The sequence below is a fragment of the Tiliqua scincoides genome, chromosome 5 (assembly GCF_035046505.1).
Source record: "Tiliqua scincoides isolate rTilSci1 chromosome 5, rTilSci1.hap2, whole genome shotgun sequence".
NCBI lineage: Eukaryota > Metazoa > Chordata > Lepidosauria > Squamata > Scincidae > Tiliqua > Tiliqua scincoides.
In genome coordinates this window covers 28,613,916-28,758,094 of record NC_089825.1, presented here as the reverse complement: position 1 = coordinate 28,758,094, position 144,179 = coordinate 28,613,916, and the positions used below count along the sequence as shown (strand labels likewise).

General features: G+C 44.5%; 1 protein-coding gene and 2 long non-coding RNA genes across 3 annotated transcripts; 1 reads left to right on the top strand and 2 right to left on the bottom strand.

Annotated features, from left to right (window-relative positions):
• Window positions 1-61,218: 61,218 nt before the first annotated feature.
• Window positions 61,219-64,601, bottom strand: LOC136654229 (uncharacterized). The gene is made up of 3 exons (XR_010794589.1): window positions 64,443-64,601; window positions 63,286-63,419; window positions 61,219-61,923 (listed from the first exon to the last, which is right to left on the bottom strand). It is a non-coding gene; the product is annotated as an uncharacterized lncRNA (long non-coding RNA).
• Window positions 64,602-80,208: 15,607 nt separating this feature from the next.
• SDHAF3 (succinate dehydrogenase complex assembly factor 3) lies at window positions 80,209-103,762 on the bottom strand. The gene is made up of 3 exons (XM_066628489.1): window positions 103,655-103,762; window positions 101,671-101,932; window positions 80,209-80,506 (listed from the first exon to the last, which is right to left on the bottom strand). The coding sequence occupies exons 2-3, from the start codon at window positions 101,851-101,853 to the stop codon at window positions 80,303-80,305; spliced, it is 387 nt and encodes a 128-aa protein (XP_066484586.1). The 5' UTR covers window positions 101,854-101,932; window positions 103,655-103,762; the 3' UTR covers window positions 80,209-80,302.
• A 13-nt stretch (window positions 103,763-103,775) lies between these two features.
• On the top strand, window positions 103,776-107,665 carry LOC136651804 (uncharacterized). Its single transcript, XR_010794545.1, has 2 exons — window positions 103,776-103,821; window positions 107,164-107,665. It is a non-coding gene; the product is annotated as an uncharacterized lncRNA (long non-coding RNA).
• The last annotated feature ends 36,514 nt before the right edge of the window (window positions 107,666-144,179 follow it).

Sequence of the window (144,179 nt, the reverse complement as noted above, 5' to 3'; positions counted from 1 at the left end):
CCTAGTGCGTCCCAATCCAGTTTGAGAAATGCTGCTCTATAGTACAGTAAAGGCTTTGCAAAACTCATGGCTCAAGGGTAAAATGGCATGATGGATGGAGCAGGCTTCCACTGATCGTACAGAAAAGTACAGGGAAGATGCCCCAGCCCCCTTTTCAACTCCACATAGCACTCTAGATCACTGACTGATATCTATCGCAAGCATTTCCTTCCATCACACACATACCATCTCCCTTTTCAATATTGAATGCGAGACATAAGTCTCCTGCACACAGATAAATGAGATGGTTTTAAAATAACTGTTTTCCCCAGGAAACATGAAAAATTGTTTCTGTGATTTCAGTGTTTTTTCCGGTTCCTTGCTCTTCAGACAAATGAGAGAAGGAAACACCATCTGTTCCTGTGCTGAGCAGACGTCTAGAAGGTCAGTTTCATACTTCTGCTCAAAGATCTTTGCTCACTGCAAATTAGTGATGTTGACACAGCTGGTAATTACCTGGTTTGGAATACAAATGGGTCAAGCTTGTAATGCTCAGCTGGGTTATGAATTGAGTGGCATTGTCCTCCAAAGGTTCTTCTCTTGCTCAGATTGCTAAATGAGATATTACGCACGCCTGGTCTGGGTTTCAGTGGACTGGATACCCAAAGCCAGTTGGACTGCAGGCATGTGAACGCATAGTCACGTGAACCTGGTGGAGTGCACACGAAACCTCCTCTCCAGAATATCTGTCCTACCAGTGACCCAAACATAGGGTGCTACCACATCCTTTTGTACCTTCCTGAATCGCCTGGTTTGGTGGAGGAATTGCTGTCCTTGTGCACCAAGGGACACCTTTTTGGCTGTGTTGCCCCATGTTTCCTTAGGACCCAAAGCCATGCGGTCTGGCCTCACTTTGTAGAAGGACATCATAACCCAGTCTACCCAGCAGATTAAGGATAAATAATCCTTTATTTCTCCTACCTCCAACTTCCCCAACAACTTTTTCTCACTCATGGAACTCCATTCCCCCCAGTGCATGCTTTAAACCTCCTGCTTGTCTTCTTCTTCCCCCTTTGGGTCATCTCTTTGGAGGAACTTCCACCCAGCTGGCAGCCTGAGGCCCCAATCCAGTTGCTGCTTAGCACTACTAGAACTAGCATTCTGGTGATGCTAGGTGCTTTCTAGCTGTTGCAAAGGTGACACACCAGAGTGGGCAGGCTGGTGACCACCTCAAACAGCAAGCAAGCTCCATGCGCCAGTGGCCTCCTGATGCCTGCCTGCACCTAGGAGATGGCAGGGAGGCAGGGGATGGATGGAATGGGGTGGTAATGGGTTTGGGAGGACGGATTGGGACGAGGAAGGAGATGGGTTTGGTGGCAGCAGCAGTCCTTGATCCTGGTCCATGTGGAGCTGCACCAGCTATAGAGCTGGTGCAGATCTGAGTAGACCCACTGGGCTAGCAGGGGCTTACCCCAGGGCAAGGAAACATTTGTTGTTTCCTTGCCTCCAGAGGCCAAAACTCACCTGCAAAGAGCACCACATTTGCATCACCATGTGGGAAGTTATGATGGATTGGGCTGTGACTCTGTTCCCTTCACTTAACCCATGCCTGTCCGAACAGAACTATTTTTCATTACCTCCCACCCACAACCACTAAAACTAAGCAACTAGGCTTATAAGTAAAATTGCCATTTTCCTTGTTTCCTTATATCTTTTAATAAAACCTATATTCTTTTGGAAAACTCTGGCTCTTGGTTACTGTTAGAGGCACTTTGAAGTTGTCCACTCTGCTACTCAGTCAATGGTCCCCCAACACCAATTCACTTCATCCTGGCCTCTCTGGTTACCGATTATAAATCCCCCAATTTGGTCTTGATTCTGGCTGGGGAAACCTGAATGCATGTTCGTATGTTTGCACTAGCAGTGGTAGACATGTTTATGGGAGCAGTGCTGGCAATCCCATGTTTCTCAATGCCCTTAATGCATGTCAGTGTCGCAGATGACACACTGCATGGTTCTGTCATGTATTCAGATGTCAGACTTTAAAGATCCTTTGAAAAAGTTACATTAGAGCAGCATTTCGGATCACAGGACTTCATTTATGCTGCAAGACTAACTCGCTCATCCATTTACTATGAATGCTGAGGCTTTCAATGAAAACAGCCAGGGAATATGTAAATACCTGTCAAAAAACTTCTGTAAAGGAGGGGAATTCATTGGACGTGTCTCATTATAATTCTCCAAAATGCAGCCACTTTAGATTCAAGCCTTTGCAGAGAATTGCAATCCTTTGTGCCCTGCAGTGGAGCAGCAATAGGGAGGATTTCATTAAGTTAAGGAGGGATATTGACTGTCAAGCAAAAGCCATTCCAAGTTCTTGCAGGAGAGAGGGGAGAATAATTTGAGGAGGAATGAATTTTTTCCCTGCTCTGAGTTGATTGTGACCCAGTTTCCGATATCTATAAACAGACGCAGTGCAGTTATGTAGCACCCCTGACCACCAGCCAGACCCTGACAGTGGTTGCTAAAACACACGTATCCGGTGATTTATATTCAGAGGTAGTTGTGATAGCAAGAGGAGGTGATCAAATCTGAAACTCATAAGACAAGGGAAGAATCATTGAATTTTATACTGCCCTCCCTCCAAGAAGCTCAGGATGCCGTACATAGTTCCTTCCCTCCTATCGTCTTACAACAACCTGTGATTAGGTTGAGAGATAGTGACTGGGCCAAGGTCACCAAGGAAGTTTCATGGCTGAGCAGGGATTTGAACCTGGATCTTCCAACTCTTGAACCGCTACACCATCAGCAAACAATATAATTAGGCACCAATGCACTCCTGCCCTCTCATCCTCCTGAAGGGAACTCAGGAACTAAGTGCTCAAGCTTCTTCTTCATTTCACCTCAAGACAGCTGCTCTGCTTAGGATTACTGCCTATGCCATTTCTGCCCACACATTTCTGTCCACACATGATGGTGGCAGACCTCTATCTTTAAATGTGAGTCTGTGCAGTCAGGGATAAAACAAGGGAGACCTATTTGAAGAACCCAAGAATGTACATGTCTTTCCTCCTCATAGTCTATTTCCTGAACAGTGATTTTCTCTCTGGTGGGCTCTTTTTTGATATTGGAACCTGGCTTAGGCGGCCTGGGGAGAAATAAAGCACTGCTTTGAACAGCATCTGTTTTCTCGTTAAAATTGGATTGAACACCTTCAAATATGACTGGGGGACACTCAAATGCCCTAACTCAGACATCAGTAGTCATTTTTACCCATAGCTTCAGTATCGGATACAGGGCTGCACATCCTCTTTGGCAAGGTCCAGATCTTGGGCTTTTTTCCCCTTGTCTTTCAGACAGAAAACATCCCCTCAACTCTTCCTCCCTCTGCTGGCCATATTGCTCTGATCAGTTTATGAGATTCCACATTGGTTGTCACTTAAAATTAGTTTCCATACACTGTATTATATCACTTCAACATTTCTACCAGCCAGTTGAACATTCTGGGCTCATTTCAAAGTGCTGCTTATGAACTTTAAAGCCCTAAAAGCTTAGGTGTAGGATAGCTCAATGACTGAATTGCCTTCTTCCACATGAGTGTGCTCAGATGTTATAGTCATCAAAAGCCTGACTGCAGTTGCAGCTTGATACTGAAGCTTGGTCCTCTGAGTGACCTGTTATAGGGCCTTTTGATCATCTGGTACCAACACTGCTATCTTTTCAGCACCAGGTGAAGGCCTTTTTATTAGTCTTTTAGTTGTACCTTGATTTATGGTTTTAATCTGTGTTCTGTTTAGGATTGCCTAGGATTGGCCTGCAGTCCCCAGGAATCAATCTTTGTGGCTGGTAGAACCAGTGTCAATCAGCATCTACCGGTGTCTGGTCGGGAGCCAGAGGACTGAAAGCAATCCTGGAGATTTTAATGGGTCTTTTAGGAATTTCTAACATTACAGGACGCTGGGAGGAAAAAATCTCCAGGCATAGCTTCTGGCACAGTTGGCAACCTCCATTCCCCTTCAATGTTCTATTTGATGAGTTTCATTGTTTAACATTATTTTAATTGTTTTCGGTAACCTATTTTGGGAGATATTTTTACCTGAAAAATGATCTGCAAATACCTAAAATGAAATATAAACTTACCTAACATGTTGCTGTTGTTGTTGTTGTTGGCAACCTTCACTCTCGAAAGGCTATGTATCGTGCTCTGAAAGGTGGTTCTGGAACAGCGTCTAGTGTGGCTGAAAAGGCTAATTCGGGAGTGACAATCCCTTCCACACTGGGAGCAAGTGCAGTCTGTCCCTGGTCTGTCTCCCTGGCTATGGGCCTTCCTTCTTTGCCTCTTAGCCTCAGACTGTTGGCCAAGTGTCTCTTCAAACTGGGAAAGGCCATGCTGCACAGCCTGCCTCCAAGCGGGCTGCTCAGAGAACAGGGTTTCCCACTTGTTGAGGTCCACTCCTAAGGCCTTCAGATCCCACCTGCAGATGTCCTTGTATCGCAGCTGTGGTCTACCTGTAGGGCGCTTTCCTTGCACGAATTCTCCATAGAGGAGATCCTTTGGGGAACTCACACAACCTAACATATGAATACCTTAAAAAAAACAAAACAGCTCACTGCCCAATATTATGAACAGGCTCCTCTGTCAAAACTAGTGTCCCAGTAGCTGAACACACTTTATGGTGTCAAAAATGCTATTCAGATGAAGTGTGTTGCCAAACACTTTTGGGCCACTACTAGAGACGGCAAATGGAACCTGTGCGTGGCAGTGGGCTGGAGAGGCTTCACTAGACCCAGTGCGTTGGGGGGGCAGTATTCCATAGGTGGGGAAAGGGCATTCCTGGGCAGTCTAGGGGAGGTCAGGAGACATGTCGGTTGCAAGAGGGGTTTTTTCCTGGTACAAGCAGCTTGCACTGGGGTGCTATCATGTCCACACACTTTCTCTCAGCGTACCACCTTGAACTTGCATGAGCTATTTAGCTAGCACAGGGACTAGGAGACCCATAGGTGATTGAGGGGCTTACAGAGGGGTGAATATTTTCCCTTGCTTTTGCCAAGCCTCCTGATCACCCCCCCCCCACCATAACACACAATTCTGCCTGTTTTGGCACACTTTCATGCTATAGCCAGGTGTGGAGGTGTGGATTGGCTCATAGTATCTTAACTGCTAAGGTTCAGTGGTTGAATGATCATCGTAGCCTTATCCACCTGCTAGAGGTGTCACACAGGTGTCCTTACTCTGTTCGTTATCCAGTTAGCCAGCAAACACTGGTGAGAAGATATGTAGTATCTGAGCTCTTCAGGTTTCCATAAATCCTAGCTTTTGGCTCAAAGGAATGAGAGTAATGGAATGGCCAATCCCAGTGGAGTGTGTGCAAATCTGCCACGAGCTCATTCTCTGGTGATGCCACTGGCCTGCAAATGAAGGTTGGTCTTTGATGTATGAGTGTTTGTGTACTGAAATACTTTCATGTTTTTCCAATCAGGCATCAGTTTGCTCATCACTAAATCATATATACATTTCTGTGTTGCTTTTGGATTGAAAATGCATGCTATGAGACCAATTAAAGTAAACGATGGCGCTCAGGCCTCGCTGTTGATAAAGAAATGTGATAGTTGCTTTGATAACTGTCTTCCTCCTTGCAAGTCAGTGTGATTTGAAGCCATATTGTTGGTTTAATTTCACACATCAAATTTATTAGGCCCTGTAGAGCATAGAGAAGGGTCTCCATTTGTTTAGGAACATGCAGTAAAAATATAACTTTCTTTATTCCGTAGTTTATTTCTTTGATGGAACTCTTAAAAAATCACAATGGCGTTGTTCTTCTAATACTTTTATGGCTAATAGGAATATATTTCAGAGGTAGAAATTTAGATATTTAATTTTCAAAGATGGTAAAAAAATCTGAAGAACAAAGATTATAATATAACTGTACTATAGTTATGCACTACTGCAAAGCAGCCTGATATATTTTGAGTGGTACTCTTCTTCATCAACATCAGAAGTCTCTTTATAGCAGTGGCTCCCAATGTCCTCAGTAGGGAACCACTTAAGTCTTTGTGGGTGCGGGACTATGGCAGCAATGCAATATCTAGGATTGTGCCACTGCTGGGACTGAAGGGGCTTTTTACTTCCCTGCAGTTGACACTGTCCTCTGAGGGGGTGCAGAGAGCCCCATGGATGCCTCTGCAGGGCTCCCTAAACCTCTGATTAACTAAAAATAGAGAATGGAAACCACTTCCGGTTTTTGATTGTAAACCTCTTTCAACAGAGGTTTCTGATTTTTTTTTAGTTAATTAGTGATTTGGGGAGCCTTATGGAGCCCTGCATCTCCTGGAAGTGCTGGCGCTAGCTGCAGGTAAGTAAAAAAAAACCTTCTGTCCCAGCAGTGGTGCAATCCTGGGGATCACATCACTGCCATCCCCTGCCAGGGCAGAGTGCTTCCCTGGCTGGTAGGTTGTAACCCACCAGTTTGGGAACCACTGTTTTATAGCATGTTGTTGCATGGAGACATGGCCAACCTAGAAGTTACACAGGAGATGTGCTTCTCCCAGCTCTCCACAGATGCGACAGTGTGATTTTCTGCAACTGTGCCAGCTTGTGGCATTTTGTTGCTTGAAGCAGAGAAACAAATGATGCCATCTTTCTTCCCATCTTTCTATTAAAATCACACATGCCAGTTCCTTCCTTCATTTCATATCTGTTCCACCTTCCATTTCTATTAGGAAGAGAAGCATAATTGTGCCATTTTGCCTGGCTTCCTCCAGAGGGGGCTGCTGTGCTCCCCTTGAGAATTGGTCCATCAATTGCTGTTGGTTCACAGAAAGGCCAGTCCTGCCTGACACTAAAGGATGGTCAAAATGTAACAGGGCTGACTCGTTTTCTTGATTTCTTGGCTGCAAATGATTTAGCAGAACTGAGAAGGTGCTTCAAGACAATAAAGGCCACAACCCTGGGCACACTTAAGCCCCAATGAAATATGGTTTATTGAATGTACACAGCTTTGGAATTCTGGGGAGTAGTGGTATTGAGGTATTTCATTAAACAAAGAAGCTCAATGGCACTTATTTCTTATTTAATTAGGATTGGACACTGTATGTTTATTAAGAATAACCAACAGTAATGGTTTTAAAAGAGAAGATGTTGATGCAGTGGTACCCATCCATTGTATGTTGTCAACAATAATGACAGAGGGTGCGTGGCAATGTTTGGTGCCTACAGAAAAGTGATTGCCCTCGTGATTAGTTGACATACAGTAATCAGTAATCTTCAAGTAATCAGGGGGTGATTCACTGTGATGCGACTGTGCAATTATGGCACCATTATATTCCATTAAGGTGGAAATGGTACCAATTTTTGAGTCAGCAATTAAAATAGCTAATGAATGTATATGATCCACATCGTTTCCCATCTCTTGCATTTCAGAAAAAAGGGGGAGCCAGAAATTGGAATACAGGAAGCATGCAGAAATCCTAAATGTGTATCAGTAGCGGACCTGCCCTCATTGCAACCCAGGGCAGGTCTGCAATATGCTGCCCACCCAGCACGCTGCCCCCTCCAGAAAGCTCACCAAGGCTCACAGAGCCTCGCACGATGTTCCACACTGGTTGAGAAGCCATCTGAAGCTTCACCCTCTCTCTGTTTTAAACAATACGAATACCAGTTTCCCAACAAAACCGAAAGTATTGCTTAAACAGCATAAGAAGCGTCAGAAGGCTTCTCTTCCGCTGCCAAGCACTGCATGGAGCCTCACCTGCCTGCGGAATAGCTCAGATGGGCAGGTGGGGTGGCAAGCACAGTGCTGGGGGCTTTTGCTGTCCTGCTCCCGCCCCATGTCTGCCGCTGCTGTGAATGTTGCATCCATGTCAAGCTTTTAAGGGGTGAGGAATGGAAGACTGTTTTTAAAGCTTTGGTTTATGACTGATGATGGGGCAGGCACTATCTTTCTGTTCAACCTATATCACAAGGTTGTTGTGAGGACAAGGGGCAGGACTGTGGAAGAATGCAGGAAGCTGCTTAATACAAACCATGCTCCATCGACCTCAGTATTGTTAACCCTGACTACTATAGGCTTCCTAGGATTTCAAGAGGAATTTTTTTTTTGTCTTACCTGAAGATGTCAGGTAAGTTGAACCTGGAGTTGAACCTGGGGCCTTTGGCATGCAAAAGAGATCAGTGAGCTATGGGTGCTCTTGCATGAAGGGTGGATTAAAAGCAACTTAGTAGTAACCAACATCAGCATCTTTGATGTTGAGAGTATCTGTTTCCTGGTTTTGTGGTACATTGTTGGTAGTTTTACTATGTAAGAGGTTTTGTTTAGGCTAATTGCATATGGTACTATGGATTTTGTGCATTCCTTAGTCTCAGAATTTAGGAGCTACCATTTTTAAAGCAATTATACTCACTAAGTGAGGGAATAATAAACAAACAAACAAACAAACAAATAAATAAGTCACAATGATCCTTCACTTCTGTGTATTTCTACACAGATAGTGTCTGCTGTCAACTTGGAATAACATGGAATAAGTTAAATGTTACTTAGTAATAACTCATAGTGCTTGCTTAGGGAAATAGACTTTTATTAAAGATTTGCACATTATTCAACAGTACAGGCCTGCAGCCTAGATCTTAACTGTTCCCAAGTTTCCTAAGACAAAAGGTCAAGAAGACAAGTCTTCCTCCTCATCCCCCCTCCCCACTCAGTAGCCAGTAGGGATGCTCTAAGAACAGAGGTCCTCCTTTTGCTCAGCTCATCCTTAGGCCTTTGGGGAGGAAAGAAGAGTAAGTACAGACTCTTTCCCAGATGCCAACCTGGGACGGCCCTGGAGGTGCAGCTGCTGAAAGTTAGGAAAATCCAAAGTGAACATGTGCCTGGTACATTACATGGACCACAGCTGTGATACAAGGACATCTGCAAGAGGGATCTGAAGGACCTCGACAGGTGGGAAACCCTGGCCTCTGAGCGGCTGGCTTGGAGGCAGGCTGTGCAGCATGGCTTTTCCCAGTTTGAAGAGACACTTGGCCAACAGTCTGAGGCTAAGAGGCAAAGAAGGAAGGCCCATAGCCAGGGAGACAGACCAGGGACAGGCTGCACTTGCTCCCAGTGTGGAAGGGATTGTCACTTCCAAATTGGCCTTTTCAGCCACACTAGACGCTGTTCCAGAACCACCATTCAGAGCGCGATACCATAGTCTTTTGAGACGGAAGGTTGCCAACATGAGTGCAAATAAATACCCTGCTTGCATAACAAAGCTTACTCCAAGTCCTACTGAAATTCAGTTTTACAATCCAAAGTGAAATATGCTGATTATTCTCATTTCTTCCAAAATGCTCAAAACGATCCAGATGGAATGGAATTTTACACCATTAGATTGTCCAAGGGCAGCAGACAGACGGTCAGAGCAATATTATCTGATCTGGGGAATACGTCTTCTGCAGAGATCTTGTATCATCTGTTCAGCATTGAATGAAAGCTAAACAGGGCTTTACCTTATTTCTTACTTACTTTCTTACTTGAATCATACAAATGGATAAAAAGGCTGATGGAATTGGCACCCTACCCAGATTCTTCTATATGACTAATGGAGATGTTCACTGGACAATATTGTTTTATTCATGAAGCAATCTGGGTACAACGTTTGTGTGATTCCAAGATGTCACTTATCCTTATTAACTCACTCAGTCTTTCCATTCAGGGAGTAACACTGCCATACATCAGCCAACACTTGAAGGGGACCAAGAATGTCCTTTGTGAAGCTGGGCTCTTTTATATTTGAACTATAGTATTCTCATGGTGGAGGGGAGCTCCCAGGTTACGTGTTATGGGCTGCAGGATGATCCAGGGCCCAGTTGTGCCAAATACTCTATTAAAAAGGTGAGTCTGAGGACGGCTTTAAGGGAATATGGGAGCTGGCGTTACTGAGGCATTATGGGAGATGGGTCTGCCTCAAGTCATAAGGCACTGCAAGGAAGAAAAGGTGGAGGTGTTTGAGAGAATGGAGATCTTCAGACAGCTGAAAGTGGAGGTGCTTGGCATATGGCAGTTACAGGCAGGTAGGATATGAGAGTGGAGAGATGGAAGGGATGGAGGTTTGTAGGATTTTGATAGGGTTTATGCAGAATTCAGGAATGGAGAGGAAGCTGCTGTAAAGATATGGGTAGGTTTATTTCTGACATTTACATGCCATTTTTTCCACAAAAAGTATTTAAGAAGGCTTAATGGAGAATAAAGCTGCATAAAAATACAAATGTCATAACATTGCAAAATATATACGACAGTCTGCTATAGTAGGTGGCATGTCAGTGGTGGTTATTAATAATAATAATAATAATAATAATAATAATAATAATAATAATAATAATAATAATAATAATAATAATAATACAGGTATTTCTATACCGCCTTTCTTGGTCCTCAGATTTTTCCTTAGACTTTATTCAAGGCAGTTTACATAGGCAGGCAATTTTTAAATCCCCATAGGGATTTTTACAATTTGAAAGAAGGTTTCTATCTTTCAAGAAACCACAACATTCAGGTGTTTCTTTCTTGATCTGGCCGCACATTCTGGCCTCCATCCTCCCACACTCAGATCAGATGGAATAGCTTGGCTCAGCTTGTCAGCTGCTTCAAGGTCGCACGGTGCCAGTGGCCTCGAACTGGCGACCTTCGGATGTTATCTTCAGGCAAATGGAGGCTCAACCCTCTAGACCAGAGCACCTGCCCATTAGCTTTGGCCATGAAGCTCGCTAGCAAACCTTGGGCCAATCACCTTGCTCCGTCTGACCAACATCGCTGGATTATTGTGAGATTAAGGGGATGACACATGTATGCTGCCTTGAACCTCTTCACAGAAGGGCAGACTGAAAGTGGGAATGGGGGGTAAGAAAGGTAAACTCAAACATGCTGAGCACAGAAACAAAACCATGAAAGCATCAGTTCAAAGATCAAAATGCAAACATCTCAACCACAAGAGATCCATCATCAGTGGATCTGCCATTTTAAAAAGTATCATGAGCCCCATGAAACAGATCAAATTTTGCCTGGAGAACACAGAAGTGCACCAAAGATTTCCCTTTTGAGGGAGTTCCACAGTGAGGGTGCAACCACTGAAAAGGACTTGCCTAATCTCTCCAGGTGGAGCCACTCAGAAAAGACCCTCAAAGGAGCATCTCAGCTGTTGAACTGGTTTATATAAGAGCAGGTGGGCCTTCATATACCCTTGTCCAAGACCATTTTGGGCTCTAGAAATAAAACACACCACCTAGAATTGCTCTATATAAGCCCTACACTGCTTATATAGTATATAAGCAGTATATATACTGCTCTGGGCCAGGGTATCTTAGAGACCGCCTACTTCTGCACAATCCGGCGCGTCCCCTTAGGTCATCAGAGAAGGCCTTTTTACAAGTGCCGCCGCCTAAGGAGGTATGTGGGGTGGCGGCAAGAAATAGGGCCTTCTCAGTAGTGGCACCAACGTTATGGAACTCCCTTCCCCTTGACTTGAGAATGGCTCCCTCTCTTGAGACTTTTCGGCAAGGCCTGAAGACCCTTCTGTTTAAACAAGCCTTCTGAGTTCATGGCCTTTTTAACATCTTTTAGTATTTTTTACAGGCCTGATTCCTCTATGATCTGCTGCTTTATGCTCTTTTTATCTGACTACTGTTTTTATGCTATCTGTTAATGTGTTTTTAATATGTTTTTTTATCTGTTGGTTAAATTATGTTTTTAATCTGTTTTTAACATGTTGTAAGCTGCCCTGGGTCCCTTTTAGGGAGAAGGGTGGGATATAAATAAAGTTTATTATTATTATTATTATTATTATTATTATTATTATTATTATTATTATTATTATTATTATTATTGGAATTGTACCTGGAAACAAACAGGGAGCCAGTGAAGGTCTAGTCTATTTTTGCTATTTTTGCTCAATGAGTAACCCATGAGTAGACTATGGATTTTGAGAAACCATGCCTTGTCCCGATGCCCGGTTCTACAGATATACATGCACCTAACAGTACCCCACTAGCTTGCACCACCTTAGGGTCATTTCTTTCATGCTTGTATGTAAATGAGGACTCTTGTAACTGAAATGTGTGAACCTGAACTGTTTCCACTGAAAAGCAAGGTGATGTGAGAAGATACATATGTTCTGTGGCTTATTTAACTGACAGCCTCTACTTGGTGTCTTGGGAATTTATGGAGATTACCAAGCTTGTGGACAAACCACTGCCTCTGCAATGAGGTTATAAACACAAGCACTTCCACTCTGCACTCTCATGGTAATCAAAAAAATAAAAAAGGCTGCTACAGACAAATGAGTTGCTGGTTTCTCAGAAAGGACTCTGCTGTGGGGTGGGGAAATAGCAAGGAAAACTCTGGCTGTATGCATAGCTTTACTCTGGAACTCTTGTAAGGTCAAGGTGGTGTGTTCTGTTGATCTAATTCCCAGTGCTTTGTACTTGGAAGTCTTCCTTTTAAAAAGAAATGGTGGGGGGCTATAAAGACAATCTAGCTACTAAACAGAAAACCTGAACTGAAGCGATGAAAACAGCACTAATCTGTCAGTTCTAACATTGTATTTTGGTGGGTGGGTTGTTTTGTGTCACGTACATTCATTTCAGTATTTGAAAAAGCAGAATTCCCAGTGTGAGGAGTTCCTCAGCCACGCTGAGGAATGCGATCTGTTCCACAATGTGGCCTGCGCAGGGAACCTTGCCTTTGTTGAAAGAGAAATGAAATGGGGAACTCTGCCCAGTGTGCAGTAAGAGAAAGAGAGCAAAAAAGGAATGCTGTCATTCTGTGTATGAAACGTCATTCATCCAGGTAGAAGCTAAGTATCCAAATCTACACATCTAGACTGTGTACTGAAGATGAAAGCACTAAACAAGTGAGAGTACAATGGGATTCGTTGTAACGCTTGCGTGTTTCACATTTTTCATTCAAGAAATTAGTTGTGCCATAGATTCTTAATGGGAAGTGTTGGCTATATTGATAGCTGTGTCATGGAACATATCCTCAGGCTTCTGTTCTGACAAAAATTATGTTCCAATATACAGCCTTCTAATTTAAATCAATTACATTGCCATGTTTGCCAACACATCTGGATCTGTGGATTAAGAGTTCATTTTGATACTATGAAAGCCTTCTAACAACTTTTGCACACAGTGGATTGGCTGCTTACAAAAAAACTTAAGAGCCCTGCTGGGTCAGGCCAAAGGCTCATCTAGGCCAGCATCCTGTTTCTCACAGTGGCACCTCAGCTGCCTCTAGAAAGCATGCAAGCAAGAGATGAAAGCGAGAGCCCTCTCCCATTATTACTGCCCTGTGACTGGTGTTCAGAGGGTTCCTACTGCTAAATCTGGAGGTTGTTGTTGGCATCCTTCAGTCTCGGAAGACTATGGTGTCGCACTCTGAATGGTGGTTCTGGAACAGAGTGTCCTCTCCAGTGCGTGAAGCCTGGGTAAAGTAGGTATGGAGGATAGGCTGTTACCCATGCAGCAAATCCCCCCTCTCCACATCGCTGGAATGGTCCAATGGAAAGGCAGAGGCCAATACGGTTGGTTCCAGCGGCGTCGCAGGAGTTGCCAGACGCGACTGTGTTCAGCCATGAACTGCCTCAGGGACTCCGGCTCCTGATTTTGCCTCGAGGTTGACTCCTGAAGCCTTTTCCGTAACTGGATGTAGCCACAAGGCAGTGGAGGTTTGGGATCAGAGTTTTCCTTCTCTCAGATGAGCTGCCTTCCCAGGCTGACGAGTCCCATCTACCCGGTGGCTGTTTAGTCGCCTCTTATGACAAGTACAGCCAAACTGAGGGCCTATTCTTATCCCCAGCCCCCAGGGGAAAATCTGGAGGTAGCACATAGGAATCATGACTAGTAGCAACTGATAGATTGTCCTCCAATGAACTGATGTGTCTAGTAAATCCATCAATGCAGGCTTATCAACTTTAAAGTAGCATATACAGGTTGAGACTAATTATTCCAGTGGGTTCCATTCCAAGCACTCAGGTGGATGGCAAAAAAAAACAACATTATAGCAAATCAATTTAAAAAACAAAAGTTTCTTTGCTCCAGCGATTTAAAAACAGCCTTGCTGACCTTTGTGATGTTAAGATAGAGTCATTAAGATGACAATCCAACAATCAGTCTCTCTCAAGGTGCCTAGAAATGCTTCACTCTGACCCCTCCCTTCACCAATGGAAACTATCTTTCTTTTAGGGGGAAGGGTGAGCTCCGCTGGAGAGATAAGGATTGATGGATTGTCAACCAGCCGCCCCCCCCCCTCTCATTAAGGAGGCTACTGTTAAAGGACTGTTCAGTTTTTTTAAACTGATTTTAAAGGGGTGCATTTTCCCCTTTCTCCAGGGATCAGCACATTCCTTCTCATTTGCAGGGGCCATTCCTATTGAGTCAAATCCGTGTATAAAAAAATCAGTGTATAAATAGGCTAGACCTGTACATCATGATTTCAGATCACAGGGAAGCACCCATGCATCTCTTCCATAAAGTCATTTTTTTAGCATTTTGTAAATGTCCTCTTAGCCTATCCACTATTCTTGTTTGCTCTTGATTTTTATTGAATGCGTGAAGATCTCAGAAGAAAAGAGTCATCTTGTTTTTTAAATGCAGCATTTTAGCCCTTGGCACAGTGAATCCACATGAACGATTCTGTGGCAAGGATGGAAGAACTCGTGGCTTCGCAGATAACAGAGAGGTTCCCAATAGGAAAAAATACTCTCCATCAATCAAGCATCATCATGCTGTTTACCACCTTTCTATAATAATGATGGAATTGTCCAACTAGAATTGTCCTTCTAGTACATTGTTGCCCCACACAGGCCCATATTGGAACTAGTGGGAATGTATTCTAATAGCTCTTTTACTGCCTGCAACCTTCAAATGGTCTCAGTTCAGCTAAACAAAACAAATGTAAACTATGAGCCTTATAATTTTTGTGTAGGAAAAAAATGAAGGCCTATTCATTTCAATATATTATGGAAATAAACTGGCAGCTGAAAAAGACTAACGTGTTTATGTTGGAGATTGTTGGCATCTGTTACATATTACGGATGAGTGACATGTAGCACAGAGAGGTTCTCCAAATTTCCTCCTGCACACAACTATACTTTTAATTATGATCTGACTGCATAGCTTACTCAGGGGTCAAATTAGTTGGCAACAGAGGTCCTGACTCCTGAAACAACCGAGATGCATCTCAAAAAATATAACCCATACCATTTATTGCTGCATTGTATCAGCACCCAGCACCCAGGGCTCAGAGTATGGGAAAAAAGAAATGATTAAGATGAATGCTACTTGTAAATGTGTGCCTGGGGGGGTACCCTAGCACACTTCCCACTCCAGCATCTCACTCCTTCACTCATCACCTGTCCTTATCCCAGTGAGTGACCAAGCTCTTTTGCCAATTCCAGTTTACCCTGAAATCCCAGGGTAAAAGAATGCTACTTATCAGAGATACAGCAATACCTTGCACTTTTATCTGGTTAGGGACCAAAGCATGGAAGAAAGTAAAACATGGATGAATGTCAAAGCATAGCCTTGTTTAGCTTGCAGATTTATTTTGGTCAGCAAAAAATGCAAATTATAACACATGAAAGTGCATGCAAAACCTAAATAAACAGAAATAAAAGTAAAATAGACATAAGAACATCAACAAGCATCATGGAAGGTTCAGTGAAATAGGATGAAAGAGGAAAGCATGTGGATGAAATTTGAAATGTGGTTATAACTGAAAATGGTTGAAAGAGCAAAGTGAGAAAACAAAGAGAAAACAAAAACTTTGTTTTCATGTAGGAACTCATTAGCTGAAAATAACAGAACAGAAAATATGCAAATTTTGATCATATTTTCAAGTTATGGGAAAGCTCAGTTACCAAGTGGGGCAGATAAAGAGTTTCCTTGGGCTGTATTCAGTCCATGGACCTTATGTTTGACACCACTGGCCTATGGCTTCACCTTGTTGGCATTCTTCAGTTTCGGAAGACTATGGTATCGTGCTCTGAATGGTGGTTCTGGAACAGTGTCCTCTCTAGTGCACGAAGCCTGGGTAAAATAGATCTGGAGGATAGACTGTTTCCCATGCAGCAAATCCCCCCTCTCCACGTCGCTGAAATGGTCCAATGGAAAGGCAGAGGCCAATACGGTTGGTTCCAGCGGCATCGCAGGAGTTGCCAGAACGTGACTGTGTTCAGCCATGAATTGCCTCAGGGACTCCGGCTCTGGATTTTGCCTCGAGGTTGACTCCTAAAGCCTTTTCCATAACTGGATGTAGCCACAAGGCAGTGGAGGTTTGGGATCAGAGTTTTCCTTCTCTCAGATGAGCTGCCTTCCCAGGCTGACGAGTTCCATCTACCCAGTGGCTGTTTAGTCGCCTCTTACGACAAGTACAGCCAAACTGAGCACCTATCAAGAAAAGGTCAACATTGGGGGGGAGGCTTGGTCCTTCACCCATCACACCCTTCTTATAGTTGATCAGTGTCGTAAACAAAGGGGGTTAGGAGCCTTAGGGTTCTTGGTTTTTTGAACCTTGAAACCCTCAAGGCCCCTTGCCCGGTAGTACTGCCACCACCCTGTATGTGCCAGTGCCTCAGTCCAGGGACACTGAGATCCTCTAGACTTAATACTATCCCTTGCAGGCACTGAGCTCTTTCTCAATAAAGCCTCAGCCATCAAGGTACTAGACCTCAACGAGTACTTGGTAGCTTGCTGAATGGCTAGGCAGGATTCTGAGCCTTTGTTCCCAACAGACAATGAAACAACTTAGTAAAAGATATTTTAGTTTATTAAGTACATAAGGTTACACACTCTACAATAAGGCAGCAAATGCTAGAGGCATAAACTTCTAGGAAACATATCAGCAATAAAATAATAAAGCTAGCTGGCTATCTCTATGAACACTTACCTCTCACCTGGGTCAGTTACCCTTTGTAGATCTCTTAGCTCCAGGGCTACCTATGGGGCCAGGTGCCCATGATGGACAAAGGAGCCTACATGTGTGCAGGATGTTGCACCCAACTCGCTGTCCAAGAGGGAACACACCCCCTGGGCACTCATCATTATACCTCTTATGCTAATAGTACTGAGGTGACATCATAATTATTAGACTGTCCAATCAGAACCCTTGATGAACAGAACCTTCTCGAAGTTGGCCTGGTTGCTAACCCCTCATAGTTCTTACCCCTCCCAACTGAAGATCCACAGCTGCACTCAATCACCCTTGCTAAGGAGACTGTCTGCTAAGGTGCCAAACACTCCAATTGCTCGTAATTCCTGTTATCTGTCCTTCCTGGCCATCAAAGGAGAGACAACACATTCCTTCCTCTTTGTTTATTTACCCACATTCCTGCAGCTGGGAACTGCTAGCAACTTCTCAGTTACACTTTCTTAGTTTGGTTCAGGTTTCTCATGCCAACTTAGGCCTAACATGGACTTATTCATGACAATCAGCAGTGCTACTATATAATGATGTCTATCCAGTGAAGATAGCTACAGTTTCCTACAAATGCAGCTTTTTGCTGTGAGAGCAAATAAGGATGAAGAAGTTGGCTATAAACTGAACCGAGTCTCTTCAACATAAAAATAACAAGCAGAGTAAGCATACAGTAAAGTACTACAGTTCGAGCCAATAAGTAGTGACTTGAGATGAGTGACTATGACTATGTGATGGATAGCAACTGCATACAAATGCTGTATTTAAAAAATGCATTAGATTGTAGGGAGCCATCTCACTTTTAAAAAGAAGTTAGCTTCTGATGTTTAGAATATGGCTCGGAAACTGCAACTAGTGCAGAACGCGGCTGCCCGTGTGGTTGCTGGGGCTTGCCAGTTCGACTCTGTTAGGCCATTGCTTCAGCGGCTACGCTGGCTTCCGGTTCGTTTCCGGGCTGAATTCAAAGTGCTAGTTTTGACTTTTAAAGACCATTATCGCTCCGGTCCAGGATATTTGAGGGACTGCCTCCTTCCATATAACCCTACCCATCCTCTCAGGTCATCAGAGGGGGCCCTTCTAACTGTGCTTCCACCAGTAGAGGTGAGGGTGGTGGTGGCAAGAAACAGGGCCTTCTTAGTGGTGGCACCCCGTCTGTAGAATTCCCTCCCTCTGGAATTGAGAACAGCTCCCTCGTGTGAGTCCTTTCCGCGGGATCTCAAGACCTTTTTATTTAGGGAAGCTTTTAAATGCTGACATGGGGGGGGGGGCTAGCACTTTTTACGCAACATCTTTTAATCTGTGATCCAATTGTGTTTTATTGTTTTTGTAGTTTTAATTGTTTTAATGTTTTTAGTACTGATTTTATTATATTGAAATATGGTTGTAAGCTGCCTTGAAGGCCCTTAAGTGGGATGGGAAGGCGGGGTATAAATCTCTTAAATAGACAAACAACCGAATGTTTATGAATAGCACTCCTCTGCTGCATGGATAAAAGCAAGTTGTCTTTGCCTCGTCCTGCTCTATGCATGAGGCTTGACTGTCAATCCAGGTACTGGGTTGGTTATGGGGCACTTGTGGGCAAGGCAGGTGCCTGCACTAAAGAAGGGGAAGAGAGATGAAAGATAGGACCTGCTGTGGAGTTTGCATCCTGCCTTGAATTGGCTTTTGATTCAACAAATGTGGTCCAACTAAAAACCCAGTCTGCACCTCTTGTGCTTATTGGGGAGATACTCAGGCAAAGATAGCTTGCTTGACATCCAGCTTTATCAGTACTGCAGAGAGCCAATGTAAAAAAAGAAAAAAGAAAACTTCCCAGGGCTTTGTACAGGGAAGTCTTCCTTTAAACTGACTTAAAGGAAGTCTGTTGAAGTCTGACAGACTTAAAAGGGGGGGGGCTATAAAGACAAGCTACTAAACAGAAAGCTTGAATTGAAGTGAGGAAAGCTACATACATCAATGGGTTTGTAAACTTGCAGTGCTTGAGGGGCTTACCATAAAAACAAGTCAATTTGCTATATTAGAACAGATACCGGAATTCAGAAATTTTGGAAATAAGGAATTGATGCTGTTTCAACCATTATTTTTCTCCTCCCCATGCACTTGCCTTGGTTGGTGGGCAGAAAATGCATCTGCGTTGGTCTTTTTGTGAATCATCCCTTCCCACAAATCTGTCTCCCTGATTGGCATTTGTGGTTGATGGAATCACTGTCAGGATATCTGAATGGCAATTACCCAGATTCCGTTTCCTCCCCACCATGCTGTCAAGTTGTCCTGTACATACAATCTTCAGCGCTGTTTTATCATATTGCTTTGTACTCAAGCTCCTGACTTCTTAAGCAAGAGCCCTTGTGATTAATTGGGAGCTCGCTTTAGGGATTTCGTGTTCAGTTACTCGTATTGTACTTTCTCCCCACATATTTCATCTCAAGATGGTTGCGATGGCATCCATAGCATATTCAGTGCTTACCCATCTAAAACTCTCCAGCAGCTTAACAAAAGTGAGAGCCTCTCTATGGCCACCTAGGCGAAAACAAAACAAAATCATTGTCATGAAATCTGTCATGAAATAAGTAAGTTCGAGAAAGTGAAAAAGAATCTTACTTTTATAAGCAGACAAAACCACAATATTGTCAGGGTGATGCGTGATGCTTGGATCCATTACTCACATCCACCGGCCCTTGGTTTTTCTCTAGCTTCCAGCACCCAACCCAACAGCAAGTAAGTTTCACAAAGGAAAAACTGAAATCATGTAATAGTAGATTATTTAGTTGACATGCATAGTATTTGGGTTTTTAAAAGGAAAATACTATACCATTCTAAAAAGTGAAATTGTTGTGTAGGCTTATATGGAAATGTAGGGCCTATTAAACATTCGTTACTTGTTTGTCAACTCCATATTTAATAATAATTGTAAGGGATATTTGGAATGGGGTGATGACAGGGTGGAAGGATGGGTGGATCAGGTCCAGGAAGGGGGCGGGTTCAGCAGCAGCAGTGACTACCAAATTCTAACCTCCTTCCAGGACCTGATTCAGCAGCATGAGCTCACTGGACCTGTGCCAGTGATTTTGCTAGCAAAATCATGAAAGTGTCGTGAATGATGCTTAGAATGCCAACAGGGTAGAAAGCAGGAGGAAGGACTCAGTGGAATCAGGGCCTGAGGGTAAAACCAACACTGAGAGGGGCAGGCAACAGAAGAAGCCCTTGCAAGAGCCTGTGCTCTCAGGCAGATAGTTGAGACTTACTGTTGCCAATGCTGACCTGGGAGACTTTAGATCCCTACCATGTCAGGGGGAACCACTTGGGGTAGATGGAAACACTCCAGATAGAAGGATCTGTAGTTGATGGGTAGATGAAGTTAATTGATCTGCTCTCCCAGTTGGTTGATCACGGAAGCAGATACTGATTTTACTATTCCTGGTTCTAGACACAATTGTGCCTGGCAGAAGGACTATGGGTTGAAGCAAGCACTGTTTAGGTTCCCAAAGGAACAGAGGCAAAGCTAGAGAAGATCCTGCTTAAATTCAGAACAGCTGGGTCATCAGCTCTGACACCCAGAGCACTCTTGCTCATGCTAGTTGGGGGACTATCAAGTCCTCGCAGGACTTGGGTTCCCAGCGGCAAGGGCTAACAGATATATCTGTGTTCACCTTTGCTCTGCTTTTTCATTAGGGACACAGTGGAAGCAAGATATGAGTATTGTCTCAATTTTTGCCTTTTCCCCAATGATAGAAGACCTGACATTTGCCTGGAAATGTTAATCAAGATAAGTGATTTCCCCAGCTGTACATACAAGAGTCTGAAAGATCATAAAACCTCCATCTCTGCGTTTGTATTTTTTGAATAGAGCTTTCCCCATTGCAGGAGATAAATAATCATTATTTCATTAAGAGCCAAAATGATATCCTCTTTGCTTCATTAGGCACTTAAAGTTGCATCCCTGATGTCTGTTCCCATCATTTAAATTAAAGACAGCCAACAGGACCAAAGGTTATGCTTTAGTTTTCGGTGCTTGCCTTCTTACATCACTTTGTTCCAGTGAACTTGAAATCTATCTGCAGTTGCACCAAAGGCAAATTCACATCCCTTTGTCTTTAGAATCAGGTTCTGCAAAAACAATATGATTTTAACTATTTCTATATTTCTACTGCTGTTCTTTCAAGAAAGGTGCTGTTCCAAATTCACTTGAGAAGTTGAGCGCTACTTCATCCTGGCGGGAGGCAGGGATAGGTAGCACCTGGCGTGAGTGACATGTGCCTAATGCTATCCCCCTCTGGTAGCAGCTGACATGCCCCTTTTGTCTCCTCAGACTTGTGCCAGCTAAAGAGCTGGTGCAGGTCCATGGAGACCCATTGGTGATCAAGGAGCATATGGAAGGGTAAGGGAAAATATTTTCCTTCCTCTCCCAAGCTACCCAATCAACCCCCGCCCCACCATAGCATGCAACACAGTATGTTTTGTCATGGCTATAGTGAGGAAAAGGATAGGATTGGGCTGTTCGGTATTTACAGCCCACTGACTGCCACAAAGAGCCCAAACCTCCCCTTGACCAACACACACCTGAGAAGCTAAGCTAAGCAGGGTCAGGCCTGGTTAGTACTTGGATGGGAGACCGCTTGGGAATGCCGGGTGCTGTAGGCTTATACCATAGTCTTACCAGACTGAAGGTTGCCAACCACCTGAGATGAGGAGTTACTGGTGCCCTCCAATGTTGGGTACACATCTTCTTTACCCTCCAAACAGTGGGAGCTTGTGCCACAACCCCTCCTCGTCCTGCAATGCTCCCAATGACATGGCCTGATGAATGGAAGAGGAAGGGAGGACAGTGGTGGTGAGCTCCTGGGAGATGCTCTAGGCTTCCACTACTCTACTCTCCCAGTTCTGATCCCCGAGCTCTGCCATGGCAAGTGTACCAGGAAGAGGAAGAGTAGCTGGTGCCAGGCCATGCCGAACCACCCAAGTAGACAGGGAGCCAGGCAGCATTAGAGGTGGCTGATGAGCAGTGGAGATGACAGAGTGCATGGTCAGGGCACTTGCCATTGCTTCCAGTCTGCCATTTGAAGTAGACACTCATCCAGCTCATCAAAGAGCCATCTGCATTCATCTACAAGATGAATTTCACCCTTGCTGACTCTAAAACAAATGAATTTATTGAGATGACAGGGAGAGAATGTCATAGACAAGCAGAAAACTAGTAAGCAGTAGATTGCAAGGGGGTCATTTCCTTAAGCAAAAGTTGTGCCCTGAGAATGTAATTCTTCTGCAGCGACGTGCAGTCAGAACTCATCAGACCAAACAAGTAAAAAAATAAGGAAATAAGCAAGTGCCTTGTCTTTCTGCACCACTTCTTACTTCTCCAGTTCAAAGAGTATGCTAACAGCCAATTTGCTGAAATAATGGCTGGCTTCAGGGAGGCTAGCTTCCAATGAAAAAAAGGCAGGGCATCAGAAATCACTGGGGAGGCAGCAGACAGAGTTGCCTCTGTTCTGTTCTAAGAAAGCCATGACAAGCAGGGAGCCTGTGCAAAGGGACTGGCTCTCTAAAGTACCAGAGGAGGCAGCTATCAGCTGCTTCAGGGGTCATGTCGCTGAGCTCTCCGTAGCTCTGAGTGGGGGAAGAAGAGGTGATGTTTTAAAAATTTATTTCAGAGGGAGGGAAGAGGGAGAGAGATTGTGTGTGTTTTTCAAGGAAGGTAAGATCTACAGAGAATGAGCTTAAGGGGGAAGGAGGCTACCCCTCCTTTACCCCTGCTAATTGGGTAAGAGGCACTTTTTTAAGTGGGTGCTCCTTTTTTTAGCAGGGGGAGAGTAACTGGCCCACCTCACCCCAGCACTGTCTGTTCTAGTGGCTGTCTGCTGGTATTCATTTGCATCTTTTTAGATTGTGAGCTCCTTTGGGACAGGGAGCCATTTAGTTATTTGATTTTTCTCTGTAAACCGCTTTGTGAACTTTTAGTTGAAAAGCGGTATATAAATACTGTTAATAATAATAATGTTAATAAGAGGGACAGTATTCATATGACTGAGCCTCCCCAGGCCTGGACCTCACTGCATGTCACTGTTCTTCTGCCTACATATAATTTCTTGGTTTGGTGAACTTGTCACACAATTAATGTTCTTAATGTCAACTCTAACATTTTCATGTTTTCTAATTAACGTCTATAATTTGATGGGAAAGCTATTTGCTAGTTTCTCAATTTTTAATCATTCTAAGAAACCCGAATCTAATGGATACCCCCACTAATGGAAGCAATTCACTTAATTGCTTCCACTTTTTTAGTGTGTTACATATTACTACACTTGGGTAGTGGAAATGGTTCACCTAATCAAAAGTAGTGTGTCAGAGAGTGGTTTTGGGTGTTGCGAATTGGTAATGATGGGGAAGTATGAGGAATTCATGAAGTATGAGGAATTCATGCTTTCTGTTTTTTTCACTTCCTGTTAGGAGACTCAGAGTTTCCTTCTCTTAGATGAGCTGCCTTCCTAGGCTGACGAGTCCCATCTACCCGGATGTTTGCCCCTCTGAAGTCTGCCACAGGCGAGGTCATCTAGGATCGGGCGCAGCAGATGGAACGCTGGGTGCAGCACTACTCTGAGCTATATTCCAGAGAAAATGTAGTCACCGAAGAAGCACTGAAGAAGCACTGAACAACATTGAGTGCCTGCCTGTGCTGGAAGAGCTTGACAGTGAACCAACCCTAGAAGAACTTCACGTGGCCCTGGACTCCCTTGCCTTTGGCAAGGCACCTGGAAAAGACAGCATCCCTGCTGAAGTCCTAAAATGCTGCAAAGAGATCATCGTCACTGAGCTGCATGAAATCCTCTGTCTCTGCTGGAGAGAAGGTGGAGTACCTCAAGACATGAGGGATGCAAACATCATCACGCTGTACAAGAACAAAGGTGACAGGGGTGACTGCAACAACTACCGCGGCATCTCTCTCCTTAGCTTTGTAGGAAAGCTGTTTGCCCGAGTTGTACTAAAGAGGCTCCAGGTACTTGCAGAGAGCGTCTATCCAGAATCGCAGTGTGGATTCCGAGCCAACAGGTTCACCACTGATATGGTATTCTCCCTTAGACAACTGCAGGAGAAATGCAGGGAACAACGACAGCCACTCTTTATAGCCTTCATAGATCTCACAAAGGCTTTCGACCTGGTCAGCAGAGACGGCCTCTTCAAGATTCTCCCCAAGATTGGATGTCCACCCAGGCTCCTCAGCATCATCAGATCTTTCCACAAGGACATGAAGGGCACTGTTATCTTCGATGGCTCCACATCAGACCCTTTTGACATCCGAAGCGGAGTGAAGCAGGGCTGTGTTCTTGCACCAACCTTGTTTGGGATTTTCTTCGCTGTCCTGCTGAAGCAGGCCTTTGGAACCGCAACAGAAGGCATCTATCTCCGGACCAGATCAGACGGAAAGCTCTTCAACCTCTCCAGACTGAGAGCAAAATCCAAAGTCCAGCTGAAATGTCTGCGTGACTTCCTCTTTGCCGACGATGCAGCTGTCACTACCCACTCTGCCAAAGATCTCCAGTAGCTCATGGATCGTTTTAGCAAGGCCTGCCAAGATTTTGGACTGACAATCAGCCTGAAGAAAACACAGGTCATGGTTCAGGATGTGGACTCACCTCCCTGCATTACAATCTCTGCGCATGAACTGGAGGTTGTCCATGACTTTGTGTACCTTGGCTCAACGATCTCCGACACTCTTTCTCTCGATACCGAGCTAAACAAGCGCATTGGTAAAGCAGCTACCACGTTTTCCAGACTCACAAAGAGAGTCTGGTCCAACAAGAAGCTGACGGAACATACCAAGATCCAGGTCTACAGAGCTTGCGTCCTGAGTACACTTCTGTACTGCAGCGAGTCATGGACTCTTCACTCACAACAGGAGAGGAAACTGAGCGCTTTCCACATGCGCTGCCTCCGACGCATCCTCGGCATCACCTGGCAGGACAAAGTTCCAAACAACACAGTCCTGGAACGTGCTGGAATCCCTAGCATGTATTCACTGCTGAAACAGAGACGCCTGCGTTGGCTTGGTCATGTCGTGAGAATGGATGATGGCCGGATCCCAAAGGATCTCCTCTATGGAGAACTCGTGCAAGGAAAGCGCCCTACAGGTAGACCACAGCTGCGATACAAGGACATCTGCAAGAGGGATCTGAAGGCCTTAGGGATGGACCTCAACAAGTGGGAAACCCTGGCCTCTGAGCGGCCCGCTTGGAGGCAGGCTGTGCAGCATGGCCTTTCCCAGTTTGAAGAGACACTTTGCCAACAGTCTGAGGCTAAGAGGCAAAGAAGGAAGGCTCATAGCCAGGGAGACAGACCAGGGACAGACTGCACTTGCTCCCGGTGTGGAAGGGATTGTCACTCCCGGATTGGCCTTTTCAGCCACACTAGACGCTGTGCCAGAACCACCTTTCAGAGCGCGATACCATAGTCTTTCGAGACTGAAGGTTGCCAATACTAGGAGACTCATGGATCTCCTGTACAGGAAAACATGTGAGCTCTAGACATAGGAAAAACTCATCTGTTTACCCTTACAGGCAGGGCTTTTTTTGTAATAGAATGCACCGGAACGGTGTTCCAGCACCTTTTTTTTCCCTTTCACTGAGGGAGGGATTCGAACCTCTGACCTTGTGCTCCGCCTTTTTTTTTTAAACTGGGGGCTAGGGAGGGATTCAAACCTCTGACCCATTGGGCTATAGGAAAGCCTGTAGTCAAAGTGCTCAGAACTAATATATAAGGTCTTGAACCTAGCTGGTGGCCATTAGCACCTCAAGTATTAGTTCCAAACTTTTTGAGTCTAAGAGTTCCTATGGCTCAATTGTTAAAGTGCTGGTCTGTGGAGCCAGAGGCTGGGGGTTCAAATCCCCAGGAGGAAGAAATTTATTTTTTTTTTAGGAGGGGAGGTGCTCCATGGCTGCAAAATATAAAGGTTGGTTGCCAGTTGCCGAAAGGGGGGCCAGTTGAGGCTGCAGAACTCCTCAAAGTTCAGTTTAAAAATAAATAAATAAATAAATAAATAAATAAATAAAAGATTAACAAGTTGTGAGTTCCTGCACCTTTTTTTTTTTTTTTTTTTTTTTTTTTTTACAAAAAAAGCACTGCTTACAGGAAAAGAATAATTCCTCACTACAGGTGTTTTGCAGGAAATGCAAAATCCAGAAGTATGATTCTATAGTGCTTCATGTTCCCTCCAGAATCCATAATTTCTGAATATGCTTTCTGAATGTCTCATTTATTCCCCATTCAAATATATGGAGCAAAAGCCCAGTCCTACGGCTTTCCCCACCATAGCATGTAGCCAAACCGAAAGAGGCTGTGCTGCATGCTATAGGAGGCTTGGGAGGGGAAAGGGAAAATCTCCTTGTACTCGCACCAGCTATTTAGCTGGTGGGCATCCAAGGAGACAAAAGGGTCATATAAACTAGCACTAGAGAGGACAGCATCCTGCACAAGTCACCCATGCCAGGTGCTGCCCCTCCCATCTCACAGTCCAACTGCCTCACTGTCTAGCTTTTCTGCTTCTGTTGCATTTGACATTTTATTGCTTGTCACGGATGCTTTTAACCATGTGTTTCTCATATTGTTTTATCGAATCCTTCTTGGGGATGAATCTGGAGCTATGGATCAGGGTGAGCATATTTTCAGTGTCTTTAATAACCATCTGCTTTTGTCCCAAAGCTGTTCTATTTTGCTGAGTTTTGTGTTTGAAAAACAAAAAAAGATCTTGTCAGAAGCCTTTTAGAGAAGCAAATAAGATGCCAAAATCTGGAAGAAATATTTTGCTCACTCTCAGTAGTTGTGACAATGACTTGCTCATGGAGGTTTGACAGAATTTAGCATACAGAATTTGGCATACATCTCTTGTTCCAGGTGCTTGAAGACTGTGAATGGTGCCATTCCAACCATTTAGTCTGAAGTTGGCATCCTTCAGTCAGTCTGTTGTATGAAGAATTGAGACAACATTGTTGCCAACCCATTGCGTTCCAGCATTTAAGGCGTTCTCTCTTTTTTCAGACTTGGGGCCCAATCCTATCCAACTTTTGAGCACCAAAGCAGCCACAAATGTTCCCTTACCTTGCGAAGGCCTCTGTGACTGCCCCACTACTGCAGGATGCAGTGTACATCCCATGGACACAGCAGCATCAGCGCTGGAAAGTTGGATAGGGTGGCTTTGTCATCAAATGCAGCCACAGTGCTCAAAAAGACTACTATTGTTTTAATTTGAAGCTTCCCCTTTGCAACTTCTGCTCCTGTAATAAATTCCGTCACTTATGGTCACATGGTATTCTTCATTAACCAGTGTCTGTTTCGTGCAGGGTAGGATTTAATGGTTGGTTTCCTCTTTGCAGCTAAAGTAATTGTGAATTATTTCATTTTAATAAGCACAATTACAAAAAGCAGACGTGTACTAATACTGTGTGAGCATCTTCTCTGTTTGAATCAATCAATTCTCTTGCTTATTTGTTGCAAATATTTTATATGAATGTTGTCCATATATGTGGGTTCAGTTCAGTTGCATTTTGAGACAGTTATGTGCCTGGCCATTGTTATGAAGCACTTGCAAGGCAGGTAAAACTAAAGTGACAACAACAGCAACAATCAGTATTTATATGCTACCTTTCTTGCTCATTGGATTACTCCTTTGACTTTAATACAGGGTGGTTCACATAGGCAGGCTTTCTCTAAACACCCAAGTGGGGTTTTACAATCATAAAGAGCTCTCATCTTTCAAGAACAACGCTCCAGATGGATCTTTCAAGAGTCTGGTAATCATTCTGGCCGCAGTTGCCTCCCACACTAACAAACAACTCCTTCCCTCTCACACAGAAGGGCAGCCGAGGGCAGCTTCTTTGTTCTAACCAAAGAACAGGTGGAAAAACTCAGCTCAGCTTGCCAGTCGCAAGGTCTTCTTCAAGGTCTCACCATGTTGAACTGGTGACCTTCAGATGCTATCTTCAGGCTTAACAGCACCTCTACCCTCTAGACCAGACCTCCTGCCTATTTGTAGGTACCAAAGTACCATTTGCAGGGGACAATGTGATAGTACAGATGCACCCAGCATCATCCACATGCATGTAACCACATTACAAGCCTGGAGAAAACTTTGAGTTTTCCTCAAGAACTTTCCATGAATGCTCATAAATACTGGGCCAATCATGAATCCAGCTCAGAGGAGTCTGTCCTTCACTATGAATAATTTGCTTTTCCAATCTAAAGATTGTTCTTGTGTTGTATAAATTATTAGAAGATTAATCAGTAGTGCCTACCACGCTTGTTTCAAGCAGCACATCTTTAATTTGCATGGCATATTGGTACAGGATGACCTTGCCCCCATGTTGCTTTATATTAAATCAATGTTGTAATGATCCAGAATTTACGATGCACAGAGTGCTTGTGTTCATTGGCAGTCTGATACAACCAATTGCTCTGCTCCTCCATTAACACATACAGGAATTAAGAAGCCTTAGCTGCAGAGCTGGGCTTCTTGTTCCTCATATTAAAAGACAGAAATAAAAACAAGACTGAACATGAGCACCAGGCATAACAAGCAAACATGTATCTTGGGTAATTAGAGCAATGGCATTAAGAAGATGAACCCATCGCCTCCCATATTGCTTAATGATCTGCTCCCCCCTCCTGAAGCTTTTCAGTCTGCTAGGATGGTAGAAAGCAAGGATGTGACAAACTGAAGAATGTAGGTTGAAGAGTTGAGATGAGTGCAATAAACAGGAGGGTTCCTTGTCTTTTCCTTAAGCATATAGCAGCAACTGTTACCCTACACATGCCTGATCTTGTCTGATCTTGGAAGCTAAGCAGGGTCAGTCCTGGTTAGTACTTGGATGGGAGACCGCCTGGGAATACCGGGTGCTGTAGGCTTATACCATAGTCTTTCGAGACTGAAGGTTGCCAACCAACCATAGTAAAAATCAGGGAAAGGATTATGGCTCTGTGATAAAGCACATACTTTGCCTATGGAAGGTCCCAGGCAGTGGCGTCGCTAGGTGGGTGTGGGGGGTGTGAATCACACCAAGTGACGTGCACATCAGTACTAGTCAAAAAATTTTAAATCTCGGTATTTTTGAATAATACCATCATGTTATATATTGTTTGATGCGTAATTTTATGAGGAATGTAATGAAACAAAACGTGTTGAAATATCTCTATTCTATTGAAAGTTATAGCTGAAAAGCCTATGGGGGCAGGGTGCAACTGGTCCCAGGTTCAATTCCTGGCAGATTTAAAGGAAGATCTGAGACCCTGGAGAGCAGATAATACTGAGCTTAGATGAATCGATGGTCTGACCCTGTATAAGGTAGCTTGATATGGTCATGGATTACTTCAGCTGCTATAATAATCTACACATATGTAATAAAACAGCCCCTTACATAGAGATTTGTGCCGTTCAATTTCATTTACGTTTGCTCAAAAGTAAATCCTGTTGTGTTTGATGGGGTCTCCTCCCAGGTAAATGTGAATAGGACTGCAGCCTTAGATGCAACTCTGTAGTGTTCCCTTTGAACCCCACCCCTCAGATGAAAGCATCCCACTCATGCTGCCTGTGTGCTTATTTTTATTCATTAGCTAATTGAAGCACTTTCAGCTCCCTCTGTCACAAGCATCATTTTGCACATGACTAATGAGTCCAGCCTCATAAATCATTTTGTGGAGAGAGGGGTTTCTTTTAGAGCAGGCGTTGTGGGCCTTAAAGTGGAGCTGCCCAGATTGGTTCTAGTGCTCATAATTTATCATACATTTCACTTCAGTCGCATTTCTATTAAGAGAAGCAAATGCAATGCTCTAATCAGACAAGTGAACACCCATTCTGAAATTGCTTCCTTGATAGCATCTCTACAGTTCTGCTCGGACAGGCCCCCTCCCCAGCATGGGTGGAATTGACTTTGCTGGCAACTCTGGGGAACAGAGGAGACAGGTGAGCATCACTTTGGCTTACAATTTGTGCTGGAATTAAACCTGGCATTCAGGGCCATTGGACTCAGAAGCAGTAACATACCTGGGGGGGGGAGGGACGGGACACAAAACAGTAAGTACTACAGGTGCCACAACGCGCTGTGTAAGTGCCCCTTCCCACTTGCTATCGGAGTCATCCCTGGTAGCAATGGCAACATGCAGGAGATGCCATTTGCTTTGTTGAGCACCTGTGTTGCTGTTGCTGCTCGGAATGGCGCTGATGGTGAGTGGGAGGGGCTACTTACACATACCCCCAAATTCATGGAGTATATTTGTTGCTGTTCGCTGTCCATCCTCTCCTCCTCTATAGCCATGCAGTAGGGAGATGACGAGGTCCTTCCCTGCACTAGAAATCTAATGGCTGAATATATATTCCATGTGAGCATTCTGTGACCTGTGCTTGTTTCTCTCTCAAATTTGGTATGGTCCCTTCTCACATCTATTACTTGATAAACGAGTATCTTGTGGCTCATTTGTTCATCATAATTGGCTTAGCTAGAACACTGTAAAGGGGAGTAACAAAGCAAGGTGAGAAAAGATGCCAGACAGGTAGTAAAATTATATGGCAAAAGAGGGTTCCTGTGTTGGACCCAATCTGTTTTTATATTGCCTGCCATCAGTTGTAATCTTGGTCTTTAAAGAGCTGTTAAATTTGATTTACAAGCCTATTTAGAGGGGATTTTATGAAATGAAAGCTTGAAAAATGAGTTGGTGAATTTCGAATTGGCATCTTTCTTCTGGCGGGCTCTGCCTTTACTGACTCCATGACAGAAATTCAGCCAAAGGAAGCTTTCCCCATCACTGCAACTGCATGCTAGGAAAAGCTAGGCCTGTTGAATGTCCACCTGTTAGAGACACAGCAAAAAAAGTGTTAATTGTGAAGTGGTCGTGAGCTGAGCACAGGTGATGCAGTCCACACAGAACAAAGCATTATGGCTACATAGAAAACTACATGCCAAATTATAGCTTTCCATTTAGATGCATACCCTGAGGTTTCTTGTTTTAACACTAAAGCATTAAATAATAAATCCAGGAAGCTCCTAAACGCAAAAATTTCAATGTAAAATGAGTGTGTGATTCAAATTATTGAAATACAGCCAAATAAAATAATTCAGTGATCCATCAGTTACAACACCAATATCAAAGATGGAGGGCGCAATCCTAGCCTGCACTGGAACAGGCAAGCCAAGAGGCTTGCGCTGTATCCAGCACAGGATAGAGGCCCAAAGTAGCTCAGCCAGAGGTACTTACCTCCCTTTACCTCCAGGTAAGGCACCCTGGCCTCTTTGGTCTCCTCAGACTTGTACCACCTCCTGAGATGGCGCAAGTCCAAGGAGAGCAGAGTGGCTTCAAGCCGCTCCAAACTCCCCGGGAATGGGAGTTGTGATCTGGCTTAACTACCGGGTCCTAGCCCCACAATCTGCTCCCCACCCACCTGCCCCTGGGGCCGCCCACTGCCTACCCTCCCCCCACCCCGGAATGCCTCCCTCCCACCTCCTCCCAGCCCATCCCAGAGTCTTGCGTTGGCCGAGCGCAGCCGAAGCAAGACTCAGTGCCTCTGTCTGCGTGGAGGCTTGTGTCAGCCTCCACAGACTGGTGGTCCTCCGTGCGCTGGCCTTGCTGACTCACAAGGAGGCACAAACATGCCTTACGGCACATTTGCAACCCTCCCGGGCCGGCATAAGGGACTTGTACCAGCCCAAGTACTTCTCTGGATGGCACCTGCAGTTGTATATAAATAAGGATATAAAAAGAAATCAAGTTTCTATATGTTAAAAAGAAAATTCAGTAGGAATGTAAGATACAAAATGGTCCTTATCAGATCCATGTAGAAATGTCAAACTTTTATTATGTATAGCCTGCTCTTCATTTGGGAACAACTTGTAGTGGGACTGCAATGATTCTTCTATCCAGAATCTATCTGTGTCCAAACCTGCTTAGGGGCAATGATTTTGCAACATTAGGTAATCCAAGTTCACTTATCCCATTGCATGATTACACAGAGCTCTTTTTCAGGTGTCTCCCCGCTGAATAAACCTGTAGAGGTCAAAAGTTTGCACAGGTACCAGAGATGGTGTCGTGGTTTGGGAGCTGGACTTAGACTGGAAGATCCAGGTTCAAATCCTTGCTCAATCACGAAGCTTCCTAGGTCACCTTGGGTCAGTCACTACCTCTCAGCCTCACTGCCCTCACAGGGTTGTTGTGAGGACAAAAGGAAGGAAGGAGGGAACTATGTTCATCACCCTGAGCTCCTTGAAGGAAGGGCAGTATAAAAATGTGGAAAAAAAAATAAGAGCAAGATAAAGGATCTGCCCAGTCCTCAGTGTTTTTTTCTTTTCTTCAAAATTGCCAAGCATGACTTATGCCTCTTGCTCTGACATAAAATTCAATCTGCATCTTTCAGGATGATGGGGGGGCGGGGGGCGGAGATAGCAATGGCAGTACAATGCAATCCAGTGCACTGTTTATTCCAACTGTTTACTTGCATGCAAGTCCCACTATGGTTAGTGCGATTCACTCCCAGTGAAGCTTTAATAACTGCTGAAAACAACAGTCATTGAAATAAAAAAAAAAACAAGGCATAAGACAGTTAGGTGGAATGATGGATGGCCCAGACCACTCTTTTCAAAGTAGAGGGCACACTATTGGCAAACTGAGGATTTGGGGTTTTTTGTTTTCAAAAAGACAATATTGTGTTTTCTCCAGTAATTTATATCTGACTCCGTCCCAGTGGTTTCCTCTTTTTGGCTTTGGTGCTTGATAGAGATGCATGCCAATACAAAAGGAACAGATTGTTGGGTCCTTTGCCAGTATCGGTAATTAACCCATAGCTGTGCCTGTTATTTTCATTCCTTATTCAACCCTGCAAAATTATCATTGTGCAGCAAGCCAAGGCAGTACACAGCCCAAAGCTCCTTGTTGCATATTTTATCAGCTCCTGACTGCACAGCATAGAATTGCTCATTCATAAGAGGATGACTAAGAACTGGAAAAAGTGCCTGGAGGGGGGGATGGTTTGTTTTCAGTTGGTGGAATTTATTTCTTGCATTTGAGTACTTCAGGGATAGCACTTTGGTTTCACAAATAGGCCCAAGTTCCTGCTTTTGTGAGTTGTTTTCACAGAGGAAAGCCAGCAGTTCTTGCATGCTAACTTCAGCTGCTATCCTCTCTGCTCTGCTTTGAATTGTGGTGTTGTAAGCTACCTTAGCTGCCTTGTAGCTGGGGTGGAAAGGAGGGGTCAGAATGCTTTTGGTAATAATAATTCCTGCACACATGATTCAGAGCAACACAAGACTTACTCAACACCCCTTGCGCACCATTTGTGTGCTGCTGTCAAAGGCACAGAGCTGTTCCATACATAGCACATACCAGAACAGGGAATATTTGTGACAGCTCCAAGTAAGTTGCTTGTTCTAATGAGAGCCAGGGGAGCAATGAGGTCAATTGTAGCACCTCTGTTGCTTGAAGCCACTACCAAGAGTGCGCTGATGCTCTTCTCCTTTAGTGGGGTCTTTAGGAAAGTGGGGGGGGGTAGAGAACTGGGTCTCTTTCCTTCATTTGCTATGATTGAGATTCTGCCGTATATAACTCTGTAGGCTTTTGCCATTTGGAAGTGTTTGTGCTGTAGCACAGGAAACTGATTGATAGGACCAGGATGTCCATCACCGTGGGCGTGACCCTTTATGATGAACGATACCTATTGACTTGAGTGGGAGTAAGAGCTCAGTCACTACCACCTGAGAATTCCTCTCTTGATAAATGGCTCTCTTTTTTTTTAAGCTAGGGCAGATTGAAAATGTCTAAGATAGATGTGTTACAGAGTCTGCACTGATAGCACAGGAATCTGCAAACTGAACTGATCCAAAAAGTGAAAAGAATTCAGGAAACTTAAGGAGAGAGGTCAAATATTCCCACAAAGTAAGTACAATAAACCAATAGCAGAGAAGGCTGCAGGTCTTTTTTCAGAGGTAAAGAAAGGAATTTTGTTGCATATCATGAATCACTATTCAGGAAACCTGGCTGAAAATAAAGATAATTAATTTCTATTTCAAACTACAGAGTTCGCAAAGATACAGATACTCCAACCAAGCCTATGTGAGTCTACTCAGAAGGAAGTCTCATTGTTTCATGGAAAAATCTCCTATGACAATGTGTACAGTGTGCCTGTCCTCTTTATCCATGGGTTTGGAACTCACAAATTTGACCCACCACAGTTCTGAACCCATGGCTGAAGGAACCACAGAGGACTTCTGGTCGCATCTGGGAGGTCTTCTGAGGGACAGGAAGGCCGTTCATGATCTTCCCACACATCAGAAAATAGGTTGAACTGCAGATTTTATTATCCACAGTTTTCAACATCTGTGGGGGTTCTGGGAACCAGATGATGAGGTCTGACCTGTGGCAAGGTCAGCAGTGCCTCTCATGTATCCAGCACCATGCACATGTGAATATAAATGCTTTGGGTAGCAACACATTCCCTCAGTGTTCTGAAGCTCAACAGCTGTTTGCTTAAAGACTCCACTTAATTAGCTTTCCCTCCTTCTTTCTCTTCTAAAAATATCTCCTCTGACTTCTCAGCAATGAAGATGAGTCTTTCTCCCAAAGGAGAGGTTCCTACTCAAAGTTCTGTACAAGTTAAACTATGACATTTTCTTTGTGTAAAGTGCGTAACCTGAATGATAAGCAACTGCTCTTGTGATGAAGAGCGATCAGGGGAACAAAATTAAAAGGCCCACACAAATGATAAAATAACTCATTAATTGTAGTATATATTCTCCCATAAATGCCCGCTATGGTCTTATTAACAGAACTTCAAAAACAGAATAGTCCTGCCTTCTACAAACTACAATATATTTACCATAATAAAAAATACATTATGACCTTACTGTGACTCTGAACTCTGCTAACAATGGAAAAGAACCAAGAAAAGAAACCACAAGAGTATTGTCAGTCCAGTCACTGCCATAACAAGTGTTTCAAGTGACATCCCTCCCATACAAGAAGCAATATCTCTTCAAAGATTATACATGCTGTGAGACACACATAGGTCATCTAAAAACAAAGGAAGAATGCTTTTTGCTTCAGACTTAATGATGTGCTCATATGATTTGCCCATGAATTTTATTCATATGCAAATGTTGCTTTTTCTCATATACAAACTGATGACCCAGTCCCATCAAAATTGTAATAAGGTCCTTTACGGCTGTCACAAATCGTGATACACCATTCAGCATGGTTCTCCGCTGCCACAGATGGTGAGTGGTGGTGACCTGGACCGGAGCCCCAGCTCTGGTTAGTTGGCACGGTGGGTGGGGAGTGGGCAGAACAGGGCAGGGATAGGCAAATTGAGGTGGGGACTGGGGTGTGGATGGGGGTTTGTTGAAGGTGAGAGGTAGCAGTTATTGGGGGTGGCAGCTCCGCTGATACCCTATCCTCCTTCCTGCCCTTGATCCACCCATATAGCTCCACTCGGGCTTGTGTCAGCAAAATCGGTTGCCCAGGTTTGAATGGACCCATAGGGTCAGTGGATGCTTACCCTGGGGCAAGGAAACAAATGGGGAGAGACCTCTGGGACTACTCCTCTGGAGGATGCCACACACATTCCAGTGGTACAGCTGCATCTTGGGGAATTTTGACAGAACCAGGCTGTCCCGTAACCAACCAGGAAGGGACTCAAAAGCAATTTAAGCAGTAGAGTGAAACTGCTATAAAACTTTCTGTTCTTCCTTCATGTTTCTCAGCAAAATGGATTGTGCTGGCCTCTGAAGAAAGAGGCCAGCACAATCTGAGTTGTGAATCTGCTGAATCTGAGTTTGTTCACCCTGTCAGATCAACAGTTGTTTGGCCTGAATGGGGGCCACTCTAGCCATCGCTCCATAGAAGATCTGCTTAACTGTATAAAGCCAGCAATGCTAGAATGTCAAAAATGGGTATTGTAAAGGATAGCCTATTACACTAGATAGATAATTACTTTTGGACATTTTTGAGAACTTTAATTTCTGCCACAGTTGAAAGAAGGTTGAAAGAGAACTTTCATTTTATAGGAGAATTCTGAATATGTTTTTTACCCACGTAATTTGTATTCCAAAATCTTCATAACTGAATGGCAGCAGACACAGACACACACAGAGAGCCAAAATTATCTAATTTTCTTTGCGCAGATCTCCAAGCACGACAGAAGACATTGTTAAAAGAAGCAATTTTGTGTATTAGAATATGGCATGGGCAAAGAATGGAAAAATACAACCCTAATAACAGAGATCCATGAAATTTAGTGAAAGGCACCCCTCTATGCCGATAATGATGGCATTTTATTGCAAAGCATAATAACTATTTTTTTATTAAATGGCAGATATAATAACTACACTGTATCTTAATACAGAAGATGGATCCTCCTGGTTATACATTCAAGCTTGATTTGTGATTGAGTCTTTCTGAACAAGACCATGAATCATCTGATGTCATTTTTAATGTTCTGTTTTGCAGTTGAAATGCACGACTGAAAATCTTACTTGCTATAAGGCAGCAGCAAGGGAATCCTGTGGATTGAGGAGCATTGGTAGTAAAAAGTGCCCAGAATAATATTTTTTTTTACTATGGGAAAAAAACCCAATGGTAAAAGAACAGGGCTGATATATTCTTCGATGGTCACAGTGCAGCAATGCCCCAACAAAGCATAAGATATGTCCCAGAGGGATATTGGCAAGATGCGGTGATGGTCACTAGTTGAAGTGGCTTTAAAAGGGGATTAGATGAGTGCTTCTAAAACTCCCTGGACTTGTGATGCCTTTCATGCTGCAGCGGCAGCACTTGACCCCAAAGGTAAGTGGAAATTACGCAAAATGCATTGCACAATGATGTCACTGGCCACTTACTTCTGTGTTGCGAAGCCCGATAGAGCCTTATAATAGCGGTAAGAGATCCTGGGCGAGTGGGAGAGCTTCCTCAAGCACACAGTTTTCACACACAGCCACTTTGCCCACTGTGCTGCCACTATTTTTAGGCTTATACCACGGTCTTGCTGCTGGGTGGCAGGCCTCTGGCGGCACCCCAGGGAATGCCTTGCAGTGCCCCAGGATTTTGCAACACACAGTTTGGGAAACACTGGATTAGACAAATCACGGAGTACTGTTCTCTATTAGTCATGTCGGCAATGTGGAACTCCGGCCCCAGTGGCGATAGACCTTTGCATACCGGTTGCACGGAGGCAGCAGCAGGGAAGGACTATTGCCTTCATGTTCACAGCTTCCTTTATGCTACAAGCAGGTAGTGTTCCGGGGGGGGGGGGTCAACACAAGTTTTGCAGGGCGTCTCTACGAGCTGTGGAAGCTGTCCGTCCCCCTTGCTATCAGAGGGCAGGAGGTCTGGTCTAGAGGGTTGAGCCTCCGTCTGCCTGAAGATAACATCCACAAGGTCGCCAGTTCGAGGCCACTGGCACCATGCGACCTTGAAGCAGCTGACAAGCTGAGCTATTCCATCTGCTCTGAACGTGGGAGGATGGAGGCCAGAATGTGAAACCAGATCAGAGAGAAACACCTGAATGTTGTGGTTCTTGAAAGAAAGAACCTTCTTTCATTTGTAAAAATCCCTACAGGGATTTAAATAAGCCTGCCTATGTAAACCGCCTTGAATAAAGTCTTGAATAAAAACCAAGAAAGGCGGTATATAAATACCTGTATTATTATTATTAGTATTATTATTATTATTATTATTATTATTATTATTATTATTATTATTATTATCCGAGCCAATCTGGGTGGCAAGAGCAACAGGGGAGGGGAGGGTCTCCTCTGTTTTGGAATGACTCCAATGGTGAGGGGGAGAAGCAGCTTAGATGGCATGTTGAGGCGCTCTATAAAATCTAGCGCTGTGCTTCCCCTCTGGGAATGCTACTGACTATAAGAATGCCTGGCATCAGCTTCTGCATTGAAGAATGAACATAAAGGTAAATCAGATTTCTATACAGTGCAATTTTACTATTCACTATGTTTAGACTCATCTCTAAAGCTGGACAACTTACAAGAAATCAGTCTGAAAACGTAGGTGTAGAAAAATCTAATTTTCTCATATTCTTTTAAATGAATTATTTAAATGAATCATTTAAAAGACCGTCATCTTTTAGAAGGCATTTAACAATCATTTAAAAGGAAGCAGACTGTGGCAACTGGCAGTTAACAATATGGAAATCAGTGCGATCAGTGTGAAATTCACATTGTCCTTGCCATAGATGACTGAGGACTAGGTGAGCATTAATTCTGCTTGCCCTACCCTTGCTATTTTTGACATAATTAGAAGGAGCTCCTAGTAGCACTACAGAGAAGAATGTGATATCACTCCATCTGAATTAATTTCATGCCTGAGTTTTTCTTGGAGACCCAGCATTGTAACAGGTCATTAGCATGCAGTAGTGAGCAAAGAAGAAATTTGGCTGTACTATGAAGCATACAAAGACTCAGTAATTGAAATTACAGGTTTGTGTCAAGAGGTACTTATTGAAATGGTTGGTTAGAGATGTTCGTTGGGGAAAAATGGAGAACACCAACCGGGCCATTTTCAACAGGTTTAAAAGTTAAAAGGGGGCTTAAATGGGGAGGGGCCTACACACCTAAGACAACATCCCTTCCTCATCATGGTTTTTAATGCCACCTACAAAAGATGACGTTCTTACATGCCACATCAGGGTTGTCCCAAACGATCCTTTCTCCAGCCCGTTGCTTTTTTCCTGAGTGGCAAAGACCCCACTGAGCCCCACCTGTGATTTTATTGCTTGCTCCTACCCTTTGCCCTTTAGCTCCATCCCAGTACCAGATTCCCCCTCCTTGTTTTTCAAGGGTTGTCAGTTTTGTGATATCACCAAGCCCCACCTCAGATGTATCACTTTTGAGGGTGCATCCCGCCTGTCAATACTCCTCCACTTGAATAAATCTGAAGTTAACAACTATGCTGTGTTCAGTGGTAGCTCTAGGGCTTTTTTTTTTTTTAAGGGGAGGGGGCTTCAGGAAGACACCCTCAAAGATGACCTCAGTGGACCTACCTCCTCTTCACCGTTATCACTGCCAGCCTATTCCTCTTCACCACTGTTGCTTCCTTGCTTGTCAAGGAGAGAGTGGTTAGGTCAGTGAGAGAGACCTAGTTTAAGCTTGTGCTGAGTTGAGAAGTCATGTAATATCTGGGTCACTGAGCTGCATTATCGGGTGATATTTCTTCCTTGTTCCATCTTAGGAATCCACCTTAATTCTCCCATGACTCATTCCTGGGATCCATCACCGTGTGAGGAGCTATTGGGCTGTTAGATAGCTTTAAAAGCATATATGGCAGAAAAGGAACCAAAAAAAATTGTAAGATTATTTCTCTTGGAGACTGTACCACAAGCAGCTCCTCTGGCATAAGAACATAAGAACATAAGAACTGCCCCACTGGATCAGGCCATAGGCCCATCTAGTCCAGCTTCCTGTATCTCACAGTGGCCCACCAAATGCCCCAGGGAGCACACCAGATAACAAGAGACCTCATCCCGGTGCCCTCCCCTACATCTGGCATTCTGACTTAACCCATTTCTAAAATCAGGAGGTTGCGCATACACATCATGGCTTGTACCCCATAATGGATTTTTCCTCCAGAAACTTGTCCAATCCCCTTTTAAAGGCGTCTAGGCTAGACGCCAGCACCACATCCTGTGGCAAGGAGTTCCACAGACCGACCACGCGCTGAGTAAAGAAATATTTTCTTTTGTCTGTCCTAACCCGCCCAACACTCAATTTTAGTGGATATCCCCTGGTTCTGGTATTATGTGAGAGTGTAAAGAGCATCTCCCTATCCACTCTGTCCATCCCCTGCATAATTTTGTATGTCTCAATCATGTCCCCCCTCAAGCGTCTCTTTTCTAGGCTGAAGAGGCCCAAACGCTGTAGCCTTTCCTCATAAGGAAGGTGCCCCAGCCCCGTAATCATCTTAGTCGCTCTCTTTTGCACCTTTTCCATTTCCACTATGTCTTTTTTGAGATGCGGCGACCAGAACTGGACACAATACTCCAGGTGTGGCCTTACCATTGATTTGTACAACGGCATTATAATACTAACCGTTTTGTTCTCAATACCCTTCCTAATGATCCCAAGCATAGAATTGGCCTTCTTCACTGCCGCCGCACATTGGGTCGACACTTTCATCGACCTGTCCACCATCACCCCAAGATCTCTCTCCTGATCTGTCACAGACAGCTCAGAACCAATCAGCCTATATCTAAAGTTTTGATTTTTTGCCCCAATGTGCATGACTTTACACTTACTGACATTGAAGCACATCTGCCATTTTGCTGCCCATTCTGCCAGTCTGGAGAGATCCTTCTGGAGCTCCTCACAATCACTTCTGGTCTTTACCACTCAGAAAAGTTTGGTGTCATCTGCAAACTTAGCCACTTCACTGCTCAACCCTGTCTCCAGGTCATTTATGAAGAGGTTGAAAAGCACCGGTCCCAGGACAGATCCTTGGGGCACACCGCTTTTCACCTCTCTCCATTGTGAAAATTGCCCATTGACACCCACTCTCTGCTTCCTGGCCTCCAACCAGTTCTCAATCCACGAGAGGACCTGTCCTCTAATTCCCTGACTGTGGAGTTTTTTCAGTAGCCTTTGGTGAGGGACCGTGTCAAACGCCTTCTGAAAGTCCAGATATATAATGTCCATGGGTTCTCCCGCATCCACATGCCTGTTGACCTTTTCGAAGAATTCTATAAGGTTCGTGAGGCAAGACTTACCCTTACAGAAGCCATGCTGACTCTCCCTCAGCAAGGCCTGTTCGTCTATGTGTTTTGAGATCCTAGCTTTGATGAGGCATTCCACCATCTTACCCGGTATGGATGTTAGGCTGACCGGCCTATAGTTTCCCGGGTCCCCCCTCTTTCCCTTTTTAAAAATAGGCGTGACTTTTGCTATCCTCCAATCTTCTGGCACCGTGGCCGTTTTGAGGGACAAGTTGCATACCTTAGTCAAGAGATCTGCAACTTCATGTGTTTTGCTCATGCTTCTTTTATTGATGTTTATTTCATGCCCGTCTCCTGTGTGATTACAACTGCCACTCAGAAGTTTAGTCTCTACACAGCCTAAGTAACTGCTAATCATCTATAAATAGCTGATCCAAGCAGATCTTCACAAATCTGGGAAAGGGTCATTCCTGGAAATTAGCCCTCATTCCTTTTTGCCAGTGGCTTATTGCCCAAACCGGGCAATCAAACAGTTTTGTCAGTCCTGGTCTCACACAGAGACCCACAAGGAACGGCGTGGCTATAGGACCTCAGGAACCTCCAGGGGTGCAACTTAATTTCTTTCAGAAATCAAACACATTTCAGACTGCAGCGCTATCAGAGGCATCGCTAGGGGGTGCCGGGGGATGCAGGCCACACCTGGTGACACGCACAGGGGGGTGACATGCGTAGTAACCAAAATAGCTAAAATCATGGTTTGTAGGAATAATACCATCAAGTTATATACCATTCAATGTGCAATTTACAGCAGAAAGCAATGAAAGAAACCACATTGAAATGTCTGTGTTCTGTCAAAAGGTAAGGCCAAAAAACCAGCGGGGCTGGTCAATGGTACAATACCACATCAACCACCCAGGTCACTCCTTGCCCAGTGCTTGGGAGGAGGTGCATCATGAGGGTGACACGTTGGCCTCTTGCACCAGGTGATACAAACCCTAGAGACGCCAGTGAACCCTATACTCACTTCTTGGGAGTATGGCCCATTAAAGTCAGTGGGGCTTACTTACTTAGATATGCATAGGATTTGCATAGCCAGAAATCTAACAGTTGTTTGTAAATCTTGTTCCCTCCACCAATGCATTTTTCCCTTCTTCACTCCCCCCAATATCTTTTTCTGGTGCTGACACTGCTCTTTTAAGAATTTCTCCTGATTCCTGCTCAGATATCCTCACGACTGTTTGCTGTCTTCTTCATCCCTTGGCAATCTTGGGATGTGATAGACAAGTATATGTTAAAAAAAGAGGACTGTGAACTTCAATTGATTAATCACTTAGCTTTTAACTGATTTTTTAAACTGTTGATTTCCCAAAAAGTTAACTGATCAATCAGGCATCAGATTATATATGTACATGCACATTAAGAGGACATAGAAGAGGTATCTTCCCATTCCACTCACACAGGACGGTATGCCTCTTCTAAGATGTTGCCTGCTACAACACCAATATACATGATCTAACCCCCCCCCCCAAGTATGTTGTCTTGCTTCAGAATGATTGCCGTTACTAATATCCACTTTTAATCAATTAATAAATTAATTAACGGCCCAATCGTACATAAATCTCCATGTGGTGATGCAGTGGCACAAGTGCGGCTACCGTTATATCCTGCAGGGAATTTTTGGCTGCTGGAGGTCTGCTCAGAGTAAGGGGACATTTATCTCCTTGCCCTGGAAAAATTCCCAGCAGCAGCTATGAGTCAACTTGGACCTGCGCTAGCTCAATTGCTGGCACAAGTCCATGTTGACCTGGGAAGGCAGATCAAGTCTGGTAGGGAGGTACGTGGGGCGGCGGCTAGAAACAGGGCCTTCTCAGTAGTGGCACCAACGCTATGGAATTCCCTTCCCCTTGACTTAAGAATGGCTCCCTCTCTTGAGACTTTTTGGCGAGGCCTGAAGACCCTTCTGTTTAAACAAGCCTTCTGAGTTCTCGGCCTTTTTAACATCTTTTCAACAACTTTTAATTTTTTACAGGCCTGATTCTTTTATCACTTGCTGCTCTATGCTCTTTTTACCTTTTAACTACTTTTTATCTGACTACTGTTTTTATGATATGTGTTAATATGCATTTATCTGTTTTTAAATTATGTTGTTAATCTGTTTTTTAATTATGTTATTTAATTTGTTTTTAACCTGTTGTAAGCCGCCTTGAGTCCCTTCGGGGAGAAAGGCGGGGTAAAAATAAAGTTATTATTATTATTATTATGGGGGTCGCAATTTGGCATGTGCTGCTGCTGCCAATCCTGTCCCCGTGCCAGGCCTGATCTGCCTTCCCAGGTCAACATGGATTTCTGCCAGCAGTTGAGCTAGTGCAACTGATCTGCCCTCCTCCCACCCCATCACAGCCCCATTCTTCCTACACCCCTCCCCATTTCTCCCACTTCTGCCCCATTCAACCCCCTCCCTGCCTCCCTCCAAAGACCTATGTGAGCTTATATGCTCCAGTGGGTTTTCTTGGGTCCACCTGCATGCAGAAAGCCACTCCACTCTTTCCACCAGCAGACCTGAACCATATATTGAGCCAGGGTGGTAAAGTGGTTTGGGAAGTGGACTTAGTCCTGGAAGATCAAGGTTCAAATCTCCCGTCAGCCACAGCTTCCTGGGTGACGTTGGGCCAGTCACTTTCTCTCAACCCTACCTCACAGGGTTGTTGTGAGGACAAAAGGAGGGGAACAGCTGTGTACACCGCCCTGAGCTCTTTGAAAGAAGGGTAGTATAAAAATGTGAAAAATAAATAAATAAGTATTGGTGGAGGCTGCTTTGCTACTTTGGTAAAGCAGCTCCACCAGTGCAACACTAGTTATGCCAGCAGGGAATTCACATGATAAATTAACTAAGGGCGCAATCCTAACCTGTGCTGGAGCAGGCAAGCCAGGAGGCTTGCGCTGCATCCAACACAGGATTGCAGCGAGCAGTGACTCACCCATGGACAAGGGGAAGCTCTTCCCTGTACCTGTGTGTAAGGGCTGCGTGCCCCTATGGCTCTCCTCGGACCTGCGACACCTCCGGAGGTGGCGCAAGTCCAAGGAAAGCGGAGTGGCTTAAAGCCACTCTGCTTGCCCCGGGGACGGGGGTTGGGATCCGGCATGGGGGTTGGGATCCCAGCCCCGTCCCTGGCTCCCCGTGTGCCCGCTCCTGGGCCCGTCCTCCCCCACCCAGTAATGCCCCCTCCCGCCCCTCCCCACCCCCCACACCTACCTTTACTGCTTATGTTGGTGCGCTTGCATGGACACAAGCAGCAGCGCGGGAGCCGCGGCGGAGGCTTCTTCCTCCGTCCATGCGTCGGCGCATCTGAATGCGCCGACACAGCTCCCGCCTAAGGAGGTGCAAACATGCTTTACGGCACGTTTGCGACCCTCCAGGGCGACCTATACCAGCATAACTGCCGGTTAGGATTGCGCCCTAGGATTTCTTTGAGTGACAGTGTTGGTAAGAAATACCATCTTATTGCTAGGTCATTTTCAGTATATCCTCACAAATTAGTTCAAATAGAAAATCATCACAGTCTTAAAACCTCTCTTCTTATTTGCCAGGCATTCAGGCCCACTTCTGTTGACAGTTGAACAAAACTTCAGGCTTTCTGTGTTATAATGCCGTTTCTCTAGTTCACAGTTGCCGACCCCTGTCTTAGCCAAAGAAGTCATTACAGGTCACAATGCACTATTTTTATCTGTATTATATTCTACATTGGCTTTTGCTCATCTGAAACTGCCCAAAGAACGCAGAGTTCTTTTCGCTGAAAAATCTCCCGTAAATTTAAAATGCAAGATGCTGCCTGGTCTCCCTTTGCTCTTATTATCATTGCTTTTTGGAAGACAAAAGACTCTGAAGACAGACTTTCAAATGCCCCTAAACAGCTCCCAAGTTCATAGAATTGTTTGAAGTGGGTGGGTATATAAAATTCAGCATGCCAACAAAGTATCTTCTGGCATGGAAATTGCTTTGCTCAGAGATGAGTTCCAGCTGCTTCATAAACGTTATAGTTGTGTGGGCTTAAAGAAAAATTATGCAGAACTTTGAAGTGCGTGCATCTTCTCCCCAAGAGAAGCTACTTCAAGAAAATGATTTTTAAAACATCTGTATCATGTGTTTCATTCTCAGAGAGCCAAAATGGAAAAATTATACCAAATACATAGTTAACCGAACACATGCTTTAAAATCTCAGAGATCTGGTGTGGCGACGTGTGAGCTGGGAAATTCCTGGTTCATGTTATGCTTGAAATAATACTTCATTAAGAGTTATTCCAAGTATAACATGATCCCTCACCAGCTGTCACTGGTCAAGGAGCCATTGATAGCATAGCCTGTTACACAGAAAGCTGCTTTCAGGGCCAGACTTGGGAGCTGCAGGGCCCAATTTTTTGCAGGGCGCCAGGTTCTCAGCCAAGGTCTGTAGAATCTTACAGCGCAATCCTAACTTGTGCTGGAGCAAGCAGGTCAGCAGGCCTGTGCTGTATCCAGTGCAAGTTTGGGGCTGGCTAAGGCTCAGCCCAAAGCAAGGGGAAAAAATTTCCCTTACCCCAGGAAGAGCTGCAGTGGCTCCAATGGGTCTACTTAGATCTGCGCCACCTGAAGAGATGGCGCAGGTCTGAGCAAAACGGAGCAGCCTGGAGCCGCTCCATGCTGCTCAGGGACAGGGCTTGGATCCAGCATAACTGCCAGGTCCTGGCCCCACCTGCCGCTTGTCATCAGCCCACCCACGGGCTTGCCCACCACCCACCTTCCCCTGCCCTGGAACACCCCCCTCCCACCCTCCTCATGCCCCCCCAGGCACCCGTGCTGACTGAGCTTGGCTGGCGTAATCTTACCATCCTTTGTTGCCACAGAGGCTAGATGCAGCCTCCACAGATCAGCACACCTCCGTGCACCGGCACAGCTTACTCCCATGGAGGTGCAAACATGCCTTACGGCACGATTGTGACCCTCCCTGGTTGGTGTGAGGGACTTGTGCCAGCAGAGCGCATGTTTAGGATTGCGTTCCTAGAGATATAAACAAAATGTATTATAGACTTTATATTTCTATGGTAGAATGGAAAGCAACCAAAATGTGTGCTTAAAAAGTACATGTGAGTTGATGGTTCTACACACATTTCAATATAAAATTGCATTCATGTAAGCCCACAAACAAACAAAATGTGTAGATTATTTATTTATTTATTTATTTATTTATTTATTTATTTATACAGGTATTTATATACCGCCTTTCTTTGGTCGTCAGATTTCTCCTCAGACTTAAATCCAAGGCAGTTTACATAGGTAGGCTGTTCTAAACCCCCATTTAGAACCCCCGTTCTAGTCTTTCATAGAACTCCTCGTTCCAGCTGGATTCCTTCCTGGTCTGGCCTCTCTCTGGCCCTTCGCCTCCCACGCTCCACTTGAGGGCAACTCCTCTCTGCCACCTAAGAACATAAGAACATAAGAACAGCCCCACTGGATCAGGCCATAGGCCCATCTAGTCCAGCTTCCTGTATCTCACAGCGGCCCACCAAATGCCCCAGGGAGCACACCGATACCTGCATCCTGGTGACCTCCCTTGCATCTGGCCTTCTGACAGAGCCCATTTCTAAAATCAGGCGGTTGCACGTGCACATCATGGCTTGTAACCCGTAATGGATTTTTCCTCCAGAAACTTGTCCAATCCCCCTTTAAAGGCGTCCTGGCCAGACACCATCACCACATCCTGTGGCAAGGAGTTCCACAGACCAACCACACGCTGAGTAAATAAATATTTACTTTTGTCTGTCCTAACTCTCCCAACACTCAATTTTAGTGGATGTCCCCTGTTTCTGGTGTTGTGTGAGAGTGTAAAGAGCATCTCTCTATCCACTCTGTCCATCCCCTGCATAATTTTGTATGTCTCAATCATGTCCCCCCTCAGGCGCCTCTTCTCTAGGCTGAAGAGGCCCAAACGCCGTAGCCTTTCCTCATAAGGAAGGTGCCCCAGACCACGGAGGGTCAGCTCATCAGTATATCAGCATGTCGTCTCCATGCATTCAGCTGTATGAGTCCAAGAGCCGCTTTCACAAATCTAGCTGAATGCACAGGCGTCAGGGGCATAGCCAGAATAATTAACACGATAATATATGTTAATTATTGAGTTGGCTTTGCCAGTATTCTTAAGTAGCACTTTATTCTTCAAAGCATGATCTAAGACGAAGTGCATTTTGTTGTACAGCACAAACCCCTGAGGAATCATCTAGCTCTGTAATAAACTCTCTAAGTAGTTACTGGTAGAGATATGAGAGATGTAACATTAAAATATGGGATAGCGCTCTCTCTCTCTCTCTCTCTCTCTCTCTCTCTCTCTCTCCCCCTCTCTCCCCACACACGCACACACACTCTCCCCTGCTCTACATCCCCCAGAGTTTTGGAAAATATGTTTCTTTTTCATATGTGTTAAACCAGTGTTTCTCAAACTGTGGGTCAAGACCCAGTTGATGGGTCACGAGCCAATTTCAGGTGGGTCCCCATTCATTTCAATGGGAATTTTATTTTTAAAATACAGATAGCATTGCAGACTTTGGGATGTTTGGGGAATTTTTTAAACAGATCAGCAACTGATTGGGAGGATTACGAGGGTTATCTTTATTTTAAATACATTTTTTAACTTATAATTGCAAACTTTTAATGTACTTAATTTACTTAATTGATTTGATTTAATTTGGCTGTATGAAAAATTTTCCTGCTTGATGATGTCACTTCTGACCATGACATCACTTCCAGATTAATGGCATCATTTCCAGCAGGTCCCAACAGATTGTCATTCTAAAAAGTGGGTCCCGGTACCAAACATTTTGAGAACCACTGCATTAAATCATGGGTAAGATATTTGCTGCACTTACAATCATATTTGAATCAAAGAGGTGTGATTAACAGCCCAATCCTACCTAACTCCCCCCATTTGACTATGCAATGTCACAGATGTGGCTTCCACTGCATCCTTTGAGGGAGATTTGGATGCTGGAGATCTCCTTGGGATAAGGGGACATTTGTCGCCTCGTCCAGTATTAAGCCCCAGAAGCTGCTCTGGTTCAACTTGGATCTGCACCAGTTTGATTGCTGACACAGGTCTGTGTTGATCCCTGAAGGCGGATCATGCCTGCCGTGCCACCACATCTGAGCCCACCCCCTACTAGGCTTTATCTGCCCTTCCATCTGCCCCATCACCGCCCTGTGGCTCATACAATAAAGAGTCTGTGAATATAAGATTCTGGTTACTGAACTGTGTTTTCTTGCTTGGGAGCACACAATAGAAACAGCTCATCCTACGAAAGGAGCCTATGGAGGGGCAAGGACTAAGGACCATTCTTCCAATGTAGAGAAGTCAGAAGTGAACTGGCATGAGGAAAAAATTTTCATGCGCATCAATTGGATCTAGTGGAGTAGAAAAGGTGGGCATTCCTGCCCTCTGAAGCATCTGACAGAATTGTTACTGTTGGGAAAATAACATACTATAGTAAAGGGGGGGGCAAAGGAGGCATTAGGATAATGTGCCCTCTCTCTCTTGTCACCTGAATAACCAGTGAGCCAGGCTGTCAGACTCCCCATAACAGTGCAGCAAACCTGTCAGATAGCAGGAAGCCAGGTGTGAAAGATGGTGAGAAAGACTTGAGTCGGAACTTCTTTATGTTCCCATGCCACTTAGCAGGAGCCGATGCTGTCCACAGCAGCAGCAGCAGGATATATACGCATGCAGAAAAATAATAAAGGTGATAGAGTGGACTGTCTCACTTAAAACTACAGACAGCGGATGCCGCCTTTGAATATTCTTGCTTTCCCTGAAAGTAGAAAACTAGCACTTCTACTTGATGTGCTGATTTTCTACCTGCAGGGAATATTCAGTCAGGAGCGTTACACAGAGGAGTTTGAAAAATGTGATTCTGTACTGCCTTTCTTGTTTGTAAAGACCATTCTGTCATCTCAGACCTCATCCACTTTATTCTACCACACGCGTTGCAATAACTTCTTAGGAAGGGGGTCCCACAAGTGCAGCGGCACGCACGCAGCTTCTGTCTTCAGTTCCCTGAATAGGGGTGCATGACTATAGAAGACAGAACTGCATCCTGATGAGCAAGAAATGCCCGACTGATTTCTATAAGTCAGATTAATGCACATAACTCCTTTAGGGATGTTCCATCCCAGCTTAAGCAAAGCCAGTTCAATGGCAAGGGAAAATTACCATGTGTTATTTCTTATTACACTCCTCCGGAAAGTAATTCTCGCTTGCAACACGATGGAAGGAGAAGTGATTTAGGGGTATACAATGCAATGATATTTTTCACCTCTTATTGCAACAAGCCATGAATACAAACAAAACTGAATTCATGAATACCAGAAAGGGATGACTCTAAGCGCAATAGTTTGCTGCCATGGTAACTCTCCGTCTTACAGGGAGTGCATATATTTTGCCTGGAGAGGCTTCAGGCAGCACCGTAACCAGTTGATCATACAAATGATATACAACTAGCATATGTATTTTGTGTAATTATATTTTGCCCTCTGCTACCACACTGCAATCTGCAGAAGAAAAGTTTAGGGAGGAACTGTAAAAGATCTTGACGGCACCCAGTTATTATGGTGGCAGAAATGAATAAAGCTATTGTATCACTTTCAGGGGAAAAGCTCTGTAATTAACAATAAACACCAATATTATGCAGAGTAAGACCATCTTGGGGGGGGCAGCAGCTACGGAGGTTGCCACTAGATCCTATCCGCTCTTCCGCACCTGAAAGCCCTACCAGGGTCTACTTGGTTCGGTGCCAGCTGTTGAGCTGATCCAGATCCGAGTAGACCCATTAAGGCTGCCAGGGCTCAACATGAACATGGCTGGCGTTAGGCACTGTGGGGCCCAACGTAAAACACTTTTGCACCTCCCACTCATCAGGATGAGCAGGTACCCAGCAGTGGCATCACTACCAACTGTTTTGGGGGGATTTTAAGCCAATTGGATCCAGGGGGCAGGAGGGAGGGCCATCCAGTGGCAAAGCTCCACTCACCGCATTCTCCTTGAGACGCCTTATCATGGAAGTTTCCATGCTGGAGTGTCACATACAGAGCTAGTGCTTGCAGTGACTGCTTACCGCCCAAGTGCAGGGCCCCTTCAGGCATGTGGCCAATTTGGCAGCTAAATTGGCTGCCTTTGGACATGAGGTAAGGGAACAACTGCTCCCTTACTTGAGGAGACCTCCCTGGCCCCATGGGACACCGTAGAGGCTGCTTCCCTGCTGCTATACCACCATAACACAGGCAACCTGGATAGGATTGGACTACAAGATGTGTTACCCAAGAGTCAAACAAGGGAAATCCCTGGCAACTTATTCTCTTGGCCACTGCGCCACACCACCTCTCAAGGCGGCTTACAGACACGATTGGATAACGTCATTTGCAGTCTCAGAGAGGTTGGTTTCCACATATAGGTGGAACACACATTTGAAAAGGAAGGCAGCCCCATTTCTTACTCCAGCAATAGACCCCAGACTTTTTAATTCAAATGATCTGGTGGATGTGTTCCCTGAAAAAAAAAGTCCTTATGAATCTTGAGGAAGACAGGGCTGGGAAAGTCATGCTTACCAAGTATTCGAAAAGATTGGCCACTGATCTGTACCTGGATGCATTTTTCTTTTTAAAACAAAGTTGCTGAAAAGACGTCCTGAGAATCCATGAGAGGCAATACATTCCACTCTGCTTGTATTTCCCACATGTGTAATATTAATAGAAACATTTGTTCCATTAAGAACTGTATGGCTGTGGAATGCAATAAAAGAGTGAGTACCGCAGCACAAGGTAGACATGACCCAGGGCAAAGCTGGAATCAAAAAGTTACCCAGCATAATTTCAGCAGGTCATCCAGGCCAACGTGTTATCACGACCAGCCAAGGATGTTTTATCTGGTTTAGTTTTTTTTTTTTCTGAACAGAAATGTGACTACTGTCTAATGAACAGTGCAACTTGGCTTCCGTTCAAATTGCCTGCTCTGTAATATTTGAATCACTCTGCCTGTAAACTTCGCAATTCAAAAGAGCACTATCGATTGCTTCCTTTTATGTAATGCTGTGAGCTAGAAATCTGTTTGCCCACAACTGGCAGGAGTAAATGAGGACAATCTTCCAAAGTATTTAGTACTGTCGTTCTTTCTCTTCTGTGATTTTTAATTTATTTAAAAAACACTTCTCTATTAAGAATACATACTGATACACAAAGAATAAAATCAACCAACAACAGAATCAGGTACAACAGAACACTCAATATACCTTTGTTGTCAACACTCACACACTCATTATCAAAGCAATGGATACTGCTATATCCATTTATCGTCAGTGGGTCACTCTGAAGTGGCCTATCCATAAGGCCAATTGAGGCTGCTGCCTCAGGTAGCAGGTTGGTAGGAGGTACCCTCTTTCATCTGCCTTCTTGTCTTCATTGCTCCTCCTCCTCCTCCCTTGATTGAAAAACGAAGAGGAAGATGAAATGGGAAGGGAAGATAGTTGTGGGTTAGAGCAGTACCCAACCTGGCGTACGTGTACCCCCAGGGGTACTTGCCAGGCCCTTTAGCGGTACTTGAAAAAGAATTGCTAGAATTGCACAACTGCTAGTTTCCGGTCATCAATTTGTGTATTATCAAATACGGATCAGTAGATGAAGACATATAAATTTGAAATTTCAGTAACTATATTAATTACAAACATTTTGCTAATATGAGGGGTACAGTTTATGGAAATGGGCTGCCAAGGGGTACGCAAGTGAAAAAAAACATTGGGAACCACTGGGTTAGAGTGTCAGAGAACCTCCTCTGCTGCTTCATTCCCATCTTCCACGTAAGGGAGGGGCACTCCATTTGGCATGCCCTGTCAGTGTTGGCAAAACTGAAGGAATTACATAAGTCCCACAACAGCAAAATTGACTTTAGTTAAGAAATGTACTTGAACAAAAAGAGAAAACTGCAGAATATTTGTGTACCGCTTTTCAAAAGAAAAAAGTTCTCTTTCTCTCTCTCTCATTCCTTTAGGATCAAATAACACAATAACTGTAAGTACTAGCTTTGAAGGGCATGCTTATTTATTTATTTATTTATTTATTTATTTATTTACCTTCCTACCTACCTACCTACCTACTTACTTATAGAAAAGTCACACTGCTGCAGAGTGGCTCTCCCCCATTCCACAAAACAGGACCCCAGGAGGAAGGCTTTAATCCTCCCAATATGGTCCATCCAGACTGGCCCTCCTCCCCCCTTCCAAACCCTGCAGCTGCTATTTGCCACAGTAAGGTCCCATTAGCCAAGCAGGCCAAATTTCCCTCCCACTCTCGATGTGGCTTGCACACCATCTCCTCCCCGGTGCTCTCTGTGCACAGGAGTTTTGTCCTCTACCATAGCATCTCTTCCTCTTCCTCCTTCCCCTTCTCCGATAGCCCAGGACTGCATTTGAAAAAGGCAGAGAGGAAGATGGTGCATGTAGAGGAGGTCGGAAGGGCTGCTAGCTTGTCCCTGAGGTGCCCACTTCCAGCACCTGATGAAGTGGACAGGAATCCACAAAAGTTCATGCAACGATCGACACTAGTCTTTGAGAACCCTCCAGCCTCTTTGTTGTGTTGCTGTGGCAGAGTCACACGGCAGGTCCTCTGGGAATGATCATTACTGCAGAAATTCAATCAGGAAAGCATTTTACTCTCTGTTTGTGACTCAAGACATGAGTCTCATGGAGTGCTGTAATTTATTCTCTTCGGCTTTATTAAATACGCCCCCAGTACTCACATACTGTCGGTTTTGTAATCCTGCTTGTGGTCAGGACGATAATGCAATTAAGTTGCAAACCAATGTGATCTGTGTACACATCTTTCAGGATGGCAAATTGTTGTCAGTGCCACACAGTCTTTGCACTCAAAAATAAAATATGCTGCAATCCTATACACCAGTGTTTTTCAAACTGTGGGTCGGGACCCATGAGGTGGGATGCAAGCCCATTTCAGGTGGGTCCCCATTCTTTTCAATATTTTATTTTTAATATGTTAGACTTGATGCTACCATGGTATGTGACTGCACTTGGGGAAATGTTACAGACTTGTACTTTTAACAAGCTACTATATATATTATTTTAACAATGATAGTAAATGGGACTTACTCCTGGGTAAGTGTGAGAAGGATTGCAGCCTAGGATTGTTAAAAATTTTCCTGCTTGATGATGTCACTTCCAGTCATGACATCACTTCCAGTGGGTCCTGACAGATTCTGACAGATAAAAAGTGGGTCCCAATGCTAAATGTGTAAGAACCACTGCTATACACACTTTCCTGGGAGGAGTAAGTCCCATTGAGTATAATGCATAAGGTTGCGCTGTTAGTCTCTCCGAACACAACTCCTCTTACACAATTGCTTAGAAAACAAACAGCACTGAGCTTGCCTTTTTATTGATTCCTGAGAGGTATATGACTGACTTCTCAATCACGTTCACACTGCCCCACTGAAGACAAGAAGAGAGCTAGAGAACTGCATGACTAATTCTGCATACTCAGGGGTAGAGACCCCCATGTGGAATATTCTTATGCATTCTTTAACACCAAATTACACATAACTGACCCTGTCACACTTCACATTTGTTCAATAGTAGCAGATGTGCTAAATAGCAATTGCGCGTGTAAGGTGGGAAGTCAATACAAACCAGAACCATTGGAGGGGGGAAAGGTCTCAAAAGTTAAATACAGACTGAAGGTTCTGTAAATTCTGGCTATTTGTCAGTGGCTTCCCTTAAGTGTGTGTGTATAGATGTTTGCGTCCCTGTAATATTTTTGTATCGATTTTTGCATCGTTGTAAACATGTCCTACAGAGATCCTCCTGCATGATCGTAACAATATATCACCACTCATCTATATGTGTCAGTCAGCATGCCTCTGCACATTACTCAGGAGGTTCCCTGGCTCTCTCTTGTTCAAAAAGTATTTTATATATGCTTTGTTGCAAAAGCCACAAAAGTCGTAAAAGAGATGAAGAGAACAAGGAAGAAGAAAAAATTCCATCTGTCAATCTGTGAGCTAAAACAAAATAGCCAACATAGCAGAATGTGGACTGATGCTGTTATGTTTGGCCAACTCATTTTTCAGTTGATACGAAAGAGAACGCTGCAATATAGGACTGGACGGGACCCAAAGCCCACCAAGGCCAAAATTTCAAGATCTATCAGGGGCAACAAAATAGTTTGACACTCTGCTTTTCAAATGGTGTTCTCTGTCATCACATGATCTCATACTATTAACATGTCTCAGATTTGCTGCTACCTCCTTCTTTCATAAGACCACATTTACATAGTAAAAATGGTATGTGTGGGGTTTTTAATTTTTATTTTGATATGGAAAGCAGAGAGCAAAAAGATAAACAATGATTTCATTCACTACTAAGAAAATGGTTCAATGCCTCGCATATTATCATAGTCATCATTTGTACAGAGCTGTCAATGTCCATTATTCATACAGTGACATCAGCTTGCCTGGGACCGGCTGACATTTGGTGTCTCCTTGCCAAGAGCTGCTTCCGTCAATGCCTATCCCACGTGCCTGCATCTTAAGAAGAGGTGAAACAGCAAGGCCCTCTCTATTGGGTTGATTGGAACCAACTGCTCTGTGGCTCCTCTCATCCCAGAACTATCCTGCCCATCAGCAGTCATTCCACATGGTTATTATATAATTCATGGTTCAATTCTATCCCCTGCCAATCCATAGCATGTAGCCAAGCCAACAAAGCATGCATTGCATCCTATGGGGAGGGGGGTCAGACAACTAGCAAGAGGTAAGTAAATATCTCCAAGGGCCACCTGATCGCCAATGGATCTCCTTGATTTCCCTGGATCTCCCCTGGTTTGGCCTACTCCCCACCCCAAATCACCCACAAACAGTTCTCCAAACAGGGCCTCCATTGTATCAGTGACACATAAAAGTGGAAGGCCTCCACATGCAAATCTTTACACTTGCTTAACTTCACTTTGTGAAATGGATTACTGATAATTTCATCTATCTTTTCCTAGATGGAATGAGGCTCAGAGCCTCATAAACTCGTACGTGTGGCCCGTCAGCACTTCTAATAGCTAATGATGAATAATGGAGTGTGATTGAAGCCTCCCCTCTCTTCTCTTGAACATGAAAACAACACTTTTTGAGGGATATCAAGAGGCTGTGTTTGCAGCAAAGCTTTATTAAGCTGGATTATCCAAGACAAATGTGAAACCTCTTTATTAAATCAGTCTTTATCATGAAAATTTCAGTAATATCATATACTTTGGAGAAAGAAAGAAGGGGGAACCCTCTTATGTATCTTCTTAATTGTTGTTCTCTGTTTAGTGAGGCCACCCTGGGATTTTCTGGCAACTGAGGTGGTTTGCCAAATCCTTCCCCTCCTTACCCATCTGTGTACCAGCAGGCACCACTCCTTCCCCTACTCCCACATCCTGGGGTCAAAAAGGAAGGGGGATTTAAGCAGAAGATGATGTGTGGAGAAGAGAGTGACAGGCTAGAGCCGTGGTCTCCAAACCCCAGCCCGGGGACCAGATGCAACCTGCAGAGAGCCTCTATCCAGCCTGTGGCCAGCCTCTGAGATCCCCTGAGAGCCTCTGGTCCAGTTGACCAAACACAACCAGAGTTGTGCTTGTGGGGTGGGTGAATGGGGGTCCATTTAAGTGTTTGCTTTATTTCTTGGCCTGTGTTCGTGCGTGGCGAAGTCCCGGACATTTCCGCCCATTCATTTGTTCATTCATCTAAGTTCCATCTCTAATGTATTTATTTAAATTTTGTATTTAATTTTTTTTCCAGCCCTCAACACTGTGCCAGATATTTGATGCGGCCCTTCGGCCAAAAAGTTTAGAGACCCCTGGGCTAGAGTGCTGAAGATGTTGTAGCCTGTCACTCCTTTCGTCTGTGCTTCTTCTTCCAGTCTGTTCCCCTATTCCTTTTTGAATCCAGGAAGCAGAAGGAGGTAAAATGGTGGAGGCAGGCAGAGGTGATTGCTCCCTACTAATCCACTGCTTAAGACAACTACCTCAGGTGACCAGTCCTTGGGCTCAGACATGTCAATGGCTTCTGGCTTGTAAACAGCATTGACTGAAATGTGTGCGCATATATACATATATACCCCCACACATAGAACAAGGGCAAGAGAAAGAGGGAGACCAAAAATTGCTCTGAACGCAGAAGTGTCTATAATTATTTCCTACCTAGGAGAGTAATTTGCTTGCAAATCAAAGCTAGCATGAAAGGTACCTGGCAACAAAGGTGGTTGATTAAATTAGATTAACCTAAGATTATTTTAGATACATTCCTGTTATTTGCATTCAAATCACCACTTACACCTGCTCGGTCATGCTGTGTTTAATTGAGTGTGAAATATTCTTATACTGTGTAAGATAAAAGCAATGAAAGGAACTGGGAATGATTATTATGAAAATGCCATTATATTGAGTGGGATTAAGGGAAAAAGAAAATGTAACTGTAGTGTCTAAAATTAATTCTTGCTTGAAAGCTGATATCTTATTTGCCTCCGTCCAGTGAACACTGATCTAAAGTTGATCACTAAATTGTTTTCCTGATAGTAACAAACTGTCTATCACAATTTTATCATTATAGAGTTGTTAAAATTTGTATATTTCAAAATTCTGTTGTTCTGGAATAGTGACCACTGTCCAGAGTTAGGTCATAGGAGAGTTTGTTGTTGTTAAATGTGTAGTTGTACCAACTATTGCCTTGCAAGTTAATTGGTCTTCAAATAGTCTTCATGAGCGTATCTCATTTAAATTGACCCTTCATCCACCCATAATCCTGGGGTGGCCAATCTGAGGCACACAAATACTTTCAAAGTGGCACTCACAAAGTCACCTGTCACACCACACTGGTTGACACAGGGCTCCACAACCATGAATGCACAGTGCTCCTCCTGGCTCAAAGTCCAGAAAGGGAGGGGCAAAGGGCCAGGGCAGGGCAAAGATAGCAGAGCAGAGGCTCAGCAGATCACGTGGGCCAGTTAAACCACCCAAACAGGTCCAGAGAGGACCAAAATAAGGTGGAGTGCTACATTCAAGATTATGTAAGAGATGTGAGAGGGGCGGCGGCCAGGAAGAGGGCCTTCTCGGTGGTGGCCCCCAAACTGTGGAATACCCTCCCCTTAGAACTGAGAACTGCTCCCTCGTTGCTAACGTTTCGGCATGGACTGAAGACCTTTTTATTTCAAAAAGCTTTTAATTGTTGACAGGCTGGCTGGCGTTCTTGCTTTTATATGAAAATCCATGGGGTTTGTTTGTTTTTAGATTTTTTAATTATTGTAAATTGTTGTTAATGATTGTTTTTAATGTTATATTTTTTAAAGTGTTGTAAGCCGCCTTGTGTGCCCGTTGGGCAAAAAGGCAGGGTATAAATTAATATAATAATGATGATGATGATGATGATGATGATGATGATGATGATGATGATGTAGGCAAAAGTGGCATGTGGCCTGCTGGGGGTTGGCCTGTTGTAATAGATGGTGTACTGGGGATCCACAGCTTAATCTTAACTTCCTGCATGGCAATGCAGCAGTGCCAACTTGGTGTCTGCTGCATCATGCAGAGGAGTTTTGGCTTTGGGAGCTGACTTGGATAAGAAAAGAGTGTTCCCTTGCCTCGGGATAAGCCTGTGCAGGACCACTGAATCTACTCAGACCTGTGCCAGCTCTATAGCTGGGGCAAATCTGCATGGACCTGGGTCAGGGGATTGAGGCTGGTGTATGGATTCAGCAGATGCCGCTGCCACCAAACCTGCCCCTTTCCTGGGCCCAATTTGCCCTCCTTCCTGCCCCTGCCCCATTCCGCCTACCCTTGCCCCATTCCATACACCCCTGCCCCCTCCCACTCCCTATGCCTATTTACTAGGGCTGGCGGGTGTCCAGAGTCTGCTGGTGCACAGAGCCAGCCACTCGCCACTTGTGCTGGAGGCCAGGCTGTGCACTTTGGCGTGACACCTTTTGTGGCAGCTGGAAAGCACCTAGCACTGCCAGAATGCTTGTTCGGCAGCCCTAAGCACCAATAACCAAAAAAAGCAACAAACTCCCCCTACTGGTGGAGACCAACATTAAGACACTTGCTGACCATATATACACTGGTAGCTCAGCTCCCATGCTGTCACTCTTCCAACATACGGTACATTTGGGTCTGTATGGTATACAGCTGCAATTGTACAGGTTTAGAGTTAATTATGACACACTCAGGTCTGAAATTCCATGTGAATGTGTGAGAACATGGAAAGGGTGCACAATTGCTATTAGGAACGAGAAGAACAAAATGTTGAAATGTTTTTCTGAAGAAGTCATTTAATGGTTCAGTTGTTACAACAAATGCAGGTGATTTGGATGGGTCTCTCCTTAATTGGAAGGTCTGGATAACAGCAGCCACCTCAAAGGTGCTCTTTGCATGGGCTATTCTTATGCAAATAGCTGCACTATGGACCTCCATAGAGCCATTATTATCAATATGCCTCCAATTTCACAGATGAAAGTAGCTTGTCTAAGCGTGCTCTCAGTCACCCAGTGGAGAGCAGGTGAGGATAACCGACTGAATAATCTCATCCCCAAAGAAAGCAACCTTGAGATGGCAGCAGTGAGGTGCTTAAGAAAGAACTACCCCATCCGAAACAACAAGTAATGCTGCTCTTTTTATGCTAAATGGTGTTGCATTTTGATGTATGTGTATGTTGATTCATAAGAGCAAGGGTGATTGCCACTTCTTGATGATTAATGCAAGCCATATTTGGGCAAGAGAGAGATGTCAGTCCTGAATTGTATTAATTACAACAGAAAAAAGGCTTTTTTCCTGGTCCAGTATCTCAGAATAAAAGTATCTTTGTGGGGGATTACTTTGTTTGTAAAAAGATTGTTTCCATGGCATGATGCTTCTTGATTCCCAGTATTGCCATTTATTAGTTCATCCATTCCTTTTCCACATTTTTACATTGCCCTTCCTCCAAGGAGCTCAGTACATAGTTGCTCCCCTCCTTTTGTGCTCACAAGAACCTTGTGTGGTAGGTGAAGCTAAGAGATAGGCCCAAGGCCACCCAAGAAGCTTCAAGACTGGGTGAAGATTTGAACCTGGATCTTCCATGACTAAGTTCAACTCTAAAACTACTATGCCATCCTGGCTCTCATTCCCGCCCCCTGGGTGACCAGATAGAATGGAGGACAGAGCGCCTATACCTTTAACCACTGTATAGAAGAGGGAATTTTGGCAGTTGCAGCTCAGCATGGAAGAGTTTTTAAAGTTTGGAACTTTAAACTTTTTAATCATGGAATTTTTTAAAGTTCAAAAAGCTGCACCTGCCAAAATTCCCTCTTTGATGCAATGGTTAAAAGTATAGACACTCTGCCTTCATTGTATCTGGTCACCCTGCACCTCCTGCATCCATACAATGACCAAATTGCTGCCGGAAAGGTAGCATCCCTTTAAAGGTAGCATTTCCAACATCCCTTTAAAATATTTTTCCTCATAAAACATTTCTTTATATACCCTCAAAGCCAAGATGTGCAAATATTTGTCCAGAGTAGAACTGGTCGTTAGGCGCAGAACTCGAACCCTTGAGAATATCAATTTTCAATGGTTTTAAAGCAAAGTGGTTTTCTCCCCAATTTAGAGTTCGGGCCAAAGTTAAGCTCTTTGAAGTCCCCTTGTTTTTAAATGAAAGTGAATGATGTTTATGCTTAAAAACTGCCCACATGAAATAAATGGGAACTGAGAGCTTCACTTCGATCAGGCCATAGCCTTACTTTGTACGTGCATAATCAAAGTGCATGGATGCTCTGCCGCATATGGGATGCACCTGTGTAGGGGCTCCATTCATATTTATTTGTTGTATTTGTATTCTGCTCCTATTCCCAGGAGTTCAGAATGGCATTTTAGATTTGCAGCAGCAATCTTGTACTTAGACTGGTAGATAGCGATAGCAAGATCGTGTCAACCAAAGGAATAACTCTAGGTTTCCGAAAGCATTTGTGCGCAAAAGTATTCCCTTTATTAAAATTAGTGGCGCTGGCATTCCTGGAGGCGAGAGTAGGGGGTGGCCAAATGTCCCAGGGCACCACACCTGTGAGTCCTGTGGGGGCAGCACTGCTGCCCACACACACCCCACCACCACACCGTCACCCACCCTCTGGAGACCTTCTGAGGGATGGGGAGGCCTCACATGGCATCTTCTAGGCCTTCAAAAGCTTTCTGAGGCCTCTGGAGGGCCTTAAACATCACTTCCATTTGGAGGACTAGAGAATGCCATGCGAGGCTATTGATGCAACTGGTAAGTGGGGGGGTGGAAGTCTCCTTTGGTGGGGGGGCAGTATACTGTGGTCCTGGCCCTGGGCAGCACATAAGTCAGGATCACCACTGATGTGTGAAACAGGCCTTGTGAGCAGAAGAATTTTGTGTGTCACAGAGATCCACCCCTATTCATGCCCATCAGATTTTGGAATAGAAATGAATGAGAGCTTGTCATGCTTTCGCCAGGGAATTCTTAGCAGGTGAGACATGGTAAACCAGAGGCAGAAAGAGCAGTTAAGGGTGGGCTGAGATCAGGAACCAGTGAAGTAAAATGGAAGGCTAGTTGTGGAAAATGGAATCAGGGCTGCCCTGAGGTCAAAAACCAACAGTCAACCAAAGCAAGGCAAGGGAGTCTGTGTTGCCGTTAATTGCTTGGACTGCCATGCTGCCCTAGAGGCAAGAACTTGATTTAAACCAGTGGTCAGTTAACCACGGGTGGGCCAGGGTTAGCTGATGGTGCACAGTCCAGCATTGTGCCTCCAGAAGGTACCCTTGGTCCATGAAGCTTTAATCCAGGAGTGTCAAACATAAGGCCTGTGTGCTGGATATGGGCCCCAGAAACTCTTTGTCCACGATAATTAGGCTCTCCTAGCAGCACTATCAGCGACTGTCAGCTTCTGAGCTGAGAAATGATGCGTCAGCAGAATTGGCACTGCTAAAAGGGTGGTGCTGGGACAGCCCAGTTATTGGGGTAAAATCAGAGTCTTCCACTTGATTTTCCTAGTAGGTAAAGCTTATCAATATCGCTTCTAGGTAGAGTTGTTTGAAAATGGTATTATTTATTTTAATCAGAAGTACGCCCATTGTGTTCAGTAAAATTTAGGCGGTAATACTATCTTACCAGAAACAAACACCAAGGATGTAGGGAGTGATGCAATATCATTATCTTCTGGGCCTTTCAGTCAATTCCTTCCAGTTCTGCTTGAGTCAAACCAATACCAGCAGCATAGCACAGAACTGGGACAGCTCAAGTATTAACTACTCTGTGTTACCACCACTTAACTTTGTATGTAAAATCCTTTTGACTTGTCAGTAATATTCAGGTATTATATTTCTTTTAATTTGGTCATGCTTGATGATATCTAATTCCAAGATATGTGTAGTCATCTTTGAAGTTAAGGTCTCGGATATCATTTCTTGACATCCTGATTTCTTCTTTCCCCTGTTCAGTGCTAGTGTGACACATTTATCAAGCCCAAATTCCATGTTAATGTCTTGACTGAATATTCAAAATTTATTTAACAAAGCATCAATCTCTGATCGTGACTTTCCATATTTCAAATCATCCATGCATAGTAAATATATTCTTAGACATGTTTATTCTTAGTAATGAGAGTCAGTACCCAAGGCTTAAGTTATTTAAGCCATTTCTGCCCATCAAGTTGCCCAGCCATTTCTGCATATAAGCAACAGGGACCAAATGTGTACCCCTGTGGGTCAGGCAGAAATGGGTTAATATTACTGTCAATAATATTAATGCTATGACAATGAGCAGTATTGAATCTACTTGAAAAATTACTCTATTTTGTGGCATTGACTTCTGTGGTTTCTGGGACTACAGCATTCTCTTTCAAAGTGCCAACATGATTACATTCAGGATGTTATGGTGGAGGATTTGGAGCAGAAGATTTGAGAGTAACATTCAGTGCTAAAGCCAGTGCAACAGGAAAAATTCAGCAATTAAGGTTACAATCTGGCCTTGTACATTCCTTTATGCCTTCTAGTGAATTCTGTTAAAAAAGGACCAAAGTGCCCATTTACGTCCTGTTGATAGTTTCTTTTTTCTCTTTGTTTTTCAAGGCCCCAGGATCTGCCTACCTAGAAACTGTGAAATGCTGTAAAAACATAAAAATGGGGACAATGAAGTTGAGTTGATTCAATTCTCAGCACAAGCCATTCCAGACACAAATGGTTTTGGACAGTGTAACGGACCGGAGTAATGGGAAATGGTCAGAGTCCTATAACAAAAACAGACATGGCATTCAAATCAATGTGGCATTGGAGCACACCTGGCTGCTACAGCTGCAACTTTTGAAATGAGCAGGATTAATTAATAATAAAAGCAGCAGAAGTCCATTGGGTTTACTGACACAGAGCAGCATCACCTCCATGTGGCTTGCTGGAGTCAGGGAACATTCATATGGTATTCCAAAAACTCGCAAAGCTCTCTGTTTGGAAGTTTCCAAAAGGCTCAGTGTCACAATATACTAGTTACTAAGATTCCCCCACCCCGTCCTCATCCTTTCTTCCATGCCCAAACATGGAATGTACACAGGTTATTTTTCTGTCCTTCCCCCTGCTGTCACTGTCCCTCCTGCTATCTTCATGCCTCCTCCCAAAATTCCAGTCATAGTGCCCTGTATGCCATCAGGGGGCAAGCGTCAGGTACTATGGGGGCACCTAGTGCAGGGCTTTACCCCAGGGCACCCAGCCACCTGGCTCTGGCAGTGGTGCAACCAGCAACCAAATGGCAAAGGAACACTCAGATACTGAAATGAAGAGGTGCAGCAATGGGGGCATAACCCTGCCCCCTTGGATGTCATTGCCCACATCAAAACCATCCATCTCAAAAAGCACAAAACAATGTCCATATCTGTAGTGATTGCATGGCTATTGCACTGCGCTCAGTAATGTCAGACATTCCTTGGTAATAAATGTGATGATCTGAGCATGGGGAAAGTACAGGCAGGTGGCAAGTGGATCATAACCATGTGTAATTCCTCCCCCTCCATAACAAGTGAGGGACCAATGTGTAACACTCCCAGGCTAAACACTTCATCTGGAAGTACACTAAGTTCAGGCATGGCCTGGGGCGTTTCCAGTGAGTTCTTAACAATAAATAGCGGGGTTACCAGAAGGGATCTGCTGTGTGGTGCTGTTCTCATGTGTTCCATAACTCTGCAGCCTGCAGTACACTGCTGGAACTTCTTTAATAATAATAATAATAATAATAATAATAATAATAATAATAATAATAATAATAATAAATTTCCAATATTCACATACTTTCCAGGCTCAGCCATGCCTTCCTTCTTTCCAACTCCATTTTCAAGCAACGTTTAGGAATGCTGCCAGAAGCCACTTTATATGGCAGAAATATTTAAATATTAAACTGGCTTAAACAGCAAACAGGGACTTGAATTGTGAATGCCTCATTGCAGGACAAAGGGTGAAGAATTCATTGCAGGAGGATCCAGAGGTGTTTTTTAAATTCCCCAAGGCTCCACCAACCTTGACTTGCAGATGAGACTCCTATTAAATATGTAGTATCTGAATTAGGGAGCCAAGATGGTGTAATGGTTCAGGAGTTGAACTTGTACCTGAAAGATCCAGGTTCAAATCCCCGCTCAGCCATGAAGCTTCCTGGGTGACCTTGGACTAGTCGCTATCTTTCCGCCTCACCTACCTCACAGGGTTGTTGCAAGGATGAAATGAGGGAAGGAACTATGAACTCCTGGGAGATACAAAAATATGAAAAAATAAATTAGTGATATATCATTAAACTTTACTGATATAGTCTTCCTGGCAGCTGCATATAACAATGATCAGGCTGGAACATATAATATGCTAAGCCATTATTTGCTGATATTGAAAACTACTCTGCCAAAACAACTGTTTCTTCCCAATGCTTGTTCTTTCACTGGGTCTCTCATGGAGATTCACATCTATTAATCCCACTTCTGTTTCCTCTAAGTAGCAGCAAGAGACCCAGGTGACCTTCTGTTCTCAGCTTGCTGCTGGCAGTTTAATCACATGGCTTGTCTCTTAGTGATGAGCCGAAGAGTCCCAAGGAAAAGAGCAATCTGTTCTCTGGCAGCAGGGATGGTATTTGTACTGGTGTCATTTCCCCCTTTCCCTACCTGCCTTGCCAAATAGCTTTATTTTCAATCAGTGATGCAATTCCTTTCTCCCATCAGCTGCACTCTATCACCAAGTCTGAACTGGTGGGTGGTCAACACAGTGAATCTGGATAAATAGAAGTTGCAGGTGCCCACATAAGAATGCAGGTAATAAAATACTGGGCATTGTCTTATTAGAAAGCTTCATTTGCTGCCATCGTTGCTGCACATAATATGGACAATACTGGGGAAAGGTACAGAAGACGACAACATGTGGGAAGAGAGACCCTGTTTGAGGTTTGCCAGCTTAGCTTCTCTCCAGAATAGGCTGAATTCCATTGTGATTCCAATCTGTTTTTTTTATATCTACAGATGGAAGGATGGAACATTTGAGTTCAGCATTTCCCAGGTAAGCTGAGATCCTACAGAATGGCAATGGCCAACCTTTAGAACAGCTATTTCCAACCAGTCTGTCGCAGCACATCAATGTGCCATGAATGGTCCGCAGGTGTGCCACAGGAGTTTGAGGGAGGGTCCTGCATTAGTAGGGCCATTGGAAGATGTGAGTCCCTCACTGATAGTGTGGTGTGCCTTGTCAATTGTCAAAAAAATGATGGTGTAACTGAACATTTAAGTACCTTGTCAGTGTTCTGCGAGAAGCCAGCAAATTCCTTTCCTTTCTCCATGTTGAGGCTGAAGTTTCCCTTTGTAAATCCTTTGTTGGAAAATGGCAACTGTCAGGTCAGCAGCAGAGTATCCTTGAGACACTGAAATGTTCTCTTGCTTGTTTCTGAATGTAACTATGATTTATGTAGGATTTGTGTTCATTTGTGAAGGAGCATTTTCTGTGTATACCAGACTGGCTGCCACAGCAGGACAAGTCCCTCAGAGCCACTGGAGGGGAAAGGAGCAGTGAGAACTTGCAAAACTGAGCCACAAAATCTTGGCAAGAGATGTTGGGGGTGAGGCCATTTTGGGGAGACAGAAGGGGGATTTAAGGTGGGAAAGGGAGCATGAAGTGAGCGGAAGGAGGAAAGGAGAGACATGAGTGGAGAACAGGTGGAAGATTTGAGGCCAGCATGAAAGGTGCAAGAGGAATGTCAAATGGAGCCCTAAAAGGGTGGAGGAAGAGGTACAGAATAAGAGGGAGGAAGTGGACGAGGCAGTGGTTCCCAAAATGTGATAAAAGATCTCAGCATGTGCTTCTGGTCTGGTTCTTTAACCCACTTCTGCCCAGCCCTCAGGTGTATGCATTTGATCCCTGTTGTGTGCATGCAATGTTGGGCAGAAATGACTTAAGGTTAACAACAAAAACAAACCCCGGTGCTATGACACCTGGTGCCATGACAGCCCCCAACCCTTGGGATGAGGCCCCCAGGGTGGGAGATATCACACAGACACACATCCAGATAGTTTTCTACTGTGGAACTTGTTAAATTCAAAGCTTTCTGGCACATGAACATCTCTCTGAATCTGTGAATGTGGTTTCAGATTCTCTACGCAACAAATTATGACTCACGCCTAAACTTAGCAAAACTGGTGATTAACCAGTAAAACAATAACCCCAACAAGGCTTTTAATATGCTTTTGTCTTTCAACAGAGAAGCAACTGAAACTTGCTATTACTGGGGAGCAGCAGAGAATAGGATTGTTCAGAAGAGACAAATAATTCCATGTTACCTCTTCACAAAGTGGCAAAATGAGCTGTCTTGGAGCATTAACTGATTTTTCTGTCCATGGAAGTACTCCAAATAATCATTGCTTATCTTCGTGAGAATACTTTGAGTAATAAAATAATTACAGCCTTTAATGGAGAGGATTTGAAAAGATTTCACTCAGTGTAATCCTATGTTTCTGATGAGAGGGTTGGAATGAATACAGGGTGACATTTTCAGCTACGTGTCACCTAAATGCAGAATTCATTGATTCTGGCACAGACTGTGAACGCTCTCTATATCTACTGACTACACTCAGAAATTAAACTCTAGAATTAGCAAAGACATCTTTTAAAAATATAACTAATGTTCTGGGGGAAAAAGAACAGTGAGTTTCTCCAAGAATTGTTTCATCAGTGTCTCTTTTCTATATAGAGAATAATGGAGATTTTTATAAATGCTTGTCTAGCGCAGAAGTTCTAAACCTCCCAAGATGGGGGGAGGGGGGAGAGCTGTTCAGACAGATAAGTGTAACTGAGCACCTATCCTAAACGCATTACCTGGACATAGGTCCCTTTTGGCCCAATCCTATCTCGGCCTTAAGGTGGTGGATCTTGCCATTGCTATCGTAAGCCCTGGGCTGATGGTGGGAAGGCCACTCTGCTGTTCTGCAAGCTTGGCACACCAACGCAAATAAGAACATAAGAACAGCCCCGCTGGATCAGGCCATAGGCCCATCTAGTCCAGCTTCCTGTATCTCACAGCGGTGCACCAAATGCCCCAAGGAGCACACCAGATAATAAGAGATCTGCATCCTGGTGCCCTCCCTTGCATCTGGCATTCTGACATAGCCCATTTCTAAAATCAGGAGGTTGCGCAAACACATCATGGCTTGTAACCCGTAATGGATTTTTCCTCCAGAAACTTGTCCAATCCTCTTTTAAAGGCGTCCTGGCCAGATGCAGTCACCACTTCCTGTGGCAAGGAGTTCCACAGACCAACCACACGCTGAGTAAAGAAATATTTTCTTTTGTCTGTCATAACCCTCTCAACATTCAATTTTAGTGGATGTCCCCTGGTTCTGGTATTATGTGAGAGTGTAAAGAGCATCTCTCTATCCACTTATCCTTCCCATGCATAATTTTGTATGTCTCAATCATGTCCCCCCTCAGGCGTCTCTTTTATAGGCTGAAGAGGCCCAAACGCCATAGCTTTTCCTCATAAGGAAGGTGCCCCAGCCCAGTAATCATCTTCTCTTTTGCACCTTTTCCACTATGTCTTTTTTGAGATGTGGAGACCAGAACTGGACACAATACTCCAGGTGTGGCCTTACCATCGATTTGTACAACGGCATTATAATATTAGCCGTCTTGTTCTCAATACCTTTCCTAATGATCCCAAGCATAGAATTGGCCTTCTTTACTGCCGCCACACATGGACAGAGACCTGGAGAATCTCCGCCAGCTAGTGGGGGCGGTTTATGGAAGGATTGTGGGCAGATTGGGGTGGGGATCAGGCTGGGCCAGGGGCGGATTTTAGCAGCATTATTGCACGTGGGATCTTATACCTTTTCTCTAGACCCACCCCAGGCTTATGCCAGCTAAAGAGCTGGCTTAGGTCTGAGGGGACCTATTGGAGACCAGGCGATCTACAGAGAGGTAAGTAAAAATGTATTTACCTCTCCTGGGCTGTCTGGTCTGCTGGTGGTCCATAGCATGCAGCATTCATCATCCCATCAGTGATACTGCACATTCCAGGTTGACAGGGTGTAGGGCTCGGCTCCTAGTAATCAATGGAACTTTATTGTGGGGAATACTCCAAATCTGGAGCCCTAGAAATACATACAAATTGGCGCACCTCCGCTATGTTAATAGGTGTTCTTTTTCATTTTGAAGGAAGGAAATCCCTTTGCATACACAGAGATTCCTCCTCTCCCCTCATTGATGTGACTGGGGATGTCAAATTGTGGGTGCCTGCTCTCAGCAAGACAAGGGCAGGTAGAGCAGCTAAAGTCTGTTCAGGTAAGTATAACAATGTTGTTAATTTGTTGGGTTGCTGTTACACAGGAGATGGTGGCAGGAGTGGGGGAAAAGTCTGATATAGCGTTAGCTCAAGCCCCCACCATGTTTGAAGAAATGCATCGCCTTGCCAAGCCAACTTTGCAATTTATATTTATTTATATTTTATACAGGTATTTATATACTGCCTTTCTTTGGTCATCAGATTTCTCCTCAGACTTTAATCCAAGGCGTTTTACATAGGCAGGCTGTTCTAAACCCCAGTAGGGATTTTTACAATTGAATAGTTCTAGTCTTTCATAGAACTCCTCGTTCTAGCTGGATTCCTTCCCGGTCTGGCCTCTCTCTGGCCCTTCGCCTCCCACGCTCCACTTGAGGGCACTCCTCTCTGCCACCGAGGGTCAGCTCATCAGTATATCAGAGTGTCAGTTCTCAGGTACTTCCGGTTGTTTCAAACTGGCAGCCTCAGATCTTCAGGCATACAAGGCGGCAGCTCTACCAACTAAGCCAGACCTCCAGGTGCACCTCCTGGCACACCAGACCTCCTGCTATGTATTTAGCACATACAGCTTCTCCCTCCTGCCTCCTCCAACTCTTCCCACTCTTTTTTTTTTTTAAAGGGCCCTCAAAGCCTGGGAAACAAGTGGAAGAGGACATGTGTGTGGCCTGGAGTGTCAAAGGTGCTCCTGGGATGGCCCAATCCTAAGTGGGCTGAGAGCCGGCACTAAGCTCCAATGTCAGTGCTGAATGTAGCAAACATGCCATAAGGCACGTCCATGGCACCCAGAGAGGAGGGGACACTGGCACTAGGTTAGTGCGAGTCAGTGCTGAGCCTTAGCACCGTGTGAAGGGCTGGTTGGCCCTCCCGCAGCACTGGCCAGTGGTATTTTCAGGGTGGGGTCAAGGTGGGGAGTGGGCAGAATGGGACAGGGAAGGAACTGGCCTGGGAGGGGAGTGGGACCAGTGGAGCTCTGCTCCATTGTATCCATTCCTCTGTGTCAGGCTGCAAAGCTTAACACAGAGGCTCTCAGTTCTGTACCAGCAAAATAGCCAGTGCAGACTTGAGAAGCCTCATTGTGGGGCCGGGGGCTTTTCCTGGGGGAAGGGGATGAAAGTACCTTTCCCCCAAGGAGACCTTCGGCAGCCTCAGTGGTGCCACTAGATGCAGCGGTAGATGTTTCGGTGCCGCTGCACCTGATGGGGCAACCGGGGATACGATTGGGCTGCTACTCCTCTTCCACCTGCTTGTCAGTCTCAGGGAGCAAATGAGGAGGAGGAGAAGATGGAGGAGAGGAAGTAAATGGTCAGCGTCATCTTAAAATCCCAGACAGTTCGAAAACAAAATGACAAGCAAATGGCGGCAGACAAAGGAGAGATACTCATTTTGCATGTGGAAAGCTGTGAAGATAATTGGTTTACGTAATTTCATTACTGGGCTCCCAGTGAGTATAACCTCTGGCCCGATACACAATGGCTCTCAAATGTTGATAAAGCTACTGGGCCGAGCACAGATGACCATCTTGTTTTATGAGAGGGGGCGTGTGTTGAAGGCTAAATTGAAAGTACGCATCTGTAAATATTGGTTTCCTATAAACTGAGAAAATGGAAAAATACCGCTTCAGTCAAACGACTTAATTTATAGTCTGCAATCAAAACAATGGTTTGCTTCCTCCATTAAAATTAATGGACAAAGGGCTAGAATTGCAGTCGTCTAAAGTGACCTTTTTCAAAAGTGCTTTCATTTCTGAACATCGAGCTGTGATTTTGGTCCTATGATATTTACTCACATGAAAGGGTCAGTACACATACTAACACTTCTAATGAGTGATCTAATGTAAGTCGGTCTCTGCATAATCCTCAAAGATGCTGCAAGTCCAAAAGCTATAGTACAGAACCATGGCATCTCAAGGAGGGCGATGGGAGGTGGACCACCCCTGGTTTCAATCCCAAAGAGGAAGTGCCACATCATACTCCCTTTGGCAATCTCCAGCCCACTGTGGGTACAGCTACTGTTCCCTTAAGTACACCTCCAAACTTCCCCTTTGTACCTTAGATTGGGAAAAGTGCAATCCTAACTGTGCTGTCGTCAGAGTGTGAACCGGCTCATGAACCGGCGGCACCAAAGCAAGGCCTGCATTGGCCCATAGGCCTAGTGCTGGACCTGAGACCCTGACCACTGGTGGAGTTTCTTATGGTGCAGAGCGGTGCAGGGGCTTGGCAAGGGCAGCAGGGAGGAGGGGAAGGAGCATTTCTGTATGGGGGAGGGTGGAGTAGGGGGCAGATCATGCCCGGGAGGGGGGCGAAATCAGCAGAGCAGGCCTTTGCCATATCCTATCCTCTCTCCCAAGCCTGAAAGCCCTATACTGAGCTGCTAAGACTTCCAGCTATTTAGTTGGCAGATATCAGAGTAGCCCCTTAGGGCAGTTTGGGGTGTTACTCGGAGTATTATTATTATTATTATTGTTGTTGTTGTTGTTAACAGTATTTATATACCGCTTTTCAACTAAAAGTTCACAAAGCGGTTTACAGAAAAAAAATCAAATAACTAATGGCTTATCCTCTTACCCTCCATCTGGCTCCCAACTAGTGCTGGATACAGTGGAGGCCATATGGCCCCACTGCACCAGCACTGCTTAGGACTGGGCTGTCAGTGTTAGGATTCATCCCAGGGTGCAGTATGTAATTGTGTGAGTAAATCAGGAAATCAGAACCTGTGTGGTCATATTTTTTCTTTTTCTTTTTGAGCAATTTAAAGGATGGAGAATTCTTGCAGGGCAAGCATAAACTACTCAGAAGCAAGTATACCCCGCCCTCTCCCTTACCTCCCCATAACGCCTCCTCCCCACCCTCTGCCTGCCTCCCCAGAACACCTCCCCCCCACCTCCCCTCCATGCCCCCACTTACCTCTCTGCTGCTTGGTGGTCCATGCAACCACCAAGCGGCGGTGGTTGGAGGTTGGGCCTTAAGACACATTTGCAAAAGTATGCGCTGGTGGTGAGCTGGAGCACCGAGCCAGGATTGGGCTCTTAATCAGTTCCTTTACTTTAAACATGTACATTTCTTTTAATTCTCATCCACAAATACATTATCTGACCTGATTTTCATTTTGTTTTAATTTCAAACATTCCCCTTGATATTTATTGTTGATGAAGGTTTTTGAGGGCTTGCTTTTAAAAACCAACAATTCTGCAATGTGTAGATGGAACTATTTTAGAATGTGGATGCTTTTTGATGCTACAGCCCTTGTGACAAAAAGAAGGGGAACAAAGAAAACAGACAATAAAATATCATTTTAAAAAAACTCAATAAAAGTAGAAAATAATAGACTCAAATAATTACTGAAGCATAAGACAGGAGGAGGAAAAATAGCATCTAAGAAGTGTGGCCTAATATTGTGGAAACAATTTAATTTTGCGTCTGTGTGTTTTAACTCTGTGTATAGCTCCATGGGGGTTGGGGAAAAGAGAACATTTGCTTTAAAGGAGGGAGGGAGGGACATTTGACACAGGCAACTCCTTTCAGCACGGTGGTAAAATGACTGAAATGAACAGACATGAGACTGATTTTCTAACTAATGCTCTCGATTAGACATAGTGCTGAGGGGAAAAAAACTGTCATTGATGAAAACTTTCAGGGGTCATTTAGCTCAGTCGGGATGAGCTGAATGGGAAAAAAAATTCTATTAAAACACCACTTCTGCATCCCTTAATTCGAGCCATGGAGAAGGAAAGTGGCTAAGACAACAACCCCCAAGCATTCCTGTTTGCTTCAGTAGCAGGTAAATCTGCAGCAAAAATATGAAAAGAAAAAGCAGTTACAGACCTGTAAGGAAATTTCAAAAAGGGGAAGGTGTTGTAGCCTGGATCAACTGAAAGCAGGAGTGAGATTGATCTGGTGTTTTGTATTTTATATATGTATTTTATGTCTTTCTGGGGAAAGACAGTATGATTTGGGACATTTCAAGGTTAGAATCTGATTCTATAACACTAGTATTGTGCAAGAGACATTTCTGGACTCCTTGGTTAGTTTCTGGAAGCTGGCCACACTCACTGTGTGAATACAACAGTATTCAGGAATGGTAAAGACATGGTTTGCTACTCCTTTGAATACAGTCCAGTCTCCAGTCTGCTTACTAGATGCAACTTTAATGGCAGCATTAATGGTTGCTTTTCTACTACAAATAGCATATGCAGAAGAGCAAGTGAGCTCAGGACTGTGGAAGTAGATCGACGACTTTATCCCCCACTGTAGTCCTAATCCAGATCAGACTCTGCCCATATTTGCTATTTAGCGAAAACAACGATCCCACCAGGACCACTCATCAGATGTGACAACTTGTGCTGTTGGCAACCTTCAGTCTCGAAAGACTATGGTATCGCGCTCTAAATGGTGGTTCTGGAACAGCATCTAGTATGGCTGAAACTCTTAGATTGGCAGAAACTCTGCCAATTGGCAGATTGGTTAAACTCTTAGATTGGCAGAAAACCTGCTGCAGACTTGTGTTAGGAGCCCTCCCTCATTTGGTTGACATAACACAGGTCCTAGGTTTGGGATCTGCTGTGGATTTAAATCCTGACACCTGGCCTCCGGAGCGCTGGTTAACACATAACTTGTGCCCTTCTGCAATACTCACTGTGATCTGAAGTTTGTTGCTTCCTGGATGGTCATTTGCTATCCAGCTGAGCTTTCTGTTCAGCTTCAGCACTTATTGATGGACACTGCAGACACCCTCATCATACTGTTGCTGGTGGCTAATTTAGCCCAAAGTATGTTTTCTGTTGAATCTTGATCATAGAATTCAGGCTTCTGCAGAGGTACTGGAAATTTAAGTGACTTATTTAGAAGGCTATATACCACTCAAAACCCATGGCTGCTGCACTGCCACCAATGCTCTCTTCCTGGCTCCCATTTGGGAAGGTAGAGAGGGTCAGAAAGGGAGGGAGAAATTGGGGGGCCATTCTCTTTTCAATCGTCAGGGAGTAGGAAGAAGGGTGGTGGCAGGAGAAGCGGAGGAGGTAAGTGGGTTTATATGTGGATGGGGGGTCATGTGCAGAGGCGGCAATGCAGGGGAAGGGGAGAAAATGATTGCACCAGGAGGTGTTGGCTGCATCAGACCTTTGTCCCACACAATAGGGAGGCTTCGCCTAGGCTTTGTGATATCTCCAAATAGGTACCAGAAAGTCCTTCTAAGACTTAAAGTGTTCTTTCATCATGAATAGAAATGCTGTGTGTTGATTATAGCTCTGTCTGCCTTTCAGATCTTGTTCCCTGCAAACCGGTAAGAATTTTGGGAGTCAATACCAGCAATCATAGTGATGGATATAACACAGAAACATTCGCCTAGAGAGGCCATTTACAAATTACTGATCCTTAGTTAATTTCACAGCGCTCCATTTATGAACAGTTAATCTCCGTTGCTGCAGGAGGATTCATCTGGTGTGTATATATATAGCACAAAGAGGTGTCTTTTTCATAGCATTCTTCAGTAATTCATGTCATGCTGACCTAAGCTGCTACCAACTCTATCCCCAGCAATGAACCTGTCAGAGCTCGCTTGCCACTGCACCGTTATAAACTGACTTGCTATATCAGTTCTATCTGAAATGACGGCTTGCGATCATCAGACCCCATTTGAGGATACAGCCTTGGTCGGATAGTGCTACATTGCTAGGATATCGCTTTGAAAGTATTGCAAATCTACTCTGAAAGGTGTTACATGCAGCAAAATGCAATAATCTTGATTTCTTTTAAAACAAATTTCTTTTCATATATTCCCAGAAACCTTTTGAGACCAATATAGAAACACTTTAATGGCACATGTAATTGTTATACAGAATTTTGTTCTATGTTCAATTATTTCATCTCTTTAAAATGAAGGGCCCAGGGAGGGGAGAGATAGGCTTTTAAGAAGATGCAATGAAGACAAAGTGGGTGAAAAAAAAGATTTGTTTAAATATATTTCTGAACTTTTTGTGGCTGCCTTTGCAATGCCAAATCGCTGCAAGAAGAGTATCAGACGGAGATCTTCCTTGCAGCATAATAGTCCGATGGAAATACTGTATGTTTCTGTTTGCATTTGGCTCTAAGTTCCGAAGGCAGATGCTTTTTGGCAAATGCTGGGCTGTTAAAAATGATTCGATTTAGTGGTGCCATGTTATCTGCTGGTTCCTGCAACACAAACTTCTCAAGCTTTGTAAAAACAGGATATGTAACTGTAGTCTGCGATGCCCACCAACTCCCCACTATTGTCCTTGTCATTGTCTCATGCGAGTCATTTTGACTTCATGCTTAGTGTGTTACTTTTCTTCTCTGTGAGTGTTGTGTGATTGTGGGTGTGTGTAAAGCCATTTGTTGTGTTTGTACACTTTAGCCTGAGTCTCTGGGCCTCTTTGGCCTCCTTCCCCAAATACACTTCCTTAACCAAACCCTCAAGCCACATGAGAGATGGGGAAAGTCCAAACTAGGACTTTCCCATTGGAGATTCCAGTTATATCTGCCCTTGGATACATGGGGCATTACTTAAGAGTGCTTGTTTGGTGGGGCAGACTAGCTCCCTCATCACAAGTAGGTGAACTGCTTCCTTTCCCCACTTCCCCATACTCTCCCCAGTTTCTGAAATTTATCCTTCCCTGCACACACTTCTTCCCTCTCTTGGGTTCCTCTGGGAACCCATCTAATCTCCCTACATTCCTTCCCCCCCATGTTTTCCCTTCTTTGCTCTGTCCCTTTGTCCTCTTCCCTTCCTTTTCGAACTGCTTTCCCTAGGACCTCATATTGTTCCCCGTTTCAGAGTAAATGGTGAGAGAGTTAGCAAAGTCAGGTCGCAGTTTGAATTCCCCTTTTTTGGTTTTTTAGGTACTAAAACAAATTCGTGTGCACCTTCCATTCCATCTTTGCTTCATCCATTTCCCTTTCCTCTGCCAAATTATATAACTGCATAGTTGGCCACAACATAGCATCCCTGCACACGATTGCTTCACCACCACCACCACACCGTGTGCTTGTCACGTGTATTTTAAAACACAGCAGAGACTGAAAATGGAAGTTAAGACAGTCCACGTTTGGAGATGAAGCACCTCCAGACAATGAACAAACTGAATATAAGTACATAATTAAAAAGATTTATTACAAAGATACTGTAAAATCTCCAATATCTTTCTTCTAAAGCAGCATGTGCCAAACTCCAGTCCGCAGGCCGGATCCAGCGCCCACTATGATCCTTCCTCTGGGTGAATGGAGCTTACCGTTCTGCCTGGGGGGCCTCTCTTTGGTACTGCAGATTGCTGCCGACCTTTGTGTCAGCCAACTGCACATGCCCAGAAATCTGGGCGCAAAGCCTGCTGGGGCAACAGACCCTGAAATTGGCTGGTTAGCGCTAAGATCAGGGGTGATTTGTGGTGCCGCAGAGAGGCCCCAGGCTGAAAAGTAAGTTCTGTTCGCACCAGAGACACCATTACAGGCGCACAGCGCTCTCCATTTTGAAGACTGTTCTGAAGGAAGCCAGAATCTGGTTGTGCTGCACCCCTAGAACCTCTCACTACTAGAAGATGAGGGGCATGACTACATAATAGTATGTCCCTGTTAAGAAACGAAGAGGCAGAGAAAATGAAAATTGGATAAAATGCATTTTCCCAGGGCAAAATCTGAGTGTATATAATGTGGATACTTTGCTTGTGGATTTGCTTGTGGATACCTAAGCTAATACCTTTGCTTGTGGATACCTAAGCTATCTTGCTTGTATCTACCTTGGCAGATGTGGTCTTGACAATACCTGGATGAGAGAGCACCTGAGAATCCCAGGCCCTCCCTGGCCCTTCAAAGGTCTTAAAACGTCACATTGGGTTTTCCAAAACACCAGAAGTGACTTTCAAAGGTCTCCTAGACGCCTTAGAAGGGCTTCCAAGTGTTGGGGGGGCTGCATGCAACCTCCCCGGTGCTCAGAACACCCTCCAGAGGCAAGGGGAGCACACCTTTCCTTGCCTTCAGAGGGTAAAAGCTACCTTAAACCGTGGGTTTCATTACCCGCAGTTTTCTGTATCCGTGGGGGTTCCACGAATGGAACCCTCGCGTATAACAAGGGTTCACCTGTACTGATTATTAGGTATCCATTTTACGTGAGAGTGGTGAACCAATTTGTTTAAGCCTCTTTTTACCCCAATCATGGATAAAGCATGAGAGGCTATCACATTTTTAGAGCACATTGCCAAGCAGGCTTGGCAGAGGAGAAATCCACCTGGGGCATATCCTGTAAGGAGATAATTTGCAGGTTGCAAAAAGGCTTAGCAACCTCAATTCATGCAACGCTTTTGCTCTACAACCTTGCCCTCATTCCACTTTACATCTGAGTGGCACAGACCCAGGTTTAAACAGATGGGTCTGATACCATCCCGTATAGTTTGAGGCCCCAGATAACTATACGCTCTTTATTTTTCACTCAAACTAGAAATCTTATGAATGCTGAAAACCCAGACTAAAGGTCACGCTTAGACCTGTATATGGCTGGGCTCACAAATAGGTTACCAGGGAAGTAAAAGACCACTGACACGCAAAGCAGAAACTCGAGAGATCTCCAAATCCAGCAACCCATCACACAGCAAAGCTGTAGTTGTCATGGCCAAATGCCTGTCATTGCCTACCCACGGTTGTTTTTCATTTTCAGCAGAGTGAGTGGGAGACTTCATCTTGTCTCACCTGTCAATCTTAAAGACGTTCGAAGAGAACTTTAATCTGTTCGCACTTGATGGCAAAGATCTCAGAATTGGTTAAGTGTCATGAAACAATAGAACTGTTTCAGTGTGTGTGTGTGTATTTTTTAATGTTTAATTTCACTACCTGCTGAAAGACTGCAGTAATACACGTGGCAGAGAATGATACTGTACTTACCAGAGAGTACAAAGAAGAGGCTAGAACTTTGGGGAATCTTGGAATCCCAACTACTGCTGTGCTGCGCACTGCAATTGTGTGTTTTTACCATCTGAAATGTGTGTGGGCAATAAAATAATACCGATATACCCATCGCTCACTCAGAATAACTGTATCCCTGTACAGCCATTGAATATGCCTTCTTGTCTTCAACTAAAAGGAAGCGATAAGATTCATGGGATAACTAACCTCCTACTTGATTACATTTTGTGGTTGCTCAGCAACCGACTGGAAAGATAATGGAACAAGTTCAAATTGAACGCAAGTTTGCAACATGTGGCAGACAGCCTTGCCACCAAAGGTCTCCTACATCCCTTCTGAGGAGGCGGTGACCTGTCTGTGTTTGGCATGGCTCTCACCTGGCGTGTGGCTCAGAGTTTCTTGACTTCTCAAAATTACCTGTGAAGAGTCAAGGAGTTTGGCTTGCTCCTTCAATTTACGATATATGTGGAAAAATATACAGGCCTACAATTTCTCCTCCATTCCCACATATTCTCCTCTTTTGACAAGCTTCGGCAAGGAGTTGAACTTAGACCTGGAAGATCCAGGTTCAAATCTCCGCTCGGCCATGAAGATTCCTGGGTGACCTTGGGCCAGTCATTATCAGTCTCACCTACCTCACTTTGAGGACAGGGAAAATTGTACCAGATATATAAGCAGAAGAGAAGGTTTTCTTGATTTCCTGCAAATGTGAAATCCCAGAACGGGAACTCAAGTGACTCGAGTCACATGTATTTTTTGCTGACTCGTGTACACTCAAGTCAGGCATTTTACTGACTCAGGCACTAATTTGAATTTGAGCCACTGTCTCAGAAATTAGTTCCAATGTATACAGACTCAACTCTGTCTGTGTCTGGGTGTGCTTGCTTACTTTTTTCAACATGTGAAACACCTTGTGGAATCATAATTCAGATTGGGCAAGCAACAGCAGGAAAGTTCCAGCCAGGAGGCAGGGAAAGTTAATGTTTTGCCTTGAGCTGGAGGTGGGGAGGAGGGAGGTGGAAGCAGCTTCTTTTGTCTATCTCTGAAGGAAGCAATGATCATGGGATGCAGGTGTTTTTCCCCCCTCTGGATGGAGGACAGCAGAAGGAGGAACCCAAGAGGGTTCTTGCCTTAGGACTGGCTGGAGGGGGAACAAAGAGGCAGAGAAGCCAGAAAACGGTTCCTCATGGCTCCAGCCATTGTTACCTGGGAGGAAGAAGCTGCCGCGTTGAATGATAGGCAATGGAGCTGCAAAGGACTGGATTGTACTCTTAACGTAAGCCTCCCAGTTGCTGCTGTGTGACCCTTCTCCTGCTTGCCACTTCTGTCCCCTTCCACTGTCCATCCCATCCCACCTTGTCCTGCCTTGCTGAGCTCAGACACCTCCCAGTCCCTTTGGTCCATGCCCTGGCGTGCCTGACCCTGGCATACCTGACCCAAAAGACTGACTCGAGTCAAATGGCTCAGAAATTTCAGGTGGCAAGTCAGCAAAGGGTGCCCACTAAGACTTGTGCATGAGTCAAGTTGTGGGGTGGGGTGGGGGTGGAGACTCAGGACTCAAGTTTAGCCACAGTGCCCAGTTCTCATCCCTGGTGAAATCGTTCTACAAACAAGAATCTGAAATGGTCTTCCTTTGGAAAATCTCATTTATATAAGAAACGTAAAAACCAATCTTAAATTCAATAAATTACCCTTGCTAATTTTCAGAATACTTGCAGTTTGTTTTTTTTGTTACATTCTAATGGAAATTAATTTTATACCCAAACTTTAGTGTCACTGTATACATTAATCTCTTAATGAAATTATTTCTATACCAAATCACGCTTTTTAATTATGAATTCGTTGTGGAAACATCTTTTAAACAAGGTCAAGGCGATATGTTCAGGAGACACCGAGAAAGAAGCGTCAAAAAATGTTTTCAGACCGATTGGTTTCATTAAAAGCTCAGATCTCTTAGGTGGGGAAAAATACTGGCTCTCCTACAAGTGTCGCCTTCTCCGCCCTGTCATAGGGGTGGCAGCATGTGGGCCAGCCTTTGCTGTAGTTGCGCCACAATTATGAAATTACCTATTGGGGAAATTAAGAATTACCTGTCCCTTATGGCTTTTTGGAGAGGGTTCAAAACATTTTGCTTTTGCCTGGCACTTGGGTGATGGGTTGATGCCTGCCCTCTGTGCCTCCTTTCTGGACCCCAATAGTGGTCCCCCCATAGTTTTACAGTTTTCATCAATGATTTTACTCATTGTTTATATGCACTGTACATTTTATTACAGAACTTTGCAAGCCGCCTTGGGCATTTGCTTCAGCAAAGGAAAGGTGGGAAATAAATAAATGCATTTTTCCTTTTACATACTAGTGCTGAAAAGTATAGTAACACGTTGGATGGTACCTGTGTTCCAACATAGCTTTCCCGCTACATAATCATCAGCAGTTCATGTAACCGGCACTTTGGTTTGAAGTTTTGCAGCAAAACCAAGCCAGGTTCTAAGGCAACGAGAGCCAAAGGAACAAACTCCTCCATGTCACTATTCCCCCCACACCAACAGAAAACACCCATAAACCAACAGTCTCCTAGACAACAAGCTTTTGAGAGAACAGATCAGGTGAGAGCACACGCTCAGAAGATGGGGGGGGCGAGGGTTGTGTGGGTAGATGGTTGACATAAGGAGACAAACAGCCCAGTCATATTCCCCACCACATTACAGCATACAGCTCCATCAAAGGAACATGTACTGCATGCTATGGTGTGGAGGGCAATTATCTCCTGGTAAGCTGCCCAATCATCTTTGGGTCTCCACATACTTTCACCAGCCATTTTGCTAGCACAAGTCCAGGGAGAGCTAGGAAACATATTGTGTTGGAAAGTGGGAGATACGACTTGACAGAAAAAGTCATGGCTACCAGATTCATCCCCTCCCACCCTTGATATGCATCCAGTTCCTCCCTCTCTCCACCCTGTTACTCCCACTGTCCTCCTTGTCCACAAACCACTTCCCCCCACACCAGCCTAATTGCCCTGGCACTGTCCAGGGTCTGTGGTGGCAGGGATCTGCCGCCGTAACCACCTGGCAGCAGCGGCCTCAAATGGACTGGGGGCAGCACGATCTTCATACCTTTGCAGGGCCTTTTATACCAGTGGGAAGCGAGTGCTGCTGGTGTAAAGAGCCCATAGGATTGGGCCAAAAGTCATAAAAGTGGAAGCATTCATCTTCACACCCACCCCTGGAGGACACACTCACACATTACCCTGAAAGGAATTTCATGCATTCATGTGTGTTAATAAAATGAATCATGTCTCCCATCGTCTGTATCATGTTATTGCAGAATTCACAATGAGACACAATCAATAAATAAGGAGGCTCAAAAGCATCATTTATCCCTGGTCCACTGACAATAGAGACCTATGCGAGGGCTGGTTAGGAGCCCAACACCCAAGAAGGAATGCAAAGAACATTGGCTGGTATGATCATGACTCTTTGTAAGTCAAAAAGAAAACTGATGAAGGGATTCATCAGAACCTTCAGGTCTTGAAAAGTGGTATTTACCCTTTATAAATGGCATTTTTTACTCCATGCAACCAAATCTGCATATAAAAGGCACATTCTTTACTGAGTCCCCAAATCCAATCTTAGCACAAGGCCTTCCATTTTAATCTTCACCCACAGATGTGCAAATTTTAACATAGCCAAAATCTTCAGAACTAACAAGTGTTCCGCTGTTCTACATACTAGCGTAGGCCGTAATTACTGTGATACAAATGGGACCATATCTATTTCCAGATATTCACCGTGCACATCCCTGGAGGTTGAAATGAAACAGAAAGGATGTACATCAGCACCATTTATTCTTCAGACTGACACACTCTTCAAGCTTGGAGCAAAAGGAAGCACCATCAAAACAAGAGGCACTCAATACAATACGCTAGCTTTGGGGTTTGGGGTCATCCAAAACATCAAACTGTCTCTTGGGCTTGGTAGCTTCTTGCATGAGTTCCAGTAGCTGTCCAAGCTGCTCATCTCGAAGGGCGTCAAGTTTCTCCTCTGGGAGGTGGGATCCAAGGGGAGGCCTGCTGGTTGAGTTTGGCATGTTTTGGTTCGTTTGCTGCCCCAGCATCATTGCATAGCTCTAACAGGGCGGGGAAAAAAGATGTCCATGAATAAAAAAGCAAGCAAGATTTCCTCTGTATACCTCCAAATCCAATGTACTGACATCTTGTGTATCTTGCTTTAGCAGTTAATAATAAACTTATTACATATGTAGAATCATAATTGGTGCGCAATTGGGTGCCAATGATATTGTCCCGCCCTCAGCTGCTGCAGCCTGATTTGCCACCAAGCCTAGGAGGGCTGGTCGGATGGTTTGCTTTGTGACCAGCTCATTCCGGCAGGGGACAGCATTTAACGGTATTATTGAACATACATGATACTGCAATGCTAGCTATAGCATGACAACTTTATTCCTGTTCATTGCTGTGGCAACTATGAATCATGGATAAAAATTTGGGTCTGTTGCTTATTTTGACAGCTCATTCCTTCAACATTTTGGTAAGAATGTGCTTAGTATTGCAACCAAAATCCAAGTACAACCGCAGTATAGAGGGCCAGAATTTTAAGAATACATTCATCCAATAACTTGTGTAACCATATGCTTAGTTGGTATCTTATAAAGATAAATGTGTTTAAGACATTTGTCCCTGGTAATTTTATTATAATTATCCTGTAATAATGATTTTCTTATTCTGTCACCCAATTACATACCTTGAAATAAATGAGCTTTGAAGCAGTCTTCTTAAACAAAGCTGGTGCTCAGCAATCTTGAAAACTAAGCATCTGCCTTGCAGTTTTAACAGTCCATTTTGAAAATCTAACCGAGGCACTACAAATCATTACTGGCCTCACAGTTTAACTTGCTGTCCTAAACTTTGTTTTCACTTTTGCGATGACAGCAACTTCACGGCAACCTACACTCCATAACCAATTTAAAACAACACATCAAAGGATCACATGAAACACTTAAGTAGATCAAATTATAGGATCTATTAGGAAAGTTAATTTGAACTGACAGCTATTTTGCATTTCAATTTGAACTCATGTACCCAGTCCCCAGTAGCAATTTATCATCAGGTTATTTCAAGCTGCCTTTGTTAGTGACAGGAATGTGCTAAACATCATGTCATGGGTCTTTGGCACAGGATGCAATGATGTTCAGTGAACTTCTGCTTCTTGCTGCTGAAATTGTCTTGTAAGATGCAGCCCACGTCCCACTGAAGTCTCCTGCTGATTGACAACAAACAAGGATTCTACTACAAGCCCATTTGTTATAGCTCTGCTGGGAAGATTTGCTGGGCATCTTGATGGGAGTCTCATCACATTAAGATGGGGTTTATCAAACCTTGTCACAGGAAGCAATTGCTTGAGAGATCCTAAGCATCATCAGTCAACATAACATGGCAAGTATGTGATGGCGGGGACATGTGTCTCATAAACAAAGACTGACAATCACACACACACACACACACACACACACACACACACACACATATTATGGAAGCAATCGGAGAACAAAGACATTGCCTTCCTTACGCTATTACCCATGTGCTTTTGTGGAGGTCTGTGTCACATTTTGAGACGCAGAAACTTACCAAGAGCCAGACCAGAGAAATGATCCATGAGTCTGCCCCCGAGACAACATGCGTTGCAATATCACAGGTGACTAGTGCGGACACTGAAAATATCATGCACTGAAGTGATCACAGAAGAATAGCAATTTCAAAGGCAAGATATGCAAACAGGGACCTGCAGTAATAAGGAAGGATGTGCTCTCAATCCACTGCATGCCCACATACTCAGTTGGTGGAGGAGGTGGACAAAGGAAGAGATGCGTCCTTGCTGCTGTTTGCTCTTCACCTTACCTTTGCACTCCCCCACCTGAAATGCAACATCAATAGCCCCTGCTGCCATCCACTTCACAGATCTGCCAAGCAGACAGCCCCTTGGTCGTTTTGGCTACTGTTGCACCCAGAAATGCCCCAGGGGATTCAGGCTGTTATCTGCACTTTACTTTAACAGCAAGGCAGGAAGTACCACCACCAAAATGAGGCTTTAAATTTTTATGCTATGGTTATATCCAGAGGTGTAACTTGGATGGAGCTTGAGGGGTGCCTACACTGGGCACTACACCAAGGGCAAGGGGGGGCGCAAACCTGCTGAGGCCATCCAAGATGGCAGGTGCAGCAAGGTCATATCCCCCACTGCCACTTTTAACTGTTTCCTCAAACACTTAGAAGCAGTCCTGCCACCACCACCACCTCTAAGTTGCTGCTGCTTCGAGGTGGCAACAGGGGTGCGGTCTTGCTTCTAGCCACCCAGGAGCAGTGGGAAGCAAAATTAAGAACATAAGAACATCCTACTGGATCAGGCCATAGGCCCATCTAGTCCAGCTTCCTGTATCTCACAGCGGCCCACCAAATGCCCCAGGGAGCACACCAGATAACAAGAAACCTCATCCTGGTGCCCTCCCTTGCATCTGGCCTTCTGACATAGCCCATTTCTAAAATCAGGAGGTTGCACATACACATCATGGCTTGTACCCCTTAGTGGATTTTTCCTCCAGAAACTTGTCCAATCCCCTTTTGCCATCACCTATAAGCAGCTGTCTTCCTGCCACCCCATTTCACTTCCTGCCGCCCCATTCCTTCCAAAGAAGGAGGCACCAAGAGAAGCTAGAAGAGTCTAGAAGATAGTTTAGTCGCCATCTGAAAGTAGCCGCTGACTCGATTGCTTTCCAACAGCGAAGCACACCAAAAAATTAAGTGATTGGCTGCTTACTGAGAAGTAAATCTGTGGCGATGTTATTGGGTCATCACCAATTGCTTCCACATCTGCATGCTGGGAGACACACACATCTGCACACTATGTGACACCTGCCCCAGGTGTGATTTGCATCCATTACATCTCTGGTTAACCCTATTCCAGAAATCCCTGGGGGCATTTCATGCTCTTCCACTCCATCAACTATGGGAACTATGCAGGCTGCGGGCAAGAACAAGCAAGAGAGCTGGAGAGGCTAAAGCAGAGAAGAGTTGTGGAAAATTCATAAGGGGACCCTTGACAAACCGCCCTTGATGAGCTCCCTCCTACCTGGGTGGACCTCAAGGGCATTGTTCTGTCATCACCACACAAAGGCTACAGGCAGGGATATCTCAAAGATCAGCAGTGGGCTTCAGAGTGTCCTGGGAAGCTGTCAAAAGATGTTAGCCCCTGACGATGGCCCTGTAACTAACCAGCACTAATTAGAAGCCTAACAAGATGGAAGCATTAAGTGCTCCCCTAAGTCCTATTGTGTCACCTTACAGAGGGTAGATTTCCTCAAGTAGTATTCCTTTTTTCAAAATGAGCATTAAATTTTGCAGCCACAAAGTGATGGGAATGGAACAATCCATTTATTAGAATTTCAGGGTTTCATTTCCTATTGGGACCACCGAGTTCCCAATACAACCATATGAAGCTGCTTTAGACAGATCATTTATCTAGACCTAATCTGGTTGGCAGAGGCTCTCCAGGGTGTTATGCAGAAGTCTTCCCCATCACCTGCTATAACCTTCTTTAAGGGTGAGATACTGAAGCCTTAGTGTGCAGAGCATTGAACGATGGTTCCTCCGTCCTGTGATTCCCACCAGTGGGCTACAGGAAAAAAAAAAAAAGCTCTCTGGTGGGGCAAAAGTTGTCAAAATCCATCCACAGAGTCAGGGGGAGAAAACACTTGTGGAATTCCACTCCAAAAAAAAAGTCCCCAAACCTTCCTGATTTTCAAGCAGCTCCAGTCCCTTTCACGGTATCCAGTACTTGTACAAAGACTGCTGGTAGAAGGGTTGCAAATCAGGAATCCTGCTTTCAGTCCTTATTCCACTGAAGTCAGTACTAACAATCTTGAATGGCTTCAAAGAAATATACTGTAGTTCTTCTCCTTCCGTACCCACAAAGTAAATTAAGCACCTGTGAAACTCCTGGGTTATACAGCAAGCACAGCATGTATGTTGGCTAGAATTTTCAAAGGAACCAAAGGGAACCAGGTGCTCCCAGTTCATTGGAGAAGAACATGAATCTGGTACCAGATTAATTTGGAGCACATTTTAAAAATTCAATTGACAGAAAAACCTCTGCAGTTCAAAGATATTTGGGTGTTTGAAAAGCATCCTTTCCTCATTCTGACTATTTCAAAGGGTGCCATGGGATGTCTCTGGAGGCCTCTTCTTCCCAGTTCTCCTGAGCATTGCCATCTTGGATTGCATGAGAAGCCACTGAGAAAGAAGGGCACCGTGACCACAGTAAGTTTGGGAACTGATGCCAGGATGCACTGCTTGTTTAGGGGGATGTCCCTTAGGCGCTTCCTTTGTTTGTGTCTTTTTCCAAAATGGTGTTAGTTGTATTCATTGCATAGTCAAATATCACTGACAATTCACTGCATAATACTTTAAGATGCTATCATAGAGATGTAATGACTAGGTAGTCTCCACAAGATCAGCCATTCTGCTAGCTGCAGAAACAGCTTAGGGAGATGCCACGTGATCATAACATAAACTATCAGAATGCCACGAGAGACCCTTCATCACAGAATCCACAATATGGATTCCTTTGGTGGAAAGCAGGAGACTTTAACCGTCTTCGAACACATGAAAGTCAAGCAAATGATCAAAAACATCATGAGAGAAGCGATCATAAGGTGACCTTCACTGTCTGTAATCATAAGGTGACCTTTACTGTCAGTGGGTCAGGACCCACTGGTGGGTTGCGACCTGATTTTGGGTGGGTCGCCAAAGAGTAATGGAAAGATCTGATAACTAATTTCCTCAAACCCTGAGGCTATTCAAAAATCAGATACTGTAGTTGCTAATTACCCTGCAAAGAGCTTCAGATCCTGCATTTTGCAAGCATGTGTAAATATAGGGAGATAAATGTCTAAGGGTCTTTTTTCTGGTTATTATTACTTATTTAAAAAAAACAAAACATTATTTCTTTCTAGAGTTCCTTTTTCTAAAATCTGGTAAACCTAGGTGGGTCCCAAGAGAGTGTCATTTTAAAACAGTGGGTCCTTGTGTAAAAAGTTTGGGAACGACTGGTCTAGGTGAGCTTTCACTGCACTTTGGATCCAAGCAGTATAAATCATTTGGGCAGAACTAGTTGAATAGACTGGAGTGGCATTTATAGAGGTTCCTCTTGGTCAAAGCAAAGGAATAAAAGAAAGCCATTACCTTGCCTCCCAGCATGGGGACAAGGCAAAGAAAGATTGCTGAAGTTTAATACAAACTGATATGGGCAAGGGAACAGAACAGGGGTCCTGGACTGCTGAATTCAATGCTGGAGTAGACAGCTGCTGTTAAGACAGGTGCCACTCCAATTCCCATGCACTTAAAATCTTGAATATTTATTGCTGGTAGTATACGGAAAGTAAAACCTAGCCCCCATAATGATGACACTATATGAGGCCGTTTAGAAAAGATTAAAAGTAATGCAAATGTCTGATTCATTTCTATTCATTTCATTTCTATTCATCCACCTTTCAATAACAAGTTAAACCACTTTTGAAGGAATCCTTTCAAAATCCCCTTTCAGCTCTTTGCAGAGATCAAACTGGGTGTCCGAAGCTCCTTCCTTGAAAAGGACACATGGCACTTGGGTAATCATAAATAATGAAGAACCTTCTTAGGAATAGAGCTGGAACTTCCATTTCAGCCTCTGCTACCATAGCAACATTTTCTTCCTTGCGCAATAATGTGTTTTGTACCTCTGTGGCCTTGAATTAAGAGAAGTTCTGCATGACAAGAGGTGCTTATGAGTTTTGTTGCACACAGAAGGGTGAGCACCTATGGCTTGCCAAAGATTGCTGCTACAAGAGGAGAGAGACAAGCAGGCAGGCAGCCTGCATGCTAGGGGAAGGAGACTAAGGGCGTAATCCTACCCTGCGTTGGAACAGGCAAGCCAAGAGGCTTGCGCCGTATCCAGTGCAGGATAGGGGCCCAAGGCGGCTCAACCAGAGGCAAGGGGAAACGATTCCCCTTACCTCTAGGTAAAGCATACTGGCCTCTATGGGTCTCCTCGGACTTGAGTCACTTCCTGAGGTGGCACAAGTCCATGGAGAGCAACTGGTAGACCACTGTGCAAAACAGGGTGCTGAACTAGATAAGTCTTTGGCCAGATCCAGCAGGGCTCTTCTTATCAAGGGAAAAATGATATGCTATTCCAGAGAATGTCTTTTATTACTGTACATAAAAACCGCTGTGCATAAAACCACAAAAATATAATTGATTTTGCTACTGCATTTCACATGTAAAAATTGTTCTCCCCTGAACAGCAAAAGAGTAATCAACATGCTATTTCACTGCTCTCCTAGGGACATGGTTAGTACTATTGCTCTCAAAATTACCTCCTTACTTCCAGTTTGTAAGGAAAGAGTTTCTGCTTAAGCACTATCTAGATGGAAATATAAACTATACACACATACACAGAGTAATTTTAGTGCAAAGAAGACCCCTGTACACTGATGGATCTGGCAGGCACAGCAAAGCAGCTACTCTCTGGAAGCCTTTAATTAATAAGTGGAATATGCTAATCAGGACAAGGTCCTGCCCACTCCAACTAAACATAGCAGATTTGAAACAATGTTGGACAGAGTTGAGTCAAAGCAGAAAACAACCAAACCCAATTTTAAGAGCTTTTTCACACTGCAATTAAATCTATTATACACTTATCGGCTTTCCATGAGTTTCCTAATTAAGCTCGCCTGTAGCTCTTTCGGTTATTCATTGAGCTAATGGATTCCTCTAATATTTTACCTCTGTGGGAGAAAGATCCAGATCACATTTTGCTGCTGCAGGCGCTGTTTCTATCAGTGACATCTGCAAAAAATCCCCCCTGCTAATTGTGCATTCACATCTACAGTGTTATGTGCTTCAACTGTCATTATTTACCAGGGATCTATCCCTATTTTTGCTTTTGTACAAATGTCATTATTGACCACTTGAATTGCTAGGATGATCAGTCTTCAGATTCAGTTCCCTCCCTGGCATCTCTCAGTTAAAACTTGAAGCAGATGCCTCTTGTACCTAATGTAAATGCATACACAGTCAGTTCTCTTTACATGCAAATTTGCTAATCTGTGAGGGGCACAATTGCTACCTACCTCTCCTTATCCATGCTTTTGTTCTCCTTATCGGATACCTTCCAAAAACCTTCTGGAGGCTGCTGGGGCCTTCAGAATGGCACCAGTGACCAGTGCAGACTCCTTTAAAATGGCAGGCGGAACCTTCTGCCGGTCATTTTAAAGGGGACTGTGCTGATTGTGGGCGCCATTCTGAAGATCCCTGCAGCCTTTGGGAGGTCTCTCCAGCCCTATGGAGCTTACTTGGATTTCTGCCAGCTATTTAGCTGTCGCTAATCTGAGCAGCCCTATGTAATGTGGGAAGGGGGTTAGGAATTTGCAAAGGCCTGCTCTAGCGATCCCATCCCCTCCCAGGCCTAATCGTACCCACATTCTGCTCTCCCCCCACTCAGAAAACCCACTTTCTGCCTCTGATTCATCGTCCTGCCGTCCCTCAGCCAATCGGTACAAGCCTTACCTCCACCTGTGACCCTAGATGTGAATGCAGTTTTGGTGGGCTGATGCAAGACTTTCTGCTGGCACTGCCTATACTAGTCACAAATGTGCTTTATGACACATTTGTGACACTCTGCCAGCAGAGCAGCTGCTGTGCCAGTGGATCGGTAAGTCTGGATTGCACTCTGAATATTTAGCATTTGTATGGCGCTTTTGGAGAGGGCAAAACATTTCACATGTATTATCTTGATGCAATCCTTGCAGCAACCTTGTTAAGTAAGCAAGGATTATCCCCATGTTGCAGCTGTGGAAGCTGAGAGGTGAGATGCAAATCAGGAAAGTCCTGATTTGCAGCTCAGTCTCTTAGCCTCTATAGACTACAACAGCTCTCAGTGAAGAGCAGGCAACTGCAGCCCAAAGAAATATAAGAGTGTATTGGGAGAGGAGGGGGCTCCAAGAAATAATCACTGGTATGGGAATAGGGAGTTTGCAAGCATGACCCTATTTTCCACCTGGGAATTGTTGGAAAGCACAATGCATACGTGTACATGGATGCTTGCATTCACACAAACAGCATTGGAAAGGTGGCCCATAACGTTTTTGTATGCAAGAGTGGACCCACTCTTTCAAGGTGGGTGATTTAAGGTGATCAAGGTGATTTAAGGTGATCAAGGTGATTTAAATAAAGTGATTAACTGGTCGTTTTTCATGGTGGTATAAATCATGATTTGTACCCATCACTGTTTTCCATTCTGAAATTCCAGCATTTCCTAAACAACCAGGCATGCTACCTAGTTGATGTGACAAAGAAAACCTTTTTGATCAGCCAGTTCAAGCTGCTGTGTCATGCCTGAATTCACAGATCCCTGACAAACTATACCCAGGGGCCATGATTCTGCCTCAGTGGGGCTCTGCATCATATTAAAGGGAGCTATTCCATCTCAAGACGCTGCTGCACCATAGAGATAGGGCTGAATTTATCAGTTTATAAAGTGGAGCTTCTCTTAAGCAGATCTCTCATTTTCGCACAGCCAAACCCAGAAGCAGAGCATGAATTAATGACTCCAACCACGATGTTGAGCTACATTCACTCCCCTTGAGAAAAAATGCCCTATGTACCAAATGTCAAACTCATAATTGATTGATTGATTGATCTAAATATTAATATAATGATCTAAATATTATCTAATAATAATCTAATAAAATATTTCTATCTGCTTGTTTTTCTTTTTAAAAAGGAACTCCAGCCTATCAAATATACTAAAATGCCATCCAACACAATGCCAACCTATTTCAAAATACTGAGAGAAAACTTTCTGAATTCTCTATTCAATTAAATCTTCCTTATTATTACCTGGCAGACGTCCACCAAGGGAACAATTAAGGTTTTGAATCCTTATTTCTTTTTCTAGCTTAATAAGAAAATGATTTTACTTTTAAAATAATTCTCTAGTCCTTTGTGGGAAAAGATACATACTAAACTGAGAGTCTTTCGAAAAGGAATACAATCTCAAACCATGTCATTAAATAAAATTCCCCTGAAATATAAACTTAGGGCAACTGCTAAAACGAAAATCAATTCAGTTAAGTTCAACAAAGAAAATACAGGCCTCCTGGGTATCCATTGGGGACGTGTTCCTGCCCTCCCATGGATACCAGTGTCATGAGAAATGAGGTTTTGGGAATGTGGCTCTGACTATGGCTCATAGGGTATTTTAGGAGCATAAAGGTGGGGCCTCAGTATCCGCGGGGGATCCAATCTCTGACCCCCCCCCGTGGATACCAAAAATCACGGATAAGCAAATTCACGATTTTCTGCCCCTTAAACCCTCCAAAGTGGAATGGAGCTGTGCTCTGGTTGCCTCAGGAGGGCTCTCTGAAGCTCCAGAGCTCACATCCACCCATGGCCTCCTTGTACTTCAGAATGGCCCATAGGGCAGAAAAAATACGACCTCAGGGAACCAGGAGTGACTTTTTAATGTCTTTTGAAGCATTCTGAGGAAACCAGAAGTTGCATTTTTTTTGGCCCTAAGGGCCATTCTGGATCCCACAGAGGCTGCTGGCAGACACGGTCGGCCTCTGCGAGCTTCAGAAAGCCCTCCAGAGATGACCGGAGCACAACTCTGGTCACCTGCGGAGGGTTCACATGGGCTGAGTCTGGCCCAATGTGGGTCTGGGGTCCTGTGTTGAACCAGATCTTCGGTTGTAAAATCAGCAGAAAAACAGGTTCCACCTGTAGTTAGTAGGGCTCCTCCTAGCGATTAAGTCATGACTTCTAGAAAAGAAAGAACAGTTTTTTCCCATTTAAGGGAATTGGTTTTGTATGGGGATAAGGTGCAGCTTTGTCCACGTTTTGTGCAATACCTTTCATTAGGAAAGGCATTGAGAACAAAACAGCTAATATTATAATGCCGTTGTACAAATCTATGGTAAGGCCACACCTGGAGTATTGTGTCCAGTTCTGGTCGCTGCATCTCAAAAAAGACATAGCGGAAATGGAAAAGGTGCAAAAGAGAGCGACTAAGATGATTACGGGGCTGGGGCACCTTCCTTATGAGGAAAGGCTACGGCGTTTGGGCCTCTTCAGCCTAGAAAAGAGACGCCTGAGGGGGGACATGATTGAGACATACAAAATTATGCAGGGGATGGACAAAGTGGATAGGGAGATGCTCTTTACACTCTCACGTAACACCAGAACCAGGGGACATCCACTAAAATTGAGTGTTGGGAGAGTTAGAACAGACAAAAGAAAATATTTCTTTACTAAGCGTGTGGTTGGTCTGTGGAACTCTTTGCCACAGGATGTGGTGATGGCGACTGGCCTGGATGCCTTTAAAAGGAGATTGGACAAGTTTCTGGAGGAAAAGTCCATTACAGGGTACAAGCCATGATGTGTATGCGCAACCTCCTGATTTTAGAAATGGGTTATGTCAGAATGCCAGATGCAAGGGAGGGCACCAGGATGAGGTCTCTTGTTATCTGGTGTGCTCCCTGGGGCATTTGGTGGGCCGCTGTGAGATACAGGAAGCTGGACTAGATGGGCCTATGGCCTGATCTAGTGGGGCTGTTCTTATGTCACATTCTTTTGATCTGGGTAGGCTATAAGAATGGACTTTTGAGAGTCAGTGGAAAGTGATTGGGAAGATTTCCAATGCCCTGCTGGAGCCCCAAATTCCCTTGAAAACTGAACCTTGCATACTTCTTAAGATGCTCTCATTTCAGTGGAACAGTCAAGAGTGATTCTGCCTGTAATAGCCTTGCTCCAAGACCTCCTTTTTGCTGGTAATGGCTCTTCTTGGGGCAACTCCTGTCAAAAGCAGGACAGCAGAGGAGGCAGTTCAGAAGAGGTATCTCATTAAAGCTTTTAGATCTGCACTTCAGTTCCGTGGAGAGCACCGCCCTAATCTGAAGATAGCTACATATCAGTGACAGCTCCTGGGATCTTGCTAGTGCAAGAGAGAGAGAAAATAAATTGAAGCGTACTGAACGGACAAAGAAAGTGTAGATCTTCACTGATCTCGCCACTGTCTAAGAAAGACTATTGTTAATAGCCACTATTTTCCAAAGCCACTTGCATATTAATAAGAATCTTCCGTAGGCCCAAGAATCAAAACATTTTTGGAAACATGTCAGGGGTGAAGGATTTTGGCAATATTTCCATTTTAAAATCCATACTAGGTAACCTTGTCTGAGATCACCGTCTTTGGATTTTAAAACAAATCACCAGAATTTTGATGTGGTTTGTACAACCATGTCCCAAAGTTTAGAGCATTTAGTTCAAATTATTTCTTTTGCTTCAGCCTCGGCAAAAAATAGTTTTTAATCTTTCTTTCTTCAGAATTACTAAAAACTACTGCACTGTGTCTTCCACCAGGGAGAAAGGACAGTTGGTCCTATCAGGGACAGTCTGAAAACTAAAACTGGTTCAAAATGTGGTTGCCAGGATGTTGGTGGGAATGGGGTGATTTGCGTATGGTATAGCAATTCTTCACCATGGGGCAGGCAGAGCGTCACTCAAGAGTTACCAGTAGTTCCAACAGTGATTTAAAGTCACTCCTATTCTGTCTGCCCATCCAACCCTACTTTGGTTTGAATGGCTTTCTCATGCCCTTCCTGGCTCCGGCAAACCCAAGCTCAAACCACAACCCAGACTTGTCTGGCTCATGAGTGGGATACTGGGCAGAGTACACTACCCAGTGTACATTAGTTCAGTGGTTCCCAACTTTCGTTTGGGATGCTACCCCCTTAAGGAGGGTAGTGACCAGACCAGGGGCCCACAGATGCCGTTAGTGTGGCATGTTTGGGTCTCACTGCTGCCAACACCACTGACAAACATGGGTATGAAAAAATACCCATGTATTTTTACTTCTCTATGTTCAGCGAAACCCAGAATCCATAAAATATTAATGGCACCTACGGGTCCCTGGTAGGGTTGCTATGCTCCTTACGGGGGTAGCACCCCAAAACGCAAATGCGTATGCCTGCCCTGGGGGGTCATGACCCCCAGGTTGGGAAACACTGGTTTCGTTGGTTGAGGTGTGTGTGTGTGTGTGTTTACAAAATCAAACATGTAAATTGAGGCACAAGCTGCCATTTTGCATCTGGCCCCTCCTCCCCAAGCTATCATTTGGTAACATGCGTCACCATTCGGTAACGTGGTCCACCTTCCCAAGCATTTCACACTGGTGACCCTGGCAAAAAAAGAAAGTAACTCCCAAAAGACACAAGTCTACCTGTCCCTGCTCTAGGAAACAGCACTGATGCAAGCCAAGTACGTCGTCAGGCTGTGCTGAGGAATGTTGACAGTGTGGCAGTTCTTCCTTAAGACATGGGTTACTGGTAAGATTAGTCCATCTGTCTCCCCAGGCCCTGCACAGTCTACTATCCCTTGAATGTTTCATGAACTGCAGCCATCGCAGCTTCCGGATAGCTTGAGGAGCACTGACTGTGGTCCCAGGAAACCACTTTAACAGAACACAAATGCTTAGCAAATTAAAAGTGCCTTCCATATTAAATTATAAACTGTGTGCATTGCATTTACCTCCACATCAATGAATTAGACAATACAAAACCTTAACACACAGTCAATTTAAATCAAATCACAGGTTTTCTTCCATAAACAGAAGCCCAACTCAGAATAAATTCAAATTAAAGAGACTCATTTCACAGAACCAGCTTAGATCTGTCTGTAAAAGGCATAGTCAATAATGATGCTGGTTATTGCTAGGACAGGTGCTAGGCTATTTTGTCCCCTAGGAAAGGCTAACTAAATATAGAAGTTTTTCTTAGGTTTTATAATGAATAAGACTTTATTATGAATTCCATTATAAGTGCTTTATTATGAAGCACTATTGGGGTTACCTTAAAATAAAAAATATGAATTGCCAGTTGCATTTTTTTCATGGGTTAAAAAAAACTAATCTGTATAAAACTGTGCCCCTTAAAGGTCAGTACTGCACCTTTCTGAGATCTGTTCCCTAGGCAGCTGCATAGTTGGCAAAAAGATTGCACCAGCCCTGGCTACAGCTGAATGGCAGAGCACCTGCTTCATGTATAGAAGGTCCCAGATTCAATCCCTGAACTCCAGAACTATGGGAAAGTTCCCTGCCTGCAAGACTGGAGAACCACCATCAGCCAGAGTAGTCAACACCATGTGGATGGTTAACTGAACTTATTTCAGCAGACACAGAACCTTCTTGGTGGTAGTTCCCAGAATGTGGGATTCCTTACCAGATGAATTCCAATCAGCTCCATCCCTGGATACTTTTCAAGGGGGCTTGAAAACACTTTTATTTCAAATGGCTCTTGGTTTTGGTAGGGTGGGGCATATGGAAGGGGCTGTTTGGCTTTTTTTATCTGCTGTTACCTGCTGTTTGCCTGATGGGTTCACATTTTAATTTGCTGTTTTTAAGTCACTGTGGCTTTACGTATTGTGTTTATGAATGCTTTAATCTTGCTGCAATCTGCTTTGAGTGCCAGGCTTGTAGCGCGGGGAAAGGTGGTTTAGAAATGAATGAATGAATGAATGGTCTGACTCAGTACAAGGCCAGTTTTTACATTCCTGGAAGAGAGACCTAGGAAGTGAAAATCATCCACAGAAAAAGGAGCCAGAAATCAACACAGGCACTATCGGCGGGCTCTAATTCATACATACTTCATTGTATAAAACCTGCAACACTCCAACATCTAAGGGAAACAATTGAAGAGATGTGTGGAACCAGCCCAGAATGCATGTTGGCAGATGTCTGCAGATCCCTTAGTCAACAATGTCGGTAGTGTACAGATGCTACTTGGGAACATTTTGAGCACTTGGTCCAATCAACCAATCAATTAATTAATTGGGTCAAGCAACTGCTTCTATGTACACCATAAGAGGTATATGTGTGAATTACCACATTATACAGGTTGAATATGAAATTCTTATGAGAAATTCTCATGAGAAATTCTTCCTGTTGCTATGAAATTGAATATGAAATTCTTGAATATGAATTCTTGAATATGAAATTCTTATAAGAAATTCTCATGAGAAATTCTTCCTCTTGCTCTTTTACATGTTACCCATATGGGTATCTGCTGGCTTCTGACATTTTTCAACAATGCCTGTACAGGTGTACGCCACAGAGCAGAGAACAGAGCTTACAGCCTGTACCTGCACAATGTACATGGGAATGAGCACGAGTACCTTCTAGTGTTCACACTACAGCAAACACTACACAAGTGCTCCTTGTATTCACACTTCCTTTGATCACGCTTCACAAGTGCTTGTTCTGCAATCGTGCTGCCAGTTTGGCTGGCTCCACACTTTGCTGCTTTCTGCACTTAAAAAAAAAAGGATTGGACAAAAATGTCTGGATTTCTGAATAGTCCAGATTTCAGATATCCGGATGTGAGATAATCTACCTGTAGCATATGTGTGAATTACAGCATAATAAATTTGACACTATAAAGCGTGCATACATTTTCTTGGAACTTTCTTTCCTTGTATACTGGACAGCACCCTCCTTCAGTACTGGATACTAAGAACTGCAACTGAATGTACTAACTATGACAATGACATCATAACCATGCATTTTCACAACATCGGAGGACATTTCATAATGAGATGCCTTTTTAAAAAAACTGCCCAGAGTTGCACGTCTTAAGATAAACAAAGGAAAAGAACAGACACTGAGAATATTGACTCTCCAAAAGTCTCATAAAAGCAGAGGGCCGGGCTAGGGATGGAAGAACTCAGATTCAAATCTCCTTCTCTTGGCCATGAAACTTACAGGTATCTTTGGGGTACCCAAACTATTGCCTGTGGGCTGCATCTGACCCCCAACACATTTTGACTGTGCCTTTTCTTTTCCCATTTCTGAGAAAGTTTTGTGGTGCAGTAGCCAAGTGTCTGGTGGTGCCTCAGGTTCTTATTGCAGTGACACCAACTAATCCTGCTATGCCGCAGATCATGGTCATATGTCAGCTGCAGCAGTTCCCAGGACTGGTCATGACCACATTTGCACTGGTGTGATGCAGAAACACATCCTGGCGTAGAGATTTGGTGCCATCATGTGGCAAACTCACAAACTGCAATTGTATATAACCAGAGAGAGCAAACACCAAGATGGTATTTTAAAGCCTAATGCAGTGCTTCTCAAAATTTTTAGCACTGGGACCCACTTTTTCGAAAGGTCAATGTGTCGGGACACACCGGAAGTAGTGTCATTAATCTGGAAGTGATGTCATGGTCAGAAATGACATATTCAAGCAGGAAAATTTTTTAACACCACCCCCCAATATGACAAAATCAAATTCCCCAAACATCCCCAAGGCTGCAATCCTATCCACACTTACCTGGGAGTAAGCTCCGTTGACTACCATTGTTCAAAGCATATCTATAGTACCCTGTTAAAAGTAAGATCTGTCACATTTCCCCAAATGCAGTCACATACCATGGTAGCATCAAGTCTAATGTATAAAAAATAAAATACACATTGAAATGAATGAGGACCCACCTGAAATTGGCTTGGAACTCACCTAGTGGGTCCCAACTCACAGTTTGAGAAATACTGGCCTAATAGTTTTGTTACACAGAACTCTTCACATACAATTTTCCTTATTCACCATTTCTGAAAGACTATTTATGCGAGTTTGAGCCAAGTAATCTGCATGATCACACATAACTATACACTTCCTAACTATACACCTAACTATACACCTAACTATACATTTCCTAAAGGGAAATGCTGCTTAAAAACAAGGGCCCATTTTATGCATTAATGTGCTCGAAGAGCAGTAGGGTCAGATTATAAGAGAACCAATGTTTTCATTATATGCAGAAAGGATGAAATGCAAAGTCTTTGTCCTATATAGCCAGCTGAGAAGTACCTGTTTGATACTCAAGGACTCCAATGGAGGAAAGAGTGTTTTGAAGGGGAGAGGAGGAAGTTCACATAAGCATAGATGTGAAGGTTAAATGACTAACATACTTCTCATTCTTAAGAAATAAGAAAGAGTGCTTTGAAAGGAAAATTACATGAGCACAGATGTGAAGGATAAATGACTAACAGCCCAAACCTATCCAATCCCCCTCCATGCGCCAATGTAGCAGGGTCAGTGCAGGCCATGCTGAATCCTATGGGGAAAGTTGGAAGGTTGGAGATCTTCTCAAGATAACGGGACATTTGCCCCCTTGCCCCCGGGAAAGACCGGATGCTGTAATGGGTCTACTTGGGCCTGAGCTAATGCAAGTCTGAGTGGATCCATGTACAAGAACCTGGTCTAGAAGAGGGATAGGATATGATGTGCATGGCGGCCACCCCCCTCTCGGAACCAATTTGTCTACCCCTCCGTTGTCACCACCCTCCTCCTCCCCCGTTACACCTCCTCTCCCACCCTGTTCCGCCTCCACGCTGCTCAGCGGAGAACTCACCTTCCATGCCACATGCTGCTTCTTCTGCTGGCATGTGCAAAAGCACCGTAAAGCACTCCATGACACCCTGTGAGTAAGGAGGGCCAGTGGAAAGGCTTGCGCCACCCTGCGCTTGATCCAAATAGAGTGCCCAATGGAGCAGGTAAGCTCTCATTGAGCAGCACAGGGGCGGGAGGAGGGTATAATGGGGAAGGAGGAGGGGTGGATCAGGCTCAGGAAGGGGCAGGATCATCATTATCAGCACACATCATATTCTATTCCGCTTCTCAGGCTTGAAAACTCAGTATGAAGCTCATCAGACTTGCAGCAGCAATTTTGCTGGCACTGATCCAAGCAGCCCCATTGTGCAGGCTAGGGTTTTACCCAGAGTAAAGGGACAAAGATCCCCTTACCTCAAGGACACATCCAGCCTGCTCCTTCTCAGCACTGGATACAGCACAGGTTCAGTGGCCCCGCAGCTCCGGTGCCAGTTAGGATTGGGCTGCGAGTCTGTATGTTTGTGTCTGTCTCCCTCTCACACCCCCAACTAACAAGGATCATTCCAAATCTCAACAACCCAAATGTTTACCCTAAGGAAAAGATTTTGGAGCAAATGCAATTGCCCATCAAACATATTCATGGATCCTTAACCTTGATGTCAGATCTACTTTAGCCAAATGGTTACTGAAGTTCCTGAATTCCAGAACTGATAACTTGAAGTGAGCAGTTGCAGCATAATGGTTAAGATGTACCTATGTGAAATCTCAGAACAGGGCCCTCCAGACTGCAGGCCAGATCCAGTACCCTTCAAAAACCCTGCCCCGCATGACTGGTGCTTACTGTTCTGCAGGGAAGGCTTGACAAAGTGTCTCCATTCGCCCCCAATCATCATCATGTCCAGCCACTTCTGCCTGGAAATCTGGGCGCAAAGCCTGCTGGGGCGTCGGAGACCAGAACTGGCTGGACCAGACAACGACTGAGGGCAAACGGAGGTGCTTTGTCAAGGCTCCCCCACAAAACGTTAAGCGCCACCCGAGCCAAGGAAGCCTTTGCGGGCGCACAGTGGTCTCCACTTTGGAGACCACTGCTCCAGAGCAGTGATTCCCAAACTGGTGGATCACAACCCACCAGTCAGGGAAGCACTTAGCTCTGGCCCTTTAAGGAACAGGGGGAAGGCAGCAATGTGACCCCCAAGAATCATGCTGCTGCTGGGGGGGGGGGTTCACTTTAGTGACTACTGGCCTTCTGGGAGGGGGGATGTGTGGGTTCCCAAAGCCTCCAAAATAGTAAAAAAAAAATCTTGATTGAAAGCCACTTCCTGTTCTCCACTGAAAATTGGAAGTGTCTTCCAATGGTTTTTTTTTTTTTTTGCTATTACAGAGACATGGGGAGCCCTACAGAGGCATCCTGCATCCCAGGGAGGCTGGCAGTCACTAAGGTAAGGTGAAACCCCCCCCCCACACAGAAATGAGATCCTGGGGACAGTGTTGCTGCCATAGCCCCTCCTACAGTGCTACACACTTACAGTGCTCCCAACTCCCTTGCAGGAGTTTGGGACATACTGCTCTAGAGAGCTTCTGTCAGTCAGTGTTGACAATGCTGAGCTAGAGGGACTGACTCTGTATAAGGCAGCTTCCTATGCAGAAATGAATCGAGCAATATGAAGATCTTTAACAGTCAGCAAAGGTACTTAAACTGATTTGACTTTAAATGATTCAATTTCTACTAACATAAAAGTCTGCCCCATTTACGAAATGTGTACTGCGGTATAAGTCTACCCATCTCACAGATAGGGAGCATTAAACATTAGCTTAATTATTATTACAAGTTCCTAAACAATAAAATCCTTATTGAATGGTTTTTTAAATGGTTGGGTTAAATGGCATCACTATTCAGGCAGTGCTCCTGCGATCAATCCGTTTATACCAATACACTTTACTTAAGGAGCACCCTTTATTTTAAAAGTTCACATTTGTTACATTGAAAAGCACATGTTAATTTGGATTCGGATCTCCCTGAAGAGCACTAGTTTCTCATAAACAAAGCACGCTTTATATGTACACCTCCCTCCAGCATCAACACTACCCTGCTGTTTTCAAGACAAGAGCCATCCATTTGAGAGGAATATACAAGAATAAGCACATAATGAGACGCTCTGCTTTCTGTTACTTTAGTAATCTAGCAGACATGTAAAGATTGGAGCCATCAATTTTATTCATGGCCAGCTACTTCAAAAGCAAAAACAAAAAAATTCAGACAGCACGCAGGAGAATTCAACCCAATAAGAGTTCCCCAGTCAACCATTCTGTTCGTTCCCAACACAGACAGTGAAACACCAAACTCATACTTCAGTAGCCAATTACATGTGGATTGAAACTACATACTGAGCATATAGAGAGAGGCTGTGGCTAAGTGGTTGAGCTTATACTTTGCATGCAGAAGGTCCCATATCCAATCCCCAGCATCTTGCCAGGTAGGACTGGGGAAGACCTATGTCTAAAACCCTAGAGAGCCCATCAGTGATGACAACACAGGCGGGCCCCGGTATCTGCAGGGTATGCATTCCTCTCCCCTGCAGATACCAGAAACAGTGGATAAGGGGACCCCTATCTCTGCAGCCCCCCACAGTCCATTACCTTTGTTTGTAACAGTCATGTGAAATGGCTCTTTATGATTTAAACCCATTTTTGCCCGGCCCACAGGTGTATACATTTGGTCCTTGTTGCATTTATGCAACGTTGGGCAGAAATGGCGTAAGCAAGCCAGCCAGCAGGCACACAGCCTCTTGCAATTACTGTATGCCTCATGCTTTAACAAACAAGCAAGCAGGCAAGCTAGAAGGGACAGTGAATGTTAACATCCTGTTCCTGCTTCCTTTTAACGTTCACTGTCCCTTCTAGCCTGCCTATCTGTAAAAGCAAGAGGCATACAGTAATTGCAAGAGGCTGTGTGCCTGCTTTCTCTGGTTTTCAACTGACTGCATTTTGCACAATTCCACTAACATGCTGTGATGGGAGAGAGTACTAACTTTTTTCCCTATAGTTATATACTAGTACTATGGAAAAATCATCGCTTATCTGTGTGAATCAGCCTTTGTTAAATGAAGCCACATGTAAATGCACAACTTCTGTAAAGACTTGAAAAAGAATGACCTTGAAAGAGCAGGAAAGTCAAACTATACCCATGCAAGACCAGAGAGATCTATGCTGCCCCAAAGCAGAAAAAAGTATTGAGCTTGAAGTTAAAATCACACTGCATCCATGAATTCCCTTGTAGATCCTGGGCAAATTAACGCATTTTTGCCCAGCCCAAAGGGGCACACATTTGGTCCCTGTTGCGTATATGCAACATTGGGCAGAAATGGCTTAACAGGAACTTTTTCATAGAGGAGTTGTAGAAATGTATAAGGACTGTAAATCTAGTGTAGTGCAAAGGCTAAGAACTAAACTGAAACTCATGTTTTTCCTAGTCTGAATCTTGCCTAGAGTATTTAAGCTATGTAAGGAGCCTGCGCTGGTGCACAGACCCCTTCTTGTGCTGCATGGCATCACAACTGTGTCACAACACAACACTGTGTCCAGTTGTGCAGCTTAGCGGAAATGCTGCTCACAACATGGCCTTTGGCAAATCACTCCCTTCCAGTCTCAGTTTCCTCACTGCAATATGGGGATAATAATCCTTTTGGACTTACAGGGTTTTTGTTGGCATACCCAGATAATTAATGCAAAGCTCTCTGAGTGTTTATAAGTGTTCCTCACCCTTCACACTTAAGTGCAAGTGAAATATTATTCTTAAAAATGAAACTATTATTCTCAAAGAAAATGCCAGCAGATACAAGGCACATATCTAACTTTAGATATAGGCTGACGGGTTCTGAGCTGTCTGTGACAGATCAGGAGAGAGATCTTGGGGTGGTGGTGGCAAGGTCGATGAAAGAGTCGACCTAATGTGCTGCGGCAGTGAAAAAGGCCAATTCTATGCTTGGGATCATTAGGAAAGGTATTAAGAACAAAATGGCTAATATTATAATGCCGTTGTACAAATCTATGGTAAGGCCACACCTGGAGTATTGTGTCCAGTTCTGGTCGCCGCATCTCAAAAAAGACATAGTGGAAATGGAAAAGGTGCAAAAGAGAGCGACTAAGATGATTACAGGGCTGGGGCACCTTCCTTATGAGGAAAGGCTACGGCATTTAGGCCTCTTCAGCCTAGAAAAGAGACGCCTGAGGGGGGACATGACAGAGACATACAAAATTATGCAGGGGATGGACGGTGGATAGGGAGATGCTCTTTACACTCTGACATAACACCAGAACCAGGGGACATCCACTAAAATTGAGTGTTGGGAGAGTTAGAACAGACAAAAGAAAATATTTCATTACTCAGCATGTGGTTGGCCTGTGGAACTCTTTGCCACAGGATGTGGTGATGGCGACTGGCCTGGATGCCTTTAAAAGGGGATTGGACAAGTTTCTGGAGGAAAAATCCATTACAGGATACAAGCCATGATGTGTATGCGCAACCTCCTGATTTTAGAAATGGGTTATGTCAGAATGCCAGATGCAAGGGAGGGCACTAGGATGAGGTCTCTTGTTATCTGGTGTGCTCCCTGAGGCATTTGGTGGGCCGCTGTGAGATACAGGAAGCTGGACTAGATGGGCCTATGGCCTGATCCAGTGGGGCTGTTCTTATGATCTCTAACGTGTACCAGAAAGAACAAGCAATGAGATATAAACTCACAGACTCAAACAATATAAAGCTGAAGTTAAGTAACATGCAGAGCAAGAGGTCCTGTTAAAACACTTGCCTCCCATTCCTGTAAAAAGCACTGGGCCTCTTCCCGGTCAACAGATCTGTGCCTCTTGAATTCCTCTTTCACATACTGGTCTCCCAGGGCCTTCAGCTCCAGCGGCAATCCTCGGTGCAACTGCAGAATCTTCCGATACAAGGCTCTTACCCGGGACACATGACAACTTACGCTGGCCGGCATAATCCCCAAGAAGTCAGACTTCTGTCCTCTGGTCTATACAGAGTGATAGGAGCAAATGGCTACTCCCTCACCATTAGCACTGGGGAAACAATTTCAACATTGGATGTCAGGCTTGAGAGTTTAGATTATTTTACATGTTTATTTGATTTCCATATTTCCTCCCCCCCTTCTTGTGGATCCTCAAGGCAACTAATGAGAAAACAATCATAAAAATACATATAAATAAACATTATTATTACAAATTAAATGACCAGGAAGGGAAGCAGCAAACCAAGAAACAAATCCTCATCAAAGGACCAATCTGAGAGTCCATTGCCAATCATGCCAAAATTATGATGAGATTAACCGTAGTTCAGTATGACATGGGAAACAGCCAAGTATTCTGAATAGTACCAAAAAGTTCTGGCCTTTTGTATTGCAACTAGCAAAGGGATACAGAATACAGCTTTAGCTTAGCTAAACACCACTGCACCACTAGGGATGAAAGTAGTAGAGGTCTGGGGGTGGTGCAGTGGTGTTTCACCTGGGGGGGGTGCAGGTGAATGGGGCTGTATTGGAGACATTCATTCCTTCCATATATAAAAGCTCTGAAAGCGACACAGCATCTGTGCATATGGGGTAAACTGGAGTTCCAGGAAAAACAATGGTCCTGCAGCAAACTGAGCCAGAGATGGTTCCCATCCAGCAGCAGACGAGAGGTTGTCTCTTGGTGGCAACCAGACTTCTATACTAACCACAGAAGCTGCAGAGAGGCAGGAAATAGAAAGAGGTGAACCTATGAAGCTGCCTGATTGGGAATCAGTCCACCAAGTCTACACTGCCAGGCATTCGCTTTCCAGAGTTTCAGAGAGGGATTAGAAAGGACCCAGGGTGGATCCAAGGAGGGGCCACGGTTGTGTAACCCCCAACTGCTGCTAGTGGGGAAGGACACCCACCCAGATGGGGAGCAGCCCAAGCACAGCTAGGAGCCCAAGTCTATCTACCTGGAAGAGGCAGAATGGGAGCCCAGGTCTACCGGGCACATAGATCTGGGTTGTAAGCCCGGGCAGGAGCCCAGATCTACCCACCCAACAAACCTTGGCCAAGGAGGCTAAATTCAACTAGGAGCCCAGGTCTACCCGGCAGGTATATCTGGGCTCCAAGTCTGGGCGGGAGTCCAGGTCTACCTGCACAGCAAACCTTGGCCAAAGAGGCCACAAGTTCAACTTGGAGTCCAGGTCTACCCACATAGATTGACCTATGGCTCTGTAGTTACTGTGGCTCATGGCTGCCTCCAACACAAACACTGGATTCGCCCCGACAGGACCGCCAAAGGTTCCAGATTCAAGGGGCTACGCACCAAATTCAACAGCCTAGCTCAGAAGAGCAGGGTCTACTGCAGGGGGCGGTATTATTCCAGATCGACAGCCCAATCCTATGCATGTCTACTCAGAAGTTCCATTATAGTCAATGGGACTTACTCCCAGCTAAGTGTGGATAGGATTGCAGCCTGAGAGCCCAAGCCCATGCGTGTCTACTCAGACGTAAGTCCAATTATAGTCAATGCAGCTTACTCTTAGGTAAGTGTGGATAGAACTGCAGCCTGAGAGCCCATGCAAGTCTACTCAGAAGTAAGTCCCATTAGAGTCAATGGGACTTACTTCCAAGTAAGTGTGGCTAGACTTGCAGCCTAAGTATCAGACCAGAGGCGCCTTTGGGGTCCCAGAGGGGAAAGGGAGGCGCTGCGCCAGCCAGGGAGGCTCATCTGAGTTGGGGCTCAGCCTGGAGAAGAAGAGGGGGACTCGGGACACTCGCTGGTTACCGGCCGGGTGGAGACGACTTTCCAAGGGCGAGGAAAGCAGGAGCAGCCGCGGGCAGGCTGGGAGCCGGAGCGCAGAGGCCGAGGCACCGAGGGCGGTACGCGCGCCTTGCTCCGCCTCGACCGGGGCTGAGCCCGCCGCCGACGCCTTCCCCTCTGCTGCGACCGGGGTGAGCCTGTCCTGGGGGCCAGCCAAGCCAGGGAGATCTGGGTGGGCGTCCGGGGCTGCTTACAGGGCACTCAAAGCACAAGCCTATGCACGTCTACTCAGAAGCAAGTCCCATTGTGTTCAATGGGGCTTTTTCTTTATTGCCCACATTTTTATCCCACCCCAGTTGTACATGGTTCCTTCCCTTCTTTGGTCCTGACAACAACCCTGTGAGGTAGGGTGAGAATGAGTGAGTAACTGGCCCACAAGGTCACCCAGGGAGCTTCATGGCCAAGGAGGGATTTGAACCTGGATCTTCCAGGTCTAAGTTCTGGGTGACCAGATGTCCCCTTTTTCCAGGACATGTCCTCTTTTTTTAGCCTGGTGTCCTGGAAAAGAATTTAATGCCCTCCTTTTCCCCTGTGAGTGGGACCCTGCAGGCAGTGCATAGTCTTTTTGTAATTAATAAATTATATGTATATAGCTTTAAATTTAACAATAAGTAATGTAGTGTTTAAATTAACCGCATGAAATCAATATACTAGTGTTTGTAACTTTTATTTTGTCATGTCCTACATTTTTCTTGATTGTCCTACATTCTGGGGTGCATTATCCTCTTTTGTGGTTACGACATCAGGTCAGCTCCCTAACCACTAGACCAGTGTTTCTCAAAACAGAAACTAGGTGGGTTGCAAGCCAATTTTAGGTGGGTCCCCATTCATTTCAAAATTTTATTTTTAATATATTAGATTTGATGCTGCCATGGTATATGACTGCATTTGGGGAAATGTTACAGACCTGTACTTTGAACAAGCTACTATGTATATTCTTTCCACAATGATAGTCAATGGACTTACTCCTGGGTAAGTGTGGGTAGGTTGCAGCCTAGGATTGTGAAAATTTTTTCCTGCTTTGATGATGCCACATCCGGTCATGACATATTTTCCGGTGGGTCCTGACAGATTATCATTCAAAAAAGTGGGCCCCAGTACTAAATGTGTGAGAACCACTGCTCTAGACCAGCCTGGCTCTCTTTTTTGTGTCTGACTCATTAGAAGGCAGTTTCCTATCTAGACCTGTAGCAAAGTGACTGCATCATGTATCTTCAGACCTCACCCGGGGACCCAAACATACTGAATGTGAGCTGTGGTACACCTACTAGATCAGTTGTCTTCAACAATTGGGTTGGGATCCACAAGTGGACTTGAGGTGGGTTCCATCTCTTGACAAGTTGAAGACCACAGACTTAGATGGTGCCAGACAGCCATATTTCAACAGCAGAGTTGTTTTTTTTACCAACGCCTTGGGGAAGTCTCAGTGGATTTGCTGCTTGAATTTCTGCAATTCCAATGCTCCTTCTGCATGCTCACCCCCGTAACTCCCTCTTTTTTTACTCTCAAGCATATTAGCACAACCACTGTTGATGCCGCCATCGCTATCTCCTCATCCTCCTTACCTGCTCAGCTGTTTAGAGAAGCAACTGGATGAGCAAAGAGAGGTACAGAATGCAACAAAGTGATCCAGGGCCTCCTCCTCTTTATTAAATAAATTATTTATTTGTTTCCTGCCTTTTTCCCACAATCAAGGGCACTCAAGGTGGCTTACAGCATAAAACCAGTACTCATTACATTAAAACAATACTAAAAACCTTAAGCGTAAATACAATTAAAAACATTAAAACAGAACAAACCCCAGGATCACACAAACTTAAAATTCCATCTCATTAAAAATGAGAGCCCACAATGTCATTCAAAAGCCTTTCCTGAATTAAAAGGTCTTAAGGCTTCCTGCCTTACCTTTCAGGTCATCTGTCCACTGCTGTCCATCAACCTCATTCCCCACCCATCCGGTTTGTTTGAGCAAATGGGAAGACTTGGAGGCGGATGGACAGCCCAAAAGGTACCAGGAAGGAGGAGTTGTTGGGGGGACTGCCTCCTTCTCTTCACCTTCCTGACTTTGCAGCTGGGCAGTCAAGAAGGAGAAGAAGATGGTGAGATCCTGTTCTGATTACGCATGGAAATGAACAACCAAAACAGGGTTTGTTCTGCTTCTTCGTGCAAATGCACCACTATGACGGCTCACAGCAGTGCCACTGGAGGAAGAGGTTGGCTCAGGGGTGCCCAAACCCCAGCCCTGGGGCCACAGTCTCTTAATGCGGCCCTCAGGGAGCCCCCAGTCTTCAATGAACCTCTGGCCCTCCAGACATTTGTTGGAGCCCACTCTGGCCCGACGCAACTGATCTCAGCATGAGGGCAACTGTTTGACCTCTTGCGTGAGCTGTGGGGTGAGGGCTACTTCCACTGCTTGCTGTTTCACGTTTGTGATGCAGTAGCGGCAGCAAAGGAAAGGCCAGCCTTGCTTTGTGCAAGGTCTTTTATAGGCCTTGAGCTATCGCAAGACTTTCATTCATTCATACAAGTTCATCTTTAATATATTCATTTATGTAAACTTATGTAAATTTATTCAAATTTTAAATGTAAATTAATTCGTTTTTTCCCAGCCCCCCCCCCTGACACATTGTCAGAGAGCTGATGTGGCCCTCCTGCCAAAAACTTTGGTCACCCCTGGGTTGGCTGCTACCATAGCTGCCCCAATCCTCATTCTGTGCACTCTCAGTGAGTGAGAAAAGGGTCTGCATGCCAATTGAAGCAGCTGGGTTGGCAGTGAGTTAAAAGGAAGCAGTGAGCATACCACATCACTTTGCCGCTGCCCCCCCCAACCCACTGCTCAATCAACCACTTCAATCAGCCTCATGGCTGGGTCGGCTGCTCCCTCCCCCTGCCAAAGTCTCCCAAAGAGCATGGTGTTGAAAGCCCACCTCTGGCATTTTAAAAACTAGTTGGCTGTTAGAACTATTCTTTCGCGTGCCCTCTGTTTCCTCCAAAGACCTTGAGGTCCAGCCACTACAACAAAGTCTGCACTGTATGGTAAATATCAGAAGTCACCGTTATGGTGCGATGTCAATTATTTCAGTGCCAGTAGCAAGAACAGTGCTCCTACTGTGACACCAGGGAACAATATGGAATGCTGGCCTTGCATTTCAACGCAGCCGAAGCATCTATATTTACATTTATTTACATTACCGAAAAAGTGGGGGAGGAATGGATAGCTGTATCTGACCTGTTTTTGATCACCACATGCTGCCACCAAGCCTCCACGTTCTGTTCACCTCCCACGTAGAGCCCTGAGTGAACTCTGTTGCTCTAAATACATTTTGATTCAGTGGTTTAATATTGCGTCCAGCCAAATCACACGTTGAAAAGTCAACTCAGCAGCCCTGGGGAAGCTGCTGAAAATCACACTGCGTCCATTGAAATGAGAGGTATGTCTAAATTTGAGTTCTGTTCTCCTCTTCCTTTCTCAGTACAGGAAGTGGAAGGAAGAAGAGAAGTGGAGGTGAGTGAGGAAAAGGAGCTGGGCACCCCTTGCTGATCCGCTGCCTGAAGAAGGTCATGGACGGGCCACCCATGACAACAACCCTGTGAGGGAGGTTAGGAGAAGAGACAATGAGAACATAGTCATAGAGAACATAAGAAGAGCCCTGCTGGATCAGGCCAGAGACCCATCTATCTCACAGTATCTCCTTCCTGTATCTCACAGTAGCCCACCAGATGCCTCAGAGAGCTCACAAGACAACAAGACCTGCCTTCTCTTTCCACCCCCTTGCATCTGGCATTCTGACATAGCCTATTTCTAAAGTGAGCGCATACCCATCATGGCTTGTAACCTGAGATGGACTTTTACTCCAGAAATCTGTCCAATCCTCTTTTAAAGACATCTGGGTCAGACACCTGGGTCAGCACATCCTGCGGCAAGGAGTTCCACAGATTAATCACACTCTGAGTAAATAAATATTTTCTTTCATTCGTTGAGATTCATGACTGGGAGGAACTCAGGTCTCTCTCATTCATTTCAGACACCCTATTTGTTTTCCACACTGTGAAATGGCCTGAAGTGCTGCTTTCAATTTGCACAAGTATGGAGGAGAGAAGAGCAGTGAGCAAGTCTACAAAAACAGGAAAAGAGACTCTTTGGGGGTACCCAATCACTTTGTGAGCCAAACAGCACAGACAAATGCCTCAGGGGGCCATTGCTCAGCAATAAAGCACATTTTACAAGCAGAAGGCTCCAGGTTGAATCCCTGATACCTCTAGATTGGGCTGAGAAAGATCCCAGTCTAAAAACCTTGTGCTGCCACTCTGTGTTGGCAATAGGGGGCTAGATAGACCCATGGTCTGATGCTCTACAGCAGCCATGACCAACCTTAGGAGCTGTGGGGCTCAATTGGAAACATTTTTGTGGGGCCTCAAGTTCACAGCCAAGGTCTGTAGAATCTTAGAGATATAAATGAAATTTATTACAGGCTTTTTATCACTATGGTAGAATGGAAAGCAACCAAAATGTGCACTTAAAAAGTGTGTGTGAGTTATGGAACCAAATGGATTTAAGCACATTTTAATATAAAATTGCACACAAGACTAGATTACTCTAGTGTGAAGTCCCCTTAGGCACAGGGCCCAATTGGAAGCAATTGGTTCAGTTGGGTTAAAGCAGGCCCTGACAGCAGCTTCCTGTGTTCAGTGTGCTCAGGCATAAAGACAGGTCCATTCTTTCCACACATGACAAATGTGATGGTCAAGAATGGGCTTAATGTTGGGATTATTAAATATAAATGAATCTAATATTGTGTGTGTGCATGCATGCTTGGGAGCGAGCAAGAGAGATAGAGAGAGAGAATTTATGCTCTTCATAGTACAATATCTGCTTGAGCCCCCTGGTGGATACTCATCATTACATCAGTACAAGACCGCATGTCTCAGTTTTGACAGGAAGAAGCCCCTCATTATGATGAGTTAATGCAGGAGTGTCAAATTGGTTTCATACAGAAGGCCAAAGTTAGCATTCATGGAGCTTGTTGGGAGCTGGAATTGACATCATTAAGCAGGAAGTGATGTCATTAAGCAGATGATGACCAGAATAAGCACTTTGTTCTCACACTGTAACTCATTAGCTACAAATGACAGGAAAGAAAATGTGGAAATCTTATTTATATTTTCAAGATACGAGAGAGCCCAATTATTCAAGTTGAGAAAGCCCAGTTATAACAAGGGTTGGATAAATTGCTTCCCGGGGGCCACATTCAGCCTGCGGGCCTTATGTTTGACACCCCTCATTAATGTATGAGAAAGAACCAAAGATTCTTCCCTACAGTGTATGTCTGTGTGTATGTCAGTGGTGAGGAGAGGAAGTGGACTCCTGTTTTCTTCCCATCTCCAACAACAAGCCTATTGTTCAATTCACTGCTATCTCCTCCCCTTTTTAAAGTTTCCCAGGTGATCCCCCTCTGTTTATTAACACCTTGCCCTATTAGCATCAGTCCCTTCCTATCTTTGGATTTGACCTCTGAGTCATCTTCTGCTGATTCCCCTGGAAGATTTCCCATGTGCCTTTGTAAGGTGGTCACGTAACAGTGGTTTATTAGCAAAGCATATACATGCTCTGAGCTTTCTTTTTGCACTTCAGTAAAACTGGTCATGATGGATATTGGAAAAGTGGTGTGACCTTAATTCAGTATTCAATCGGTGCCATGGATGCATTGCAAGGAAAAGGATAAACCCTATTGCCTCATAATAGGCAGAGGTTGTGAGACTAATTTCTTTTTTTGAGAAGGGGAGAAACTCTATCAGGAGAAGCTGGTAGATGAACACTTTAGGTGTCAATCTGCCTCTTCTCCTGAATTATATTAGCTGTGAATCTGAATCCTGTTCTTGAAACATCATTGACTAGAACTGAGTGAACAGAAAATGACAAGGTTGATCCCAAATGCAATACATGACTAAATTCTGGTTAGTTTTTATGACTTTTTTTAAAACATATTGCAGCAGGAGACAACATAAGCACTATCAGAATTATCATCTTTGTGAGTAAACATAGATATATGGTGCAGTCCTATTGTAGGTTAACACTGGTGCAGCAACAACTGTACCAGCCTAGGGTGTAGCAAAGGTGTTGTAAAGCATCTTGCATCTATCCAGTGAGTAAGCAGCATTGACGGGAAATCCTGCTCTGTCCTGCTGGGACTGGATTCAGAAGGAGCACCTGATGGAGCAGGTAAGGCCCCGGTGGGTAGTGCAGGGGGTGGAGAGAGGGCTGGGAGAGTGCATAACTGTTCAAGAGGAGGGCAGAGACAAGGGCAAATCAGGCCCAGCAGGGAGTGGGATCAGTGGCGCTTGTACATGCCAAATCCTATTTCCCATCCCGGACTTGGAAGCCTGACACAAGGTTGCTCAGACTTTGCTGGCACAGATCCGAGTAGCCCCATTGCACAGGCTGCGACTTTACCTGGGGTAATGGGACAAATGGGAAGGAGACTTCCAGCCTGCTCCTTTCCAGCACTGGATACAGCATGGACCAAGCAGCCCCACTGTGCCACCGTTGGTTTGGATTGGGCTACCTGAAGTATAAATACCATAAAATACCAACAATATAGCTCTATTAATTTGCACAGCAGTTTACAGAGAGATCTGCCCCAAAGATCTTACAGTTTAACACAGGTGAAGCAATAGCAAAAGAGGAGGGAGCAGCTGCATCCTGCTCTCTTATCTTATACCTCTCATCCTATCTCTTTGAGAGATCAGACCAAGGAGATCTCTTGTGAGGTGACCTCTTACTAGACCCTCAGTATAATCAGTTTTTTGAGATACTGACTTTCAGTATAACAGGTTAAAAAACAGCATTATGAGAAGAAAAGCCTGTCTTTAATATTTTCTTTTTCCTCTGTGAGTTATCCATAAGTTTTTCCTATGGAATAAACCGAAGTAACTTTCCCACTTCTTAATTCATGAGTTAAGGAATCTTCCACATGGATTTTGAACATCTGGTTAGAAAACTCATGTCCAATATCCATGTGGAAGATTCGAAACTCATGGATTAAGAAGTGGAAAAGTTCCTTTGGTTTATTTCAAAGTTTTGAGACTTCAGAAGTGGTGAGGCAGCGTCCTAGACTGTCTGCTGGGGAAGGTCTGTAGGAACAGGAAGTGTACCACCTCAGAAAGGCAAACCCACAGGGAGGAAAATCCCACCTCTTTTAGCAGGCAAGCACTGCTGGAATACCTGCAGATACAGGAAGATACTAAAAGATTTGACAGTGCTGGAGGAGGGACTAGCATAACTTTTTCCACAGATGAATCCTCAGATCTGAGTGAATGTGTGGCTGCAAATCCCACATGGGCAGACAATCATGAAGGTGACTCATGAATGTGATTTCCCATGGATGTACTGCAGGTGTAGTCTGGGCTTTACTTCCAAGTAAATATGCACAGGTTTATGCAACTAATGAATCAACCAGTTCACTCAGTTATAGCCCATGTAGTCCTAGTTATAAGGTTTGCAGTCTTAGGGCACAATCCTAACCCCTTATGTCAGTGCTTTCCAGCACTGACATAAGGGCAATGCAGCTCTGAGGTAAGGGAACAAACATTCCCTTACTTTGAGGAGCCCTCTGTGAGTGACACCCAACTGCAGGATGCAGCACATGTCCCATTGGCACTGTTCTGCCAGCCCTTAGTTTTAGATCAACTAAATTTTACTCCAAAAGGAATTAAAACAATAATATGCATGTAAGTGAAATTAAAAGAAAGCTTATTGCCCCGTCTCTTGTTTTAATTAAACATTTTAAGACATATACAAGTGCAAATTATGTGGTTTTCTTGGCAAGGTTGCTGCTCTGAGTAAATACACTATAATATTATTTTGTTTATTTTTCCTTCCTTGCTAGATTTTTATATTTTTCTAACCATTTTGTGTGGCTGCTTCAGTTTTGGCAATCAGACTTATGGCCAAGGAGTTGAAAAAGTTCAGGGAAAGAAAGAAAGAAAGAAAGAAAGAAAGAAAGAAAGAAAGAAAGAAAGAAAGAAAGAAAGAAAGAAGAGTTAAAGTCATCTTGTCACAGTAAGTCATCATCCCTGTATGTTAGTCATAATCCTTATTTTAGGAGAGATAAATTTACAGAGATAAAAGAGAAATCCACCCAAATGAATGGAGCTCAAACTTTCAATGTTGTTGGAGCCTACACTGATGTGTCCTTCCAGCTATTTCAGAAAACAAAAAGATGTGCTATTCATGCTGCAGAACCAGAACCAACATCAGACCTGATCTATACAAGTTGACATTATTAACCATGATGATAGGGTACTTGAGATTAAAGCTAGGCTTGTCAACTCAGACTGACGTTATATATCCCTGAATATATATATTTTCAGTACAGTATGATGTCAAAAATTACTGGAGATCCCGCTTAACAGCCCAATTCTATCCGCACTTTCCTGGGAGTAAGCACCATTGACACTAATAGGACTTACTTCTGAGTAGACAGGCATAGGATTGGGCTGTAAGTCTCCAGGATTGCTTACAGTAGTCATTTGGAGTTTGATACTAATTCCTGGAGACTCTGGGCTAGTCTCACAGTGGTGGCAATCCTAAGTTAAGCAGACCAGAGAGAGACTATAGAATCATAAAGCTAGAGGGGGCTTATAGACCATTTAGTCTGCTCCCCTCCATTCTCAATGGAAGAGAAAATCCATCCAACGGCTGTCCTGCTTCTACTTGAAGACTTCCAGTAAAGGAAAGCCCCTCACCTCCCCAGGCCAGTGGTTCTCACACATTTAGCACCAGGACCCACTTTTTAGAATGAGAATCTGTCAGGACTCACCAGAAGTGATGTCATGACCAGAAGTGACATCATCAAAGCGGAAAATTTTTCACAGTCTTAGGCTACAATCCTACCTGCACTTACCCAGTAATAAGTCCCTTTGACTATCATTGTTAAAAGAATATGCATAGTAGCTTGTTCAAAGTACAGGTCTGTAACATTTCCCCAAATGCAGTCACATACCAGTCTAATATATTAAAAATAAAATATTGAAATGAACCCACTTGAAATTGGCTCACGACTCACCTAGTGGGCCTCGACCCACAGTTTGAGAAACACTGCCCTAGGCAATTGAATCCAATGTAAAACTGGTCTTACCATTAAGAGCTTCTCCCAATGTTCGATCAAAACCTGCCCTCCTGTAATTTAAGGCCATTCAGTCTAGGTAGAAATGCCAGTGATCCAAGATAATCTAGATTTTTTTGGTTGGATTGCACATGCCTTCAGCACTGTTGATGGTCTTGTTGCCGCCTTCCTCTGATAGTGAGCTTCCCAGCGAGCTTTGAGTCACTGGCATAACTTGGAAGATGAGGGGAACAAATACCCTGGGGCACCATCCGGCAGGGGAATGCTGCTGAGACCCCCTCCCCCCACTGCTTTTCTTTTTTTCTTCAGAAGACCTTCTGAAGGATTTTAGCGAACTGAAACCAAAACCAGTTTTGGTTTTTGACCTTCTGAACCAGTTCTTGGTGAAACTGGAAGTGACGTTTTTAGGCTTCCCAGAGGCCTCAGAAAGCCTACTGGGGAGCTGGGGAGGCCGTGCACAGCCTCTGCGGCCCTCAGAAGGCCTAAAAACATCACTTCCATAAAACCAGAAGTGACATTTTTAGGCCTCTGGGCCAGAAGGGGAGCATTTTGCAATCCTGGCTCCCAGCGGCACAAGAACCAGGATTGCAATTGCTGAGCGGTCACCTTGGGAAAAAAGACTGCTGGACTTGATGGGACCTTTGTTCTGATGCTCCAACAGGGAGCATCTTCGAAGGGGAGCTATCAGCCTCATATATATGTTTATTGGTTGCCTCCTATGCACATAGCGCTTCACAGCAGCTGCTGCATTCAGGTCATGGTCCTATAGTTTCACAGGTAATGCGATGTTTGGATTGATGTAAAAACATCATGTGTGATGGAGGCATTTCTGTTGATCACCTCTGAATGTTGAGTATGATAATAGCAAGATAAAAATAGTAATTAAAAATAATTACAAATGACCAAAGTTTGCCAATCACTTTTTAGTATTAGAAAAAGATTTCTGGCCCTTTAATTCAATGTTTCCATAGGGTCTATACTGAGTCATAACCACCTTGCTGTAGCCTCTTTATTGGCATTTACTGACATGCCACCCACCTTGAACTCCAAATGTGGATCCAAAGATTGCTGAGCTGTGAGCACGGTATTTGTGTAACTCTGCCAGTATTGTAACCACCCATATAACCTCAGGAGAATCAAAGCACAACCATGCTGAAACATTCAAAAATAACTGGAACACGCCTGCTGAATACGAGTATGTTCACTCGCTTCGGAATCTAGGTTTTCAGAAACATATTTCCTAGAGGCACAAAAACTTTCCATGTTTCACCTCTAGATAGGAGGATCAGCAATGGCATTCGGTAACAAACAGAGCCGGTTAGGAGGACTTACAGCCCAATCCTGAGCTGCCTGGAGCGTGGGGCTGACATGGTGTCAAAATGGCTGCAGCAGAATACAACGTGCCCAGGCAGCCCTGTCGTCTTCTCAGAAGAAGGGGACTTTTGTCTCCTTCCCCCGAGTAAGGGAAATAGTCCAGCAATGAGGCTACTCGATTCTGTGGTGGTTCTTGAGTCGGCGCAGAATCGGAGAGTCCCGTGTCGGACCACACAGTCCAACACAGCGCTCAGGATCCAGTGGAGCTGAGCTCCACTGGTCCCACCCCCTCCCGCCCCACTCCCTCTCCTGCCACTCCTCTTCCCCACTCTCCCCCACCTCCCCCACTCCAAAATGCCTCCCCCTGCTTCTCCCCACACCCGCCACTCAACTCTCCACTGCCCGGCGGTCCAGGAGACCCCCCAGGCTGTGGAACATGGGCCCAAAGCTGGAGCTGGCCAAGCGTGGACTCACACTGGGTTAGCTCCAGCACTGGGCCTGTGGTAAGATCTTGCAAACATGCCTTGCAGCACGTTTGTGACAGTGAGCCAGTGTGCACTGTTCAGGATCGGGCCCTTATCTCAGCAAATTGAATTCCAAGCATCATCTTTCTCTGTGTAAATTGTATGGGTTATTTTTAACAAAAAAAGAGTGGTGATACTTAATACAATTAATGTTGTTATTTTTCTTATGTATAGACCACCAAATTCAATAGGATTTGGCTTGTTGAATAAGGGCCTGATCCTGAACAGTGCACAGCCATTTTGGCGCCCTGGCAGCCCTACGCTTCAGTCAGCTCAGGATTGGGCTGTAAGATATTCACATATATTTTTGTAATTGCTGTTTATTGTTGTTATTATTGAGGACTAAGAGCCCAATCCTAGGCATGTTTATTCAGAAGTAAGTTCCATTAGAGTCAATAGGGCTTACTCCCAGGAAAGTGTGGATAGGATTGGGCTGTAAGTACTATCATAAAGGAAAATATGTCATGATGTCTTTAGGGCAAAGGGTAAATAAAGTTTTTCCCCCCTCATTTTTATACCACCCTTTCTCCAAGGAGCCCAAGGTGGTGTACATAGTTCTTCTCCTCCTTGTGTCCTCACCTGTGAGGTAGGTGATGCTGAGGGATATTGAGGGATTTTTTTTGCTTACAGCTCACTGGGGGGGGGGGGGGGAAGGAAATGTAGTTGGGTACGCATGCTGCACCAGAGCAGGGCCTAGGAGAGGGGGGTAAAGGGGGTAATTTGTACCTGGTCCTAGGGTCAGAAAGGGGGCCCAGGAGCCAAAGGAGGGGGTCCAGAAATTTCCTGGGATCTGACATTTTCCTATCTGCTCAGACTTGTTGCCTGCATGGGGATGCTGGGGACACTACCACAAGCATGCAGCTGCAGCTACTGGCAGGCCGTATATGCTTGGGAGTGTGTTTGGTTTTCCGTGTTGCTCTCTCTATCTGCCGATGCCATATGGGTGGGTAGACCAGGGCTCAGAAGACTTTTCAGCTGTCTCCACCCTCCCCCCAGCCTGTTTTACTCCTCCCCGCCCCCATTCTGCTCGCCCTTCACCACCCGCCCCCACTCTGTTTCACCCCTCCCCCTTTGCAAAGGGGCCCAAAAGAAACTTTGTACCCCCTGATAAAATTTCTGTCAGAGGCCCTGCACCAGAGAGTAAGTCCAATGCCTCCTCTGACAAGTAACTTGACTACTTTTGCCCCCACCCTACACCGTTTGCTGAACCTGTTGAAAAATCCTAAACTGGAGATTAAAATAGGGCTGCAATCTGCTTATTTGAATGTTTATTCCATCAAAACCAAGAGGACTAACATCTAAGGGAAATATGTTTAGGATGTGAGCGTTAAGCCATTTCTGCCCAACGTTGCATATACGCAACAGGGATCAAATGTGTGCACCTGTGGGCTGGGCAGAAATGGTTTAAGACAAAGTATATTTTCCCTTTCAGAAATCCAATGCGTAGGACATCTCAACATCCCCAAATGCCCTTTGCTTCTTTTGTGCCCCCTCCAATATCTGCTGCAACGCCTGGATTGGCGAAACAACAAGGACCACTTCTCTGAGGACAGTCTCTGGCCAATACACATCACTCCTGTGCAACAGGGCAGTTCAAGACCTACTTCTTCGCTTGTGGCCACCCAGCATGCTTCACAGCTGAAGAGACTTAAACCCGAGCCTCCTGTATTTTTCTGAGTAGTCTACACAATTAGCATTGGATGGCACCCAATGCTATGGTCAGACTATGGTCCATCTAGTAAGTTGAATGATGTCACCGTGCTGAGGGAGTTTCCCCACTACTGCTCCACTTCACTGACGACCACTTGCAGGTGCAGGGGAAACTCTGAATGTGATGATATCATGTACCTTAGCAGAGACAGAAAAGGAGACATAAGGTTGCCCTCTTGGCAGCAGCCACCCCTCTCTCATCATTTCACCCTTCTCTCATTGGAGAGATGAAAGTCACCCCTCTCTCATTATTGGCTCTAATCCTAAGAGTGGCTGGAAAACTTTTGCAAATGTAGTTCCAATGAGTCTTCATTTCCGTGTGTACAGTTATATGTTTTCAGGTTTGTCACTAGGGATAGCTGCCCTTGCTGCCAAGCAGCAGGGGTTGAGGAAGACAACCCATATGTGCTTCCTTGAATAATTGCAATTACTGGTCCATACCTCTTTGTTTACTACTCAGCAAAGTCTAAGCAGTAACTGCTCTTTCAGTGTACATGTGCATAAGTCCACATGGTCAGGGGTTGCTTTTGCTACATCCAGGAACCAGAAGACCTGTGTACTGTTCCTCTTGTACTCACTGGTGCTACAATCTGGAATGTTTCAAGAATGACCTTGCCCACACCCAGCTTCCCCTGGCCTGGGAGGACTATAAAGGCTTCCAGGACAAGTTAGGACTTTGAGCATCAACAGGGCATCTGCTGAGTATCTGCTGTATCTGTACACTATTTCTCATCCAACAATCAGCAGAGACATTGACTCACCTTGTTGTTGGGGCAAATTAAGTGCAACCCCCTTTGCCTGACTGATGAGCAGGCGAATGATCTGTTACTACAGTTGTGTTGTGTGGCCCTATGTTTGGAGGGCTTTTGTACATAGCACTTGAGGGGGCCATCAAATAAGACAAACCACAACAGGTCCCAGTCCTAATTGCAGCCCCTCTATGAACTATAGACTGGAGAAAAGTTTCCATTGGTTTCGGGATCAGAACTACATCTGAAGTGCTAAAGCCCTCTTACCCCCCACTGCAGTGTCATCTCGTTTTATGACCTCCTGTGGAATCTTTATATCCTCTCCAAAAAAACACAGGGCCACCTTTATTCATTCATTCATTCATTCAATCAATCAATTTCACCCCACCTTTCCCCTCAAAAAGGGGTGCCCAAGAAGCTTACAAAACTGCAATAAAATACAGAAAAACACAAAAAAAGAAACAATATTAGAAATGTAATAAGTAAAAATAAAAAGTTAAAAGACACAGTATAAAATACAACACAGAAACAGAGGACATTCCACTACATATTCATTGTCACATGTCATTTGGCCCATGGTAGCAAAAGAAATGGGCCTCCTTTGTTTTCTCTCCAGAGACCAGGTTTTAAATCCTGGGACATCTGACAGCAGCCTTATCTGTTAGATATTTCTTTATCAGTGTATCTTCAGATGATGAGGTGAACTCTCCCAGTTGGGCTCAGGACTGGGTGGATAGCCTAGTCCTAAGCCTGGCAGGGCCCAGGGCTGCAGTGGTGCCAAAGTGGGTGACTGCTGGATCCTATGGGCACTGGGCTAATGTCAGGAGTCTCCTTAGGGTAAAGGAGCATGACGTCACTGCAGCAGCAGTGGGTCTCCTCGAATCTGCACCTGCTTTTGAGTGGGAGCACACCTGAGGAGGCTCATGTCATGCTACCCAGGCCAGGAAGGAGGTTAGGATATAGTGGTAGAGCCTGTCGCCATCTCCACTGCTTCCCAGGTCCAAAACTCTTCTCCCTCCAGCTATTCCCCACTTTCCCTCATGCCAAGAAGACTTACCACCAGCTGGTGCTGGAGGAGTGCTAGCCGGCAGTCCATGCAGCTCTGAGATTCAGCGCTGGTGGTGCCTTCTCTCTAGGTGCAGCAGACATGTCTGATGGCGCATTTGCAACACCTAGTGCCAGCTCTGGAGCTCAGTGCCAGCTCTAAGAGGGGTTAGGATTGGGCCTTTAGAATGCTACACAGTTTCCCCCAAACTCAGAAAACACCTTGCTTTATTCCAGGTCCAACCCCATTTGGACACAAGCGAAACCCTAATGATGCCATCAGGAGCGCAACAGGGGTTCATCCTGCCCACCCCAGGGAGCTCCCAAACTTGAATCTCCCTAATCCTCCCATCTAGCCAAGCCAAACATGTATCATGCCAAGCCAAACAAGGAGCAGGTCCGCAGCTTGGGGGTTCTCCTGGATCCACAGCTGCACCTGGAGGCCCAGGTGGCAGCAGTGGCCAGGGGAGCCTTTGCTCAGCTTCGGCTGATTCGCCAGCTGTGACCGTACCTGAGCTGCGCGGACCTGGCCACAGTAACCCATGCCCTAGTGACATCTAGATTAGATTATTGCAATGCGCTCTACGTGGGGCTGCCTTTGAAGACGGTCCAGAAATTACAACTAGTACAGAACGCGGCTGCTTGTGTGGTTGCTGGGGCACGTCAGTTTGACTCTGTTGGGCCGTTGCTTCGGTGGCTACACTGGCTGCCGGTTCTGTTCCGGGCCCAATTCAAGGTGCTAGTTTTGACTTTTAAAGCCCTTTACAGCTCGGGTCCGGGGTATTTGAGGGACCGCCTCCTTCCTTACAATCCTGCCCGTACTCTTAGATCATCTGGGGGGGGCCCTTTTGACTGTGCCGCCACCAAGAGAGGTGAGAGGGGCGGCGGCCAGGAAGAGGGCCTTCTCGGTGGTGGCCCCCGAACTGTGGAATACCCTCCCCTTAGAACTGAGAACTGCTCCCTCGTTGCTAATATTTCGGCGTGGACTGAAGACCTTTTTATTTCAAAAAGCTTTTAACTGTTGACAGGCTGGCTGGCTGTCTTTCTCCTTTTATATTAGAATCCACGGGGTTTGTTTTTAGATGTTTAATTATTTGAAAACTGTTTTAATTAATGTTTTTAATTGTTAATTTTGTATTTTTAATTGTTGTAGGCTGCCTTGTGTGCCCATGGGGCAAAAAGGCGGGATATAAATTAATAAAAAAAATAAAAAAAATAATGTATGTAAGCAGCAACATTTTGATGGAACATGAACCAATCTCCCAGGGCAAGAAGTTCCAACACTGGGTTGGGGGGGGGGGACACTGCCAAGAAGATTCCATCTCACATTTTGAAACTTCGACCTTACAGAAATGAGGAGCTCCCACATCACACCAGAAATTTCATCTCCCCTGTTTTTGTTTCAGAACCAACTTTCACATATCCATAGATATGAAAACCGTTGGAGGTCATGAAAACTTTTTTCATTCCCAAGATATAATGCAGCCATTCAGCATTAAAATATCAAGAGACCATTACGACCAACTCAACACACACACACATTCCTTCTTTGTTTTCAGAATGCTGTTATCAAAGGAATCAGAGACCAACCATACATGAAGGGACTCTTGGGTTCCCATTTTTCCAGCAGCTCGCACTATTGCAGCTACAAACAGGATCTAAAGTCAAGTTCCAAGCCTGAGGCTCACACTAGGAGAAAGGAGCTTCACATGTGCTGCCAGCCTCCCTGGACCTCTTTGTGGCATTTCCAAGATTATGATCCTTTGTTTCTGCTTTATTATTTCAACATCAGAAAATCTTAGATCTCTAGAATAACCAGTTAAATCATCTGTGTTTGCCATGTTTATTTTTTCCTTTTTTCCCCCTACCTTTTTATCCTTCCCCCTATCTTTCTATCTCCTCTTTGAGTTTTTAATAATGCTGCAGACTTCTCGTAGAAAGCACATTGTTTGGTGACCTAATGATGATATCAACAACTGTTCCTTATCTCCTTGCCTTTGAGGGAACTATTTCAGATTTCAGGAGTGAGTGAGTGAGTGAGTGAGTATACACAAAGAGATTTCAGTTTTTTGCTAGTTTGCAAAAAATGATCCTGTTTCGCTAGCTTTTTGTTTTTTTCTCTGACAAACCACCAACAAAGTTCAATCTCAGGCAGTGGCATACAAAGAGGGTGGCCAGGGTAGCCCTCAGCCCCAGGTACCAGGCTGCAGCAGGGTGTCCAAGAAGCTGCCCCAAGATGTTTAAACTTCTTTTTCAAGAAAACTTATTTCTTTTAAACTTATTTTTCAGTTGTTAAAATAATAATAACAACAACAACAACAACAACAACAACAACTTTATTTTTACCCCACCTTTCTCCCCGAAGGGACTCAAGGCGGCTTATAACAGGTTAAAACAGATTAAAAACATAATTTAAAACAAACAAAAACATATTAACACATATCATAACAACAGCAGTCAGATAAAAAATAGTCAGGTAAAAAGAGCATAGAGCAGCAAATCATAAAAGAATCAGGTCTGTAAAAAATATTAAAAGGTGTTGAAAAGATGTTAAAAAGGCTGAGAACTCAGAAGGCTTGTTTAAACAGAAGGGTCTTCAGGCCTCACCAAAAAGTCTCAAGAGAAGGAGCCATTCTTAAGTCAAGGGGAAGGGAGTTCCATAGCGTTGGTGCCACTACTGAGAAGGCCCTATTTCTTGCCGCCGCCCCACATACCTCCCTAGGCGGCAGCACTTGTAAAAAGGCCTTCTCTGATGACCTAAGAGGACGAGCCGGATTGTACGGGAGTAGGCGATCTCTAAGATACCCTGGCCCAGAGCAGTATAGGTCAAAACCTTTAAAGGTCAAAACAGTTGTTAACTGTTACGGTTATATATATGTGAATTACAAAGCTGTATAAAAATGCAGGGCATCCTGTGTTATCCATGGGGTTCTGTTCCAGGATGCGCTGTGGATGAGGAAACCCGCATATGATGAAATCCATGGGTTTTGGGGCCCTGTAATCCTCCGGGGAGGCAGTAAAAGCTGTGACCCTGTTGCCTCTGGAGGGTGTTCTGAGGGTCAGGGAAGCACATTGTTCGGTGACCTAATGATGATATCATTCGCTTTCACAGCTGTAAATGGCTCTGAAGGTGAGGAAGAGGGGCCACTGTACACAAGTGTTCAGGAGCCTGAAAGACTTTGTGTCGTCGTCGTCGTCCCCCCCCACAGGAACGCCTGTTCTATGTACATTTGGCCCTTTGACTCTCATTTGCTGGAGTCAAGGTGTCCTGTAAGCAGACATAAGCTCTTTGGTATTTTCTTGTCAGTGATGCTCACAAAGGGCACAATCCTAACCAGGTCTACTCAGAAGTAAGTCCTATTTTGTTCAATGGGGCTTACTCTCAGGAAAGTGTGGTTAGGATTGCAGCCAAAGTAATCTGGCCTAATCCAGATCTAATCTAATCCAGCAGAGGTGATGATGGTAAAGGGGATGTGCTTGTACGTGCACAAGAACATAAGAACATAAGAACAGCCCCACTGGATCAGGCCATAGGCCCATCTAGTCCAGCTTCCTGTATCTCACAGCGGCCCACCAAATGCCCCAGGGAGCACACCAGATAACAAGAGACCTCATCCTGGTGCTCTCCCCTACATCTGGCATTCTGACTTAACCCATTCCTAAAATCAGGAGGTTGCGCATACACATCATGGCTTGTACCCCATAATGGATTTTTCCTCCAGAAACTCGTCCAATCCCCTTTTAAAGGCGTCTAGGCTAGACGCCAGCACCACATCCTGTGGCAAGGAGTTCCACAGACCGACCACACGCTGAGTAAAGAAATATTTTCTTTTGTCTGTCCTAACCTGCCCAACACTCAATTTTAGTGGATGTCCCCTGGTTCTGGTATTGTGTGAGAGTGTAAAGAGCATCTCCCTATCCACTCTGTCCATCCCATGCATAATTTTGTATGTCTCTGTCATGTCCCCCCTCAGGCGTCTCTTTTCTAGGCTGAAGAGGCCCAAATGCCGTAGCCTTTCCTCATAAGGAAGGTGCCCCAGCCCCGTAATCGTCTTAGTCGCTCTCTTTTGCACCTTTTCCATTTCCACTATGTCTTTTTTGAGATGCGGCGACCAGAACTGGACACAATACTCCAGGTGTGGCCTTACCATAGATTTGTACAATGGCATTATAATACTAGCCGTTTTGTTCTCAATACCCTTCCTAATGATCCCAAGCATAGAATTGGCCTTCTTCACTGCTGCCGCACATTGGGTCGACACTTTCATCGACCTGTCCACCACCACCCCAAGATCTCTCTCCTGATCTGTCACAGACAGCTCAGAACCCATCAGCCTATATCTAAAGTTTTGATTTTTTGCCCCAATGTGCATGACTTTACACTTACTGACATTGAAGCGCATCTGCCATTTTTCTGCCCATTCTGCCAGTCTGGAGAGATCCTTCTGGAGCTCCTCACAATCACTTCTGGTCTTTACCACTCGGAAAAGTTTGGTGTCGTCTGCAAACTTAGCCACTTCACTGCTCAACCCTGTCTCCAGGTCATTTATGAAGAGGTTGAAAAGCACCGGTCCCAGGACAGATCCTTGGGGCACACTGCTTTTCACCTCTCTCCATTCTGAAAGTTGCCCATTGACACCCACTCTCTGCTTCCTGGCCTCCAACCAGTTCTCAATCCACGAGAGGTCCTGTCCTCTAATTCCCTGATTGTGGAGTTTTTTCAGTAGCCTTTGGTGAGGGACCGTGTCAAACGCCTTCTGAAAGTCCAGATATATAATGTCCACGTGTTCTCCCGCATCCACATGCCTGTTGACCTTTTCAAAGAATTCTATCAGGTTCGTGAGGCAAGACTTACCCTTACAGAAGCCATGCTGACTCTCCCTCAGCAAGGCCTGTTCGTCTATGTGTTTTGAGATCCTATCTTTGATGAGGCATTCCACCATCTTACCCGGTATGGATGTTAGGCTGACCGGCCTATAGTTTCCCGGGTCCTCCCTCTTTCCCTTTTTAAAAATAGGCGCGACATTTGCTATCCTCCAATCTTCTGGCACCATGGCCATTTTGAGGGACAAGTTGCATACCTTAGTCAAGAGATCTGCAACTTCATTCTTCAATTCCTTAATAACCCTTGGGTGGATGCCATCAGGGCCCGGTGACTTATTGATATTTAATTTGTCAATGAGGTCTGAAACATCTTCTCTTTTAACCTCTATCTGACTTAACTCCTCGGTCAGGAGGGGCCGTTCGGGCAGCGGTATCTGCCCGAGGTCTTCTGCCGTGAAGACAGATGCAAAGAACTCATTTAATTTCTCTGCCATCTCTAAGTCTCCTTTTATCTCCCCTTTCCCTCCCTCACCATCCAGAGGGCCAACCGCTTCTCTGGCGGGTTTCCTGCTTCTAACATATTTGAAGAAGCTTTTATTATTCCCCTTAATGTTGCTGGCCATGTGTTCCTCATAGTCTCTCTTGGCCTCCCATATCACCTTCTTACATTTCTTTTGCCACAGTTTATGTTCCTTTTTATTCTCCTCATTAGGGCAAGACTTCCATTTACGGAAGGAAGCTTCCTTGCCCTTCACAGCCTCTCTAACTTGGCTGGTTAGCCATGCGGGCACCCTCCTGGATTTAGTGGAACCCTTCTTTCTTTGCGGTATACACCTCTGCTGGGCCTCTATTACTGTTGGATGGGGAGGTTAGAGAACAACAAGACAAAGGCAGGGTAGGAGAAGAAATTGGGAAAGGTAGGGTGATGGGATGTGATAGACGGTTTGGCACAATGAGAGGATGCGGGGACAAAGGAGCAAATAAGCAGCCCATCCTGGGGCATTCCATGTATAAATGCTTTTATGCGAATGCCCAAAGTCTACGAGCAAAGGTGGGAGAACTGGAATGTCTGGTGACAAGGGAAAATATTGATTTAAATGCCTGACCCTTGGGCTCTTACTCACAAGTAGGACTCTGCTCTTACTCACGAGTAGGACTCTGCTCCTGCTCAGAGTAGACCTATATACCTCCCTTAGGTGCTAACTTTCAATTTTGATTTAAGGTTGATTTAAAGGTAAGGTTAAGGTTAGAAGACAGGGAGTTAGAAAGACAAAGCGTTAGAATGAGTACACTTACCTCCTCCTCCTGCTCCTCCTCCTCTCCTTCTCCAAAACTCAGAGGTCTCCTTGCCTTCTCCTCGCCCAGATGCTAAACTCTCGTGCCTTACCTGGCACTTAGTTCCCGAGACACTTGGTTCCCAGAGGCCACACGCGTCTGCAGAGAAAGGCGGTCTCAGCTAACCTTAGGCTGGGCTGTGGGCTCGGGCCAGCCCTGTGCCACACTAAGCAGGATGGACATGCAACTGCATTTGATGCAGCAAAATTCTCCCTATCATGGGATCTCACACTAGTGGTACCCAACCAGGACAATTGCTATCAAAAAAATAGAATAAAATAAAATACATGACAGATTTTTTTCCTTGTCATATGGAAAGGCCTTGAGTGCCTCTTGCGAAAGTGACCCGAATAGCTAGAATGTTTTCACAAATGCAGCCCCAATCACATCACATAATGAGCTAGAAAATACCATTAGTAACAATTACTAAAAAATGTAAAGGGGAAAGATCTCTATCACTGCTTAACTGCCAGGAGACTTCATTGGAAAAATAATTTGTGGTCATCATTCTAATCAAGATCGTTAGGAAGTTATGCTTTAAAGTCTGTTTTTCAAGCAATTCAGCTGAATAGTTGAAAGCAGAAATGATTCTTTATTATTCCCCCCCAACTATCATATCTCAAAGTATGTTATAGGTTTCCTAATATACAGCATATAATAATATTTGCAGTGTAGATAGCAAGTTCCAATTAAGGTCAAGATGTCGGGCGAATACAGAAGCCAAACACCTGGCAGTAATCCCAAGTCTGAACGTTACAACATGACTCGACTTTCTGATGAGCAGAAACATGAGGAAGTCTCTCATTTCAAGGCCTGAGCGGAAAAGTCACTTAATTATTTTGACGAGGTATTATTTAAAAGATTATGCATGAATTATCTGGATACGCAGAACAGGGCAGAGATCAAACACAAGATGAAATCTTACACCAAGGAAACCTCTGTAGCCAAGCTGACTCCTGGCAGGGCTGACCCAAGACCTCTAGGCACCTGAAGTGGCATACCAAATACTGCCCCCTCTTACTATTGATGGGCTAGCCTCTCCTCCTCCCACTCTGCTCTCCTTCACATTTCCTCTTCCACACTGTTCCCCTCTTTATTTATTTATTTATTTATTTATTTATTTATTTATTTATTTATTTAATCCAGGGAGTGAGAGGAGGAAGAGAAACAGTGGAGGCTACCATTGCCATGGGTACTGAGGGTTCAAGGCAATATCATAGCTGGGGGTGGGTACCCTGGGCTGAGTGATACAATGACACCTCCCATGTCATTGTGTCACCCCATGCCTGCACTGTCACCCCTTCCTCTGTGCATGCACAGCCCTGGCCCTGGAATTGGGTTCATTTGGAGCACTACAGGAACATGGGCAGGTGGGAGGGTTGATTTTGTGGCATTTGCCATGCACCTCTGGTAAGTCCTGTCACTCCCAGAAGAAGTCACCACTTCGCTGCAGGGGTGCAATGTACCCCCCTCCCCCAGCTTAGGTATGCCACTGGTTCAAGGGCTGACCTGGCATAGTGGGCCCTCTGATGGGCCCTTGCCAGTGACTGACCTGGTTGAGCTCTGATGCCACCCCTGCCTCTCAGCTTAAAATGCCAAAGACTTGAGGGATCGCAATCCAAGGCAATAATCAGTAGCAGGAGCAGAGCCCTCACAGTACCAACAGTACCAGATCTGCTGACTGGCATTACAGCCTGGATGGTGCTCCTGAAGCCCAAGTCATCCAAGTTTGCTGTCACAACAGAGTGTGGCTGGTGCCAGAAGTGCAATGCTGGAGCTAGACTGCTAGGACCCCTAGTTTGAGAAACACCCCCCCCCAGCACATATCAAGCAAGGAAGACACATAGCTCAATGACAGAGCACAGTTTTGCATGTAGAAGGTCCCAGGTTCAATTCCCAGCTTTTCCAGGCAAGACAGAGAACTGCTGCCAATATTGACAATACTATGCTAGATGTGGACCTATGGCTTTACTCAAAAGAAGACAGCTTCCTCTCTTGCTAGTACTGTTTGGACTCCAGTCATCAGGACTGCACATATCCTCTGCTGCTCACAGTAGCACAGTTCAAGGGGAAGCCTTGAAGAATAGACATGTGACTTTTCTGGTATCTGCAGTCCATCACTGTCATTCAAAAATGTGAAGCAATGACCTAAGTGAGTTATCGGTACTCCTATTAGCTTATAGCACATGTCCAGCAGGAGGGCCTGCAGTGCTGAATATGATATAGGGCATGCTAATGGACAATCATCATATATATTATTTCAGCATTTTTATGGGGTTGGGGCACAACACCACAACTTTTGAAATGCCTAAAACGCTCAGAGCGCATGGTAATTGTTAATTTCCACCCGATTTTGTTCTGCAATCACTGATTTGCTCCACCGGTGCTTTCAATATGATCATCGCAATATGCTCCCGGGATTCTCAGTGCAGGGCAACTTGAGGTAAAAGAATGATGTCAAAATGAAATGCTGTCAGTGCCGAACTATAGAGATGACATCAGAATGTCAGAAAGAAGAGGGAATGATATCCATGTGTGTTCTACAGCCACTCAACAAATTGTAAAAATAGGAAAGGCTCCACACTTTGGGGCACTGTTTTGTTATGACAGAAATGATCAAACATCTTTAAAAAATTGAGAGAGAGAGAGAAAGAAAAAGAAAAACTGGCATTTTTTTCAGCTGCCAAATAATCCTTTTATCCAATAGAGCTATCAAGATTATTTGTTCCTATCCCAAATGGATATCTTTTTTTCTTTTTCTTTTTTTGCACAGGACAGTAGCATATTTAAAAGGAAAAGAAAAAAAATTATCCCCCTCCCCCATTTTCAGCTAGTCATATCTTTTTGTTTCTTTTTCAAGTTGTCCTTTTAAGATCTGTGCTTAAGATCTGTGTTGAAATAATGGTCACCTTTCCTTCAGGGATATGAAAAGATATAAAGATAAGCCTGCTACATTCAGTTCCCAATGAAAGGGGCTGAAGTTGCCTTTCACGGAGATAAAATGACACTCCATCCTCAGCGAAAGACTATATTGGCATTGTTTGCCACGATCAATCCCCATCTGTCATTCCTCTAGTATTCTCCTTACCGGTGTTCACAAATACTTAGAAAAAACTGACACCTTTTGAGGGGGGGGGGGAATCTTAGTGCTTCAATCACCCAATTATAGATTTCAGTACAATTCTGAAAATCATGGATGATCAGTATTGTTCAGCCACAGAAAAGAATTCTGACAGGATGATTTATAAATAAGGAGACCTCCACCTTCTAAGCACATTTGAATGGTCTCGCTCCTTGGAAACATATTCCAGTGAATAAAATCATTTGTCTTTCAAGAGCTTTAAAAAGATAAAAAGAATCGTCATGTTCAGTCTTGAAGAGCAGTTGGCTTTCAAGAAGTTTCTTAAAACATTGAAGGGATGAGAATCAATGCAATAGTTCCACATTGGCTTCCTCTGTTGGGCCACTCAGCTGTCTTTCTTTGTAAAGTATTACTATTTACAAAGTACTGTTTGAGTATAATGTGCGGCTTACACGTCTGTGGCTAGGAAAAGTCAGTAGAAAATTAGTACGTTGCATAGCACTAGGGTACTGTTTGTTTAATCCGGCAGGAGGACTGCAAAATAGAAGGGGAGCATGAATGAACCCTGCTAGCTCAAACCAAATGCCCAGCATCTTTATTTCCCACAGGGCACAATTGCTTACCTTTGAGAAGTCCACATGCAGGAGATGAAGACAAAAGATGCTGGTCCTCAGCAATTGGTATTCAGTGGCATTTTGTATTTGAACCAGAAGTTCTATGTAATGATCATGGAACCTCCAGATTCTGAAGCAACATGCCACTAAATATTCATTACTGGGGAACATGAAATATTATAATGGTATGGGGGGGGGTCTTTGAATGTCACTCACAGCTCCATCCTATGCATGTTTATGCAGAAATCCTATTGTATTCAAGGGTACTTACTCCCAGGCAAGTGTGCATAGGACTGCAGCCTCACAGTGCAATCCTAATCTGCAGAAGTGGTCATAAAAGCACCATAAAAATCTTTACCCCAATTTACCCCAACTTGGGAGCAAGCAGCACCAGTGGGAGAGCCTGCACTAGTCTTCCAGTGTGGAATCCAAGCCCCTGGGCAATGGCGGAGGTGTAAGTTCAGTATTGAGTGGCACAGGTGCTTGTGGCAGTGAGAGGGCATTTCTGGGTGGGGGAAGGGCAGAAGGGGGCAGATCATGCCCAGGAGGGGGGGGCAGGATCTGAAGCTTCCTCCTCCACTGTATCTTATCTTCCCTCCCAGGCCTGGCAGCTTTACATGGGGCTGCTTAGACTTCTGCCAGCTAAAGAGCTAGTGGAGATTCAAGTAGTCCCATAAGGCAGGCTTGGGCACTAGGATAAGGGGAAACACATCCCATTACCTCTGGGAGACCTCCAGCCAGCTCCCAGCTAGTGCTGGGTACAGCGGAGGCCATCCTACCCTGTTGCGCCAGTACTAATTAGGATTGGTTGCATAATTTGGGGAGGATGTAGACTCACATTTGCTCAGGGATCCAGTGACTCTATATCTATGCAACTTCTTTGACAGTCATTCCCTCTTCCCTGAGATGCATAATTCTGAGATAGGAAGAAGTACTACAGTTTCCATCATAGAATTCTCATACCCTCCCCAAGTTGCAATGCCCAGGATTCTTTGGAGAAGCCAAGAGATTGAAACTCAATGAAAATAATTGGCTGGAAATTTCAGATGAATCTCAGGAGGTTCTTCTTCACACCGCACATTATTAGTCTGTGAAATTCGTTGCCACAGTATGCTTTAAAAAGATTGCTTTCAAAGGGGATTGGATCAATTCGGGGAGAATGGGGCCATCATTGACTGCTAGTCATGATGGTTGTGCACTACTTCCAGCTTCAGAGGCTGGATGCCTTGGAATGCCAATTGCAGGGTAGCAACAGCTGGAAAGATGTGTGTCTTCAGCTCCAGCTTTTAGGCTTCCCATTGGCAGCTGGTGGGCCACTGTAGGGAATGGACCTTTGGACTAGATGGGGCTTTGACCTGAAGCAACAGGGCTTTTCTGATGTGGTTAATGTCCCCTCTCCTTAGAGCAGACAGAAAGAGAACATTTTAATCCTTTCTCTTTTCACTGTAAAAAGTGTTTTACCACTTTTATTGGAATTATCCATTCATGCTAGCAGGTGTTTATACAGGTGTTAGCAGGTGTTCGTCTGGTGGTTGAGCTGAAGACTGCCTGAAGAAAGCTAAATAAGAGCAACTCTATTGAATCTTGGATGGGAGACCAAAGCTGTTGTGAAAGGACAGAGCCAGAGGGCCATTTTGCTGTGACCTCACTGGGAGAGGTTGATTGGCTTGCAAGGATAGGCAGCTGCAGGAATGCAGTGAAGATCAGGAAGAATGATTAACAACCTGGCTGATCTGTAGCTGCTTGGAAGGCAGAATCTGCAAAAAGAAATGATGACCATGTGGTGAAGGGATCCATCTGGAAATGAAGGGTTCTTGTAAGAGGGTCGCCCAGAAAGTAATGCACCATATTTTTTTTTCTCAGCCTACAGTAATGGTACGAATGCAAAACTTTAGATATACATTATTTGAATTTTCAGGAGTGCGCACACAAATTTTTGGTTTCTTCAGACAGATAGCGTAGCTGCAGCAGTGTTTCAAAATGGCGTCTGTAAGTGATGTATGTTACAAGCAGCGTGTCATCATTGAATTTCTCACTGCGGAGAAAGAAACTGTTGGGAACATTCACAAACGTTTGTGTACAGTTTATGGAGAATCTGCAGTCAACAGAAGTACGGTTAGTCGCTGGGCACAGAGGGTGAGGCCATTAGAAGGTGGTTCGGCAGAGCTCCAAGATTTGCAGCGTTCGGGGCGGCCATCCACGGCTGTCACACCTGACAAGACGCAGCTTGCTGATGTGCTCATTCGCGAGGACCGACACATAACGACTAGGCAGTTGGCGCTGAAGCTGTCAATCAGCAAAGGAAGTGTGGATGCAATCATCCGTGCTCTTGATTAATCAAAAGTGTGTGCACGATGGGTTCCACGCTGTCTTACGGTGGACCACAAATCTCTCAGAAAAACATTTCTTCTGAGTTGCTGAAATGTTTTGAAGATGAGGGGGAAGCGTTCTTGTCCAGGATTGTGACAGGTGATGAAACCTGGGTTCACCATTTTGAGCCCGAAACAAAATGACAGTCGATGGAATGGCGTCATCCTCAATCTCCACAGAAGAAAAAATTCAAAACAACTGCTTCCGCCGGTAAGATCATGATCACTGTGTTTTGGGACTGTGAGGGCGTCATACTCATTGATGTGATGCTAAGAGGCAGCACCATTAATTCTGAAGCTTATGTGAAGACATTAACCAAACTCAAGAAGCGCTTCCAGCGACTTTGGCGCCATAACAGCCCAGGTGAATGTTTGATTCAACATGATAACGCTCGGCCTTACACAAGTTTGAGGACTTCGGAACACATCACTAAACAGGGTTGGACTGTGTTAGCCCATCCACCCTACAGCCCTGACCTAGCTCCCTCAGACGTCCACTTGTTTGGGCCATTAAAGGATGCCATTCGCGGAAGACATTTTGAGGATGACGAAGAGGTGATTCGCACAGTGCAGAAATGGCTTCGTGACCAGAACAAGGAGTGGTACCGACAGAGCATACATGCCCTTGTGTCTCGCTGGAGGAAGGCCATAGAACTGGATGGAGATTACATGGAAAAATAGGGAGTGTAGAAGAAACATCATTCTTTCTTGTGTGTAAGTTTCATTGTGTTCAATAAATTGTTGAAGAAAAAAAATGTGGTGCATTACTTTCTGGGCGATTCTCGTAAAATGGGTTTAGTAAAGCCTGCTTATGTGAACAAGATCAGTGAGAAAAGCAGTATATAAATACTAATAATAATAACAATAATAATACTTCAGTGATAAAACTTACAAAGAATATACAAAAGAACATACAAAAGATCAAGAGCGGCCCAGTGGTTAGAGTAGCAATTTTCAATCTTTTTCATCTCATGGCACACTGACAAGGTGCTAAAATTGTCAAGGCACGCCATTAGTTTTTTGACAATTGACAAGGCACATGGCACTGCTGGTGGGGGGGCTCACATCCCCCAGTGGCCCTATCAATAAATGGCCCTTCCCTAAACACCTGTGGCACACCTGTGAACCATTTGCGGCACACCAATGTGCCATGGCACAGTGGTTGAAAATTGCTGGGTTAGAATGCTGGGATAGAGTGGAGAGATCTCTGGTCAAGAAGCTTACTGGATAACCTTGGGCCAGTCACTTTCCCTCAGTCTGTCCCACCTCATAAGGTTGTTGTGAATATAAAATGGTATGGAGGGAAGAGGGAAAAATCATGCATGCTGACCTGAGCTCCTTGAAAGGATAAAAATATCCTAAATATATAAAAGGAGAATCAGTGCCTGAATCTAATAGTGTAAAGAAAAGATAATTTAAATAGCTGCAACTTTTCCTACTGCATAACAAGCTGCATTTTCCAAAGTTCCCTCTTTGACACAACTGTTAAAGGTACAGGATCCTTGACCTCGTTTGCAACCAGCTGCCCTAGCAAAAAGACTTACACACAGGGTTGATTGAAATGCCCAAGTTGCTGAGAATCCCCTCCATTGATTAGCAATCTGTTTCACTAATGGACCCTGCAATTCATAACCCATTTACTCCAGAATAGTTTTATTAAGGTCAACAAAGACACTGCTCTAGAGGAAATGAGCCACGGATTGCAGCTAAAATACATTTTCTGTTAAAATCTGAATCTTCAGTTTGAACTTTGGTCAATTTCCATTTCGCACCATTACATAAAATAGCTTAGCAGGAGTTGATCCTTTCATTGTTAATTGTTAGTGTAGCCTTTTGGGGTTCTCATCACATGAGAATGAAAAATGCTCTGTTATAAAGTATCTTTGTACCTTTTGTATGTAATATGATGATTTGGGGTGATTTTTCTCTCTTTCCTACAAATTAATCATTTGTGAATAGCCATATTCTATTATATTCCAGAACAGGGAAAGGAACTCATTTTATAAAATGTTGGCCACTGCTGTTCTTTGTCTAATTTAGCTCGAAACAAAGCAGTTTATTAAGCCAGTATCTAGTATAAGAATCTGAGGATATGATTATACAGTATAATCATTTTTGTTCTTTCTTAAGGAACTAGTGTAAAATCAGACTCCTCCTGTATTTCCATTTTAAAGTATTCAGTAGATATTGTCACAATTTATTATTTACACAGTGCATAATTAATTTATAGAGTTCATTGCCACAAGATGGGATGATGGACACTAATCTGGGTTGTTTTAAAAGGGTGTAATCCAGAGTGCGCCCTGGGCCTATACAAGTCCCTTGTGCAGGCCCATGATGTAAAGCCATAAAACACTTTCACACCATCTCTGGAGGAGAAAGGCTGGCACACAGACATGTACCAGCCCCTGGAGGCTGACTTGAGCCCTGCTTGGCCAGTCTAGCAGGTAAGTCCAAGCTGGCCAAGCTCAGCCAGTGCAGGTAACTGGAAGAGGGAGGTGTTTTGGGATGGAGAGAGGGTGGATGGTAGATGGGCCATTGGTGGGGGGGGGATAAGCATTGGTGGGCCAGGATCTGGCACTTATGCCAAATCCTATCCCTATTCCTGGGCAACCCGGGACAGTTCCGGACTGCTCAGATCTGTGCCACCTCTTTAGGTTTTCCAACCATGCCTTGGATGCGGCTCAGGCCTGTCAGCCTGTCTGCTCCAGGACAAGTTAGATTGTGCTGAAAGGAGATTAGTTAATTCATAAAGGACTAGTCTATCAATGGCTTCTAGCTGTGCTGGCTATATTCCCAAATTGAGTTTATTTCTGGGCCAGGCTGACCTGGACTTGAGATTGTGTGGGTGTGCATGTGTATAGGTAAACATGTGTGTTTGTGTGTGATGCCTTTGTTGGCAACAACAGACAGTTCTTATTACATGTTCTGCATTATATACAACAAGTTTAGAGTACACAATGAATAAATGAAATGCATGCAGCATCACAAAAAAGAGTAATTTTGTTTTTTAACATGTGCATCCTTCTGTTCCTCTAACAATGGAGTCTTAAACAGCTGACTTTTAAAACGAACAACCATCAATGAAAGGAAGACAAGAAGCATCTAATAAAGATCTAATAAAACAGAGAAAACTGGAGCAGAATAATCATTAAAAAATCATTGCTGTAAACAAGAATGTCAACCAGACTGCGGCCTCTTACAATAGCTCACCTTGCCCCCAACCCAAGCCATGTTTTCACAAACTAACTGCCCAGTCCTACCCCTGCCTCATTATAGCATGCAGTTATGCCAACAGAGGCTGTGCTTCACACTATTGTTGGGGGAATGTTGGACAGCCTGCAGAAGGTAAGTAAAAATATGACTTACGCCCAAGTAGGTTGCCCAATTGCCTATGGGTCTCCTCTGAACTCTGCCAGCCATTTTGCTGGCATAAATCCAAGGAGAGCAAGAGAGCGTTCCAGGGAGGGGTTTCAGGGATAGGATCCAGGCACAAGTCACTGCTGCTAGATCCACCCTTCTTTCTCCCTGACATGGCCCCAGTTCCTCCCCCAATGTGCCCCGTTACTCCCCCTCCCCACCTATGCCTATGGAATGCACCTATGGAATGCACCTATGGGATGCAAGTTCCGGCAGCGCAATGCCTCAATAGGATTGGGGTCTTAATATGAAAAGCGATGGGCTCTCACAGCTGACCTGGGGATGGCATTCCAAAGCATTGGGGTCACAACTGTGAAGTTCTGCTTCTCCCAAATGTGATATTGAATTAATCTTATACCCACCAGTATGGGGATCAAGGACTTTATCAAGGGAAAACGTGGGAGGAGCCTCACTGCCTACCCAGATATGAATTGAGTGAATAATACTATTGAACAGAAACTTGAACTTACATATCACAATCCTGTTGTTGATGTGCAGCTCAATCCTTAGGGCTGGCCCAGCCATAAGGCAGATGCCTCAGGTGCTGGATTGGTAGGGAGTGACCAACCACTGTCCATTTCTCCCACTCCTCCTGCTCCTCCTACCTGGATTTGAAAAGGAAGAAGTGACACTGTAACCCACCTGTCCTCTCCTCCATACTTCCTCCTCCACTCTGTTCTCCACTTTGTTTTCTAATTTAGGGAGGTGAAAGAAGGGCAGAAGTGGTGGCTGGTTCACTGCTAGGTAATGGAGAGGTGACATTTGGGGCACCACCTCAGGAGCCAGGAGGACTTGGGCTGACCCAATCAATGCTATGCATAGGTATTCAGAAGTAAGCATCATTGCGTTTACTGGGGCTTACATGTTACTGTTTATCAGACTGCAGATTCCCATGAGCTGTGAAATCCTTCTTTGCTCCTTCAAGGTCCTGGGATTAGAAATTGTTGCCCACAGGCTTTAAAGTAACTTCTGTGCTGATTTCCAATTTTCTGGGTTCTGGAATGACCCCTAAAATCTTTGATTGTATGCCCCAAGCACATTTTCTTCAAGGGGGGGGGGGGTGTCAGCTTTAAACAAAATAGAAAGAGAATCAGTTTTAAACAACATAGAAATACTATTTATGCAGCCATATTTGAGTTTTTTTTTAAAGTAAGTTTTAATCCTAACCCATCTATAATTTCAAAATGAGATAAGCATCTTGTTTGTTAAAATCTTCTCAACATTTTAGACTGAACTACTAAGATTTTAAAAAGCTGGAGAGAAGGATTGTTGGCCTAAAATGAAAGAATAAAAATGAAATAATTTTAAACATAATCAAAATAATTTTACAATAATTTTGTATCTTTTTTTTTTTTTTCTCTAGCTCAAAATAATTCCCCAAAATTTGGCCATACTTCATCTTACGGTCCAAATGCAATTAATGTGGAAAAGATCCATTCATATGTTTATTAACCTCCCTCTTATTGAAACTGGCTTTAGAAATATGATTTTCTTCCATGCTCAGAGTAGCCTAGTGTTTTTCTTGTGTGTAACGATGAATGTTTAAAATTCAGAAAAAAAATATTCAAGATGTCAATGTTATGACAACATTTTTCCCCTGCGGAATTATATGGTGCCTCTAGTCGTCAACTCTGCAAATGCCAAATTCACATGCAAAAAAATAACAAAGGCTGGCATTAAGAAACAGATGTGATTTCTTTAAAGAGCTGATCACCCATTTCTTTATTTCCTGTACAATCAAGACTCCCACTGAAAATGAACACTTCAAGGTCTTTCATAAATTGATATCTAAAAAAATAAAATAAAATAAGAACGTCTTGTCACCATGTCAGATGTCCCTTACCAGAACAGCTATTTTCATATTACTGCTTCTCGATTCTGTTGGGCTTCGAATACAACAAGTGGGTACAGAGTGTAGAACTGATTACATTATGTTACCCAGCAGGGAGACATCGTACCTTAGGCTGGCTGCCCTGCTGAGGGGGGAAAAAGCATGCACACATACGGTAGTAAACACAAGCTGCAAAATATATATATTTTGGATATATATTGGATTCCCTACTCTTTTTTGCCTGTATGTTCCCAAATTACACAGATTCAGAAGTAGGGAGTGGTGAGGGAGAAGGATCCAAAATTCAGAACACAATGTGGTTACACGGCTGGTTGCTTCCCACTTCCTTGAGCGATGAGAAGTTCTGGGGTACTGTAACTTTGGTTGGATTTCCTTTGGCGGAAAGAGCACTGGAGAGCTGTGGTATTTATAATAATAGAGCTGCTTTCTTTACAAACATACAATAGAATATAGGTGGAGGGGGGCAAGCTGACTTGCCAGGCAGTGGATTCACTCCTCATGTCAGATCCCCAGAGAGAAAGGGTTTAGGCCTGGCCTGAGTCGGCCTGATGCCTGAGACCACACTTGAATTTCACACCTCCTTTTCATTTTGTCCATTGGCGTGATTGTCAGTGCGTGCCCTCTGCCGCCTCCCTGAACTGCTTGGATTCCCCCACCTATCCAGTTCAGAGGAGCCAGCAAAGGAGGAGAGAAGACAAAGTTGGTAATGGCAAAATGGTGGCAGAAACCCCAGGCAGCTGTGCAAACTTCTCCCTCATTCTTCCAAACTACTACCACCATCTTTGGCAGTGATGCTGAAGGCATCCTTCTAACCTGGCTGAGTGGGAAGGATTCTATTGAGTAGAAACCTTCCCTGCATAGTCAGTCTAGAACAGCCATTTTCAACCACTGTGCCATGGCACACTGGTGCGCCGGGAACGGTCCCCAGGTGTGCCGTGGGAGTTTGGTGGAGGATCATTTATTAATAGAACCATTGGGGGATATGAGCCCCCACTAACAGTATGGTGTGTGTTGTCAATTATCCAAAAACTCATGGTGTGCCTTGACAATTTTAGTACCTTATCAGTGTGCCATGAGACAAAAAAGTTTGAAAATCACTGGTCTAGAAGATGCATTGGAGAAGGAGATTGTGAGAGGGGCAGCAGAATGCATGCACTGTTGCTCATGCCCCCCCCCCAAATGGGGCTGAGCATCACTTCAGACACCATATCAGCTTGCGTTGGGCCCATGTGTGTTGGGCCTAGTACTCTCAGAACTTGACTATGTTGACTATGTGTTGACTATGGAATTCAGGTCCCACACAGTTGTTGGTATCTGAGGGTATATTAATGGGATTATATACAGTTCCTTGAAAGGGTTCTTAACATAAACTTGCAGCAGGGAATCTCCAAATCTGTGGGGAGGGGGGGCAGGTCTAGAGGTTGAGATGCACTGTTCCTTCACTGTACCTGAATATGACATGTGTTGGGTGTGTGTGTGAGTGAGGGCACAATCCTAGCCAGGTCTACTCAGAAGTAAGTCCTATTTTATTCAATGGCACTTACTCTCAGGAAAGTGTGGTTAGGATTGCAGTGTGAGTGAGTGAGTGACACATGTGGTAAAGACTTCCAATCCATCAAACTGGACAGTAAACAGCAAGATCTAGAAGCAATGGTCAGACCAGGCTATGCTCTGTTGTTGCACAGGTGATGCAGGCATGTTATCGCATGTCCCTAGCAACACTTAGGAATGGACCAACACATGCAGCCAAATGAGAAAAGATCTTTGATAGTTGCTTGTGGCGTACTTAGAGGGAACTGGTGTTTTACAGAAGACAGGGAATCCAGGGGGCTCAAATCACAATCCCCCAGCTCATTTAGGGATTGTTTAGGGATTGGAGGGGGGAATCAAAATAAATGGATTGTGCGAGGCACAATAGTAGTAATATCAAAAGCAAGCAGACAAATGAGAGACAAATAACCAAGCAACAATTCACTAACATTCACTAAGTGGGATCACTAGAATGAGCTGTGTGTCTGTGTTTTAACACAAAGAACTGACTCAGGCTGGTTTGATATTTAGAGTGGCAGACAGAGAGAAAGGGAGAAGGGAAAGAATTGGGGTCTGAGGTTGGTTTCTGTGGAGGAGAAAGGAATAAGGTGGGAAACAGGACCACCTCATCCCGGTCGTGAACACTGTGGCTTCACCCCTTGAGTCTTCCACCACCTCCCTACAGCCCACTGTAGTCAGACCTGCATTCACCCACTACACACTCACCTCATGCCTTCCTTATGCGGTTCTTTAAAGTTAAGGAACCTCACAAGGAAGGAGTGAGGTGAGGCGGTAGGGAAGCAGCTACTTACCCTGAGCTCCTTCTTTGCAGTCCCTTTAAATTACTGGTTCCCCAACCCATGGTCCGTGAACCATAGGTGGTCTGTGAGATTCTGAGAAGTGGTCTGTGAGGTCTCAGGAAAAAAATCACCTTCGATCACTTCCACAACATCTCACTGAATGAATGGACTTCTCCATGGACCACCAGAGAGGGAAGAGAATGGACGGCCCACAGCCGCAGCTGGCAACAAAAGCAGCAACCCAAAAATCTTCTCTATAAATAACAAATCTCATCTAATTATTATGTCATTGTACTTTTTGCATGCAGGGGGTGGAGGTGTTCATGTGGTCCATGACGATACCAATTTTTGCCTCAGTGGTCCATGTGCTCCAAATGGTTGGGAACCACTGTTTTAAATAAAACAGAAAGTGCAAAGATGTTGGGAAATCCCAGCATGACCCACATTTCCTGTTTTGTCAAGGAGGAACACACAAGAAAGAGTGAAGTAAGTGGCTGCATTTTATTTTTTTTCTCTCTGGGTCTTTTGCAGATGTGCAACAGTGGTGTGTGTGGAGGCAGCAGCCCAGGTGCAATAGCTGATCCAGGTTGGCCATGGCTGGAGCAAACAGAAATCACAGTAAAGCAGGGCCTTCCAAGCTCTGGCCTGGGAGCTGGATCTGGGGTTTGGACTAACCCGTCCACTCCATGAGCAACCTTACCATTCCACTGGGTCACCACATGTCTTTCACCTCATTCGGGGAACAGGGATGCTTTGGGCAGTCATGTCTACCCGGACGTCCTGTTGTGCAGCCTTCTGGGACATCAGGCCACAGACGCAACTGCCCAGAGCATCCCTCTCCCCTGAATGAGGTGAAAGACAAGTGGTGACTCGGTGGAACAGTAAGCTGTGGTCCGAACGGGGACCACGTTTTTGTAACACACACAAGTTTTGCGACTGCTAAAGAACTCTAACATATTGTGATTATTGGATGGTTCACCCAGGAGGACATTTCAGGAGAAATGGGCTCTAGAGCAGACATTTTCAGCCAGTCTGGCATGGCACATTGGTGTGCCATGAAAGGTCCGTAGGTATACCACAGGGATTTGGAGCACAGTGGTTAAAATCACTGAAAAACTCTTCCAGGTTCTGCAGCTCTGCTTCTAGGGCAACTGTCTATAGCAGGGATATCCAAATGTTTTGGCAGGAGGGCCACATCATCTCTCTGACACTGTGCCAGGGGCTGGGGAAAAAATAATTTACATTTCAAATTTGAACAAATTTACATAAATGAATATATTAGAGATGGAACTTATATGAATGAATGAAGGTCTTGCAATAGCTCAAGGCCTATAAAAGACGTTGCACAAAGCAAGGCCAGCCTTTCCTTTGCTGCCACTGCTGCATCACCGATGTGAAACAGCAAGCAGTGGAGAGAGCCCTTGTCCCACAGCTCACGCTAGAGGTCGAACAGTTGGCTATCATGCTGAGAGCAGTTGCATCAGGCCAGTGCAGGCTCCAGCAAGTCTCTGGAGGGCCAGTGGTTCATTGGATACTGGGGTCTCCCTGAGGGCCAGATTGGGAGTCAACAAGTGGCCCTAGGGCCAGGGTTTGGGCACCCCAGGTCTATAGTAACAAACTGTCTGTCCCTCTTCCTCCACCAACTTTGCTAATGACAGACAATTTGTTACTACAGATGTTTGTCCTAGAAACAGAGCCGCAGAACCTGGAAGCTGAAAGTGACATTACAGGAGGTGAAGACCCTAGAGAAGACCATAGAGGTCAATGTGCTATGAGAAGAAAAACATTGAAAATTGCTGCTGTAAAGTAAGGAGGAAAAAGAGGAAGAAAGCCAGATGCAAGGCAAAAAGAAACAGAGAGTTTGGCTTCAGATATCATTGGCTGCTTCGATGCAAATTAACAGGGACGAAATATTTCCAGATACTGTCAAACATGTTTAGGTATTTAGTAAACGTCCATCAAATGTTGGCCCCTTCTCTGTCTCATTCACAACACACCCTTTCTCTTAGGAGGAGCAATAGTTTCACTCTATTCTGAACTGGTCTGACCTCTCTTGGAATACGTTGTCTAGTTTTGGACACCATACTCTAAGAAGGACATTGACAAGCTGGAACAGGTTCAGAGGAGAGCAACTAAGATGGTAATTGATTTGGAAACCAATCAATTAAAGTTAAAAGAGCTTGGTATGTTTAGTTGGAAAAGAGAATACTAAGGAGATATATATGATCTGGGTTGACTTTAAGCCAATAGGACCAATTTCTCTCAATTGGCCCCATATTGGGGTAATCAACTATTTTTTGCTATTTACTTTTTAAAGGTAATCTACACACATTTTGTTTGTTCATTGTAGGCTTACATGTGTGCTATTTTTATATTAAAATGTGCTTTGGTCCACGAACTCAAATGCACTTTTTAAGTGCGCATTTTGATGGCTTTCCATTCTACCATAGAGATATAAAGTCTAGAATAAATTTTAGTTATATCTCTAAAATTCTACACCTGGGCTACTGCAAAAAAAACATTTCCAGTTGGGCCCTGCAACTCCCAAGTTTGGCCCTTTGGTCAAGTACTTGAAGGACTGTCGTACAAAAGAAGGTACTCCCTGGGGCACCTGAGGGCAGGACTTGGACCTTGGACTTGGACCAATGGGTTGAAACTTCAGGTTTAGGATAGATATGAGAAAGAACTTCCCAAGTGTAAGAGCTACCCAGCATTGGAGCAGTCTGCAATATGCACACGTGGATTCCCCCCTTTAGAAGATTTTTCATGCCTAATTCTATCCTCCACCCCTCCCCCAAGCTTGTGCAGTCATGCCAAGCTTGACTGCCAAGCAAGACTCTACAATGGGTCTCCTAGGACCTGTGCCAGCTCTGCAGCAGGTGCAAGTCCATAGAGAAGAAAGGGGCAAGAAGGATGCAGAAAGAGGGGATAGAATTTGATGCATGCCATTGCCGCCAGACCCATCCCCTCCAGCAGTCTCTCTACCACCCATTCCTCCCCCTACCCACCCGGTTTTGCCCTTTTCCTGCCTGATCCTTGCCCCCACTCCCACCGCTGCCTTACCTGCTTTGGTGGATATGGTAGGGTCCATCAGCGGAAGCAGAGGGCTGCCACCTCTTGTGGCAGGGATCCCACAATTGGTGGCCAACAGTGTGCTCCGTGCACTGACAGCGGCCATTTTGCAACAATGGAATTCTTTTCCACTGTCACAAATGCTTCTGCCCAACAGCCCGATTCTGCATAGGGTTGGGCTGTGCAATGAGCAGGGAGTTGGACTAGATGACCTTCAAGATCCCTTCCAACTCTAACATTCTGTGATTATTTTCCTGTTTCTGCTCTCATCTCCAAACTGGATTTTACACTTTTACAAGAACAGGGGAATCTCTAAGAGCTTCAGAAAGCAGGAAGATTTGCCTTGAAAAGCCATTTTGGACATTAGAAACTGCTATCGACCCCTGCTAACTGGGTAAGAGGCACTCTTTCAAGTGGGTGCTCCTCTTTTATTTAGCAGGGGGAGAGTAACTGGTCCACCTCACCCCAGCAGTGTCTTTTCTAGTGGCTGTCTGCTGGTGTTCTTTTGCATTTTTTTAGATTGTGAGCCCTTTTGGGACAGGGAGCCATTAGTTATTTGATTTTTCTCTGTAAACCACTTTGTGAACTTTTTGTTGAAAAGCGGTATATAAATTATGTTAATAATAAAAATAATATCCACATAGAATAAAAAATAGAGATGAACAAGTCATGAGCAAGAAGAAGATATGGCTGAGGAATACAATATTCTTTAAAATATGAGCAAATACAAACACAAAATGAAATGTCATCTTCCAAGGGGATTCCTCCCTTATAGTTCTTCATATTTTATCTAGAGTATTGAATTTGCCACTGAGCATAGTTTGATTTAACAATGGGATCTTGCGCATTTTATGATGTGGCCTTTTTATAATTTATTTGTGTTTGTCAGTCTTAATAGAACCTCATAGAATTTTTCTTTGGGTTATTTTGCCATCATGATAAAAGCCTTTTGGTTAATATCAGACATAATGTTCTTTTTTTCTCTCTCTCTCTTTAAAAATAACTCGCTTGAATTTAAAAATAAAAACCTACACTAGCAAGTTGTGCGTATGTGTGTGTGGAGGGGGAAAGTATGTGGTGTTTTGTTTAAAAAAAGATATTCAGAATATTTATCATTTAAATCAATCACTCTGTAGTGCAAGAAGTGCTTGAAGAAAGCGATAGATGAACAAATACTGTCAAAAGAATAAGGGGATTGTTTAGCAAAATGATATATAATCTGAAAATAAACCAGAAGGAAAATATAATGAATTTTTTTTTTTTTTAAATTGAACACACACATACATACTGAAACTTAGACATATTGACAATATAAAAATACATCCTGGATTTTCACTTTCAGAATTGTTTTTAGGACCTCAGGTAGAGATGTATTAGGAGTAGACAAAAGGCGAATTGCTTAAATCAGGGGTGTCAAACTTAAGGCCCAGGGGTCAGATGTGGCCCATTGAAGTTCTTTTTATGGCCCTTGGCCATAGAACCACCACCATCTGCTCTTAACTGCTGAACTGTGATTCCAGCATTCTATTTCTCAGTGTCACCCACTTCCACTCAAGCAAGAGTCCCACAAGCAACAGATGAACAGGCACACTCTCTCTCCCACGGTCGCTCCCACGCAACTGGTACTTGAAGGTCTTATGCCTCCAAATCTGGAGGTGGTGAGAGTGAGCTCTGCCAAAAAGTGGAATAAATGTCCAATTTATTTCCAAGATGGAAACTATAGCCCTTGTCATTTCCTGGCTCCTACCTATGGCCTGGCTGGGGTGGTTGGTCTTCAGTTAGTCTGTTTGCATTTGTAGAGCCACTACTGTGTGCAAGTAGTACACCTGACTAAGGGATAACACAGCTATTTGGAAATAAATGACCAAGAAGGGAATTTAGCAATATATATTGAAGGCTGTCCAGTGTTGCACCTTAAAACGGGAGTGGACATGGGCTTTTCTGCTCTGTTTCCCACCTCTGCTCCTGTAACAAGATATTCAACATGCCTTTCTAATTTTGAAGATTCAAAGTGCCTTCAAAGTTTACTCACAGTTTTGATGGTTCAGCACCTAGTTATGACTAGGGGATTCCTATCACTGATTGGGGGTCCAGGAGCCTAGATAGCTGCTCCTGCTGTGTGTAGGTCTGGTGGGATGGTGTCTGAGACTAGGAGTTCAGCACTTCATGTCCATCCACTTTGGAGGCCAAGAAGCAAGAGAGCAACATGCCCTCTCAGTGATCCTCCTGCAATGATCACTGAGAGGGGACAAGTAGAGGGTCACTTGAGGACACAGGATGGTATGCTCTGACACATGCAGGTCAGAGTTACCATTTTCCAACAAGTAGCAGCACTAACTAATAATTGTAATCATTTGATTTGTTGGAATCACAATGGACAGACATTGTCTTGCCTTTTTGTCAGAGGGCTAGTCTAGATGACCCTTCCTCCCCTCCCCAATGATTCCAATGGTCCATGATACTCCATGACCTGAAATGACCCAATACCTTGCAGGCTGGACAAGTCAGAAACATTGATCAGCAAAGGAAAGATAAGCCAACTGTTTATCTACTATAGTGGTTCCCAAACTGTGAGTCAGTACCCACTGGTGGGTTGGTTGTTGGCATCCTTCAGTCTCGGAAGACTATGGTGTCACGCTCTGAATGGTGGTTCTGGAACAGAGTGTCCTCTCCAGTGCGTGAAGCCTGGGTAAAGTACGAAACCTGATTTTTGGTGGCTCCCCAAAGGGTAATGGAAAGATCAGATGGCTAATTATGTCAAGCCCTGAGGTTAAAAATCAGATACTGTAGCTGCTAATCACTCAGCAAAGAGCTCAGTTTGCAAGCATGTGTAAACATTTGTTTGAAGGTCTTTTTCTGGTTATTATTACTGATAGATAGATGTATGTATTGGCAACCTTCAGTCTCGAAAGACTATGGTATCGCGCTCTGAAAGGTGGTTCTGGCACAGCGTCTAGTGTGGCTGAAAAGGCCAATCCAGGAGTGACAATCCCTTCCACACCGGGAGCAAGTGCAGTCTGTCCCTGGTCTGTCTCCCTGGCTATGGGCCTTCCTTCTTTGCCTCTTAGCCTCAGACTGTTGGCAAAGTGTCTCTTCAAACTGGGAAAGGCCATGCTGCACAGCCT

Excerpts from the sequence above, each read along its gene's own strand:
- SDHAF3 (XM_066628489.1), bottom strand. The coding sequence starts at position 101,853 with ATGCCGGCCAGCGTAAGTTGTCATGTGTCCCGGGTAAGAGCCTTGTAT. Across the intron at positions 80,507-101,670 it reads GCTTTTTACAGGAATGGGAG|AGCTATGCAATGATGCTGGG; the intron begins GCAAGTGTTTTA and ends CCGCCCTGTTAG.